Source organism: Blennius ocellaris (assembly GCF_963422515.1).
Source record: "Blennius ocellaris genome assembly, chromosome: 5".
Classification (NCBI taxonomy): domain Eukaryota; kingdom Metazoa; phylum Chordata; class Actinopteri; order Blenniiformes; family Blenniidae; genus Blennius; species Blennius ocellaris.
In genome coordinates this window covers 13,847,194-13,969,089 of record NC_137654.1, presented here as the reverse complement: position 1 = coordinate 13,969,089, position 121,896 = coordinate 13,847,194, and the positions used below count along the sequence as shown (strand labels likewise).

The 121,896-nt window shown below is 40.8% G+C and overlaps 3 protein-coding genes across 3 annotated transcripts; 2 read left to right on the top strand and 1 right to left on the bottom strand.

Moving 5' to 3' along the window:
* Nucleotides 1–1,331: 1,331 nt before the first annotated feature.
* Nucleotides 1,332–53,931, bottom strand: cfap74 (cilia and flagella associated protein 74; the record flags this gene model as incomplete). The annotated part of the gene is made up of 38 exons (XM_080496859.1): nucleotides 1,332–1,436; nucleotides 1,940–2,074; nucleotides 2,178–2,359; nucleotides 2,850–3,009; nucleotides 3,343–3,497; nucleotides 4,341–4,473; nucleotides 4,555–4,710; nucleotides 6,308–6,427; nucleotides 6,719–6,774; nucleotides 6,881–6,990; nucleotides 7,983–8,117; nucleotides 8,333–8,466; nucleotides 8,621–8,755; nucleotides 10,106–10,382; nucleotides 10,472–10,605; nucleotides 11,121–11,294; nucleotides 17,533–17,620; nucleotides 25,154–25,282; nucleotides 31,557–31,678; nucleotides 31,782–31,904; nucleotides 33,903–33,997; nucleotides 35,715–35,832; nucleotides 35,949–36,134; nucleotides 36,353–36,442; nucleotides 37,606–37,672; nucleotides 45,109–45,227; nucleotides 45,297–45,440; nucleotides 48,290–48,445; nucleotides 48,538–48,751; nucleotides 48,902–49,059; nucleotides 49,612–49,714; nucleotides 50,596–50,706; nucleotides 50,940–51,113; nucleotides 52,167–52,271; nucleotides 52,372–52,470; nucleotides 53,400–53,558; nucleotides 53,682–53,763; nucleotides 53,862–53,931. 38 exons carry the CDS (start codon nucleotides 53,929–53,931, stop codon nucleotides 1,332–1,334), a joined length of 5,013 nt encoding a protein of 1,670 aa, XP_080352985.1.
* A 5,322-nt stretch (nucleotides 53,932–59,253) lies between these two features.
* On the top strand, nucleotides 59,254–82,010 carry gabrd (gamma-aminobutyric acid type A receptor subunit delta; the record flags this gene model as incomplete). The annotated part of the gene is made up of 9 exons (XM_080496697.1): nucleotides 59,254–59,321; nucleotides 70,291–70,406; nucleotides 73,117–73,184; nucleotides 74,843–75,063; nucleotides 76,106–76,188; nucleotides 76,451–76,588; nucleotides 77,062–77,217; nucleotides 79,203–79,414; nucleotides 81,076–82,010. The coding sequence occupies 9 exons, from the start codon at nucleotides 59,254–59,256 to the stop codon at nucleotides 81,397–81,399; spliced, it is 1,386 nt and encodes a 461-aa protein (XP_080352823.1). The 3' UTR covers nucleotides 81,400–82,010.
* Nucleotides 82,011–86,920: 4,910 nt separating this feature from the next.
* On the top strand, nucleotides 86,921–92,391 carry LOC308130457 (transmembrane protein 26; the record flags this gene model as incomplete). Its single annotated transcript, XM_080496858.1, has 3 exons — nucleotides 86,921–87,114; nucleotides 90,974–91,118; nucleotides 91,639–92,391. 3 exons carry the CDS (start codon nucleotides 86,921–86,923, stop codon nucleotides 92,389–92,391), a joined length of 1,092 nt encoding a protein of 363 aa, XP_080352984.1.
* Between the last annotated feature and the right edge of the window lie 29,505 nt (nucleotides 92,392–121,896).

Below are 121,896 nucleotides of genomic sequence, written 5' to 3'. Positions count from 1 at the left end.
GTCAGTTCCTGGATGATATCAACCAACATTTTTGAACAGAGGCTACAATATATGACATCCTGTGTGATTTGTGACGTCCCACTTATCTCACATTAAAAGGACCCAAATCAATACTTGGTCACTCAGTGGCAGTACAACACAATTAGCTTTACATTTTACTGGTACTGACTCATGTCCTGGACAGACATATGGATGAGGAGCTTTTCAATACATTCTCTAAAGTTAATGGGATTTAAAAATATATATCTATATATTCTAGTAAGAACAGCTGATTTTGTTCTTAATTTACTTATTTCCTGTCACATTCAATTAGGTGTCACGCGGAGCACCATTTATGTAGGGATTTCTTACCTCATAAGGATCACTAGGTACCATTTATGTTGCGTTTGGCTCTCAATACTGATAAATAATTATCGAAGATAGTTATTAATTACGTTATTGAAATTTTAATCTGATCTGTACCACAATACCTCGGAGCACCACCTGTTTAACAGGAACTGATAGCCAATTCAGTGATGTCAGTCTCACAAGATATACTAAATAATTAATGAGGAATTTGAATTAATAGCTAAATTAATTACAATTGCCACAATAAACAGTAAAACTTGAAGGATTTTTAGTTTGTGACACAGAAGAGGTCGACATTTCATTCACATTCATTGATATATGTGTAGGATTGCAACTTAACAAGTTTGTAAAGCAAAGATTAGCTTTGGAAAATTAAGATTTTCAAACATAATATTTGCCCAGGTAAACAAACTGTAAGTAGTACAAACCCTTAGATACTCAGTGTTGTAATAAACATGTATAATTTGATGTTGCATTTTCAATAAAGGAGACTCATAACAAAGCTGTCCTCACCTTCTCACAATGCGTACAATATATATACGGGTAAGCGCGAGTTTTCTTGTTGACAAAACACTCAGTGTCGGATATATTTGATCCATAGATTATATTTACACTGTTAATGTTTAGTTTCCATCTTCTTCACTATTTATATTGTCCACTGGTATGATTAGTGATTTTTGCAGTGCTATCAAGAGCAGTTTAAGTCCAGAAAAAGTCACATGACCCTTTGGTCACGTCACAGGAGCCTTAAAAATGATTGTTGCTTTTTGAGTTGCAATCTAAAGCTCAGTGTGCGTTGACCTGCTCTATTTAATAAATCTTCCACAGACACTGTAAAGAGGAATGAAATGGATGAAATCTTTAGATAATATCTTTAATAATGGAACGTTGTCTTCATCTGGGTGGATAGAGTAGATCCCTGTCCGTTATATAGTGCGTGTGAGCAGACTTCCTGCTGGCCCGCATCCCGGGGCTGCAGAGGTTTAGTCGGCAGTCACAGAGACCAAAGCCAGGAGGGTGACTCTGTAAACAGTCGTCTCGTCGCCCTTTACGGTAAGAGGCACGCACGCCTGCACCACCTCGTAGGGCTGAAACACACAAACAAACCAGGGCGCAAGTTAACTCATAAAAAGTGTGACTGGGTTTCCCGGTAATTCCTCAGTGCGACGCCGAGCTTTGCATAAGAACAAGGAATAGGAAGAAAAACAGGAACATGCTGGATGTTATTGGTGGAAACCTGAGGGAGCCCTTTTCAAATGCTGTCTCTGAAAAGCTCTGGATGGAGGAGGAGGAGGTGAAACCAGTAATAGGTAGACGAAACTATACATGAAACCGTATGTAACCAAGGAAGACCACCATAGTAGGAATGTTAGGTTAATAAGTGATAAGATAATGTTTTCTAAATACTGTCATCTTTAAATCAGGGCTGTATTTGGAGCTGTACTTGATTAAAACCTTCTTCTTTTTGTTTTGTTTTTAATCAGAAGAATATTAGCTCACTCATTTATTGTTTAATACAAACAGCACAAACCTATACAAGCGTTATATCCCGGCGCACGGCAGAGATGCAGAGTAATCAGCTCTTCCTCACCTTGTACCCAGTGGCGGGGCTCCATCTGATGGTGACGACACGTCTTTGACCTGCCTCCATGCTGCCTCTCGCCGGCTCTATACTGAAGCCTTGCTGCTGCAGGGATGTGAGGTTATCCCAGTAAAACTCACCAGTCTGGGGGCAAATCATGAGACAAGGTGTTCATTTCCACCTCATTTAGTGAGTTTGACACAAGTATTGGTGGACTTGGCGGCACAATGTCAGCTCCTGACGGTACCTTTTTACTGGCCTGTGTGGAGTGGATGCAGCCCACCTGCAGCTCCCTGACTGCAGCAGTGAGTTCACCACCGCTGTAGCTCGCCCGCAGGCTCACCAGGAGAGGGAGGCTGGGACTTTCCATCACGTCTGACTCGCCTATGTGGAGGAGATTCACAGTCAGGCCATTCCCCCCCACAAATCCTTTGAAGGATTTTTCCACAAACTGTTTAAGTGACAACTGTATTGATTTTAAGGTGTAAAAATGTATTTGCGGGAACTGCCAGGACTCTGTATATATCACATTCAGCGACTAAATACACATTCGTTGGGATATTTTAGCCATACCAATGTACAATTTCAACTGTGGACGCACTTCTTTCCATTACATGAACTCATTACAACATCCTCTCTGCATTTTCCCATGAGGCCTTGCCACTGGAAATAATCCTTTCCCCTATACATTATGTTTTGTGTATCCTCCTTCCTCACATCAATCACAAATAGTGCAAATTCTTACTGGACGTCAGTGAGATACCTTCAGATAAAACTGACATCTCGTCTTCACATGGAGTCCACCATTTGTAACAATCAAAGTAAAGTTCAAGATTTCCAGCAGATTTAGGAGCTCATTTTCTCAGGGTGACACATGACCTGACTCCGGGTCCCATTCAGCTTCGTGGTTTGTTTTTACCGTGGGGACGAGATGCAGAGACGATACCTGTGAGCAGACGGGGGCTGGTTACGTGTGAAGGAAGGAGAGAGTCAATGGGGACAGTCAGCGGGTCTCCTCCATGGAGATACGTGTTATGTGAAGAGGCTGCGCCCTTCAGATCCATCACACACACTTTAGTCTGTGAGGGTGAAACAGAGTTAATGTTTTCATGTCATGAGGACCAATGTGATGAGAGGTCATCCACAGTGCTGCTGCTCTCAGTATATTTGAATAGCAGGCTGCACTAGAGGGCAGTATTTTGCATGGATCATATGATTATGTTCAAGACAAGGATTAGTTGAGAGAAAACACGTGTTCAAGGCTCACAATACCTGTGTGTGTGTGTGTGTGTGTGTGTGTGTGTGTGTGTGTGTGTGTGTGTGTGTGTGTGTGTGTGTGTGTGTGTGTGTGTGTGTGTGTGTGTGTGTGTGTGTGTGTGTGTGTGTGTGTGTGTGTGAGAATGAATGCTGACCTTATTCATCAGCTCTATGGTGAGTTTGTCGTGATAGTTGTTGGAAGGATGATCCGGCTGGAAGCTGACAGTGATGTCTTGGCTCTCTCCTGGAGCAATGCTGCCCTCTGCTGGCGCCACACTGAACACACTCAGTCCACTGTAGTTTTGGGTTCCTGTGGAAAGAGAAATGATAGCGCCACATATCGATACAACCAACCTTCTACACCACGTTATCATGGGATTTTAGATGTGATTTTATGTACTGTTGTTTGTTTTTTTCCCATTTTTCTTTTTATTAAAAATCCCTTTTTAGCAGAATTAATAATCCTTTTGAGATTGACTGTGTGTGCATCAATATAATGACAAGATAACATTTTTTATTTAGCTCTACTTTAGTGGAAGGTTCAGGGAGCCACTAAGAAGTAGCAAACAGTGACACATGACTCCAGAACCTCAGGTTGCAGATTCCTTGAACTAGATTACCAAGCCTGTTCTGAAAATATACGCTGAGTGATATTCATCGTGTAAATTTTAAAAAGTTTTCAATAAACAAATGCTGAAATATAATTAGACATATTTATACTCCATAGGGTCCCTCTTCTGCTACTATGTCAGGCTGCTGTGGATACTGAAAATAGACATGATAAAAAATAAACCTGATGTTTTTAAACTCATTATGTCATCTCAACGGGAGTATTGTTGACTCAACTGCCCGTGATTGTGCTTATTCAGATTTTTAGTCTTTAAATTGTTGGCAGCAAGGGAAGTCTGATGTCTTCATGTTCGTGACAAATTGGAATCTGGCTTTAAAGAGATTTTTTTTGTAAAATGTTGAGCTTTCAGAACATTTCTCTCAATCACATTTAAGTGCTTGTAATAATGTAATGGGGTGTTTTCATGCAGTGAAACGCGAGAACTGTACTTTGGAAACAGCTGTGCTGTTTCACTTGGGAAGCTCAGGCACTTGAGTTTGTCGTGTTCTTTAGCGATTTAGTGAAATATTCACTCCGTCGTACCTGCAGCAGGGATGACCTGCGAGTGTCTGTCCAGCAGGAGGGAAACCTGCTCCGCTCCACGCTGAGGTCTGGAGGCAGAGAGACTCTCCAGCAGCACTTGAAAACCCACTGCCAACACCGAGCTGTTCTCCAACTGTACATTTAACAAAGCCGACACGTTACTGAAAGCAATCTCCCCTCAAGAAACGACTCTCCTGGCACACCACTGACTGACCTTCACAACTCGAGAGGAAGTTTCCTTTTCCAACACATAGCCGAAGTCCAGGAGCCGCCCAGTGTGGGACGAGGTGACAGCAGGGACGACTCCCTCTCCACGCAGCCTCAAAGTCACAGTCATCCTCTGGCTGTGCACCTCCAGCACCTCACCATACTGACGGACAGCAAAGGTACGAAAGACTTGCTTACTCAGTTTCTCATGACACTGAGGGAAGGGTGAGAGACGAATCGACGGTTTGATCCACACATCAAGCACCTGGTGTTTTGTTACTGTGTGGACTTAGTTAAATATGTATATTTTTCATTCCATTTGAACAGAAATATCCAAGTTACACTGGACAGATCCAAGCAGCTGACAGGAGCATTTATTCACATGCGATTAAGAAGTAGACACATTTAATCAATAAATATTCAAATGCTTTGTGTAAATCAAAGATTTCCCCCCAAAAAGGTTTGAATTCATATTTCATATGGAATATGGTCAGGTTGTTAATAATAATAATATTAATAATAAATATCACATTTTTATTTGTAAGAAAGCAATTTAGTTTCTATCTCAAAACAATGATCTCAGTTGAATATTAAGAGAAAAATGTATAAGAAACTTTTTGTCACTTTCAGTTAAACCATTCCCGCACATAATAAAGGTTACATGTATTTTTACAAACAACAAAGCACTAATTAAGAATACAAACAACAATAAATATTGAAAACATACTTAACATAAAAACAATATTACTGTGACAATAATTTAGATTGTTGCAAGGCAGTGATTTGAATTATACCAGAGATTATGTTATATTTGCACAGAATATGAATAATATCGACTTCATTAGAGAATGTGAGTATACTGTAGACATCTCTCATTTTCATTTAGATGTCCAAATGATATTTTGCTAACAACGTGCTTAGAGCTGTATTTTGGGTGCAGTTTGTCCAGAAACCTGAAGAAGGGTTGATGTTTTTTTGACAAGAAATGAGGACCAAAGAATATATTAAATATTCAAAACATTTTTTAATTGAGTCTTGTGTAGATGTAATGATACATTTAAAGCTATAAAGTAATTGTAAAACCACAGGACCTTTCAAAATGACCTGCAAGTGAGAATGACTTCCGATTTACAGTGTTAATAGTTAAAGGTATAGTAGAGGATTTTCTTCTTCCGGGTGGATCATCAAAATAACTGGTCCTCCCAATTGTCAATCATTCTGGTGATATATGACGTAAGCCCGTCGTACGTGCTCGTCCCTGCGCGCAGCTCACTCCACACGGTTCTCATCATGCCGGTGGCCGACCCGACGCATTATTCTCGGACATTTTTACACAGTTTCACCCCCTCTGGTGCAAATCTTCTTGTAAAGTGAGCTTATGTGAGCGATGCCGACTTGTGACTTGTAAACAGAGCGTGCACGAGGAAAACTGGGCTCGTGCATGTCTCTCGCATGCGTTTTAGTAGGCGTTCCGTCTCGGGAGCAGGTACAGCGCTGCGCATGCGCATTTTTTTCAAACGGTGGAGAGGGCGGTTCTTTCCTAAAATTCCTGAAAATCCTCCTGTATACCTTTAATATATGGAAAATGCAAAATAGTGTTGTTATATGAATGAAAGGATGAAAGCAGTTGCTGCCAAAAGTATTGGTATCTGATAAATGTGCTACTTAATAAGCTGTTATTCTCAACATGTGCTGTGTATGTTTATGACATTCTGGCTACAATAAAGTGCTCAATGACACATTTCTCACAGCGAGCTCACCTTTTTGTCAAGAGCTGGACTGAAGGCCAAGATGAGAGTGTGGTTTTCTCCAGGTGTGATGCATCTCAAGGCATTGAGAAGAGAAAAGGGACCAGATATGTCCAACACAGATGACCTCAGCTTGTAAATGGTCAAAGAAAAGCTGTTAATATCATCACTGTGGTGCCTGTAGTGGGAAATTACAGATCTGATCTGTTTGTTTTTGAAAAGTTTGATTTTTGGCATGACCACAAAGCTACCAAGTGAATAAAGATGAAAATGAGTCTATCAGGATGTCTGACTTATCGGATTATTTTCACAACATTACATCCAGTGTAATATTGTGTTCAATCCATTTCAAAAACACATTTTCAGCAACACAATCTCATGGAGCAGAAACTGTGGTAAAAGTAAGACTGTGCAAAAGGATACATCCAAAGATTCCTTTGAAATATTTTGCACTATAACCTGTTGAATCACTTTGTCCCCTGCAAAAGAAAAAAAAAAGGAGACCATACATGTATTGCAGCAAATCAACGTCAAACGAATCATTAGGTGTTGGTGATATATGACCTGAGATCAGAAACAACTCACCCACTGGTACCTGATGGAAGTCTATGAGATCGTTCCCAGCGTTTGAAAGCACCACTAGAGGGGGCTGCACAGCAGGACATTGGAGCTTCAGGTAGATGGTATTGAAGGGACTGAGGAGACGGAGGACAGCATTGAAATGAAAACAACCTGGAATATAAGCGGCTGCAGGGAAAAGCCTTACTACAGGGACGTGACAGATTGATTTACTTCTAATTATCCTTTAACACACAAATGCATTGCAATAAACGACTGACTGGACCTCCGGAAAAACTGTTCAGTTTGAAAAACTTTGGTGCCCCACTCCAGGTTTTCAAACATCTGTGATTTCAGAAGCTGATGCTTGCTCTCCACACACCATATTAGTCACTTTATTGTTTTCTACTACGTTATTCTGTAGGATGCAAAGTGGCAATAGGTTATTGTTATACACATTTCCCTCTGGATTTCTTCTCTTTTACTTCCCTTCCTATTCTGTGTGAGAGAGAAAGTCAATAGACAGACATATACGGATTCTGTGCATTTTCACATCTTTATGAGAAAAAACGTTTTCAATATTTGTAGGGACTTTGAATACAGTTATAAACACATAAAAAGGCTGGAACCCGTCACATAATTCAAACTTATGTCTTTAGAAACCATTCAAAACAATTCTGCTCCAGAGTCTCGGGCAAGTCAAGTCACAAGATGCTTTAGGGACTTGGAAAACTTTTATAATTTGATGGTTTTGTTTTCAAAAGCAGATTCCTAATTAAACTTCTATTCCCACATTCAATCCTTCAGAAACTAATTACACACGGAAAAACAAGAGAACAGGTGGTAATTTGTTTCCTTTTTTTTTTTTTTTTATATAGTTTTCGCCATCCCCACAGTGCATGAAAGAATGATCAGGGACCCTGCATTATATTTCAGTCCTGTACGAATTTTTTGTTGGAATTTGGATCAGATGGAAAAAAAACAAAAAACAAAACAAAACCCCCAAAAAAACCTGGTCTGCAAATGCAATGTTGCAAAGAAAATGGTGTGTTGGGTCTGCCGAGGTCCCAAAGATTAAAGATGTGGCACAGATGTGACATGACGGGGACTGTGTGAGGCTGGTTGTTACCTCCATGCCGGCTGGACCTGTCTGTCGTCCTCCGGAGGGTCTCCGTCTGACACCAAGCAGGGCACTGTGTGCTCTCTGGAGCGTTTACTGAAGGAGTACAACAGGGAGGCCTTGGCTTTCTCGTAGTACTCTGACCTTGACAGGAAATAAAAAATAAAATCTTGCAATTACATTAAAAGAAATGCCCCTCTCAAAGATTCCACTTCCACTGAGAGCAGCTTCGTGTGGTCGAAGGTAAAGACTTGATAGAAGAGGAAGAGGGGATATGAAATCAGGGCGTATAATCTCCATGAAGGCGTATAGAAGAGGGCCAGGAAGATGGACGGGATCTTTACAGAGAGAAAACCTACCCAGGCTGTATATGGACAGGATCTGGTGATTCAGCGGCGCTCTCTGTCTTTGGGGTGCCCGACATCTTCCGGCCCCTTGCATTCACTGTCGCCTTTCTGCCTTTACAGGACTCCACCAGGATCTCCTTTTTAGCCTGAAAAGTTCAGAGGTGTCAGATAAATGAAGCCGGCTACATTTTCCTGAGGCGCCGGCATGGCGACCCAAAGCTGCAGAGGATGTGTTCACATTTAAAAACCCTGGCACGAGCAGAAGGTGACTGGAGGAAGGAGGTGGGCCTGCAGTTGTACCTCCTGCTCAGCAAGACTGTTTCTCTGCAGCTCCTTCTCGTGGAGTAACTTGGCTCGGTGGAGGAGTCGCAGCGCCTCGTCTTTGATCACCTGGTCCGGCAGCCTGGGCCTGAAAGTCACCTGGACGGGACATCTCTGAAGAGGAAGAAAGAAGGAAGGCATTAGCAGAGGCATTGCTTGTGTCTATTTCAGCTTCTTAATTCCATAGTGAAGATCTAAATTACGTTTGGGCAGTATTCTCTTTTTTTATTTTGACTGATACATCTGGGATATAATCTTCTGATTGCAGGTTATTTACTGGATTCCTTCCACTGGGGTTCTATTAGCACAGAAAACTATAGATAAATTGTGTCTACATAGGAAAATGCTTGTACAAATGGAAAAACTAAGACTTCTAATCAAATCATTAATGATAATAAACGTGCTGATCTTAAAATAGTGTTTATTCACTTCCATCAGATGTCCAGCAGAGGGAATCACAGCACTGTAGCCACAGTAACTCAGCGGAGGCTTTGCTCTATCCTACTGTAAATGTGTGTATTATCTGTACTGAGCAGAGCTGTGAAGAGACGATTTACCCTGCAATCATTACGTCTTGCATGAAAATCATCCTCAACACAAATTAAAGTGTACTTCTTCACTTTGGTTTGGGTTAAATCTACAGCAGAATCATGCTCACCCAAAGACATTTTCCATTAGGTTTGGGTATTTTTTGCAACGGTTGCTATGGTGAGATAATATCCTTGCATAAAATATTAAACACAACCTCCAGCGGATTATTGAAGAATGGGGGACATTATCAAATTCTTCAGTTTACTTTGTTAATATTAATAAATGCTTGGTTTGAACACTTAGCAGTCCACATTAAAGTTGCACACAAGCATTTCAATACTGTACAGTCGTTGAGCTGCAGGAATGATGACAGACACATTAAGAAAAGAAGGACAGTGTTGTCCTCATCATCATTAGAGTTATTTTCTTGTTGAAATCATCCTCGGAGTTGATTTGTATTTTCTCCTTGTAACAACCGATAATGCCAGAATGTAATACTTGCCAATGATGTAATAATCTTAACCTTTCTCAACATAATAATGTCAATAATGTCGGCACTCGCTAATGATGGAATAGAACATTTGAGCGAAAAACATTTTTACAGTAATTTAATAAGTTATTACCTTAATGAAGAACCATTTATAAAAAACTTTTAGTAATTGCAGCTAATAATACAATAGTACATAAACAAAACTACATTTCCTGGGAATAAAACTTTGTGTTGTTTTGCATGTATCGTGCAGTTTGTTTATCAAAAACAGATATAATGCATTCCATTTTCTGTGTCTTTCATTTGTGGTTGTTAATATTCTATTTTATTACATTGGCTGAAATTCGAAATGGCTAAAATTGTTCTGTTCCATGCAGTTATTACGTTATGGGTTGCCACACTCCTTTATGTTCAGCATTAACAGAAGAGGTGCTGTGCTGCACCTCTCCGGGGAGCAGACGTCCTGCTGCAGGAGTGATGCTGAGGTCCGAGTCTCCTGGAACAGCGAAGAAGAACAATCTGGGACCCGCAGGAACCCCGGTGTGTTTTCCCACTGGGCCTGACGTCTGTTTGGACTGGTTCCGCTCGGTATGACGGTTGGCCAGGTGAAGGACGGCGGTGGAGTGGTCGCCCACTGCCGTGGCCCCAAACTGCACCAGAGAGTGTGAGAGCTCCAGTGGCGGGTGAACGCCCACCGCCCGGCACGGCAGCACAAATTCTCTGAAGGTGGCGCAAAACAAATCCATGGGAAAGTTCATTTTAAGAAGGTTAATGCATGCGCAGTGAGGAACTATTAAAAAAAACAAAACCTGTTTATTCCAGATTTGCAGCTGAGTTGGAAATGGTACTCTTTGGCAAATCTGGCACTGAAAATCAGAAGGATCTCCAGGGTTTCTTGAGGAAGCAGTGTACCAAACCCATCATTTGGCTGGACGTCAATAAACTGTGAGAAAGACAAACAGTTCTCAGTCAATTCAAAGAGCTCCGATTGCCATCTGAAAGTTCTAACCCTGCAGATAAGAAGCAATCACAGAGATTATGAAACTATTTATAGGTTTGTTTGTTTTTTTACTTCTTCCCTGCAATGTTTATCTCACTCTTTATGGGTTAGCTTTTATTTGTGGAAGCTGCCATTCCCACACGGGATTTAGATTGCCTACTCAAGCAGAGCAGATTCGTCAAAAACAAAGCATGAATGCAGTTTATCTTAGTGATTCATGCTCGCACTGTGTACACACTCTATGAAAGCTGTGTTAAGTTATCACTAATGCAAACTACTTCAAATAATGGGAAGCCCATGGTGAAAAGAGAGAGGGTCAGTTATCAGAAGTGTACAATTAAATAAAAAAGCCCAGCGAAGCAGGAGTGATAAACGAGACTTTCTCTTTCTATCTGGAAACCAGTGATTGTGCTTCACAAAGACCAGATAGTGAAGTATACAGAGCAGTCATGCCGTACCTCTGGGACACCCACAAAGCCAAAGTCCTGGGGCAAGAGGGAGAGGTTGGTGAGGCGGACGCTGCTCTTAACTGATTCTGAAATGGAGCAGAAGCCAAAGTCCACCTCGGTGCAGTCAAACTGCAGGTCCGAGGACGTCACCACGGCGTGGACCGTGAAGCACGCCGGCTGCACCTGCACAGACATCAAGAACCTTTGGTCATTACACAATAGTTTCCTTTGGTATTCTTCTAGCAGCTGCAGCAGGAAGATATCCAGTTTCAAAAGTGGCCATGTTGCTGAGCAAACTCTCTAAAATGAGATCAGTGAAATAAACATCATCAATAATGCTGTCAGCTGGTTTGACCTATATAATACCATTACATTTTAAGTCTTTATGAAAAGATTTTCACATTCTGATTGAAGGCAAAAGGATACTCAGGGACAGATCTTATTTTTCCCCCTACTCGTCGAGTGGACTAGTGAGCCATGGGTTGCACCAGCCCTGCACACTTTGCACTAGTCCTGCACCAAGTGAAATATATATTGTCAAACAAAAAACAGTTTCATGTTATATTAAAATTACGATCAGAGAAATAACTGTGTGCAACTGCAACACAATAGTTTTTGTTGCAGGTGCATCATCTTAGAGTTTTCTTATGGTGCACGGCAAAAAACTGGAAAAACAGCTCAGGATGTAGTCACCCCCCCCCCCCCCCCCCCCCCCCCCTCATCACCTGCCTGCTGCTGGGGGGGGGTTACATTTTGCTTAGACAATAGCTTCTGCACATCGTGCAACAACAGCTTGAAGTTCTCCAGTTGTTATAATATTTGTTTATATGTACAAAAGAATACTAGAGAACTTAATAACTAACATTTATTGTAGTATCATACATTAAATGACATTATTCAGTGACCAGAGTACACCATTAAAGACACAAAACTGATGCATGACAGAGTCCAGTAATGTAGAACACAAACTAAGAAAATGTGTATCCAGTTCATTGTCACTGAAATATTTTGAAAACAAGTATTGAAGCACAATTCATGAACATTCAAATGTTCTTATTTCAGGTGTCTGATCGAGGGACAGCTTCAGGAACTTGCTACCTATATTGCAGTAGGGAAGCACCGATCCACGTTTTTTCACTTCTGATCCCATCCCAATACCCAAATTTGTATATCTGCCGATATGATGCTGATACCAGAGCTCTGCTTTAATATTATCATTATCATTGTTGTTGATTTTATATTAGGTTCTAATAAATTCAAATGTAAAGTATGACATGTAGGAATGAATGCATGTATTCTGTCAAAAGACAACTTCAGGTTAGTAGTAGGTCAGAAAAGGAAGCAGTACAAACTATTTTGTTCACTTTGGACAACGTGGGGGTCTGCGTGACGTCATCATCTCATAATATTGAGATATGCATTCACCGTACCTGGGAATTTCCATCGTCACCAAAAAAAAGTAATGTATAACTTATACATTACTTTTTTTGGTGTAAAGCAAAGATTAGCATTGATGTTTGATATGAACCAGTGTTTCCTTAAAAAAAACATGATTCAGCCTGCGATTTCACAAATATGAATTATGCACTTTAACTATGTCAAGAATTGCACTAATTGGTCACTTTTTTCTAGCTGAAATGGTGCAATGCTCTCAACCATGCACACATCCTTTTTACATCAAGATTCAAAACAGAGCTCCAACTCAAAGGAAATTCTTATCAGCGACACCGACTTTCCTCGTCAAGCTGGCGTGATTCTGTAGTTTCCTCATTGTTAACACGCCTCATAAAAAAAAAAGAAAAAGAAAAAAGACTAAAAACCAACACTGTGTCTTGTCCAAGGCTCTGTACATTTAGAAATCATTTCCCCCTTTGTGTTACTCAGCCCCAATCTCATGCGGGCCTCCCCTGAACACGCTAAAAATATTGTGCACAAACACTTTCTCATTCCTCTGAAAAGGCTCTGTGGTTTTTCCTGAAACATTTGGGAACAGTTGTTTTCAGTGTGAATGCCACTTCTCAAGCAGCGTGTTTGTAGGAGACTATTTTAAGCAGGGGATTAATACACATTTCATGCTCCAGTGAACATTTATGGCAGCAGGATGATGATGTGTTTGGGACCGACTCAAAATAAACTGCAGTGGCTGTGTTTGTGTTAATGAATCAACATGTCACTCAGTGCAACAGCCGAGCTCATCAACACCTTCTTTCTGTCAACAATGGAGGTGGATCATGCAGAAAAAAGAAAGATCAATTCTATGCCGAGGTTAGTTTCATTAAAAAAAAAAAAAAAAAATATATATATATATATATATGTATATATATATATATACAGATTGTTACAGCATGATCATTATGGTGTGATAATTCACTAGAAACAAGATCAAATTTGTGGTTTTTGTGTTGTTTCTCTGGGAATGACATCTTCTTGAGTCATGCTGAGCAGATGACCTTGTTTATTGGTCTCTGCACCATTGCTTTCCCGGCTGCTGTGGCGTCTGGTGGCCAAACGGGTGTGTGTGTGTGTGTGTGTGTGTGTGTGTGTGTGTGTGTGTGTGTGTGTGTGTGTGTGTTTGTGTGTGTTTTCATGGTTCAGTGCCAGGAGCTCAGGGCCTGGGGCTGGGGGCAACAGCTTTGGTGCCTCACAGGAACATCCTGGCCCGGCCCTTGGTTGCACACACCCGTCCCTGACCCCTGCCACCTCCACAATCTCCTCACCCCTCCCTGTACCCTGGAGAGACCAGATTTAGTGAGTTGGGTTTCGGAGGAAGAAGAAGGTGACAATTTGGCAGGAAAGTGGACCAGATTTTGACTTATAGTAAAAAAAATAAATAAATGGGCTGGCAAAAGTGCAACACGGATGTCTAAGCAGCTGCTCTGTGCTTTTTAAAAAAAAGGCTTGTCGTGAGGAGTTGAAGGAATTCAAGTGGAGCTTCACGTTGACGGTCTACAATCAGACTATGTGCACATCAGTGGCGGCTGCTGGTCTTTCAAGGAGGGGAAGCTCGTTTTCGGCCTACATCAGAAAATGCATCAGTTTATTTATATATAAAAAATAATTTATTTAAAAAAATAAACGGTAAAAAAAACCTAAAAGTATGTGCACAATTATTTTTAGATGATCTCTCTCTCTCTCTCTCTCTCTCTCTCTCTCACACACACACACACACACACACACACACACACACACACACACACACACACACACACACACACACACACACACACACACACACACACACACACACACACACACACACACACACACACACACACACTGCAGCTCGCAGCCTGCGAGCTGCGTGACTGTGGAGTGTGAGTGTTTGGTCAAGAGTCTCCAAACACAAACAGCTACAGTCTCCACAAACACCAAAAATATACACCAGGTTTGTGACAAGTCGATTAAAACAAAGACAAAGTCACTAAGAGAGGATCAGTAAAGTCTCCCTATCAACTCAGAGCAGCGGAATGAAACATTTGAAAAATGCTCCGGTGCACTTCATACTCGCTGATTCGCTCAATTCACTATCAATCAAAAAGGGATCCAGCCTCAGACAGATCATCTAGTCATCATGCAGAAGCCCAGCGTCTGGACCAGCCGAAGCCAGCCCACTGCTCCATAGACCCCCAGAGATGCTCAGCATCCGACGGGCTGGACATAGTCGAGCATTTATCCAATGACCGTCTCATTTCGCTGCAGTGGCACAACCCACTTTATTCTCCCACATTGAAGTCCATTGACGCTCAGCGTCTCGACCATCGTCTCCACTGTAGAAGCACTGTGACGCTGTGGGAACGAAGTCCCTTTGTCACTGTCAGTTACCTGTTTTGAGTAGCTGATTCTGAACAAAAGATGAACGCGTTCGGTCATATGAAATGTCATATGAAATGCACACACAACAGTACATATTTGAACACTTATTTTCTTTTCATTTAGGGGTAGCTGAGCTTCCCTTGCAGTCTTAAAGCAATCGCCACTGGTGCACATAAGAAATGGAAATTAAAAATCTGTTGCATCGATATAAGGCATTTTATCAAAATGATCACTCAATGCCATAAAAGACAAAGATTAAAAATGCTTATTATGGTCTGTGATATTGTGGCAACATCACCCGATAAATATCAATAGAGTTACGACATAAAGAGTCCATGCAGTTGATGCCAGAATGATTCTATTATTCATAAATCTAACTATGTATCACAGCTAAAATCTTAAATAGAAGGAGAGAAAATGATAGGACAGACAGACGGATTGTAATGGGGGATTCAAATCCCGATTCTCTATTTGATATTCAATACATTACTTAATGTTCTGAAGGTGTCAGGCTCCACTGAGCAGGTGTTGTTTGACAGAGGAAGTTGATATCAGCAGAGCCTTCTGGATGCAAACTGATTAAGGTACTTTTATTTTGACGAGCAGATTTCTGTTACGTGACGGAGAATGAGCTCATCTTGAAACAGTCAATTTCAACTTACGAAACCGCTGCTTATCGATTACTACTGAATGCTCTTCCACCTCAGGAGCTGTTTTGCCTTCTAAAAATACCATCCTATTGAAAGCCTGTTGGACTGGAGCCCGGCCTCTGGGATCTCACCATTGCTCTTTGCGTTCACAGCAAATGTTGTGAAGAAGTTTCTGTGCAATTTTGTCAAAGTGCCATTGTGACAAAGTCGCTGAAATTGTCGGTTTAACTTATGAAGAATTATGATGCATTATGATTAGGGTGAGGTTGGTTATAAACAAGGGAGGAAAGGGTAAAAATGAAAGGGAATTAAATAGATAGTGTAATGTATGCAAGGACGTAATGCAGACAAAGTAGTGAAAGCACACATCTGGATCTGTGTTTGACTCTTTCTTTTTAAATCGTAACTACTTGGCGCTGCGAGGCCACCTGTGTGCTGTACGAGTTTGAAGTTGATCTTGTGAGCTTCACGCCCAGTGTGTAAAAGGTGACAGCTTTGCTTTACTTAGATTTCAGAATACATTTACTCATTATTTTCCATGGTTTGATGTGCTGGCGAAGTCGCTTTAATCACTACTTCGGCAAAGTACATTTTCCTCCCCTCCCGCAGTCGTGATCATTAGGCAGAAGTGGAGATGTGCAGCCCTGAAGGGGAATTCCTCTCCCCTCCCCAGTAACTCTGGTTATTAACAAGTGATGTCACAAGATGTACACAGCTGAAATGAAGAAGATAAAGTTGGGTTTGAACCCCCCCCCCCCCCCCCCCCCCCCCAAACAAAGCAGGAACATAGAAGCAGCCGTAGCGTAGCAACTGTTGCTGGTTCACTGGTTGTGGTTGCAGTGAAACGCTCTTCTGTGAACTGAACTGGCATGCCGACTCTCTAAACCTGTCACCTTAAATGCACTGGGAGTGTTGTGAACATGCATGGAACTCACTAAAGAGACAGTTGCCTCAATTTATAAACTGAGGTAACCTGACAAACTCCCAAGAAACGAGACTGGAACATGATGACAAATATGAGCCTGAGCCAACTTGTTTCTGAGTTGAAAACATAAAGCAGCAGCATTTTTTATGAAATACTATGATATATAATTCCTATAATCTGACATGTTGTTTAGGTCTTAATATGAATGAGATTATCTCTCTACAGTTGCAGGTCAGGGTTGTAGGGTACTGAAGCCGATGCTACGGAACAGATCACCGTCACACGGCAAACACAGAGAGGCCAACAGCCACGCACACTCACATACACACCTACTGGCAAGTCACAGTCATCAATTAACCACAAATACCTGTTTTTTGGACAGTGGGAGGACACTAGAGAACCCATGCAATGCTTGCATACACAAGGAGAACAGAACTCCACACAAGAAAGACTTCCAAGTCCGACACAGATTTAAAACAGTGATATTCTTGCTCGGAATCGAGAGTATTAACCAGTACGCCTCTGTATTGTTTCAAAGAAATCGCAAATATTGATTTGCATTTTAGATTGTAAAGAAGAGGAAATAATATGCTATTTCTACTGCTGGTGGCTGCATATGAAACCAAAGAAACAACTTATTCCTGTCTTTTATTGTAAATAGATTATATGTAAAGCTATGTGACGTGTTTAACTGACAACAAATCTACAAAACGGTGTTAAAAATTACAGTCAGCCCCTCCATGATATGGTGTACGTCTGATCCCTGATGTGCATGTTTTGAGCAACTCGAGACATTTTCAGTAAAACAATATGGGATAACCTTTATGCTTGCCTTATTGGAGTAACTAGGCCTTGAGGGCGGGAGATAATTTTAGCTTGTTAGAAGCAAAATAGGTCACAACCTTCAGTGGCTCTGCTTCTGTTTGGGACAAAGTAGGGCGCACTCGCTGCTGAGTGTTCAGCGTCACAGGGAGCGTTCGCAGTATCATCGACGTGACGTGTCTTTGGAAAGTGTCATAAACCAAATACCAACCTGGCCTGTGACTTGAACTGTCATCGGGGCCTCGAGGACTCCTGTATCACTGTCGAAAAACTCCCCAGCATCTTGGGAGAGCGAACGTCTGGGAGGGAAGAAAATTACACATGTGAAACGAGACTTTTATGCAAAGTAGCACTTTCTCTTTAAAAAAAAAAAGAGAAAAAATCTTAATCTTCGTATCGAACAGCAGAAGGGAGCAAAATACTAATTTGGGGCTCAAAATAAACACGTGGCTGCTAAAAACATTGTTATGAGCTGATGTTGGATCACAAGTCAAAAGCCACGAGCCACCGTCGAGCGTTACAAAGAACGATTGCGATTTAGACCCTGAAGACCCATTACTTTGCTTTAACCCACGACTGTAGGATCGGCTCGCCAGGGAAAGCAGGAGAGAGATGTAGAACGCGCCTCCACACTACTGTAGGTTGTAGCCATGGTGATGGGAGACGTAAGTATGATTCAAAGAGGACCAGTAGTCATGCACAGGCTTATGTAAAACTCCAGTCCCCCAATATCCTCCTGTAGCAATTGCGGCTCTCGTGATCACATACACACACACACACACACACACACACACACACACACACACACACACACACACACACACACACACACACACACACACACACACACACACACACACACAGTCCATGCATGTATGCATGCATAATTCATTTCCATGTAAACAATGGTCAAATGTCAAATACAGTTTGTGGCTCACATCCGCCCACCACCTCTCGCTTTCACTCTCCTCCTTCCAGTAACTCTCTCTTTTCTTCCCTTGCTTCTCCTCTTCTTCCCTCCTATTAACTGTCTTCTCTGTCTTTCCCTCTTTAGGCTCACTCTTAATGCTGGTTGAAGGCTCCAGAGCTAATGCTGTAAATGTCAGTGGTTTTAAGGCTCTCCATATGTCACTGGGTTTTCATTTTCTTGCTTTTATTTTAAAGCTTCTGCTACCAGGTCTTGCCTTCAACAAACGTTGCCAGCTTCAGGTTCGAGGACAGCTTTTCACCTTGTGGAGCTGTGTGCACACGATGCCCTTCTATCAGGACGACTTTCATGACTCAAAACCAGAAACCTGTCAAAATCTAAAGTCAGCATTTACAAACACTTGTCTCTATAGCTTGACCAATGAGCACAGAGGGTGTATTTAAGGAAGCACTCTTGTGCTGCCTGCTAATAGAATCGCTGCTGGAGAGTCACTCTTGAATTAGCTTGGCAGAGCAGAGTGGAAAAGCCTGGTGGGGCGTCGCCGGGCCCATATGCTCCGGAGAATTTTGTGGATGGATGAGGTTTCAGATTTGCCGAATGTCCCGAGGAGATTTACTTGTGTATTTCTACTCTCTGCCACCAGATTATCCACAGCCAAAAAGTAATTGTCCCACATAGGCTTTGATTGTACTTCTAAGATTATTCAAGGACATTTAAAAACAGAGCTGTTTGCACTCTGTGGAGCTGCCATGTATGTTTTCAACCACAACTGAGTCATGAGTCAAGAGATGGTGAGAGACGAGATGAAAGCAAGGTCCAAGTATTCATCAGGAGAATAAATGACTTAAGATGGAATGTTTATTAAAACTGTTCTGGCCAAAAACAATATACCTTGAAAATATACATAACACTGTTTAGTGTTGAAGCTTGTGTGGATTTCCCTTCACCATTAAAAAAAGTGATTATAAAAAGGATTACAAAAAGGATTAAGAGGCTTGAGGATTTTTCAGTTTGGTAAAATGAATAGGCAGAAATTGCAGTAAATGACTGTGAAAAAAATCTTCAAAATCATTTTAGCCAAGCGGGTTATTGAGCTTGTTTGTTTTGTTTTCACGCAACTCCTTTTACTCATTAAAGTTGCTGTTCCTGACGTGAGCTGTGTACTAGCAGTGAAAGTACTGGCGGAGCGTTGCAGTGTAATCTGTGGTAAATCATCCTTGTAATCTCCCTTTTATCAGCTGGAACTGCCGGGGTTGGACACATCGCCGGCTCTTGAGAGATTACACCTAAAACCGCTCATTCAAGCAATCTCATTCTAATGATCCCGACATCGCGTTTACACGGTAAAAAGAAGTAATCAAAATCGAATTCTTTTTACGGAGATTGTTTTTATGTGACCGCACAAAACAAAATAATAGATTTCAAAACCAAAATGTGCCTTCCTAGTCCATGGGAGGAACTCTTTAAAGCCAAAAAAGTAAGAGCTGAGCGCAGCACGTCGCACAGCTTTAAGATTTACGCTGATTATCTTCCTGAATTCCAACGAGCTGTATGCTTCTTGGCCAAATGGGATCACAAATGTGTGAACCACTGGCCGTGATAGTGCAGCGAGGGGATTATGCAGCGTGTGGAGCAATGCTGTGTATATGTGAGGGGGAAAGTGTGGGCTGCGCGGTGACAAACAAAAGGTGGAGGAAGACAGGCGGCGAGGAATGAGGCGAAAAAGAAAAACATTGAATGATGTGGGCAGGTTGCGCTCAATCCTTCAGAGGAGGAAGCAAGCAATGTGCGCACCCTCTCCCAAAAGCCTGAGGAGGGAAAGGCAAGAAGCAAACACCTGTGTAAAGAATGAAAGCTATGAGTCACGTCAGGATCCAGATTTAACAGTGTGTGAGTGTATGCGTGGATGAGACAGTGAGTGAAAGCAGTGCGGTTAATGAGGATTTGGAAATCCAATCTTCGGCTCTGGCCAGAAAGATTGGCAGCGTCATTTTAAATGACACACTGCCACCGCGTAAAACAAAAGCAAACCCACCAAAAAGCAACAGATTGGAAGGCAAAATCCAACCGTGACAGAGTTGACACAAAGCTCACTGTTGCGCTGGAGAAATACTCATTTTCCATTCCACAGTTTGAGGAGTGTGAATTCCCGGTGTGGGTGGACGACATTATTTGGGGTCTCGGAGCATCTTAAAGGATCAGGCTGCTCTTATACATTTACATTACTTATACATTATACTTACTTTAAGTCAAGTAAAGTATCTATATCTTATATATACATATATATATATATATATACAGATACAGATTTGATCCCCAAATCATAAAAATAACTCACAAGAGGGAATAGAATGACGAGAGATGAGGAAGATCCTCCTGCCACTTCGCTTAACGCCTCACTAAGGTGAGCAACCTCAATATTGGGAAGAGGTCTCTGAATGTATGCTCGCATATTTGAAGTGTTGTATGTTCCGCCCGCAGCAAGTTTTACAAAACACAGAAGGCAATCTGTGTGCGATGATCACATCAGGACTTCCATCCTCCAAAAACCTTCCACATGGCAGGCAGTGGTGGGGAGTTCAACTGAGGCTCAGGACGACATAATTGGTTTGTAAAAACAAAATAACTTTCTCAGGTTTTCCTGTTACACCACTATTACCTCTACTTGTGCATAATAACTTCATGTTTATTTTGACGGTGCCGAGATAAGCTGTGATAGTTTCTTATTCATCCATATTTGACAACTTCTCTATTATAGATATAAAAGGCCAATTATTTTTCCAACTAATCCAGAATGATCCTATATTCAAGTGATTACCATTTTACTCCTATCTAGTCACTGCTGACAGAATGTGGCATGCACACTTCTTGAAATTTTAACTCCTAGACTAGTTATGATAACTAGAAAATTCAAAAACCAATTATTATTCAAGAATCATAGAGCTTTCCTCTTATATGCCAGTTATTAGAGTGGACAACCAAGACGGCAGTACACCATTTCAATCACAGACAAGGTTCACCAGTATGCCACACATTTACAGTATAGGCTTCTAAAAACATAAATAACATTGTTTAATACAACCTGCCAGATTGTGAAAGTTGAAGTGAAATTGCAAAAAGAGGCTGACTCTATCATTCATTGTTCACATTTTTAGAAAAATACATCATTAGTATTCAAAAATGCAAGTATACTAAGTTCATGTCGCGATTAAAGTCAACAGGACAATATTAGTTTTTGACACGACTCATTAGTTTAGCCAAACGAAAGCTCCATCAACACAACATTAAGACTACTAAGGGATGGAACAACAATTCTGTTTATTTCGAGTTGCATCCTCATACGTCAGCAACTAACTAAGTGAACTATCATATCAGAATTGAGAAGAAAAAAACTGATAACAAAAGCTGCAAAATACGATTTGATCCACAATAACCTGTAATTATCATTTAAAAACAACAACGCGTGAGCACAGTGAACTGGGTCCGGCGTCTTAGGTTATGTAAACAGAATCAGGGCCATCATATCAGCGGAGATAGCTGGTCGATGCATGGACCGTTGAGAGCAATTTGATAATAACAGAGAGAGGCAGAGTGAATGTAGAGTTCGAGGGGAAGTGGAGGAGCACAGAGACAGAGGACTGCATAGAGAAAGACCCAAAGAGTAAGAAGTGTAGTTAAGCACAGAGGTGAGAGGCCAGCAAAATGAGAAGTATGTGTGAGAGAGTGGGAGAAGTGAAGAGACAGAGAGAGAGAGAGAAAGTGTGATCCAGGAGGGAGGGGATAGAAGCTGTAGTTGTGTTGGCGCTGGTGAACGAGGCACCATCTAAGCAGCAGCACAAGTAAAGCTCTGCTCTAATCCTGGCATTAAAACCTCTGCTGATTCACTAAGGCAGATTACTGACAATTTCCCACTTTCCTCTCCTGTCCTCCAACTGTATCATGACCAGTGCATGCCCCTAACTTTTGTCATTTGCTGGTATTTTTTTTCTTCTTTCCATACCAATAGCCTTCCAGCTATCACCACACAAAGCTGTTGAACCATGAAATGAAAAAAAAAACAAAACCCAAGAGGGTGGGTAGAAGAATACTGGCGCCCACGCTGTGTTTTTACATACTGCACGCCTCTCATACTTGCCCTGGGGGTCCCCTGTCCGCTCTCCTGGCGTTCAAACTGCAGTTCAACTCCTGCCTCTCCATCTAAATATAGATTTGGTATGGTTGTGGAAAGAATTACCATGTCCTTCAAAGTCATTAGGAACCATTATCAGAAACCTTTGTGTCCCTGTGCTACGGGTGCATGCAGGTATCGTGAAGCAACTCCTTAATTCCCGCCGGCCGTTGACAGGCTACAACTTGCTGCCCCGAGACTCCACAGCTCATGAAAAATGTATGTTAACATATCGACACTGTATATATATAATATTTACACCAGACACCTGTCATTTTGTAGTACCTATTACTACAAAAAAAGAAATCGATCGGTCACCTCTGACATCAGACAGCCTTTTGTGTCTATTTCCATTCCCAATACAGAATTAATGGTAAAGACTTTTGCATATATTCACAACCAAACCCAAAGTAATATCTGAATATTTAATTAAATTCCTCAAATTCATGGATAAAAAGCAAACAAATATTTACATTTGAACAGAAAAGGTATCCGGACACAACTGTGGCATATCTTATGAATATTTTGGGACAAAAGCTTTGACACTACAGACTGTCTTCTTTTGTATTCCTCTGAAATAGTAGTTGGCAGGTGGCTAGAAACACATCGTTACTCTTACATGCTGCCATATTATAGTATAGTATATGATATCTGATGTGTGTGCCTTTCACTCAGCAGTGCTATCCTCATGGACCTTATCGTACGTCAAGGCCAATTCATACTCCATAACAACAAGAAGAAAGTTCGGACAGTCCAGAACAAATTCCGTCAGTTTCTTTGACCAGCTCCTTCTTGTCAGAAGAAATTTAGTTCAGCTGTGCCAACCTCCCGGGCCGAAGTTCTGCAGTGTGCGCCGCAAACCCTTGCGTTATTGGTCAGATTTTTAATGTTTACTTCTGTATTCTGCCACAAGTCTGCGTTTTGCATTTACGCACTGCAGTGTGCTGCGCACACACTTTCCAGCTCACTCATGAGTGTATCAGTCGTATTTCAATCATGTCAATTATGTTTAGCATAGAGCCTCGCTACTGTGTGAGCCCTGAAGCTCGTTAGCATGAAGCATGGATCCGAGTTTGCATGACGCCCCCGAACACATCACTCCTGCAGTTAAAGCCTGTGGTTAAAACCATTAAAATGGGACACAAACTTTCTCTTATATTACTGAAACAGTTCAGCCAAATGTATTTCTGAAAACATTTGAAGCAAGAAACAAGCTGTGCAGTGTTTGATGACTGTGTAACTTATATACAACAACTTATATATAGTACAGTAAATTAATATCAATACACAGAGCTGAAATGGACTTTTAGGTCTTCAAATATGCAGTGGCAGTATGGGGAGCAAAGAAGATTTATTCCCAACAACTTCTTGCAGCTCTTTTTTAGGGAGGCACCAAAGTGTTCCCAAATCAAACGATCGATCCAGCAGGTGCTAAACCTCTGGGAATTCTGCCATGGCTACCTGCTTGGCAGACCCTGATGGGAGGTGACCGAAGGTCATCCTAATCAGATGCCCGAACCATCTCAACTGCTTCTTCGGAATCTGGAGTCTCTCTCAAATGGTTGAGCCCCTCACTCTATTATGAATATTGAATACTGAACAGTACTAAAGTCCACTACCCAGCTGAGAAAACTAATTTCAGTTGCTTGCATCCGTGATTTGATTCTTTCAGTTCTGACCAAAAGGTTATGTCATAGGTGAGGAGTAGGGGTGTAGAGCAACCAAAAAACAAAAATAGCTTAGCTTTAAATGTCAACTCCTATTCACCACATTCCAATGCATGAATGCATGACCATGGCCACCTGTCCAAATCTGTGGCCAATGTAATGATTGCTCCTCAGATCACGAGTGACCAAAACCACAAGATGTTTGAGTATCTTCACCGAGCCGAGGTTCTCAATGGCTTCCTCCTCGAGGACGAACTGTTCTAGGGTACATTTGATCATCATCTTGTTTCAGAAGGGCATCTTCCATGAAAAAGCTTTTGGCTGTGCCTCAACATTTTACCCATGAAAATGACAAACAAAAATGGAGACAAAGAACAAGCTTGGTGAAATTCCAACAGCCACCATGAACAAGTTTGACTTAATATCAGGTACTTGGATGCAGCTCTGACACTGAAAGTCCAGAGAGTGGATAGTCCATAACAGCAGCCCCAGTTCTCCATTTTCCGCCAAGAACATCTTAAATTTATTGGTGTCACCAGAACATTTGGGAATAAATCTTTAGGAATCAATTAAACAGTCATTTTTTAATAAGTTGGTGTTGTTTGCCCATACTTTGTGTGTCTCTGGTTTAGTCGAATCATCCAAAAATTACCCTCATATGCACGTGACCTTAAATGTCCTTGGTGTTTCTCTGTGTGTTTGCCCTGTGATGGATGGATGGTGTTGCTTGCCACATTGACTTACATTTAGGTGGTGGTGCAGATGTTTCAATTAATTACTTCAGTAAATATTATCACTGATTGAAAAAAATTATAATAAAAACTAAACTAACCTGAGGGCTCCCTTAAAATTCATTCCAGTGCAATGAGTAGGTGTATGCTTGTACCGTACTGAAGAGGAGGAAAAAAATGTAAGTGGGCTTCGATATGCAAAATGAGTCTCCTCAAGAGTGAAACCATTGCACTTTTGGTGAAGGCTGACAGGATCCTAACAAGCTCAGTCTAAAATAAGATTATCACAGCTCCACTGATTCCATTATCGGGGCATGCTCTGTGTGTCCCCCCCTTACCTTGGCATGAACTTCAGCTGGGCGTTAAAGCTTGACTGAGCCTGAATAAAGCCCGTCTTTGGGAGAATCTCCATGTGTTTCCTCATTTCGGGACACACCTCAAAGGTCACTTTCAAGGCTGTGCTGGCTCTGTTAAGAAAAAGATATTGTTTCATTAGCTTACATCTAACAGCAAATGTACATTGGTGAGATACAGGGGTAACCCAGAGTGATATACATATTTATAAATAATACGAAGGTAGCAACAAACAGGTAACACTGCCTGCCAATAAAGATGCAGATGGCAGTGCTTCATGACCTGAAGAGGCTCTCTGCTGTGAAAGTTGGATGCAGTATGTGCACATCCACTAGATTGATCCTTCCACGCCTACTTGTCTACATGAAGGGCATACGACTGACTGCGTTGCAATAATGTTTGACGTAAATCACACCCCAGCCGCTCAAGGCAGATGGCTGCCCATCCCGAGCATGGTGCTATCTGAGTTTTCTTCCTGTTTAAATTGAGTTTTTCTTCTTCAATGTTGCCAAATGCTCAATGAAGGGGAATTGTTGGGTTTCTCCAACAGCGGGATGTAACTAAGTACAGCACATTTCTTTATGTGCGGAACTGGACGTGACCCGTGTTTTTGCTTTACTTCAGCACAATTTTTGATAAACAAAATAAAATCATCCCATTGTCACTAAATATATTACAGCTGTCAGACTGCTTTAAGTTGTGGGCTGTGTATGTAATCTGATGTAATTAAACTGAAATGGCATCTGTCCATCTAATAATTGTTGAATGTTAAGTTTTTGCTATCCACAGTAAGGATTTTCTGAAAAATTTACACTTTATCCTTTGTTATCTCAACAGGTAATTTTAGATGATGTACCCATGTGTTCCTCAAGCTCATTTGACACCAAGTCCCTTCATATTAGCTCGATCAAGAAGAACAAACAAAAACCTATTCATTGAAAGTGCAGGACAAACCTGTTATTGTTTATCACCTGCCAAGGACAGATGAAAGACATTTGAGTGACACTGACAGAATTTGCCTCGCAAAGAGTGCAGTACCCAAAGTCCATAACATTACAGTGACCCAATTTTCTGGCGGATCCAACAGATGGTTGTGCCTGTGGCTACAAGCCTCAGTTATTGCTGAGGCTTGTGATATAAATGGCTCCCCACCTTGGGAGTTCTCCAACACATCCAACCACGGCCCACACCTTCAGAAACGATGACAGTACAAACAAGCGGAGCGAAAAAAACCTTGTTTGCTGGAGGTGATAAGTGTATGCAGCGATAGCGTTTCATTGTACCTGCTTTGATCTTGAAAGACACAGAGGTGGCCAGGAGAGAGAGGTGACCAGACTGACAGAGGGACCCTTCATTTTCCGATTCCCCCTCTCAAATGGAATGACCCACTTTGAGCAGCAAGGTCAACCAGATGGCTGATTCCCCCAGGCAAGGACTCACAGGGACACTTGGGGGATATTAAGTCGCTATCTTTATTCCAGTTAAATGATAACCTTCAAATCACTCTCTAGGGAATCCTCACAAATATATAATCTTTTACGGTAATTAGGCATTTTAATTGACGTGCATTTAACTGTTCTTATCTGCTTTTGCTGATGGGCTGTGACCAGTTTAAATGATTTAGAGGTGAGTTTATAGTAAAGCCAACTTCGTGTCATCAGGATAAAAAAGGGCACATGATGTTGATCACGTTACACAGAAACAATTCACATGACATGTTTTCTGTCAACCAGTGACATAATCTATAATGGAAGTGAAAGAAGAGATTCTCATCCCTATCACACTGGATAATATCACAGTATCGGCCAAAAGTATCCTTATGGACTTCTTTCCAGGGGCTGTTGTTCAGGGTTTAGGGCATTGCATGGAAATATCAATGTCAGAGCTTGCACAAGAAATTCTGTTTTTACATTTGCTGCAACAGTTTCAATAGGCCTTTTTCTAGTATCCCGGGGGGAAAAGAGTCCATCATAATATGTTTCTATCTACATTATATGAGGAATATATTGTCTGGTGGCAACAGCAACCTAATCACCACACCATCAAATAATATTATCTTGAAGTTGAAAGAGTGTGAGCCGAGCCGCATCCTTTAATACATTGCTGGACAACAACAGTAATGTTCTTGTGGCTGAATTGGAGCAAAACCCTGCAGACTGGTGACTAAATCTTATACAACTCATTCCCAGAAGAGGGGATGTTGTAGTATCAGATTATCCCCTACCGTTATGAAATAGGTACGTTTACAATGTTTTCACCATGCAGCTGAGCAAAACACACAGGAAATACTGTTCACAACAGTTGACTGGGTATTTTATCGGGGTTTGTAAAGCCTTTTCAGATAAATGCTCCATGGCATTTTGGGTTTTAACACAATACTGTTTCTTATGGTAATATAAAAGCTGTTGAGGGGTGACGTGGTTGAATGGTTGAATGAGTCCTTTTGCCTTATTAGACCCAGAACAAGGGTTTTAATGCTTGAGAGCAAGTGAAACAAAAGAAAGAAAAAAATTGACATATGTTGGGGGGGAAAATGTATTCGGTTTAGAAAAAAAAAGAAAGGCCACACTGCGCTCCATTGGAGGAATCCCCTGTAATAGTAGGCAGTCAGCCAAAGAAAGTCAGCTTGATGACTTACTGCTGAACTGCTTGTTCACCTGCACAGTGGAGAAGAGGAAGGACCTGCAGCAGCGGCTGAAGGTGGCAGAGCGCATCATAAACAGATCGCTACCTCTCCTCATAAGGAACTTTACAGTAAGTGACCACAAAAGAAGGAAAAACAACAGCAAATAGAATTTAAAAAAATACTTTTTACTCTCAAACAAATGGACTTTACTTGTATAGTGCATTTTACTGCTTCAGGAGTCGAGATGTGCTTCGTATGATCGATCACATTTAGTCATGACATGACATGCACACATCAGTAGTGCTGGCTGCCATGTCAGGTTGCATCGAAGGGAGGAACCTGGGGTTCAGTGTCTTCCCCAAGGATGCTTCTTGATATGTACGAAGCTATTCTAAACTGCAACGCTGAGCTGTGGCGGCCCGATAAAGCAGCACTGCTATTGCACCAACGCGTCATGAGCAGTGTAAAACTAACGTGTCTCACCACGGTGTAAATCCAGTTTACATTCCCTATTAACTTGAACTGCTAAACATAATGCATTTGATTCTATTAATACCAACAGTAACATGACGTTCACCAAGATTCAGTGGTTCCAGGCCATGTTGCAGAGAAGTTGCTCACGCTGAGTCTGTATACAGAGCTGAATAAGTGAGTGCCAGAACTGTGAGTGCCCATGGCGACTGCAGTGCCTCTGCCCTTTCTTAAAAGGGCCAGGTGGTTGTGCTTGTGTATTCCACATGTCCCAAACCCCACGGGGTACCAAGCCTTCATGGCAAGGGCTCCGGGCAACTGTCCCCAAAATGCAGCACTGTCTGCTTTATACCACATACTTCAAAACAACCAGCTGGAAGGACATGTTTTTCATTAGCATCTACGTTTCTATTTATTTATAAAGAAAAAAAAAAAGAAGAAGAATCAAAACATTTCAATAACACACTCGCATTGCTCAAACAAAACCGGACTCTGGCTGCTCCAAGATGACGTACAGCAAGCACATTAGGAATACAGTAAACAGGGAAAAATCAAGGAGCATTCTGCTCAGTTGAAGTAAATGAATAAATAAAAAAGCTGGTTCGTTGGGTTTTTATGGCTCAAGCTTGGGCAGGAATTCTCAACTCCCCAGCTGGTGCCAGTGGAGGAGGGTTTGAAAGTCCAGGCTGAGTGTTTGAAATACAGAAAAAAAAAAAGGAAAAGGGAAAAAAAAAAAAAAGAGGAAAAACTCTGCCAAATGCATTCTGAATATTCTGATCATTGGCTCATGAGCCAGAGTTGAACACTGCACATTTTAAAGCCTCATAAAAATACTTTCAATTAGTAGGAGTGATATTCAATTCACTGGCTCGTGGACAAGATAGGCATATTCAATTATGCTTTGTGCTGCTCTCTTAAAAAACAAAAATAAAATCTGTCACAAACTAAAGAGGACTTGTGGGATATCTACTATCTCCTCAAAGAAGAAGAGTGATAAAGTGGATGATGAAAGCATCAGCCCTCCCATTGTTTTCCCTCCAAAGCCTGCCAAGCTATTTTATTTTTTGCTCAAATGATTGTCTTGCAGGCAGAGTGACATACTGTATTCCATGCTTTGCTTCGTCGTCGTCTTCTTCTTCTTTTTTTTCCCTTCCTTACTTTAAAAGCTGCAGTTCACACTGACGCTGTCATCATCATGTTGTCACATGTGCTAGTGTGCCAGCACACCAGATGGCAGTTGTCACAAATCCCCCGCCCCCACTCCAGCACTCCCTCCCCCACATAATGTGACACAATGACTGGCTAAGGTGATGGACTGCACTCCTGCTGCCCCCGGTGACTTCTTAACCTTATATGTGCATCATAATGTATCACATCCATAATCAAAAAGGATTCGGGTCGGCGCTATTTTATAGATCAAAGAGGATTGCAGCGCTGCGGGCTTACCGCTTGGCCCCTTACATCATCCTTTGTTTAGGTAGCATTTATCAGCTAATACATTTCTCTTTTATTATATCCGCACATTTGTAGAATATCTCAATATGCGGCTTGGCTGTAAGCAATAGTCGGGGGGGTGGGTTTTATGTTGGCTGACAAGTAAAGCGGGCCCTGTCAATTTTAAGGGATTTCCATGAGCCGTTTTTCTGTGAAAGTGCCTGTTTTGGCAGCGGCCGAGCGTGTGAGAGAGTTTCAGCATTGCATTCAGCAGATAAGCCAGCATGCTACATCAGCAGTCCGTGTTACTTTTCCAACTCTATTTCAAGGATGCTCATGAAACACGACAACAAGAGCGAAAACCAAACAAAAAAACCCGAATAGAAATATGACAGGACTTATTTCTGAAGCCAAGTCATTGGGCTGAGGGTTTTCCACAGTCGCTCAAATAATCAAATTTTAATATTTTTTGTCTTGTGTTCTTATAAACCCTTAAAAAAAAAAAAAAGAATTTCAGAAATATATTTGAAATAGGTTGTTATTAGACGTTTTGCATAATGTTTTGGAGGGGAAAAATGCAAACAAATCATGGGAGTTCTCCACTTCTTTTTCTTACACAAGTGTGCCCTTAATCAATTTTGGAACAGGTTCATTTACTTTTCCCTGATACTCAGGGATGATGCTGCATAATCAAACATGCTGCTCGATAATCTTCACTTTTACAAACATAAATTGCACTCAATAGTCCAGTCACTCCCTCATGACTGCAAATGCTGAGCGTAAACGGGGAAGAATTGGCATTATTTATCTAATGAATGCCAGCGTGATGTCAGAAGTGCCAAGAAAAGATCTGACATCAGAGCCTGTGGTGATGCCGCTGTATCGTGCTTGCAACCTTTGCCAATATTCACTTTGTTGGGATGGAGATGCCTTGAAAACCCAATGCTTCATGCAGCACTGGCAACCCAAAGTTTAAATATAGTCCTGTACAAATGGACTGTGAGTGAATACTGTGCCATTTCCATCGGGAGAAGCCTGCATATGTGTGTATGGTCGCGGACCATCTGCTGAAACTGTACATGAAAACAAAAACCCTGATTATCGCCATGCAGCAATGAGGAATGTGACTTTTAGCCTTTAGTTTTGGAGGTTAATCTGGCTCCTTTTCATTGCATGCTTACAATGCATTTTACATGGAAAGATTTGTTTGAAAGATTTCTATATTACATTTCCTTGCTGATCATTTGATCACCCAATTAAACTTTTTTTTTCATTTTAGGGAAACCTTGGAACCTGAATAAAGTAGTACACCATGTGCAAAATATATGTGTCAAACATCTAGTCAGAAGTGTGTTCCACTTTAGTCTGCTTTCAGATATTTTAATTTAAAATAACTATGTGTATTAAATGTGTGAATGCTGCTGATATAAACCAGGTAGGTGGACAAGACTACTGGGTGAAACAGCTGCACGTCGGCAGAAAATATCAAACTAGTCTGATTCAATGATGGAGAAGGGAAAACACTTTTCACACATTACACAAGGGAGGGACAAAATACTGTTGAATGTCATCCAGAAGTCCAAATGGGTGAAACATGGTACACATGAGGCTAAAAAAAAATGTTGTGCATCGTTTACTTGTGTTTTTCTTGATCTTCAGCTCCTGATCATCAATCTATTGTATTTACCAGTTTTCACCCACAATTTCATTCACACCGCTGACCAATCGGGGTTAAGTGGTGGCCTCGATGCTAAAGAAGTGAGATCGGTGAGATACGCTGCTCATATTGGATTCTGAAGGGAGATATTAATGAGTGAAACACAAAACAAAGGGGTCATATATATTGTGAGACCCACCTGCTCAGCACCATGATGGTGTCTTGATAAAGACGGTCGAACATGCAGATCTTCAAGTCAATGCTGGGCTGAACCACCCACACGGGCATGCTGGCGGCCACACCGCTCACCTGAATGGGAATCTGTTTGAACACATTTTCATTCATTCGAAATGTGTCTCATTAATTTATTGCCATGTCATTTCCCTTATGATTTTCACAATCGTGAAGTATCTTGGTCTCATACGGGCTTGCTGGTTTTGTCAGAGAATTTGATGTGGAAGTCCTGTTTGGTCTTTCCGGGAAGAGTCGGGGTGAAGATGATTTCCAGTTTGATGCTTTCAAATGGTCCAATCTCTCCCTCTTTCACCTGAAGAAGCATTGATAAGTGAGAATATGCAGTTAAAAAAAAAAAAAAGAAAAAAAAAGATGACCTTAATGAAGTTTGGCTTCATTTCACCCCGTCATCATCTTCATGCTCTCTTTTACTAGATGACCATCCTGCTTATTCCCAATGAAAGGTTCGGGATTTGTACCTCTGCCTCTCACCTGAATTTAAATCCAGCGACACCACATATCATAGCAGGTTGCACAACTGTCTTATAAACCTTCTCTTTCACTCTTTCTGCTATGCTTTAGTCACACTCGTCCCTCCCTGCATGTACTTCCCTCGTCCCGTTATTTTTTACCATCAATTACCCTCGATGGTAGGAACCTCAGGTACCTGAACTCCTCTTTCATTCACACGCCCCCCCCCCCCCCCCCCCCCCCCCCCCCCCCCCGTTGTTTATAGTGGTGGACAATTTAGATTTGTTTCTTTTTGGCGGGGATGAACTGAAGTTTGACCAGAGAGCCAGTCACAGCCCAAGGCAAGATATTTTTGTAACCTATGACCTCTGTCCAATCCTAGATTGTTATATTATTTCCCTCATGGGTGTGAAAAAGATCAACAAATGCAACATGCACTTTTTACTTTTTTAACATCGTTGTGTTGCATCCATGGAAATGAGACCATGTATGGACCAATCACAAGCCATGCTCATGTCAACAACAAGCTACCATGCTGACTATGCAGATAAAGTGATGCTACACCAAGTTAGCAGCTCTTTAACAGTAAGCATTATCACAGTAAGCGACGTTAAATACCAAAGATATGAAAACACAAAGACAGAGTTATTGAAAGAGCTCATCTTTTCTTGAGGGAAGAAAAAACCTAGTGTACTAACTACCACCTTTCCAGTTACACTGCGGTGGTAAAACTGAAGAGCTATCATCAGATATTATGAGACAACTTTATTTTATTGTTTCTAATAATCAATCCTGCCATAAATAATCATTGTGGCGCAAAGATCCTTAAAAACAAAAGTGATCAACATGCTTCAGATACAGCAAGTTACTTAGTATTGTGGGGCTGTGATAGTTTGATGGATAAGCCGTCATTTACTCAAGTATCATTCAAAACGCCGGCAATCGAGCCGAGGGCATGCAGGCACATGCAACACACACAGCCACAATGAGTGCAGAGGGAGAAGTGATGCACCATTAGGCCCCCACCAGAGAGACGTAATGAACCCTGAACAGATCCAGAACTTCTCCTGGGCCACAAGGCACACGCAGCAGCACACGGCTGAAAACAAAACACAACAAAACAAAGAGGCAGAGAGTTCCCCAGGCAGACGTGTTTAAAAATTCTCCTGATTCCAACGCTTTCATTTTTGAGTGAAAGAAACCTACAAATGCAGATGAATCATACTCCATAGGGGGGGTTCAATGTTTTTCCTTTTTTTTTTTTTTTGTCTGTCTACTGATATGGAATGTAAAGTGTTTTAACAGGCTCATGGCTGTCGTCATGTGTGTGTATTCACATGCACATTTATTTTTTTTCCAGGTACAGGTTCTACTCCTGTGGTTGTGGCTTTTTGGTGACATGGATGTGTATAAGACATATTCAATTGTCGTCCTCATAGTGAAAACCTATGATTGACTCTGTCTGTGTCGTATGTGTATGTTGAGCTTGATCATGTCAATCAACATCATAACTAAGTTCCAAAGAAATACATCCTTTGAGTTTAATCACAACATGACCTTTCTTTTTGTTAGTCTCCCCTTGAGACAAACCTATTTCAACCTGCTATGAGCCATCACATGATTTGCAGTTGCACACAGTGAACAAACTGTGGAATGCACCGTTTTATGTGGAATGCACCATAGTCTTTCAGGAGTTTTCAAAGTGTTGGAGGATGAGCCCTCCCTCCCTCCTTCAGCTTGATGCACATTGTGGATCCAGCCACATTTTTTAGCTATGGATCCAAATAAAGTGTTTGGTGTCAAAATACCAATCAGTATAAAAGAAGGACTCAGTACTCACATTTCCAAGTCTTATATCACTGGAGTCGGAGGCGATTTGATCTGTTTGGACGTCCAAAAGGGAGGACTTACACATTTCCTCAACAGCTTCAGGACCTGCTGCACAAACAGAACCAGACACTGAGCAGACATTGTGTCTACTCTGGTTAAGAGATCTGAAAGATCTACCAAATAAAATCAAAAAGACCAAATTGATAAAAAATGTTTGTGTCAATATGCCCAGAAAGACAAATACTATGGCAAAACTATGGCAAAACCCTGAATAAATGCAAATTCAGCAATGTAGCAATTATATAATAGATCAGTGTAACCTGGTTCAATGTTGGACCTGCTGCCAGCTTTAGTAGAAGAAGCAGACATAAATTCCATGAGAGTGTGCCCATCACAAGAGATGTGCTTTTCCAACAAAAGTGAAGTTGGAGAAGAAAAAAAAAGAAAAAAACAATGAGACGGAGCTAACTCAATGGCGAATTTCCACCGCCAGCAAAGCAGAGGCAAAAGACTGCAGGGCTTATCAAAGCATCAGCAGTGGAAAGTGCTGAGAGCAGCGATGAGGACTTCAGATCTGAACGAGCATTAAAGAGAAGATGCCTCCTTGTCACCAGCTGTGAGAGCAAGGTGAACCCTTCGCTTTCTGTGTGTGTGTGCGTGTGTGTGTGCGTGTGTGTCCTTTTCTTCCTGTTCTTACAAGGACTGAAAGTGCTAACAGGAATAGCAACACAAGGAAAATCATCCATGGTGAGAAGACAGTCTCAGATCGTACTTTGTGTTTCTCATAAGATGATTCAAATGAACAGCTTCTCCAATAAATGATGTTCAAACACGACCGGCTGCCCTGTGATGCTGTATTTTAATCACTGCAGTGCTTTTGAACTACACGCTAATGTCAAGATGTGATTAAGCTGCAGGATGTTTTACTGCTCACTTTAGTTCATGGCCTCACTAATATTTGCTAAATTATAATACCCTCCAACTTGAAACAAAGTTAGAAACAGTTTTTTTGTTTTGTGCCAGCTCTTCTTCTGTGACGAGTCTTAATGTGTGATTGTAGTTTGATTTTTACAGGACTGCTGATGCAGAGTTGTCTGGAGATGCTTGCTTGGCTAAAAATCTGGAAATTGCAATTGGAAACAGACACATGTCTTTATAAAGCGTTTATTTAAATTAGATCAAATTAAAAACATGCTTAATGCTTGATGTTTAAGATCAAACCTATTCTTACACGGGATACGTTTCTATGTGAAATTTCATTCAGTCATTTACTCTTATCCAAACATAAACTATGAGGATGAAATAATACAATTATATAATGTCCATAAGGAGTGTATTGAAAATGTTGAATAATAAATTATGGTAATTTGGGAATTTTTAATCTAAAACTCAGTTACTATTTCAATTCACATTTGGCAATAGTGATACTGTAAATCCACCCACAATAATAAAATAAAATGAAAAATCCCCAGATTTTGGATGATTTGAATGAATACATTTAGAGCGAGTTAACATTACTTTTCCCTATATGTTTGATGTGACCTAGTTGTTTCTTTATTAAGCTATTAAGTTATTTAAGCAGGAAAGTATTTGCATTGAAGCAGTGAGATGACTATTATAAATAGAATTTTAAAAAAACAACAACAACACCCAGAACAACAAACAATCGTATCAATGAAAACATTTACAGCCAGATTCCTCTTTAAAATGGCTTCAAAAACAAAGTCATGTAATTCAGATTCAGTTTCCAGTTTGAGGTCCTTGCAGAGTACAAGTGTTATGTTATGTATATAATTTGTACATGTGTTTGTTGGACTGTTACCTGGTTGCTTTTGCTGTAAAGATTCATGACTCTGCTGCTCGGTTTGCGTTTCTCCAGCATCCAGGGAAGCAGACCCGTTGTTGTTGCTTTCTGTTGACTGCATTTGACTGCATGTCTCCTACGAGCCAAACACACGCTCGTTACTTTGAATCAACTGTCATTACTTGCATTTAATTTCCTCCTCAGCGCATAAAACACAGAGAAATTCTCGAGCTCCAAATGCGGAGGTCTGACCTGGCATGTGTTGGCAGAGCTTTGGGATGGCATCTGGACATGGCTACTTTCTGGACTGAGAAACGGCGACGTGTCCAGGAGAAAGGAGGTGGCCAGCGCGCCCTTGTTGGTCAAGGTGATGGTCCGTGAAATGGTCTGGCCCACAATGTGTGAGCCGAAATCAACGAGCTGCATGTCGACCTCCAGCTGGAGAAAGGATCGATTGTTCACATTCACTCGAGAACACAATTTCACATGCATTGATATCAACATGAATCATTGATCATGATCATGATTTTTGCCTCATTAGTAGTCCAAAGCTGCCGAATGTTACCAAACTTAGATGTGTATGTTCATACATCATATTAGAAAACCAAGAAAATAGTTAGGAAGAGATCCAAGATTGTCCGTCACAGGCCACTTACGTTACATTTCTTTATGATGCATCTGACCGGGACTGAGAACGACCCTGTTGCTGATGCAAACTGGATCTCACCTTCCAAGTCCTTGTTTATCTGCAGGAGGCAGAAAGTAGCACAATGTGACATTTAAAACAAAAAACAAAAAGTCCTGTGTTTGATTAAATGATAGATCTGGTATGATGCATAAGTCCCTCTGCTTCCATCATGAAGAAGATCACAGTTACGGTGTGGATATCAAGCTCACTCTGGTTCTACCGCATGTCTCTGAAAATGTCTTCAAGAGAATTATCAAGTATGTAAGGAAAAAAAGCCCAACGGCTGCTGCTGACTATAAATCTTGTGTATTTCCTTGATGTCTACATGCAGTATTAAGCTACAGCTAATTATGGACTCGGACCTGAAATTTAACAACCACATTAAGACAATAATTAAAAGCAGCTCGAGTCCTCACCAACACAGTGAAAGTGGAGCACATTATACCTGAGATCAAATCACTGCACTGGCTGCCTGCGTGTCAAGAATTCAAAATCTTACTACCCATCTTTAATTTGATGGTCTTGTGCATAAATGTACTGTAATATATTTTTACAACATTGTTGTATGTTTTTAAATCACTTGTTTGTTTGTCCGAATGCTACTTTATGCTACATGCCTTGCCTGTACAGCACATAGAGCTGCTTCATTGTATTATTTACACACTTTCACCTCGAGGCAGGGGAGGGCAATTGTTTTTCCCCATGGGGCTACTCGGGGAAACTCGGACTGCTGAGGATGGTCAAGCAATATGTTGACTTTAGCTTAAAGGAAGCACTTTCTGACATGTTTTCTGCTCTGCACAGTGTTGGCTTTCTCGTTGTGTTTCATGTGGTTGTTAGATTTTAATCCTTCGACACAGTGACCTGATCTACACAAAATAAGAACACAACGTTCCATCTCTTCTAGTTCCATGAATATGAGTTTAATATCTCAGGAAAAACTTAAAATGGAGCATGAGTGGGTAATGAGTTAACGCTGCCAGCCAAAAGCTTGAACTTAAGACACAGAAAAAATAAAAAGGTGTATTGTGAGTGTTGCATGTATCATGTATTGATTCAGTAAAACTCTACAAATGTCATGCCTTGGTCTTCCTTTTAATCACCATTTCCTTGCATACATTTCATTGGATCTAAACTGATTATAGCTATACAAACCACCACTAAAGGATTTTCCTTGATCTGTATGATGTACTGCAAAGGTCTCACCGTGGTTTTACTAACCTTAGGTTGAAAAATAGCCTGCATATCACAAGACATCCCAGGAGACAAAGAACCAGGAGGCTCAAAGCTGAAATACAAGAACATTATTTGTTACAAACATGACTTTTCTCATTTAAGAAATACCCAAAACATTTCCTCTGCAATGGAAAAGCAGTAAACGGCTTATGACCGACATAAAACATATAATGTCAAGTAAACTCCCCTGCAACAGCAAATAAACTGTAGAAACAAGCATCAGTGTGTTTGCAAGAAGCAAGAGAAGCAGAAAATAGAACTGAGGTCAAAGGTCACCCTGGTGCTCAGCCTGCGCACAACCAAAACAAAGCAAGAGGAAAATCTCCTGTTGCTATATCGAGCAGGAAGGTGCTTCAATAGAAATGATAATGAAGCGGTAGGTCTCATTATATCACAGTGCGAACAAGCCTGGAAGCCCAAAACAGGCACGAGGACCGCAGACGCTTTTAAAGCAACATGTGGCTCTCGCTGCACATGTTCCCGCCAACCCGATCGCTGCCCCGAGGAGCCGGACTACTTGCCGCCCTTCCAGAGACACAAGAAGGCCGATCGATATAAATATAGCAGGCAGGCAGCCAGAGAAGCAGGGAGGATTCACAGAACTCAATATATAAACAAAAAGCTAGCAACATCCAACTGGGAGCATAATTATGCTTCGGATATAGTTCCACAATGTGATGGACATCAAACAACTTTTCAGTTTGCACCATCCTGCTGTAAAAGATAGAAAATGTGCAATGAAATTGCTTCGTTTGAGCAAAAGACGAGTTTCAGTTTGGTTCTTGAGCTTGTTTTGTCTATTGATACACATCTCGTGGTCAATACGTACCCTGAATATATAAATAACTGAACATAGCAACAAAAATACTTTTTTTTTTTTTTAACGATAGTTTAAAATAAAAGAATCTTAATGCTTTTCTATTGGCCAATGATAAAGAAAAATGGTCTTTTATAATTTCCTTGAAATATGCATGACTGTACGCACGCACGCACTATAGAATAGTTTAGCATACATGAGAAAAAACATCAATATTATGGACTATTCCTATTCTTAAAACAATTTATTTTTAACACTCACGAAAAGAGGAAATACATTGGGTACAGAAACAAAGTGCATATGAGCACGATACAGCGTTGAAAGAAGTTATTTTTACCTTTGTATCCAAAGCAATTCATAAGCTCTTGTACTTTTTTTTTTGTAGTCAGGTTTTGATGTGAGACTGCAATACGGCTCAATTACGCATCTTTGTCGAAATGTTTCACATTCACAAAGGTTTGAACAGCTTCAGATCTTCTCAGAAACTGCGTGACGGCTTTAATGTCGGATACCTGTGAAAATGTACTATGACGAAACTAAGCTTCATCATCTAAAAAAAAAAAGAGTAAACGCACAATAGTGATAGGACTTTGTTTTTGCAGAGCGGAAGTGAAATGGGCTGATGGGTTTAAATAAGTCGTGTGACGAACTGGTGCAGCTGTCGCGTTTGTTCAGAAAAAAAAAATCCACCTGGTTTGATAAATCTGGTGGAAATTCTAAGTGTCACGTCACACTTTCATCCCAACTTCTCTCTCTCTCTCTTGCTGGAATATTTCTTTGTATTTCCTGTATTGTTGCATTTCCCCCCCCCCCCCCCCCCCCCCTCATAGCTTTAAGACAGGTGGTGTGAAAATAGAGCAGTGCACTTGGGATTAAATGCTGAGTGAGGAAGTGTTTGAAAAGGGGCTACTACAGTCCCATATAAACAGCTGCAAATGAGGCCATAGCATAGAGCGTATCTATAGGAAGACCAGAGTGATGAAGTCTAAATTGAGGCCATACAGTGTGACTGAATATACTGTGTGCCACATTCTGCAATAACGTTGCTCTCTGCCGGGTGCTTCCACTGTAAATCAATCAACTCAAGCATCCATCTTCCACAACACTTTATCCAACTTAGGCAGAGCTGATCTCATGAAAGGAACACCCCAGACAGTGAACGTGCACAAATAGTAGGCTAAATGGTCCAATGTCCATCTCCTCATTGGTTAGCGCCAGTAATTTTCGCCACTAAAGCAGAGCAGTTTGTCTAAATGTTCATGGAGTAAACAAACACAAGGTGAAATGTAAGCTTTGTGAGGAAAATCCCTCCACGAGAGCAAAACACAACCACGTTCATCTCAAGCATTTTTTCTTACTTTGAATGACAAGCTCGCTGCTCTCAGCCTGAAATCATTTGAGTTCTTGTCATGCCTGTCTGGGAAGATGGTCAGTTTGTAAACACCGTCACCCATATCATCTCTCATCAGCTTTCTTTTGTGACTTTAATATCACTCTAAACTTTGACTTTTTCTTTCCACACTCTTTAAAAAAAAAAAATTAATCTTTTTATCAACTGTGAAGATCGCTTTTTTTTCTTACCCCAACCTTTTATTTTGGTGTTGAATTTAATGAAGATGCACATTTGGGAAAAGCGTGAAAGCACACTGAAAAGAAGTGTTAAAATACTCATTTCATTGTGACAGAATACCAAGTCCAACTTGACTTGTACACGTCATGTCAGGGAAAGAAAGACGACCGGAGATGACTAATTCATGGAACTCACTGGGTTCACAACGCTGATCTACATCTAAGCTGTCAATCTGTTTATCACTAATGATTTTTTTTTCTTTCTTTTTGACAAACTGAAGAGCTCATCGAGCAGTCAACTTAAAAAAATAGAGGTCAAACTCGATTAAACTTCACTTCTGATCTTGGGTTGAGAACACATGCATGGTTTACAGAAAGCTAAATCTGAAGACAGGCAGTTTGAAACACATCAGGACATGAAAGCTCTGCTCGCACTCAGTTTGAGACAGCTACCAGAATAGTTCTATCTCTGCTTGCTGTCAAGATCTGATCTGGCCTCATAAACCAGTCCCTACTTAAACTCAATGTTCTTAAAAGTCTAACATCATTTGCATGGCCAAAGTCTAACTGGAAATGTGTTTTAACTGCTATCCTTTAATGACTTTATTGTCTTTCAATCAGAGATAATAAAAATATGATTCAGTGAGCAGTTGATGGACATTGAGACACAAAGTCAAAACAGTCCATCCATCCATCCATCCATCCATCCATCCATCCGCACATAAAACACAATGAAATGTGTCTGTTTTCATATGAATACATTTCAGCGGCAACAAGTTGGCATACCAACTACAAACATAAAAAATGCAGCAGAGGGAGATCATAGGAAGGTAAGCTGACATCTATCTGATTTATTATTTACAGATAGAGTAGAGAGAAGCTGATGTTAATGCTACTTACAGGCAAACAGCTGCAGGAAGAAAAACTCAGTTAGTTCTGGAATAATGAGGCACTCCTCCTCCAGCAATGGAGTTACTAATTTAATATAAATAAAACATAAAGAAACGTGTTTCTTGATGCATTCTTTCCAAACTCGATACATCAGATAAAGCAAAAACGAATTCGCTCACAAGCCATGTTTGAAATGCATTGGTCACTTATTAAACCTATTCTGAAAATCAGTGAACAACTCGAGGCTGGTCCCTGATTTGAAAAGCCAGTTCAGTTTAATCTCACTCAATCAAAGTCAACGCACAGAGAAATGGGATAAAATTAGACAGCGATTAAGCTCTTCGGACTCATCAGAGACCAGAACAATATAAAAAACATTCATATTCATTTCATATTTTGGTCCCTCTTTTTGGTTTGCAGACCAAATATTGTTTGGGGGGAAAAAAAACAACAACTGATAATTGAAATATGTTGAATTGAACATATGTGAATCATTTCAACATTTCAGAATATCGATAAGCTCAATGTAGCCCTTTCCTGGACGTATGACAGAAGAAAAACAGACTCAACAGAAACTCGCATTCACCTACAAGAGGAGACGTGAGAAAGTGAGATGTTTTGCTGCCAGTGTGTACAGCTTGATCGACCATCATGAAAACTTTCTAAAAGTTGGAACTGCGCTCTTCTTGACTTATGTCTTCAGGCAGTTGTCAGTGTCAATGTTAGTTGCAATAGAAATGTTACTTACTGTTTCACATAATTGCCTTATCCATATTCCAGTATGCTTAATAATGAAGTGGCTGTACCTCAAATGATAGGTTGCTGCATAATGATTAGGATTAGGTTGTGATTTTACCACACCGTTTCAATAAAATAAATGAAATAAAATGTTTAATTTAGTGGCTCTTAAAGGCTCATTTATGCTTCATATTGTAACAGATTTGTCATTAATTTCCAGAGAAAATGAAACAACTCGTAGGTGTGATCACACCATCACATTTCGTCGAGTACCACCATTCCCACAACAGTTTTAGGAATTGTCTCGCTGAGGAGCCGAGGTGCACAGAGACCACAGAGGGGTGTCTTCCTCTCAGCCAGCCACTTACAAACCGTGCTGGGATGTGACACGTGTTGCAAAAACACAGGTTCTATGGTTTCGATGGTGTTTCACCAAGTCTGGCAAGCCTGAGCAGGTTTTTTTTTTTTTTATATGTCCCAATAGTGAAAAGATTCAGCACAGCCCATTCTGGCACTAATGCACCTATGCTGGGCAGAAAGGGGGGGGGGGGGGTTAGCCATTTTTAGAAATTCAGGGGGCGTACAGGGAACCATGGGCTGGTGTGAAAAAGCCTGGTGAGTTCGTGGTTCATGTGTCTCTCTTTCCTGCCGTGCTCAGGTTTGAAGCTGGGTGAGTCATAAAGAGTCTTTGCAGTTGTCAGGACTGATTGCAATATTGTGGCCATCAATGTGTGATTAAGCAGTTTTCGACACAATAACTGAATCGTAATAGGTGCAGGTTTAATAGGTCAAAGTGCATTAGAGCCATAATAAGTCAAAAGAATTTAATTATTTTTTAGGTAAAAGGAAATATTTAGTATAGAGTTCCAATGTCCAAAATAAAGTGTGATCATCAAGAATAAGGGTAAAATGTTAGAAGAAAAGCCAAAATGTTAAGTTTAATACAGTAGAAAGGATATTTTTTAATAAATAGTTATTTTATTATGTACAGTTTGGTGATATATTGGCAAAACTAGACTTTATTCAATACTTAAACCTTATTCCCAACATTTAATCTTTTTTTTTTGTTAATGTTGCACTAATATACATTCAAATGTTTATTTTTCTTGACTTGACTTTTGTGCTTAAGTGAAATACATTTGCTACGTTTTGGTCATTTTAGGCATTGATCTGTTCCTTTTCTGTAATTGTGCTATCGTGCTGCTAATCCTCCAATTTCAGTAAATAATTGCATATAAATGATTGTATTGATTGCATCATGTGTATGTATTTATTAATGTCTTTTTATTGTATTGTGGAAAAGCAGCATTATGTTTCTGCAAGTAGATTGATTTCATTTTCAACTCTTCTTCTCTGGGTTTAAAATGGGTCTCTATAAATAAAACATGTGCAATGATGAACAATCACAAGGCCAGCTGACTGTGCTGCGGTCACAGGAAAGTGAGATGCGAGGGACTAAGTGGGTATAATGTGCGGTACACAGTATGTGTGCATTCACCCGTTTGCTCGGGAAATGCGAGTTGGGAACAGAGCGCCCAGAGGGTGATGCGTTCAGACAAGTGGTTCTCTCACGGAGGCTCGAGAACAGCGTCGACAGTGGCTCCCGGCTCACTCCGCAAAACTCCGCGCTCAGTCAGGCGTGAAAACGAGAGCTGGAGAAACCACGTCAAGTCATAGGAGGGCTGACGGGAAAGTGATACACAGCGAGTGACCTGGAGAAGAATGCTTCTCCGCTCGGGGCCCTGTGGGCTGCTGGCAGGTCTGAAGGAGAGAGGAGAGACGTAGACTGACTCACTTAGCCGAGGCTCATAAGAGGAGCTGTGTGAGCGTGGTGATCCAAGCTGGCGTCCATATGTGGGAGGACAGGCTTTGCCTTCACGCCCACCCCGCCGTCATTTTAAAAGGACGAGAAGTAGTTGTATTTCGAAAACCGCTGACAAGATAAACAGATGCCTTTGTGTGATAACCGAAGATGTTCAACACGGTAAAGTCCTTTTGACGTTTGTCTCGTGTGTGATCACGTGAAGCGCTATAAATACACTCCGCGAACACATTGCAATAGTTTCGTCCAAGAAAAAAAACCCATGAAAAAGAAAAAAAAAGAAAAAATCAGGCAACAGTCGCTTCTGAATGTGATGATAAATTTGCTGTGATTCATGGTTGGCTCTGGTGGGCTGTTGGAGTCTGTGTGTGCCCCCCCCCCTACAGAAACTGATCTTCCCCACCATGATTCATCAATCAAGTTATCTGCTTTTTCTCTTCAAATGTTCAGTTTGTAAATATGAAAAACCTCAACAACAGGAGGAATTCAGACTTGAAGCAGACTTAACTTAAGGTTCCTCTTTTCAAAAAAGCTGCAGTTTTTAATTCATCCACAATATACATATGTGGTTGTTTTGTAGGATTGCATTGTTTTAGTAAGCAAGGTCAACATAACACAACACTCATCAACCTCATCGCAGAGAGCAGCGACTCAGCAGTGAACGCTGGCTGCCTCACTGCTCATGAGGTGGCGTGAGCACACTCGTTTTCCCAAAGGACCGCGTGAAAAATTTGCATTGAGCTTTGCTCAATAACAATCATCTCTTGATAAAAAAAGCTTTTTTTTTGTTTTACACAGCTATTGTTGCTCTGTGTCACTCTTTCTCTGCGTCTTTCCCAGTCTTTGCCTGGATAAATATAGTTTTATCAACTGCCTTTGTCCACTCCAAAAACATGCACATGAAAGATGACAGAAATCACGTCAAAGTAGAAGTGACAGTAAGTAAAACCCTGCAGCGGCCAGAATTTCAGATAATAATTCATCACATTTGTATAAAAGCACTAAGGTGACGTATTTATCATTACATCTGTAGAGTGATCACAATCTGCAGTTTCTGAAATATCCCTGTATTGTGTAGCAGGATTCATTGTCAACAATGGAATAATGTCAAAATCAAACTTTATTTCCTTTCCTAAAACCTTTTTTCATATTGTGTTGGATATGACCGTACCACATTACCACAATTGTGCGTCCTTTACAATGACGCAGACGTATAAATGAAAACTCCATCTTATCAGTGAGTTCAGGTCAGGAATTATTATCCTTATGACAAGAATCCAAGGAAAACCATATATCTCCAGCTGTTGAATTTACGTTACATGTTTCTTTTCATGTTTTGTATGAAGCCTTCATTTATGTGACGGGCAGATATTCAACCTGCAGTGCATCACAGCCGAGAACACAAGTTCAATTCAGTAATTCTTTCTGTAATATGCTGTGGAACATTTAGGAGTTCTTCTCAGTGGAAATGTCTTCACTGTTGTACTTTATATCCTGAAGTTCGGATTTTTAATGATCAGTGTTACAAACAAACACGTCAAACATGAGAGTAAAAGTTCAATTCAGAACCTTCTGTTCATGTTTGTCTCCCATTTTCCGCCCACTTGCTTCCTACTAAGTACGACTCCACAAACTGTGAGGAGAAACTTACTTGACAGAGAGGAAGTCCTTCAGTTGAGAGGAGACACCAAGAAGCTTGCACTGGTTGATGGCGTAGCTGACGTTTATCAGGACAACTTTCTTCTTATACGTTTTCCCCACGTCAAAGTCCTGAAACGAGAAATATCTTTGAGGCGTTACTGAACATTTACCATGGCTGAATCACTTTCAGGTTGTTACCTTGAAGACGACGACGTCTGGTTTGCTGATGAACGCAGGCTTTCGCAACTCTTTTCCTTGAAGTCTTTTGGGCTTTGTCTCGGCCACTGCTGGTCCTTCTTGTGTTACTTTCGTTTGTACTACAGTTCTGTCATCGAGGACTTTCTGTAAATGCACAGGGAAGCAACACCTGGTAACTTATTTCATGAATACTGTAATTCTGCAAAAAAAATCAACTTCTCACTATTAAAAAGCATTTGGAAAGTGTTTTTTATTTGTTACACGTCAACACTTTTCTTTCGGATCGTCACATGACGTCTGCAGAAAGCGGTAGATGTTCCAAGGTGATCATTTGCCTTCATGCAGAACTGTGTGATTCAGAATCCTGTCACATTCAGCACTATTCTGTATTATAAAGCACTTTCATAACTTTGTCATGAAGAGAAGTGCTGACATGTAATCGTCGTTCTCCCCCTCGTGAATCATTAGCTTTGTTGCATGGCTGTGCTCTTCCATTGTGCCGCCCATTACTGTGTTGACTGTTGGCCTCGGATGAGCGCATCGGTCGGATCTGTATGTTCGGAGGAGGGATTCCTTCCACCTCACTTGTCACCGGCCCGGACCTCGGAGCCGTAACACGGCGCCGACTCCGAGAGCTCAAACACACAGCAGCATAACGGGAAGTGATGCCTGTCGCCCCACATTTCAAATGTGCGTGGGGGCTCCGGATGAGACAACAGCCGATTCACCTCCATGGCACCGAGCTAAAAGACTCCCACATACAGCGGAAGTAGCCTTTGAGCAAGGCACATAATCGCCTCTTTCATGAGACAAAACAACTGGAACTGCAGCCAGGCTTTTTTTTTTTATTTACCGTCATTATCACTGCTCTATATAACATTTCTTACGGGATCAGATTATTGAAGTTATTCAAGTGAAAACATCAAGAATTTATTCAACACGCCACCATTTCTCCCCAGTATTGTAATGTCTCTGTGCATGTTAACTAATTATTCTCATTTGTTATGCCGTTTGTTATGAGTACACGGGTGAATTCTGTGTGAAAAACATTTGAAAAACTGCCTTAAAAAAAAGACTAACATTGCGTTAATTTTGTACTTGAAGTTTTAGCAGATTCCTCTTTTAATTTTTAGTTAAGTAAGGAAGTTAAATTCTTTATTCTAACCATCGAGAACAGGGGTGTCAAACACATTTTAGTTCAGGAGCCACAAAAAGACCCAATTTCATCTCGACTGGGCCAGACCGGCAGAATAGCACCATAATAACCTTCAAATTTAAACTTTTTTCTTTGTTGTGGCACAGAATACACAGTACATGAGGAAAATGTTGATATTTTTACACAACAAAACAATTATTACTGGAACTGACTACAATCTGAAAATAACGCTAACATTAAGGAAATATTAAGGTTGAGTATTCCCTAAAAAAGTCTCCTATAACTGTTGCATTATCCATGTTTTTACAAACTCACTCAGACGGCGAGGCTTTGCGGCTGGTCTGCCAGCACCAAGTTGGTTATCTTTCATTTCAGCATCAAACGACATCTCAGCTCAGGTCTCAGTTTTGTGTTGTGTCTGCTACTCTTCAGAAATTGTTTTCCTTCACATTTTTACAATTTGCTTGGTGGTTTAGCGGCTGGATTGGAGCCTCTTGCAGATGGGTTTTGGCCCATGGGCCTTATACAGTATTTGTTCCCCCTGATGGAGAATGGGAGTTTTCCATTGTCCGCATTACTTTTGAAATCCAACTAATATGCGCTGCAGTGCAGAACTTATTGTAGGTGTGACCTAATTTAAAGCTTCATCACTCTGACCCAGATGATATAGCGCAGTATAGAGAGATCCACACATTTGGAAAACAACACAAAAACATAGTGCAGTCACCCAGCGTTTACCACCATAGCATAGTAGCTAAAAACATCTGGCTGAAAATAAACCACTTCTTGTCTTCTTAAAATAGGATGGGGTGGACGTGAGAGCGAAGCCTGTCCTCCCACATGTGGACGCCAGCTTGGATCACCACGCTCACACACCTCCTCTTATGAGTCACTTTAGGGGACGGCAGTTAGGAAATCACTAATTTTGGTGCTGAATTGTAATTTTTCAGAACGATATATTGTAGCAAAAATATAAGAGTACTAGAATTTATTTGGAGAGTCGCCTGGAGAAGAGGAGAGTTTGAGGAACAATAAAGATGATTTAACAATTAATTAATCATGAAGAAATCACATCACGCTTCATCTTTATCTATCAAACTCTCCAAAATCCCAATAAAATGGTTTTATGAAAAACATGAAAATAGCAATATTGTGTGTGTCCCTGTATCGGCCATACTATTATAACCACTGACATCACTTTGTTACCAAACCTTTGATTGGGTTGGATATATGACGCAACAAGTGAACATTTTGCCCTGAAAGTTGACGCGTTTAGAAGCAGGAACATGAGCAAGTGTGAGGTTTTGAGTGAGTCTGACGATGTGAACTCAGACAAGTGATGGCCAGACGACCGGATGAGAGCGTGTATAAAACTGGAGCTCTTGTCTGCAGTGGTCACTATCTGTACAAAGTTGGAGAGGGAGGGAAAAGCGGTGCAGCGATGCATGTTGTCCGACGGAGGCACCACCTCACAGAAAACCCGACTTAAAATCTCTCGCTTACATTTCGATGCGAAAACAAAACAGCACACAGTCAGGCTGCCAGTCACATCCACACATACGGGTTGATTTAAAGTCTTGCTTGTCCTAATTACCTACACATCTTGGATCTTCTTACGCCTGCATGAAATGAATGTCATGGTGAGCTTGTGGAAGTTAATGTTATTCCCTATCCACAACCCACCGCCTCATTGTTTCCACCGACTAACAGCAGTCTGAGATGAAAGCGTTCGAAAAATGATCTGCCTGCTGAATGGTACATGATTTATGGGTGTTTATATTTAGCAGCTTGCATTGGATTTGCTTTTTGCGTAGTGTGAGCTGTTGTTTAAGTGCACCTTGAAATTCTGGTCCCACAGCCCGGAGAATTCAGGCTCTGCCAAACTGTCGGCAAGGCTCTGGAGGTCCACGTCATGCTGGGTGGCTTCCTCCAGGTCCTCAATATCAGATGAAGCTGAAGAGGAGCTGCTGACGTCACTGATCTCTCTGAACTGCTGCATGAACACAAGCACATACGGTCAGTGGGGATCGCCCAAATTTCCTTCTGCGCATTCATTTCACGAAAGGGACGTCATGGACCCCTCACAGTTGTGGCTTTCTCCTCTCTGGTTGCTGGAGGGACGGGATCCAGGTAGTGCAGGAGCGTCTCTCTCACCCTACTCAGACCTGGCAACCTCTCGGCAGCCGGGGGTTTGGGCGTCTGTGCCCGGTTCTTCTTTCTGCTCTTCGTCACCTGTTCCTCATGGAGGATTTTCGCCACTATCTCCGCCCTCTTCAACTTGTGGCTCTCCTCAAATTCCCTGAGAAGGGTAAATCAGCAGCGCTGCATTACACTGAAATGGGGTCACGTATTCCTCGGCACACGGTGAGAGAAAACACCCACGCGCTGCTGCACGGAGTGGGAGTGGAGGACATGCGTGTGGGTGAGGACAGGCGAGGAGAGGACGTACTCTTGTTTTCGTTTTGTCTCCTCCAGTTGTTTCTGCTGGTGCATGTGTTTGACACTGTTGAAGCCTTGTGCCTGAAGGGATTCTCTCAGCAGTCTTTGCTGCTGCTCTTTCTTCTGGGCGTTTGCTTTGGCTCTGCTTTGTTGGACCCGTAAACGCTCCTGACAAAACAACAGAATAAAAAAAAAAGCTCTATTTGACCACAGGCTGCCATGAACTCAGAAAAAAATGGCTCTATTGAGACATTTGTTTTGTCTATATGTTATGAATCTTTAATTGTCTCTTATATATGGACAATTCTTAAGACTATGTCAGCCAATTAATTTATAAAACCGAAATGCAAATATTGTTCCTCGTTGTTACAAATGCAATTTGGAGTGAATAGAAGCGATGCAGGTTCTGGTGCCTCATGTGCTTTTGCATATGAATATATAATATACAATTATGAAACATTAAGGTTTTGATTCATTTAAAATCCTCAAATGAACATCAGAACATATTCGTCAGCGTCACATGTATACGAATCAGCAATTCAAAGTACAAATATGTACAAATGAAATTACATCGGAAAAGAATTTATCATTATGAATTTTTCCTTCCAACCAATGAATTAGTTTTGGCTCGATAAAAATGATATATTAATAAGGTTTTGGCCATTATATTTCACTCTTACTCAACAAAGACCATGGCATGAAAACAGTGTGGTTGTTTACTTGTGTGGCTTCAATGTTAGATTTCAGAGACTTGACAGCCTGTATCCTCTTTTCCACCAACTCCCTGTTCTGCTGCTCCTTCTCGGCCTCTTGCTGATGCATCCTGAATCAACCAGGGACCATTACAAAGCAAACAAACGTCAGATACAAGACAGAGAGATGAAAAGAGCTCATTGGAACATCTTGGAGTGGCAGTTATACCTGAGACATGGCGGGTTGTCTTGTCAGTCTTACATTTATCAAAATGTCAGAATTAAAAAAAAAAAAAAAGGTCACAAATATACAGTATAGCTTCATTTGTATGTGCAGTGCCGGGCCTAACTATTTCAAATAATAGATGGATAGGATGATATTCTTATAACAAACCCATCAAACAACACACATTTATCAAAACTTCTTAAGATTTCAAAAAGTGCTTAGCTCCATTGTCATGTTCAACAATAAGTTTGTGAAATTTAATGAGGGCCTGCCGCTCACTGCCAACAATAAAATACCTGTAAAAGTTAAAAATTGTCCTTTTCACTCAAATCCTATCTGTTTTGAATGCAATTTTCTTTTCAGAAACAGTTTGCAGTCATTAACAGAAGTCATAGAACACTCTTGACAAATTCTGTGCACGCTTGCTGTGCTTTTTGTGTAAATGATTAAAATTCAATCAGCCCCAGATAGTAACTGAACGGAATTGCTCGCACTATGATGTTAAAATCAAAATTTTATTCACAATTTCCTGAAAGCTGATGCATTTTGCAATATGCTACGACCTGAAACTCTTCATTGTGCACATGTCTGAGTTTTTGATTCCCTTCCGGCTCGAACTCTGCTGTGTTGATCTTTCGCAAGTGTAACGTCTGCCCCGCTTGTGATAAACGTTGCCTGCACGAACAAATGATCAATAGGACGTGTCGACTCTTTAGCGAGCCCTTCCGAGATAATTCCCATCTTTGTTCTACTCCGCCGCTGTTTATTGGTTGAGAATCTGATTACCTTTTAATGGTCTGTTTCAAGTACTTGGCAGCAATCTTGCGGTTTGCTCTGGCTTCCTCAATTTTCTTCTGACATTCAGTCTCCTCTTTCTTCAGCATGGAGGCCTGTTTACTTTCAGAGCACAATCACAGACAATTAGTAATGCTGTACATATAAAGTATGAATCATTTGAGATACACGGTTGGAAAAAAAAATACACATCAAATCAATGCACTGTGGTTAAAGTCTGACGTAGGTAAATGGACAAATAAAAAATAAATCCAAATGTTTTACATAGTTGACTCATACTCGATGTGACATATCTTGGTTATCCTTAGAAATGGCAACAAAGGTCATTTCCTTACTTCCTGCGATGCTGTATCTTGAGCTGCAGGTTCTGGCCAACCTTCCTCTCTTGCTGCAGTCTGGCCGTTGCCTTCTGGGCCTTCTGGGCCTGGAAGAGCTGCTCCTCTCCCTGCACCTCCTCACGGAGCGAGGAGAACCTGCCAAGTTCCACTTCCAACTCACTCAACTCCAATCTGATCATGAAGGACACATAGATGTGGGAAGGACACGACTTTAAAAGTTGCTGACTGACACATAATATGGGCCTGCAGAATCCCTTGACATTTGAGGCAAGCTTGCAATGCAAACTGTTGGCTTAAGCCATCAAGATCTGGAATGAAGATCAATTCCGTCCTCTCACAATAGGACACAATGGAAATGGCAATGCTGTGCCAATATGGCTGATGGGAAACGTGATTCACAGGAAATCGTGTCTCTTCTCCTTCACACAAATAAATAATTATAAAGTAAGATATGCTGAATGAGGCTTGAAATGAATTAATTGGCCTGAGAGGAACACATTTAAGCTAAAAAGTTTTGGAATCAGCAACGACATGGTCTGAGGACATCATTTACCTTTGGAAACCTACTGAGAGCTCATCAAGGCAGGAACTCAGGCTGATTTTACGAAGCGAAATGTTTACACTAGTTGTTGCTGTGCTGCAGCCGTACAAAGTACCAGTAACCAGGCTTTCTGCCTGAAAAAAAATCTCTGCATAAAAAAAATAAAAAAATAAAAAAAACACAAGGGGCTGCAGAAGTGTGGGTGTGTTTTTCCAGATACCACGGAGATGATAACTGAAACACAATGCAGGACTCCAGTAAGAGGAATACATCCAGAGGTTGAAGGTTTTTCTAACACCCATGCAATGCAAAGCAGTTTAGTAATATCCAGTAGCACAATTAGACAAGGCGTTGCAGCTCTATGCTGTGGATATTGTTTAATCCTCTCTTGTAGCAACTGCAAACTGGAAAAAAAACCATTCATGTTGCATATTTAATTTGCATTTATTTGTGCGATTGTTAAATACTTTTGTAGCTGGATGAGCTTAAACTGTGTAGTGACGAACAAAACCGGCAGGTAAAAATAATTTTCGCGGGATTAACATGCCCTTTTCACCCACCAGCTCCCTGTGGTCACTCCCACACTGTCAAGGCAGCGCTTCAATTCAAGCAAACAAGGAAGTTGCCCTTTACAGGAGGCACTCACACCTGTCAGAACATGACCTTATTCCTTTCTCACTCACTCTCGTCGCTTCAGCTCGGTGGAGATGCGGCCCTCCAGCTCCTCCTCATTCTGCAGCTGCTGACACAGACGCTTGTGTTGGGATCGCAATCGAAACACCGACACACTAAAAAAATCAAAACAAAGAAGGTAAAATACAGGTGTGCGCTGAAACGGCATAATCTCACACGTGAACGTATACCACTGTTTATTCACTGTGAACTCACGCGTTGTCTGTAGCTTTCTGTTTTTCAATTTCTCCCTCCAAGTCATCCCTCTGCTCCAAAAGGTAACTGATAGTCTGGCGACAGAGTTTCAGCTCCTCTCTGGAAAAAATAGATATAAAAGCAAAGATGCAATTCTGACACGGAGAAATTAGGCAAATTTCAAACAATCCCAAGGCCGTTAAAGTGGAATATGTTCATAACATCAGGCCAATGGATTTCTTCACTGCCATTGAAACAAACAAACAAACAAACAAACAAACAAACAAACAAACAAACAAACAAACAAAAAAGAGTTCATTCTCCTGCCTAACAAGGTAATCTAATGAAGATATTGGAAAGCTGAAAGTCTGGAGATACACACAAACAAACACACACACACACACACACACCCTCCACCAGCTCAGAATTGCCCAATGTTCTTCTTGCTGTCTAATGGTGCGTAACAAAACAAGCTGTGCTGGGGGCCGAAGGTGGTCATATATAGAAATCTGTGGCACATGGCACAATCAGAGCTGCAGATTGGTTAAAAGGCAGGTGTGCTTTGGTTCCATTAAACTCCTGTTTAATCGGAGTGCAGCGTCGCTCCACCCTGTACACGCGTGCCTCGCGCTCAGGGTAATGACAGACATTTCTTTTTGCTGGAGACCGCATCACAGTTCATCAGGTGCCTAATGGCTCGCAGGGCAGACAAATAAAGAGGGGCAAGAAAAGTAGGTAGAGAGGAAATAATGGGAAATGTTCTCTCTGCAGCTGAAATGATTCCCTGCAAATTGCTGAATCAATTGGTACAGAAAGGATTGTGTAAGAGGGGCAAAAGGGGAAAGACTTCATGGGGGGACGAAAGCCTGAGCAGAAAACAATCTTTTCGGGAGCAAGCCCTGTTACAAAGACAAATTTCTTTTATCAAATTCACAGTAAAAATGGCTTTCTCTTAGAGATTCTTCGAAAGTTGGGAGAAGAGACATGGGATTCTATCAAACTCAAGGTGCTACATTAGCTCTGGAAGAGTGTTGTTGCCAGGTCCAGACCTGGCTTTCAGCACGTCATGCTCCTTCTGTTGGTGAAAACAGTCCAGCTGGTCCAGGTTTCGTCTCAGCTTGAACATCCGTGCTGTCTCTGCACAACTCCTCTCCTTAGTAAAATCGGCCGCAGCCGCAAGGTCAGCATCGCTTTCATCACTGTCCTCTCTAGGGACAGATGCAAAATGACATTTAGAGTATAGGCTGCTTGGATAATGTAACAACCATACTGTATTTTGCATGCATACAAATATAATCTGTGATTCTACATAAGCAGCAAGAAATACCCACTCAGATAATTCTTCCAACCACTTGAAATCAGGAGGGAGGGCCGGCTCTTCATCTTGAAAGGTGTACATGTCTGAACAATCATCTAAAATATATAGACATAACATGATGATATGTTCCAGGTATATCTGCGAGTTCATGTTCAGTGTACATCAAAAGGAGCACCATCACCATGTTCCTCACCTGTGTCCACCTCCAGCTGTCCACAGCTGTCCAACACTGCATCAGACAGGCTGCAGTCATCCGCGTCCATTTCACCTGATTTCAGACTGGAAGAGGGAGATGATCTTAAAAAATTCTACATACTACTCAAAAACGACATTTTCAGATAAATGAAGTTATCCTCTGCTGAATAACGTCACTTTTTCTTCACGTAACAGAAACAGATTCATTTTCAAAACTTCGTACAACGCATACCTGGTTCTAAAACTACACTGCGGGGAGTGATTTAACAGTTGATATTTCATATATTCACAGTTGCATAACAGATTATGACTATGCCGAAATGAAGTTTAGCTTTCGTTCTATTTCTCTAAGAGTTATGTTATTTCTGGGAGATGTAGCATTTGCTATAGGGTGAGATGACTTTCAATTTCCAGGTTTCCTGAATAGACGCTGGCGCGTCGTTTACTCTATAATAAACTGGCTAAACTTGACAAGCGAAACAAGTAAAGAAATACAACTTGACACACATCTGAAATGATATAATGTATGAAACCAACCCGTCACTCCGTTCAGCTTGGCTGTGTTTAACTTGGCTTCCGTTCACGTCTCTAAAGCCACCGGAGTAACGCCACCAACTGTTTAAACTAGAATGCCCGTTCACATTGCATATTACGGCAAAGCAGTCAGAAGCCGACGGCAGCTTCATGGTGCGTTCAAGTACACCTTAGTTACCAGCATAAATCACAACACCAGTGCTGTACAGGCGTATTGTATCAACAATTTATCAAAAATCAAATAGTTTTTAGCAAACTGTAACAAATTATTGTTCTCCAGGCTTCCAGGTAGCTGTGGGTCAATTTTCAACTGGATTCACTGCAGCATTTTCTCACAATTACACAAAACACACACAATACATACAGGTTTATTGTACCAAAAATCCATAGAAAATTTAATAATTTTCAGGATAATGCACCACATTCGTGTTCTAAAGGTTTCCAGGTGCACGATGTCAGCATTTTCTCACAATTACAAAAATAAAACACACCCGGTAGATACACTATTGTAAAGATTTAATGTCAAAAAAAGTCATAGAAAATAAAATCGTTTTCAGCACACTGCACCAGATTCTTGGTCTACAGGTTCTCAGGTACCTCTGTGTCAATTTCCTAGTAGAATCACGATCATTTTGTCACACCTGTGTACAATCATATACTTAAACAAATATCCATATAGTTTTATTATGTACACATAAGTGATTAGTATGGTCTGATATTTGTAGTATCATAGTAACATTAATACATCACTGACCGAAAATGTGCTTATTTCATTATTAATAGTTTGTATTAATGAGGCATTCATTAATTTTGTTTTTGTTGTTATGCGTTATCATTCGCAATAATATTAATTTGTGTTGTATTAACCAACTGAAGGTGAGCTCACATTCACCGGAACGTCAATTTTATTTTGAAATCCGTTTGAGTACGCTCTTACAGTAATGCATTGTGTATGGGCGCACTGCGAAACGGAGCGGCGGCTGGCTGCCTCTTCTCAGCACGCGATTCGCCATATTTGTTACTGTTTCCATGGTGACAGGACTCAGGAGGCGACGTCTCCGTGAGCGAAAAACAACACCATTCAGTCTACAGTATTAAGCTATAAAAAATAATAATAAATGTAAAAATAAATAAATAAACAAACAAACAAGTCAAAAAATACATTCAGATGAGCGGCAATGTAATTAACAAATAATTATTCTAATATACATATATAATATATATAATCAATAACAGCTCAATAACAGCGCAATAACACACACACACACACACACACACACACACACACACACACACACACACACACACACACACACACACACACACACACACACACACACACACACACACACACACACACACACACACACACAAAATAAAGTAAACATTTTATAAAGATATATGTGTAAAATGTATTGTTTAATTGAAAGACTCATCAAATATCAGTGTTTAAAGGCCTGGCTTAAAAGAAGTGAGTGTGTCTCAGGTATTCGGGATGTTGGTCTCACAGGTGAGGAGCGTAAGAATTAAAAGCTGCGTCGCCTTTTTTAGTTGGGCCTATGGGAACAAGGAGTAAACCTCTTCCTGAGGACGTCAGGGGCCTGGATGTTTCATATTCGACTTGTCTGAGATGACTACCAGAAAGAACATGTCATCCTCTGATCTCCATATATCTCCTGCTACTACTGCCAAAGTCCTCTCAAGAAAACTTTTTTTTGGTTTAAATTAATACTTGTTTGCCGTCTTCAGACGGACATCAGTCAAACCACAGACAGGAGTAAACATCTCAGCTAATACCAATCGAATGAGAAATCCGTGTCTAAACTCTCTTGTCAAGCATGCAGGATTGTTCGTCCTCATTTGACTTGAGAAAAGAGATGCGTTTCTAGTTGATTAGTGGCTTACTGCACTGGAACAATTGGCCCCCGTATAATTTTTCTCCCCCCCCCCCTTTTGTTCATTACAATATTGAAGGATTCAAAAGGAGATGGAAAATGTTTGTTCTGTTATACTGCAAAGTCCCCTTGTGTCACGGAGGGGAAGCTTGTGTCATAAATAGTGTAAAGTGAGAGTGATGTGGGCATAAATGCTGTTGATTAAAGGGCAGGGGGTGTTCAAAGACTGGCAGAATGCCCCCCTGTCACTGAATTTTAAACATATTGCCCATCCTATTAAGATGAACATCATTTTTTGACAGTATGATAATGGGAAATTTGTTTGAAAATATATGAAAAGTAGTCAGAAAAAGATTCACTAGTCAGTTAATAACATAGAGCCACAATTGAATTCAGTCTGGGGACTTTGTGAGTCACAGAGCTTGAACCCCATTATGCCTTTAATTGTACATGCTTTGCTTGAAGCAGTGAATGACTTAATTCTTTAATTTACATCTTAAGATATTACCTTGATAGTATGTGTTCTCATCTAAAGTACCCTATGACTGTCGTGACTGTTGCCACTAATGGGTTCATCTTAATGACATTTACTATACAGCGTTGTTCTAAAATTGTGTATTTCAATAAATAAATAATAGCTTCATCTCCTGCTCATTTCCCCATAGGGACGACCGCTCCAGCGGAATACAAGCAGGGTGTTTTACATAGCGGAGCTCAAACAAAGACTTCAGCTCATATAAAGAATCGAGTAACAGAATAAATGCAAATAATGCATGATGAGTGCAAAGAGGAAAAGGAATAAGAAATAGTTTTGGTTGCTTGACAGAATGAATTTTCATAAGCAACATGCTGTAATATGTTTCACTGGTACTTTTACATTGAAAAAGGAGTTGTGGCGCAAATCCCGGCACAGAGTGTGGAGGGAGTGGGGAAGGAATGAGCCTGCTGCTGTGGACTTGGAGGCTTGCCTTCATTCCCCGGTGAAGTTACAGAAACCAGGGCAGGTGCACTGCTGCATGTATACTCTATAACCACAGCGTGTAAAAGAGGGTATGTTTAATGGAGAAGGAAAAAAAAAAAAGAGAAGAAGCAAATTCAGACAAAACTGAACTCACATTTCTTGCTGTAACACAAGACTATATATATATACACACACACACACACACACACACGTGCATGTGCAGCATTTTTTTATACGACGAAGCTGAGTAAATGTTCCACCTGTGGGACTCAATTATATCCAGCCAGTGATGTGATGTTGTCCCACGAGCATCACCACTGGCTCCATGCAGCCGCTGCTACTTTGATTTATTGGTATATTTTCTTTATGGTCTGCCATTCTTCGTCTTATAATGGCGAGATATAGGCCACACAAAAGACAGAGCAGTGTCAATGGATAGATGATGAAGGTCCCCAGCCATACGAGATGTATGTGTTGGCCCTGGCTCACACATATATTCTTCAATTACAATTTGCTGTCAGTGATTTTACGATATCAAACCTCCTTGGATGGAGGTTGATATGTGAATGCTTTGGAGTGGGTTGCATCTTACTGGATTTTATTCATGATCTTCGACTACATAATATAATTCATCAGGTATTGTTCAATGGTCCAGTGTCGAGCATGAAAACTTCACTTTTATTGATAATTTATTGAAAGTGTTCTAACATTTTCCTTTATAGACTGTCCAGGTAACCGACTAAGACTCCCTTCAAGGTGTTACTTTGCTCTCCACTGAAAAATAACAGCATATGCAAATTTCTTCATTGCTTCGCGACCAAGTTTACTTCTTCCTCAAGTCAAGTGTTGTAAATCTGAGGACTCCGTCGAATTTGACTGGTTTTTACTTTGTCAATCATTATGTACAGCTGTCACCTGTGCATGATATATAAAGGGAATAAAGCTCAAACGTGAGAGCAATTTGAAATGGATGTTTCCGACAAGGCTTATTACATGCTTGATTTCACTTTGAGGACAAATACAGAAGCAAATCTTAAACCGTGTGATCGTTAACAATGCTAAATACTTCAACTCTCTGACTGCAGATGCTGAAGGGAACAATGTAAGCAATTCAAAATGATTTACCATCCATCCACCTTCTATGCTGCTTGATCGTGTACACAAATAAAGAAATCTATAGAGATGCTGAATGTATTCAACGTCGATATTTACAGTATTTACACATTTCAATGCAATATTGGGGAAGTGGGATTAAATAGGTTTACTTCTTCCTACCAATTTGTAGTCGCTATAGGCCATATGCATATTTACTTTTTTTTTGGGGGGGGGGGGGGGGGGGGGGGGCACCTAACATGGCACCCCCTGTAGCCCCTCTTAAAAACTCTTTGGGTCCGCATCTGCTGTTTTCACAATATAGAAATGTAACTTTGAAATACTAATTAAATCACTGAGACGTGTCAAACATTATGTAATATATTGAAGTCCTGTGCTCGTGACACCCCCCCCCCCCCGCGGCCAGATTGGATCTGACGTGTAGAGGCCAAGCAACGGAGGGATAGACAGATTAGTGCGTCTCTCTCTCTCTCTCTCTCTCATTCGCTCTCGCTCTCTCTCTCTCTCTCTCTCTCTCTGTTTGCTGGATGACGGGCTCAGGCGGCGGTGGATGTGCGGGTTGTTGCTGGTTGTTGCGGTCGGACGGGGAGTTTCCAGGTGCGCTCTGCGCTCTTCGTGCGCTCCCGGACGCGGGGATGAATTCGGGGTTCTCGCCATGGGGTCATCGTCGCCGTCACCTTCAGCAGCATCAGCGCCGCACTTTACTTTGCGCTCCAAACCGTCGGAGGAGAGCGCACTGAAATAATAATAATAATAATAATAATAATCAAATAAAAAACAAACAAAAAAAAACCTCAGTGGGTTTTGTCATCGATTTGAAAAGCAGGAAACTTTTCTATCGTTATTTTCCCTTTTGAATCGTCGTGCGCAGCGTTGCGTCGTGTGGAATGGAGATCTCAACTTTCCTGCTGTCGAGCGCCGCTCTGCTCTTCGTCGGAGGGGATATTTTTACCAGGTGAGGTTTTTTCTTTTCTTTTTTTACTCCTGGCAGGTGTCTTTTCCGCGTGTTGTCAAGAGCGCCCCCTAAAAATTCACAATATCAGTTTAGATCCTCCAGAATTGTGACAAACGACCGCCAGAAGGGTTGGAAATGTATTCTTATTTCGATCCACCCTCTCATTTCCTTACCTCCCACGACTTTATTCCATAATATTAATGCATAGTCAAGGTTACATATAATCGATCTAACACTCCTCCACACACCATCAGCCTCACGTGTGCTCTCTTTACCTGCTCTCCCTGTGACACAAGACCACCAGTGATGCTACATTTGCATATCTAATGCATATGCATAGTAAGAGGTGACTCTTTTGAAAATGGAATTGATAACAAGGTAGGATGAGATGTACCTTTCTGTGTGACAGATAATGCCCCCCCCCAACCCCACAGGCCTGTTTGATGGGGGTCAACAAAATCAGATGGTACAGGTATGTGGATCAGAAGGTGGCCTAATGTGGACATAATAGATATTTACACTGTGCAGAAAGTAGATCGGGAGTTTAAAGAAAGGGTGAGGATGTGAGGATAGGTCCTGATGGTATATGTGGAGGTCTTCAAATTCTATTGGATATTGAAGAAGCTCAGCAATTTCTCCCTATGGTGCCTGAATTCAGATTCTTTACTTATGCGAGGACCAAGTGTGAAAAGACATTGTGATTTACGACAGTCCTCAATCCACTACAATACAAAGCTCTGTCACAGATTCCCTGGAAAACCAGGACAGGACAGGTGCGTCAATACAAGGCGGTGAGATTAAATGCCTTGAACTTTCAATTTTCAAGGGAGGCCTTTGCCAGCACTGTTGCAATCCCCTCATGCTCGTGTCCATAAGCTTTTACCAGCATCCGATTCAGAGGATAATCAGAACACAGTCACGAGCCCACATCCTGGAAAGTCCTCCCACTACGAAGGGGCAAAGGGCAAAGCCACTTAAGCTCTGGGTGAATTTTGGGCAAATGACTTTCATTGTCCCTCTTGGCTGTTCACCAGTAGAGGGAGTAATATCTACTGTAATTTGATTTCTCTGCCTCCAGCCACTGCTGTTATTATTGTGTTCTCAGTACAATGCAGAGTGTAGGCTTTTTCTTGCACCTCATTATGTGTCAGCTCTCTCTCTCTCTCTCTCTCTCGGTTCTGTTCTGCCTTCGCTTTGCTTCAAGTTGCAAGCTGCTTTCCCTTCCTCGCTCCCCTCCTCTGAGCAAAATTACTCCGACTCTGTTTTTAGCTCCCCGTTTATCCATTTCACAAAAAGTTGCTTCGCTCAGTTGTGCCTCGCCACCTTTTGGTGTTGCGTAAATTTCACAGCTCTTCTTTGCAGCTGAAGAGTCACTTACCCTTCACTTCACTGAACACAATCTGCAGCGACTTGATGGTGTAATATCTGCAAAGCAAAAAGAACTGGGCTCAGAAATGCTTTGTAAAGAATAGACACAAGGTTTAGCCTTCATTAGAGTGTAGCGAAAACACCCAGTGTTGTGAGCAGATGTCTTGAGACGCCCTTAATATTTTTGATCTGATTTTGAATTGCTACGATACAGTGACTGTTGTAAATGATGTGATCAATTTTATATCAGTAAACTGCAGATATAATTGTCTTTGGACATACTGCATGGAAATGAAAATGACCCAGCTATTCAAATGACTAAATGCACAGAGGGATTAGTAGCTAAAAACATCGCACTTACCATTGACACGTCTTGTTTTGTTCCAGTGACAGAGACTGGAGGTCACAGTATTCAGTTATTTCAGTCAAACTTGGTATTCAGCCAATAAAAGCGCCAGGCAGTAAATCTACCCTGCAACATTTCAGACAAACAGATTTTCCCCTTCCATCATGTTTGCCCACTGTGCCACAAAATAAGCATCATGTATGAGATGTTGAATGTCAGGTCTGCTAAACACAATGAGATGACAAGAAAGAAAGTGTTAAAAGAAAAATGTGGTTCGAAGTGGAAAAACAAAGGGAGTCAGCAGGAACTAGAATTTTACCTTCTATTAACTACGTTGGTTGATCCCGTGAAGAACTCAATAGAACTACAATCCCCAAAGACAAACAAATGGTTGTTTTTGTTATTCTTCACCACTTTATCCAATGGCTGTGGGGGGGGGGGGGGGGGGGCTTGAGCTGATCAGGTAGAAAGTGTAACCATGTTATCAATCAAATGCTGTTATAGTCCGATTTTTACTTGTTTGATAAGCGAGACAACAAAAGTGTCACTCTGGTGATTTGCTCAAATTGATCAGTGGATATAGTCATGCTTATTTTTCTATTGACGGAGAATTACAGAGCCTCAGTGTAGCTGTTACGCACTAATAAGTCTGTCTTGGTCCCCGACTGAAGCTGTGGGTAGCCAGTCCATTGGAAATCTGTTTTCCTTCATGGTATCTTGATGTTTCATGAAAGCAGCTGACGGACAAGCTTGTGGAATCGCTCCATCAATTCCAAGAAACCTTAAAAAAACAAAACATTTAAGGAAAATTCAGTTACATTTGTAAACAGTTAGCTGGATGAGTTGCATAAATGAACTCTGGAAATTAAGAAAAACTGCACCGTGGCCTCAAAATTTGCCACGACAGCTGAAATATCAATGTCCTACATGTTTGCATGCATAGTTTTTATTCTGTCTCAGTAGATTTAAATCTAAAAATTTTAATCTAGAGCTTCCTTTTAAAGAATGAGTATTAAACATTTGACTGATGTCTCCTCATAAAAATGGAGATTGAGCCCGCTGATTGATGTGAAGCAACGTTTACGCAACATTTCAAGGGAAAGCGCATCATTTTTCTGTCGTCGTTTTTGAAAAGTTTTGCATTTACACGGCAATGTTTTGAAAATGATGTCCGTTTACATAGAAATGGCAGAAATGCTGCAAACTGTGTAGTTCCCATGTGGGGCCACGAGTGGGTGCTGTTTTTTTTGTTTTTGTTTTTAAATAAAACCACACATGAATGCAGAGAGCAATACGATATAAACATTAGTGATGGCGAGTAACACGGACATACAAAGAAGCTGGATTGCTATTCAAGGTGCCTCAACTATAAAACTACCAAGTCCCATTAGAATATGGACTGAGAGTCATGACACTCAAGAGGGCGCCATTTTTGTCCCCATACTCACACATGTGCAGAAGAACTATTTACTATGGCCGTGGTGAGCACGTATAGTAGCAGCATTTTCCAAATGTTTCACCATGGGAGACATTTTCAAGAAGTCGAGTTTTCAGTGGCTCGAAGCATCGTTGTCATGTAAACAGACACTAAAAACAACAAAGGTTTACTTGAATCCGTTGCCATGTAAACAGGGCCTTAGTGTGTTTGAGGAGCTTTACAAATTAGCAGTATCTTTATCAGACACTGCGGGATTTGTGTTCAGGCCAAAGGAATATTTGCAATATCCTTTCAACTTCCTCCCACAACCCGGATTTTCAGATGAATCCTCCACATTCAACGTCAGGACTGAACCCACCAATGGAGACGTATAAAACTCAAATTCAATGAGAAGGGAGTGCACGTAAAATTGTTTTTATTAATGTCATTCTTTATCTTGTTCTATTAATATTTGTCATGTGCTGTGGTGACATTTCAGTTTATACTCTCAGGGATTAATAAAGTGTCTTATCTTAGTAACACTGACTATCATAGCAAGGATATTTACTGATGGGCTAAAAAAAAAATTATTAAAATTTGAAAAAGAGATGAAGTTAATGAAATTTTTGTTTAATCCTCAACTCCAACTACAGTTATCACCTTCTGTGTGACACGCAAGTATTCAGCAGTTAAAAATAGAAACCTTGTCAGCATACCTATCTGATAAATGTTGGCCTGAACTGGTAGTTCTCCCTCTTTGCACTGCATGTGTCACCTCAAATAGAGTAGGAGGCTTTTAGCGGAGGCACTGATGAGTTCCTGAATCACCTCGCCCTGCAGCCAGCGCAGACTCAGCCTTTGGAGCTGGTTCATGGAGCCCGAGTGACATGATCAAATCACTGCGTTATTGGGGAAATGTGCTCTCTGGATGATGGGAGTGATTTATCCGCTGAGTCAGCCTCTCACGCAGATTAGTCAGGGAGAACTGTGTCACCTGAGCGCAGGTTTGAGGACGAGCGTGACGCCACGCAGAGAGGCGTCGTTGCATACTGATAAACGGTTATTTTATCTGTGAGCCTTTGTCTCTTGTCAAAGAGAAAGAAACATTGTTTTTTTTTTTTTTACATGTCTCTGATGTTTATTTTTATGTTTTTAAAAGATACGATTATTAAACTTTAGCAGCTCAAATCCCAGCCAGTATCCAGCAAACATCTCCATGTTAACAGAATTGAACTTTACTTCAATTGGCCCCTCTGGGTGCTGGCCGATCTTGGGAGCCTCAAATTTAACTCACATACGCTTCAGGGTAATTTTTATTGCCCTGTTCATCATGCAGCCATGCTCCTGTCCAGTCAGTTTCCTTTTTGCCGAGTTTCATGTGCATCACACAGTCTTCAATTCTCTTCACTCTTCAATTCCATTCCCCACACGGATTTAATCTCTATTTTTCCACGAGTTGATTTGTCACACAGTCTCTTCTTCTTCCCTGGCCTATAAGAAGTGACTATTTGTGCCTGCATTCATGAGGCATTAACCTTTTCCTGTTTCCTCCAGTCAACTGCGAGAAAGCAGACTGATCTATTATATGAGGATCTACTCAAAGGGTCAAATCCGGATTCACCCCATTATCCAGAAATGAGTCTGTCTGTGCTAGAATTCTGTTTAATCTGCTGGTCAGAGCTATGATTTATGTCTCCACTCATGCCTTTATGAGCAGATAACATCCTGACTGTTGACTTATCTGCTGCAATCAGCGCTGAATGAAGGGTAATTATATTCCCGCTGCATACTCAACATTTCAACATTATTAACAACCTCATTCCCTGTAATGACTTCCTGATTAATTCTAATACTTTTTACGTTTTATTCATTAGTGTCTAATGTATATATTGTATATACTGTATATTATTTAACAGAAGAAGGTTGAAAACTATTCAGAAAAAATCTTCAGATTGCTCATTTCTTTGTTTTTTGTGTTCTGATGATATATGAAAGTGATGAACCACTAATTAGACAGGTCCTTTGGCATTATTTAACTTCATCCTATGTTGTGAAATGCTTCAAAAACCCCATATCTTCACCAAAATGATGTAATGTTACCAAGTCAACACTGAATATCCACAGCAATATGACACCAGGCAGTCAAATCCTTCGCAGTACGCATCATCTCCCTCAGGAAAGGAAAACGTATCAAATGCTGTGAGATGGAAATGATTTGAATTTGTCCTACAAGAACAAATCTTAAGGCCTCCATGTCAATACAGTGGATTTGGATCTGTAGTGTTGTGCGAGGAGGATGGCAAGCCTCCACTCTCTGGAAGGTGTCGGGTACCAGAAGCAGTTCAACTTGAACTCTGGAAATTAGTCACTCCAAATATTTGCAGGGAGATTTTTCCTCCTCATCATTTTGACCAGTTGTGAGAAATGCATGTAAATAAAGCCTTTATACTCGGTTACACTTAAACACTTTGTTTTGATTGCAGTGCTTCATTTACTGGTCAATCACATGCTTAAAATCGGAAAAATAACATTTAGTCTCAGATTAGTCAAATGTGATTTTTTTTGTCTGACGTAGTTTTCAGCACAAAGATAAATGTTGCTGCTCTCAGTGGTGGGCTTGACATGATCAGTCACGCTCTACAATAACGGTCACTGCCATACAAGCTGCCTGACCACCGCTCACTGTTTCGCCTAAAAACACTGACATTCAGAGAAAAGGAATCCAACGACCACCTTTATCAGGATTGGAAAATGATGTGCTCCACAGCAACTCAGCCACAGCACAGGAAAGTCTGCATCTTGCAAGAAAGACAAACTAATAAATGAGGAATGTATTACTTGTTGCCAAGGTGACACTAATAAGCACGTCATTGAAGTTGCTACACAGCTGGTATGTGATCTGGTTAGATTTATCCACCAAACTGCCTGGTTATGTTCCAGAAAATATAATATTAGCTCCAATAACAAAAAAAGGTATCTTAGTTTATGCATGTCACTTGAAAAATCTGTGTTTGAACTTATATTATTTCATGATGCTGACCTGAATACAATCCTTCAGCAGATCTGCAACCCTGAAGTGATCGTCTCCTTCTCTGACCCCCTCACATTGCCGCTGTCATGTTTATAATGGCCACAAGTTAGCTCTCAGCTTTAAACAGTGCATTTGAGTCTTAGGCCCCATTTACACGGTAACATTTTCAAATAAAAACAGAAAACTTTCGTTGTGTCCGTTTAAACAACGGTGGCCAGAGCCCCTGAAAAAGCCATTTTTAGAAAACGACTCCCAAGGTGTAACTTTTCAAAAAAGCTCCAACTTTGTGTCTGTGTCAATGGGGAAAACGGAACTTTTTGAAAACACTGCTACTGCGCATGCACACCACGGCTGTAATAAGTAGTTCTTCTGCTCATGGGCAAGTCGATGGACAATAATAACAATGGCGGCCTCCAGAGTGTCATGACTCCCCGTTCATTCCTGAGAGGCACATTAACAGCAATCCAACGTCATCATCTGTCCATACAAATGTCCATGGACTCGCCATCGTTAATGTTTATACTGTATTTGTCTCTGTGCATGTGTGTGTGTGGTTTTATTACAATGACAAACACCCACTAGTGGCTGAACGTGACAACTGCAACATTTCCGTGTGCACAAACATCATATATATATATATATATATATATAAATCACAAGTAAAATCACAAAGTGCTATATGTAAAAGGCGACCATTAAAAGCATGAATAATTCTCATAATTACAGGAATATATGCACTTTATGAAAAGTAAGAAATGCTGTCAGTCTGTCACTGATTCTACAATATTTGCTTTTATGTTTTTAATTTTAACAGCGCTCAGCTACACAAGTCTAAAAATGGATCGTTTTGATTTACTTGAGTAGGCTCAATCACGTTACTGCTTATGTTCTTGGTAAAAATCATGTCTAAACAATATATCTATTTTTGAAAGGTTATTTTAAATCTCCATCAGTCCACATGAAAAAATACTCTGTTGACTGATAAATTCAGTAAAATATTAAAACAAAACCAGAGGATGACCCGTTAAAAATATAGTTCTCTCTTATGTGTTTGCGATACAAAGTTGAGAACTTTTTTTACTTCTTCAACGCCATATTTACCCGTATAATATGTGGAACATTATCCAGTCGGTGTGCACACAGAAATATACTCATAAATATGAAGGAGCTGTTTGTCAATTGAAATATATCTTCATATTTCATTCTGATGTATTCAACTTGATTTTGATGCGTGTGGAGAAAGCAGTGCGGATCAGGGGACTGGCACTCATCTGGAGCTCAGGTAACTGGCGGTGTCAGTATGTAAAACTAATTAGACTTGTTGGTGTGAGCTGCTGCATGTTGGGTTCACAAAAACAGAGACGCCATCATTTGGTGCGAGGCTTCCTCTCTCCGTCTTCCCTCTCCCCATCTGTTTAATGTTAGCTCGTCGACAGACGGCAGATCCGGGCCCCGAGAGAGGCGTTTAATGAAAGTGAAATATCGAAGCAAAGTGGAGCAAGCGTTAGACTGTTCGCTCCCTGACTGTTGAGTCTCCCCAGAAAGCAATCAAATTTTCGAAACCTGTGCATGTCTTTTAACAGAATACAGCGAGGGAGCTTCTTCTTCTTTGAGAAGAAAGGAACTAATTTTTCTCAAATGATCTCGCAGGCAGGAAAAGTCAGATCGTCGGTGTATAGCAACTAATGAAAGCAATGACTTGTGACATTATATCACCTGCGAGTCCAATACACTTGTACATAATTCAGTCGGCAAACAATCATCAGTGTGTGTCGGATGAATGAAGACGGAGCCGGGGATGTCCAGTGGTCACTGTCTGAGGACTGACAAAAGTGGTGAAATTGATATTAAATTACATTAAATAGTGTTATATTGTGGAATTTGTCACTGGCGCCCGGACACTGCCACACGCTGTCCGATCCCGCCATGCGACGAGGCCCGTTTGACCTTCATGGTAACGAATTCCATGAAGGAAAATCTCGACGTCCAGATTTAGAAAGTGCCAATTAGTGGAGAAATTCAGGAGTCACATAGTGATTAATGAATCTACTCTCTGCTCCCATTTTCTTTTTTTTCTCCCCAGACATGACAGTGATTGCCAGGATAAAAATACTCCTGCCGCGTTAATATGAGGAAAATGTTAATGACAGGGCAGAAATGTTGTGACTTTTTGGTTGTGGTTTAGTAGAGACGGTCAGCTTCCCGTGTTGTTGTGTGGCGCAGTGTTCGGCTCTCTCGCAAGCCGACTTGCACTGAAATGTCAGCTTTATTTGAAAGGTCACCAAATGGCTTCTCATCATTGGTCAAAGGGAAGACCTTCGATCAACGCCTCCCCCCATGTGGTCAATTTCCCTGTCAGTGGCACCAGCAGCCTTGTGTGCCTTTGAATGTCAGAATAAACCTTTAGTCTTGTTCACTTTATTCACTGCACACCAGTCGGCTCTTTCGAGTCTCAAAATGTTTCAAAATGTTGATTCGGCTGCTGAAAATAGCTGCCGGTGAAGCTGGGCCTGTTTGCAGAGCGAACACAGTGAAAATACCCATTGTGTGTGTGCCTCTGTGCAGGATCTGTGTTTTAGAATACAAAACTGCCACCTGGTGGTTTATGAGCTGAGCTGCTCTTGTTGAATCTGAGGAGAACTCAGGACACTTCAGTTGGCTTCAGTGAGGTCCGTTTGAACCGCAACGACTATCTTAATTTGCTTGTATATGCAATTTAGAGTTGCCAGCTCACCTTGTGTTTTTGGAGTGTAGGAGGAAACCAGAGGAGAGACAACGTGGGGCCAACATCCACACAGAACTGCTAAAAAAGCAGGGCTATTCCAAGGCAAGGCCGCTCGCCATGACATCACCGTGCAGCCTTCATCAATAATCACTCAGTCAAATAAACAACAATGTAGAAAAGTGATGACAATTCTGTTAATTGAGGGTCTGCGGTCCAATGAGAACTAGGTTTTTGAGGTTGACGGAGCGAGGCGCAGCATGTTGTTCAGCCTGGATTCTGAAGCTGGGGAAGATTTGTATCTGCTGTCAGCCTCCTTGTGGACAAGCGCACACTGTGAGACACACCACTGAAGAAAAATATGCCAGCTAGACTTTAATCAATGTGGCTTCTGAATACATAATACAACTGCAGCTTTCAGGAAGGATGTAGCCAATGACAAAATTATTAGTTTTTTTTTTTTTAAATCAGCTCAGATTTCATCAGTTTAATGAAAACAACAACAACAAAAAAACAAAGAAAAACCACGTATTTTTGTGACATCATATTTTTTTACTTGCTGTGAGAGCATCATTGTCATATTAATTTTAATAGAGAGGATTTCAAATGATAGAAAACATTAATCATATGCGTTGCATGTGTTGATATCGATCATGGTAAATTCATTTTTACCAGAATATCACTGTGGACAAACAATCTCACAATCAATTTAATGAGAATAAAGCTACCATAACCGCTTGTATATAAACAATGCTTGTTTTCGTCTGTGTTCTGTATATCTATATTAAAGCTATATACATACAGTATCTTTCTACATCTGCATATATTTATATATAGTTTCTCCTCAAACTGATAGATTAATAGATTCTCACTGGTGTCTCTTTAATGCTGTAGTGACATGAACAATACCAATACAAGACAGACAAAAATAACAGTGATGGTGCAAGTGGAGACTTACGATTAATTATTTAGTAGCAATAAAATAAGTGGACAAATGACAAAACAGAGATGATAGAACTAAAACTATTGTGGAAACTTGCCTTGTTTACCTCAACACACCCTCGTCATAGGGGATGGCAATGAGCATACAAAGTCCTTAGCATTTTGAAGTATATTATTTCTTTTCAGCACCTTGCTTGGCTATTCAGACTGGACATTTTATTAATGTTTCTCTGGCCTTTGGTCGTCATTTCTTGGCATAACAGTCAGATTCTTTTGATTTTGTCATGAAGAACTATAAATCCACTGTGCCAACTGCCACACACACAATAAGAGTGAAGGTTGAACATACAGTAGGTTATGTATGTTACTGACAGAAAAACAACTGCAGTTAAATTATATTGTGGCAATAACTAAACCTCCATCTTTTTCAACTTTACGAGACTCTGAATGACTGTTTCTTTACTAAATTAACATAATTTTTTGATATTCACAAAGTCAGGAACTGAATTAAAAGTAAAAATTGTCTTTGGTTAACAGAATACGAGTGCTTTTATATTACATGAACTATCTACTTTATGTGTACTTTCGCACACTCTATTGATCCAGAAGGGAGAAGCACCTGTAATTTCATTACATTTCACATATAATGACATGATATAAAGACTTGTATTATCTTTCAAGCGAATCTGGTGAAGTCTTTGTAGGTGTAGTGTCATTTCTCTGGCTAACATGTGAATCTTTCCTCTGACAGAAGGTTTTACTATTGTCTATCAGGTAAGTATAAACAACTTTATCCAGTCATGATGAGCTAATTAGAACTTAGTGTTATGAAAGCATGCAGCTCTTTACTGTAAATGACTATGTGAGTACTCTGCTGCCCCCAAATGGACAAAAAAAAAAAAAACCTTCTTAAAACCTACATTTATGAGTGATGATATGAGGAGAGGACATGCACGAGTCAAGAGGAGAAATCCCATGTCAATGTGGTTGCAGCTCCCTCTAATTCTTTTTCTCTTCAACAGCTAATATTGTGCCGCCTGATATGTTTCCATGCGTGTGTCCCGGACTAAACCAGAAGTTGTGCCAGGTCGTTCTTGTGAACTCATGTTGAAAGCTGCTCTGTCTGCTGTTTGTCTCCTTTAGGGCCATGCTGAGTGACATTGGGGACTATGTAGGTACAGACATTGAAATATCCTGGTTACCTAATCTGGATGATTTAATGAAGGGCTATGCCAGAAATTTTCGCCCTGGGATAGGAGGTGAGTAAGAGATCTACTGCTTGTGGCATTGGATTGCATTTCACCCCCTCACATATACAGCCATGCTTAGCATAACCCAACCCGAGTCCCAAAACGTGGAAATGTGGATGTTTGCATTTCATTTTCTTGATTCCATTATCCTAAGTGGTGTCTTTTCATCTTTGCACTCTTTTCTCGTGCTGCATTAGAACAAAGCTGTGTTTACATCATGCAAATACCTGCTTTGACTTGTCAATAAGGTGAATTGTTCACAAAGGATAAGCACGCACACACACACACACACACACACACACACACACACACACACACACACACACACACACACACACACACACACACACACAAAGGTAAAGAGTAGCTTTGCTGAAAGGGATTACAAAGGATGATGTCTTCCAAGGACAAACTAAAGTAACAGAGTGACAAAAACAATGTGCACCGCTCCGGAGACTTTGCTAAGAATGGCTGCAAAATGTGAAACATCCAATGACCACAGCGATAGATTGCTCAATCTCACAGCTTAACTCAGCTGAGCAGAGGTGAAAATGTGGGGCTGGAACGCTGCTATCAACGCACACGCACACGCACGGCCAGTGTCCTGTGCAACACACGCCTTCACAAGCCATCGTGACGCAGCATCATGGTCACTGCACTCCTACAGATGTGACATTACAATGGGCTGAAAAGAAACGCTAAAACAAAGGGCTGTTGTGACCATTGGGGAATCGTGTGTATTATTTGTGGTAATTTCCATCATTCAGCACAATCCCATTGCTCATGAGATGTATTTGTGTCCTTGGTGTGATGTGAAACTTCAAAAGAAGATCTGAAAGTTTGAATGTTTTGTGGCTTGCAACATCCACAAATTTAGCTATTTAAAAGATCTCGCCCGAGGAAAGTGATGCATGTGTACAAAAACATGGTGCAAAGCAGGAATTTGGCTTTGGAAAATAGGCTGGGCAATATGAAAATAACACTGGAGTATTTATGGATGGATTTTGCATTCATATGAGACAGATAATTGGTATTTTGTGAATATATTCAAATTTTTTCTGTGTAATAATGAATGTTTCAGACATAATGACTTAATTGAATTACTCATATTTCTTTCTGTCACAACGTAAATTACAACATTATAGTATTGCCCAGGACTATGTGGGAGGGGGTTGCTTTTTTAAAATTCGAAATTTGTGGATGTTGTCACAAATTTTCTTGCTGTGAACATTGAAAAAAGCCAAGTTGATTCCTTCTCTTGATTTTTCTTAATCTGAAACTATATACAGTATGTATACACACACACACACACACACACACACACACACACACACACACACACACACACACACACACACACACACACACACACACACACACACACACACACACACACACACGGACACATGAGTTATTTTTGTTGTTGTCATCCATGCGACAAAGGAAACTGTGGCTCTCATATTGTATGTATGTGTGTGTGCGTGTGTGTTTTAGAACACTTTCCATTACATTATTTCATTGCATTTATTCATAAGAGGCTCGGGTCTAAAGTGTGAAGTGTCATTAAACACCGACAGTGCATCATTTCACAAGTAAGAGCTGCTGCAGTGGACTTTTTTTGCCTTTGTTGTTTCCTGAAACATAATACTACAGCATTTCCACCATCCTCTCTCCAACTAAACATGTCAGTGAGTGCCACTGCTATTTCCATATAGGACAAAAATAAATACACAGTGTCACCGCATTTATGTGGGACTAAACACATACCATGCTACTTTATTGACATATTTGTTTAGTGGTTTCTGGAACACGAGCCATCTCACACAGGCGTTACAAGACTATTGGAAGAGATGAGCCTGCAACGCCACACATTTCATCAGAATGTGACGAAACACAATTCGAGGCAGTGAAGCAACCAGAAAATTGCAGTTTGATTCATTAATGTTGCCACCAATGGCATTGAACAAATTGTTAGAACTGTAAGGTTGCCATTTATACATTAAAAGATATGCAGTCTAAACTTTGGGATGCCTTTTTCTTTTCTAAATGATATGTCATCAGTACTGCAAGTGTGCACTCATTTTAGTTATTCATCTGTGCACGTATCTCTTTAATGGCATCATTTAAATAACTTTATAGGAATCGCCTAATTTCTCATAATAAACACAGCATGGTAAATCAACTTACACTATATGTCAACTTACACTCTGACATGCAGGAATGGTCATGGAGAGGTGTTGAATGATGGGAAATAGTGATACATGATTCCTTAATGTTCAGTATAAATAGCCACTCTGTTCACCATCGGTGAGCTCCCCTGCAGTTTCTGCCCTCGAGCATCCGAGACCGACTTCATGCTAATCATATGGCAAACTGTTGAGTGAAAACGCCACGGTGTGTATGTGTGTGTATGTGTGTGTATATGTGTTGGCAGAAGCTCTCTCTGTGCGAGTCCATGAAAGCCCCAGCACTGTTTAGGAATGCCCACAGTGTGATGTGCCACTTAGCATGGTTAAACTGGATAATGCCTAATCTCCATGCACTGTAGGGGCGTTTGAGACGTGGGGGGATGGATGGGAGTGGGGGGGGGGCAGAGACAGATGGGTGATGGATTGACCACAGGAGGGACCTATGGACTCACAATAGGCAGAGAGAAGGTGTACTCTTCTAGGTGGGGAAGGTGCAGGTTTGCCTTGTTTTCTCACTTCTTCCTCTGCAGGTCCACCTGTGAATGTGGCCATGGCTATTGAAGTGGCCAGCATTGACCACATCTCCGAAGCCAACATGGTAAAGTACACAGCCACTCTCTCTCCTTCTTCCCACATTGAGATTCTCCATCATCACTCAACTTCACCAGTGCAGCAAAGATCAAAGATTTGCATTTGCATAATCCTGATTTATCCCACTTGAAGGTTTGGAAGTATTCAGTGTGAACATGTGTGACACACTGGCTGAGTTGTTGGATAATTTGATAGTTTTTATGGATTTTAAATCAAACTGAGCGGGACGATTCATTTTATGTATGTAACTCTGATGCCATTCCAAGAAAGTTCCTATTTGTCAAGAAAACCTCAACAAAACATGCAGATATTAGCTTCACCTGTGTAAAGGCACCAACAAAATAAATTACAACACAACATTATATCTACGTAGTTAGATCCTCATCTGTTTCATAGATACATGATATTAGAGCACCTTTCCAATCCCTTAATAAGCTATTAAGTAAGTAAAAACATTGTCATATTGGGTTTAATAACTGCATACATTACGTATGTGATCTAACTCTTTATCCACACAGATGCTTTGGTCAGGAACAAAGTTGGAAAAAAAAAGAGAAAAAAAACTATTTGCTTAAACTCTTTTGTGATGTTTGTCCAAAAGATTGATGAAGAAGTCTTACTGGCCTGCTGATTTCCTGAGTAATACTCCAGTTTCCTGTGTTTGGTCTGTTTACATATCTTTTATTTCCATGCTGTGTTCAGACTTCAGTTGGATTTAATGGAGAATTATGGAGACTCTCCTCCAGTTGCAAACTTTCTACCTTTTTATGTTTCATTTCCTGTCAGCATTACTTTTGATATAATTACTAAAGCCTGCATAACACACCATAAAATCTTGCTTTGTGGCTCCAGTAGGTGCAGCTGTGCTTTAGCTCTTCATATCTATGGGATCAAGAAAACTGACGTCTAATAACGAGATTCAACAGTTTTTACGACAACAGCTCAAGGATTATTTCCATCAAAAGAGGAATGTGTTTGATGTAGATGATTTGGCTAATCCAGACTTACTTAAAAGCATTTTTCTCACAGTGTCAAACTCCAGTGAGTCTTTTAATGAGAGGTAACATTTGGAATTGTAACATGAGTGCAATAATTTCTTTCTTAATTTTTTTATTTTGGTACTCTGTCTTTTGGTTTTCTGTCAACCTGGTGATTCACGGTATGAATGTGGATAACACAGTTAAGCAATGAAAAAAACCCCCATAAAAAGATGTGGAATTGAATGCAGAGTTTTATCTCTTTTGTTAGATTTTAGACATTTCTCTTAATCTACTCTGAAGACGGTCTTATGCATTATTTGACCGCCTGTTGATAGCTAAAACAAATGGTGTCTATTACATTTGTGGCAGATTTCCACTTCGACTTCACTTGAAATCTATTTCTCCGAAAACAATGGTTAACATCATCTGACACTGTGTGCCAAGCTTCAAATATATGCATGCTCAACCTTCTCATGATACAACTTAAAAGAAAAATGTAAATCTGAGTTAACAGGACTCACATTCATTTGGCCCGATTCAGTCTTTCTTGTATCAAACTAGTACTAGTTTGATTTTCCTCCACTTCCTTTGCTCTTAATTATTCCTTCTCGAAAACCGATTTTAGCACGGTACTTCAGTATATTTTCTTCAAAGCTCCATTTGCTTGTTGTGCTGTTCCTGACAGGAATACACCATGACCATATTCCTGCGGCAGAGCTGGCACGATGACCGCCTGTCCTACAACCACACCAACAAGACTTTGGGACTGGACAGTCGCTTTGTGGACAAGCTGTGGCTGCCTGACACCTTCATTGTGAACGCCAAATCTGCCTGGTTTCATGACGTGACCGTGGAGAACAAGCTGATCCGCCTGCAGCCCAACGGAGTCATCCTATACAGCAGCAGGTAGAAACAAACAGATTATTGTCCTCTCTCCTCTCAGAGGACGGCCCACCAACTCTGCCGTTCCCACTCGCTTGAGCTGAGATTTTCAGCCTTTTTCCAAGTCGTTTTCATTTCGCTGTGCACAAACTTTACAGTTCCTTTTCTGTCGTACTGCTCTCCATTGCGTAGTTTCTGGAAGCGTTCAGTCTTCAACAGGAAAGTACACTGACAGATTTAGCAACTTGCAATTAGCATAGCGGCACATTTTGCTATTAATTTAGATTTTCTTTTATCTCCAAAGAGAGCGAAGATAGGAAATACTTTGATCACAATAAGTGGGGGGGGGGGGGGACATGTTTCTGGTGCCTCAGGGAAGATGCCACTTTTATCCAAAACCAGGCCACATTTTACAATGAGTGTGACACAACACCACTTTCCAGAGCGTCGTCCTCACAACCCAATGCAATGACTCTCCTGACCACAGTCCTCAGTGTAATGCCCCAGAGGCCGACGTCAAAGAGGAAATTGCAAAGTTTGAAAGAACAGCTTATATTACATTGAGAAAAAGCTTTGACTTTATATAATTTGATTAGTGGACATTTACTTTCTTCATAGCGTAAAGCTGTTAAGCAGCAAAAACAAATAAATTTTCCTGGCTTCAGTGCACTTTATGCTAAATACATTTGATCAAACAGAGGCACTTTCCTATAATGCACAAACCCGACGAGAAAATGTACAAAAAAAACCCAATCAAAAATGAGAAATTGCATCATTTTGAAAGTTTATCATAAATAATAATAGAAAGGATGATGCTGGTGTTAAATTACAAAAAGTGGGTGTCATCATCTGATGCTGCTAATTTGATTGTCCATAATAATAATACTGCACCTGACTATAACAGAGTAGACATCCTGTCGAGACTGGAACTGAAGTGAGGAGGCCTAAAGAGATAAAGTTCAAATCTGGATTTTTCTTAATGATGAATCATGAAAAGTTTCTCCACAGGAGCTTCATTGATGCATAATGGATCCTTAAGTGTTGAATTTGCTGTTTTCATTCATAGAATCACTTCGACAGTGGCGTGCGACATGGACCTGACCAAGTATCCCATGGATGAACAGGAATGCATGCTGGACTTGGAAAGCTGTAGGTTTGCTATACTCACAGTGGTTTTCCACCTTTTCTTCATCCACACCCACCTTTCTGGATAAATTCGGGGTTTAAATTGCTGAAATATTTCATTGTCCAAGTATAGTGACATTTACAAAAGGTCACATTGTTACAAATTCCTTCGTGCACCCAATGTGAAGATAGAAACACAGCGTGTTGAAGAAACCATGTCACATCTCAGTCCTCTCGATGGATAACATTTTGAGCTGCCACGTTTTTCTTTTTTTAACTATTCTAGACGGGTACTCCTCAGAGGACATCGTGTATCATTGGTCGGAGAGTCAGAGACACATCCATGGCCTGGATAAGCTCGAGCTTTCCCAGTTCACCATTACAGACTACCGATTTGTCACAGAGATGATGAACTTCAAATCAGGTGAGCTTCCTTTTCGGGTCGCTGTTTTCTTCAGGGCGAGCTCTGGCACTTTAAAAACCCCATCGGAGTGGCTTGAATGTTTCATGCATCATGTACTATTTGAGGTTTTTGAACTTGGCTCCACTCTTGTGCCTGAAAACTTAGCACATTCTTTTTGAAGCAAGTTTTTTATTTTTCTCACAACTTCAGGCACTTCTGTGGATATATTCTATGCATAGAAGGAATGGATCAAGACAGAGATACCACCGAGCCAGGAAGGAGATTTAGGAGATGACAGGTGCTCCTGCTGGGAGGATGCAGTTTGGGGCTCCTCTTTATGGCTCACATTTAGAGGTTTTTCCACTAGGGGCACAAATGAGCAGATGTTCCCTTTTAACCAGTGGCTGTGAAGAACAGTGGGTTACTTTATAGTGGATAATTTGCTGTTGCAGTCAAGCAGTAAAACAGGTTGTTTTCTTCCTTTGCTCCTCCAGCGGGACGATTTCCAAGACTCAGTCTTCGCTTTGAGCTGAGACGTAACAGAGGCGTCTACATCATCCAGTCGTACATGCCTTCAATACTTTTGGTTGCCATGTCCTGGGTTTCCTTCTGGATCAGCCAGTCAGCAGTCCCTGCTCGTGTCTCATTAGGTTGGTTCAAAGTCTGTGTTACATTTTTTTTTTTTTAAAGCTGTTTGTAGCATTTTAGTGACCAAAATTAAGCAGCAAATGGTTTGTCAGAATAAAGAATATAATCTTTTCCATTAATAAAGTCCTTGTAGCTTCCCAACCTTTGTGTTTTAAGTGCCTTTCAGACGGTTTTCGTTATGTCTTTGAAAATCACGATATCATTACCGGTAAGTTCAAATCAGCTCTTTTCAGAATCACTATGTGCTTCAAAGGTCCAGCCAGAAAAGGTGCTCAAATGTGAATAGATTTTTCCTTTGTTTTGGTCCAAAACAGGGCAAAAATTATTATCCGCAAGGGGAGATTCCACATAGCTGAGAAACTGTTAGCCAGGTATTACTACTAACTGAGATGAATGCATTATGAAAGCCAATATAGGAGAATCATTGGTTGACTTCTCTGGAGTGAACTTTACTCAGAGTGTAGATATTTCTAGATCCACCTCACAAAGACACTGAGGATTAAACCCTCCTGTCTTTCGCACACATATTTCACCTTTCAAGAGAATGTCAGATTTCCAAACATTAGACAAATTTAAGATAATCCACAGTTTCTCTGACATAATATTTGAGGAACTAAACTAAGGTTGAGCTTCATGGGGCATTCTGTGCCTGCTAGAAAAGTGCAGCCTGTAAAACGTGGAGTCCTGTCATGCTGTGAGGCTGCTTCACTGCCTCTGGCACTCAAAGCCTGAAATGCATCAAAAGATTGATGTAATCTGAACATTATCTTGACATTTTTAGAGAAAAAAAAACGTGTCACCAAGTGGGAGAAGAAGTAGATGAAGGTTTTGGGTCTTTTAGCAGGACAAAGAACCAAAGCTCAGCCCCAAGAGCGCAACAGGATGACTGGATGATCTGAAGAAGTCAGCAATGAGTTAAATCCAAATGAAACCCTCTAAAGAGAGCGGGAATCTGCCTCTGCAGGAAGGGCTCATGAAAATCTGAAAGAGCTTAAACCTAGTGGCAGCTGCAAGACGTTAAAGCTGTGATTACAATATTTCAGTATTAGTAAACTTTATTACTGTTGTTCAGTAATGTTTTGACAGTACACTGAATATTAGGGTTGCACCAAATCTGCATTCTATTCGGTATTAAAAACCGGCTTTGCCAGTAATCCTGGCAGGCAAAGAAATCCTATATTTTATTATAGTAAAATAAAATACCTGCTTAAGCAGATACTGAAAATTCTATATGAATGAATCATATAAGCCATTGTGTTATTCTGCTCTCCAGAATACTTTTTTATGTATCTATAACTTGTTTCCACATGCCTGCTTAGCCTAGGAAACACTGATGCATCCTTTACCAAAGGAGACCAGATCTTGCTGTCCCACAATTAGTTGCGGCGACATCATTTAAAGGGACCCGCTCATCCGAGCGTTCAGGGAAGCTCATGATGACTGAAAAGAGAGTGGATCATGTTAAGTTACCATTTAAATAAAAACTGCAAAGTCTAAAACTCATATCCCAACTATGAATGTTATGCAGATGTTGTGAAACGAACACAGTAAACTTTTTGTGCAGCCTATCCTCAGTTTGCATTGGTTATTTATTCACCTGGCAGCCATTTCACTTTAGTTCCTTATAGCCTCTTTTCCTCTGATTTACATTCAAACCCTTTGATATTTGAGATTATATTAGCATGATTGCCTTTCCCCAACTCCTTTAGGAAGCCTACTAACACCTTTCCTTAACAGTGTGACATCATCCACAGGGTTATGGAAAGGAAAAGTGGTTAGGAAATGAGAAAAGAGGGACTACTATGACGCATCATTGACTCCTGATGTTCTTGCCAATTTAAAAAAACAAAAAGATGAAAAAAGCCATTCCTGTTGTTTGGTTGTTTATTTCTCAAACAGGAAAAAATAGGAAGCACAAATGTCAGGCTCCTTTCTCACTAATAATATATAGTATATAATATAGTTGCTGCCTGTGTTCCCTCCACAGGTATCACCACGGTGCTCACCATGACCACGCTAATGGTGAGCGCCCGCTCGTCACTGCCGCGAGCCTCGGCCATCAAGGCATTGGACGTCTATTTCTGGATCTGTTACGTGTTTGTGTTCGCGGCGCTCATTGAGTACGCCTTCGCTCACTACAACGCTGACTACAGGCTCAAAGAGAAGGCCAAGGTGAAGGCCAACAAGCTCAGTTCTGAGGTGAGGACATCATTCCTGCTGTGCACCGAAGCAGACCTTTGGGGTGGCGGCGGTGGGGGTTTGGGGTTGTTGGAGAATAATGAGCACGCCTTTCAAACATGGACCTTCAAACCTCGTGTTGACAGCGTACGTCCTTCTGACCTTCAGCCAGACAATGATTTGTTGCACAGCATTATGAGAAAATAGTTGACATCCATACAGGGAGTGATAGTGAATCTCCTCATACTTTCTGCTTTTTTTTTTCTTTTCTTTTTTTTTATCATTGCAAATCTCAGCTGTATCTCCTGAATAACACAAGCTACTATTTGTGAGTTGGAATTTCTTATGAATATAAAAATACACATCGAACTGCCTGCCGGATGATATGACGGGGCGAGAGGGTTATGAGGGAGGTGATTAAAATTTCATATCGCACTGCTGTGTTGGAGAAAGTGTGCAAGCATATCGGATTTGAGATCCACAGTAATGATACTGAATGCTATGATTCCAGCAATTACTTAGTCGGCCCAGTGTTATCAAAACTGCTCCAACTAACAGGAGGCAGCCCATAAAGTAATAAGAGCAATAATCCAGTTTTCATTTTAACTGTTTACTAGGCAAGTGACCATACTTGATAGCCAGTTCATCTCTTTATGCTTTCTTCCAAAGTGACAATGGTGAATTCGAACACAATACCAGAATTTTGTATTTCTTATGTATAATAGCATAAACACCATAGTATTGTTGCTTGCTTAAGCAAAGCATATCTAATTCCCATTGTGCCTGATTTATGCACTTATAATCAATTAAGTTGTATTGTTGAACAATTATCTGCAGGTACAACTCTTCAAACAGTCCCTTCATATCTTAAAAAAAACCCAAAAACCTTTACACCAGAATGGAAAAACCAAGCACTGGCTCCACAGAGGTTTTTAAAAAAAACAAAACAGATTCTACAGCTTCTGAAGGTTCTCAATGAAGTGATAATGGAAGGGATGAAATGGTGACAATTAGGATATTTATTCTGTGTACAACATCATCTGGAAAGTGTAAAGCCTAATATCTCAGATTACAATAATCTCAGCAACTGCTCTCAATGAGTTACCAATAAAATGTGTTGTATCAAAATCACATACATATAAAATTACCATCAGAGCTGCTTTGATGAGTATATGTATGGGCACAGGGCTCTATTTCTCTGCCTTCTGCTTTTTGAAAAAGGTGTATATATTGTAATGAGTGCAGGCGTTACGGTTATGAGAAATATGCATGCAAATGGGAGTAAAACGGTTCAAATGAGCCACACTTTAATATGAACCAACACAAACCAAAATGATTCCAAAACACAACACATTATTAAAAATGGGAGAGAGTGCATCCCGATAAATTTTCAGGATAATATGCAAAGCATCTACAAAGCAGACAATCAGAGTAACTAAACAACATGATTTATTAATGTGCGGGTTGTGTTTGTTATCAGTACGGGTATCCCGGCTGAGTCAGGGCTTTTGACACATCTCTGCTCAAGGGTCTTCTTGTATTTTTAATTTGTGTTCTACACTGCCATTCACTATGAATAGGAGAAGATTGTCATTAAATACTCAAGCATCAAGTGGCTATCTGCCATTTTTGCATTTGAATGCATTATATCTGCCTTACGGCTTGTTTCTCTCTTTTTCCAGTCTATTGTAAAGAATGGAAAACAGGCTATGGTTCTGTTTTCCCTGTCGGTCACCGGCATGAACCAGGGCGTGGTCATCTCGAACCGGCAGGGCCGGGCGCAGCGCGCCAGCAGCGAGATCCCTGGGGAGGGCGGCCCCGAGGAGCCCGAGCCGAGGAGGAGGCGGTCCAAGCAGGCGGAAGAGAGCGAGGAGGAGAAGAAGTGCTGTTCAAAGTGCGTCTGCAAGCCCATCGACGCGGACACCATCGACATCTATGCCAGGGCCGTGTTCCCCTTCACCTTCGCCGTGGTGAACGTGATCTACTGGGTGGCGTACACCATGTGAAGAGGAGGCAGCGGGAGTCTGTGCGAGTGGCCGCCGTCCAGAGCTGTATATAAGAAACTGCTGGAGCCGTGCCACTTTAATGCTGGCAGACTGATGCAGACCTCGAGGTATAGAAAAAAATATAGAATCCTCCAGGAGACTCGAAGTACGACAGCCTGCGAATATGGAAATCTGGTATTTAATGGAACTAGTTATGAGTTTAAAAAGTGTTAAGAAGACTTAATCACATTTACATACAAGTAGTGGAGCAGTATTAAGGCAAAGGACTGTTGCCTGTTGGAGGTTCACACAACACAGTGAATACAGATCAACTAACAACCGAGAACCCATTCGTCATCCTGCTGTAAGAACTAACTCAAAACAGGACGCTGAACAAACCCCCCGCTGACTCAGACGCTTGTATCCTTCCCTCGAACGGACACAAACAAGCACAGTAAGCCTAACTCCGTCGAACCCAGAGTGTTCAGTGAGCCGCCGCCTGTTATCTGAAAAAGCAAAGACACCGCCCAGACCGGAGGATAACCAGATGAGGCGTCCTGCTATTCTGCATGGCTGATAACTCATTCACCCTCTTCCCCACCACCATCGCTATCCACTCGCTTTTTCTTTCTCCTTTGGTCCTCCACCTATTTTTTTTTTTTTTTTTTTTTTTAACTTCATTTCCACTTTTAGGACACAGTCTGGAGTGTCTTATCTCCTTCTGCCAGTTCTGCCTGTTTCCTCTCCATTAAAGGACTTCCTTCACTACCTGTGTGTGAGTGTGGGAATGTGTGTGTGTGTGTGTGTCTCTCTCTCAATGATCACTGCAGCATTAAATCCATAGTTATTCAGTGTGATTTAAAAAAAACAAAATTTAAGAGTTGAAATCTGTTCTGGTGGCCGATGCAACTTTGTACATGCACACTCTTGGATCCAAAATATCTCGAGGAATTGTTGAAAAATTGACTCCTCAAATTATTGCGGGTCAGGAACTGTACTATGGTAATAATGTCACACTCGTGTCTGTCCTTTGTCTGAACTGGGGAAATTGATTCCGGTATATTTATGGATGAGACAGCACCATTGCTTCAGACTCAAAAATGACCTCTTTTTCCTTTTTTTCCCCCCAGTTCCCTTTTTTAGCTTTCATATCACAGCACTGTGGTCACTGCTTCCTCTGGTCATCATCTAGTTTCATGTTGCCAGATTTTAAGACAAGGGGACATCAATTACAATTATAGAAAGGGATGCTTTTAGAAAGAACACACACCAGGCTTAGAAACTCAGAAGAATGCTTTTATGTTGTGAAATAGTGAAAAAAAACGTTAGAAGCTTGTGTACATGTTACCCCAAAACAACATGTTAACTTCAGCTGATATGCTGTGGTTAATTTCTCACACCGAGGAACACAATATTGTACAACAAAAGAGTACAAAAATTCACATTACTGGTATCAAGTACGTTTTTTACATACACTTGTACTTTCATGAATACAGTAATAGATTTACTCTTACATAAGTCCAAATTACAGTAGTAATCCATTTCACTACTTTCAAAATTATGTCTGATTATGGCCAAAATGTATATATTTAAAACTTTTAATCTGTATTTTGTTTGGAGCCAATAACAATTCCTGATTCATGTCTACATTTAAACAACGTTTATATACTTTGTTTTCAGAGAAATTGGGTTTGTATATTTTAAAAAGGTAAACAAAATCAAATTCCTGCTGGAAACGATACAACAAATACAAGTAATACTTAAAGTAGGTTTCGCAAATGCACTTGAGTAATTATTTAACATCAGTTCTTTCACTTATAATTGATTATAATTTAAGCAATGTAAGATTAGTTATACTTGAGTACACATTTTAGGCACTCTTTAAACCTCTGACAAGATGTAACATGGAGATGTTACAAGCTGCCATCATATGGTGCATAGACAGGATTTATAATATATAAGAAAAAGAACAGAAAAGACAAGAAAAGAATAGAATAGAAAAGAAAAAAACACCAGACACAAACAGCAGACACTCACTCCATCCTAAACAAGTCATGGCACATTGGTAAAACACCAAAAGAAAGTTTATTTTCATCAAACCTCAATGCAATGTATTATCTAAGGGTCATGAAGGTAAATCACTGAAGTAGTAGTGCTCTCCTTAGTAATTATTTTTCTTTTCTTTTCTTTTAGGTGTGCAGTTAAACATTCCCAAATGAAGAGTGATAAGGGAACCACAGTATCATAATATTCTGATTTCTCTACCGGGAGGAATACCTATCACAAAATAATTACACAAAAATAATTATCTTTTAAAAATGTCTTAATTTGTAATCGGTTTAAAATGTTTCTGGATCAACAGTCTAGCATTAGTTTTGTTTTATTGTACCACTGAGAGCTTTCCTGTTTTATCACTGACATTTTGTGTAATTAGTGTTCTTCTAAATTTAGCCTAATTTATAACACGAACACACCTCTACGCTGTGATAACTTCATATTTGCATGTTAAAAATAGATCACAAATGGTTGTGTAATTACAAAGAGGACTAATGATAAAACATAAAACTCATCTTTCCACTATTGAGGCCTGTAGCTTCGTATTTGGGTTTATTCTCGTGGCTCTCATCAAGCTCACTTTCGGCTGGACACAACTGAGCGATAGTTTCAGTGGAATAACAATAAAGGACTATTAGATTTATCCAAGCAAAAAAAACATTGTTCCGTGTCTGCTTTGATGCAAAAACATATTCACTATTGTTTCCAGTCCTCACAAAATGTTCAAATAATTATGTAAAGCAGACTGGAGGGAACTTTCTCCTCAATGCATTGGATTCACATGCTGGTCAAAGTAAAAAACAAAACAAAAAACAAATAACATCACATCAATCATCTGTCTCTGCTCTCCTTCAGCAGTTAAGTGGATTGACGTTCACGGACAGCCTCAGCCCACGCGGCATCCTCATTCTGATGCAACGGCTGTAACATACCCACACACTCCTGCAGCGATGGCTCATGGGGCATTGAGCATCTCCTTTTAACTGCTCTTGCTCCGTGTCTTTGTGTGCACAGAGATTCAGGAAGCCGGGACCGTTATCAGGGCCGGCAGAGCGGAGGGCTGGGAGCGGGGCAGGGCCGGCCACTCTCTGAACAGGGAGTGTGGTGGCCTGGCTTCTCCCAGGCAGATAACTTTGTTCTGGGCCATGAGAGATGACATCATGACGGATAGCAATGAAGATGTGGAGTCAAGGGACACGAAAACTTATCTCCTCCTATGGCACCGAGGCGACGGAGACAAACTCGTATATGCTCATGGGCTCACGCTGTCGATCACTGATAATCCAGTGGACTTGAACAGTAGTCACTCCCCACTGAACACACGGGTACACACCATGCATGTTCATTTTATGCTTCATGAGCACGTTTCATGGACTTGAACTCCTGGACACGGCTTTAACTACTATGCGCTTAAGCTTTCCCTTAACATTATCTCAGCGCGGACACAACCTTGGTATAAGTCAAAAAACAAGTCTTGACCTGAATATTTCATGATTTCACTCATGACTACCTCAGATCTGGTCTCTATACAGTATAAAAACACAACAACACATCTGACCATGGGTCAGTGTAAATCAGTTGAGGAATAAAAAAAGTAATGATACAAGCTAGCGTGTCATCACCTTACAATCATTCCCAACAGACTTACTTTAAATTCAGCTCAAACTAATGCTCTGAAGCCTAACTTTCATCTAACTTTATACCAGGTAGTTATGAAGATGCACAATAATTATTTTCCATATGACGACTTCCATCTTTGTGTCATGAGTGCCAGTTGGTCAGTGCCTATGAGGTCCCAGTGACTACAGAAAAAAAACAAGAACACACACACACACACACACACACACACACACACACACACACACACACACACACACACACACACACACACACACACACACACACACACACACACACACACACACATACACACACACACACACACACACACACACACACACACACACACACACACACACACACACACACATCTGCTCTACTGGGGCCGTCATTTAAAAGACAGTCAGACGGACAGAAGCCGGGTCACTCCATATGTGACTGTTGCAGCATTTTCACTTTTCACTCCACAGCACCTGGACACTTCTGGAGTACGCTGAAGAAACTGACCTTCACTATAAGACTCTTCTAGGTTTGTACTGCATGTATCATTTACAAAACACACTTTGTAGGTATTTACAAGAAAACTGTACATTAATTTGCCGAATTCAATTAGATTGAATAAATGGGCGGAAATGAAAGACATTCAATAGAGCCTTTTAAGAAAGCAGAGTTTAATCATGGTGTTTATTCATTATCTTATTGTTGTTTCTGAACCTTTCATGGTTTTGCGTAGTGACATCATTAAGATATTATTTCAATTTGCTTTGTCTACTTAAAGTCCGATGACCAAAACAATCCGTCTTATGAATAATCTATCTTATAAGAACACTATTTATTAACTACAGCAGATGATAAATATTCAATGAATACATGTACAGACGGTTGAATAGAGAAGGGCAAAAGTTGAAATGTTAAAAGTATAACATTGTGAGAAAAATAGATATCCGAGGACTGACACCAGAACAAATTTGAGGATTGAAGTGTTTGCACTGTGTTGTTTGGGACTTTGTAAGTCTGTCTTCTATAGAGGGTAAAATGGATTTGTCTGTGGATAAGTGTGAGCCACATAATAAATATACAGCTATAATATCGCACCACTTTCAAGCCACGAACCCTTCACAACCATCCACGAGATCCAGACATCAAATTCAAGCAAACCCAGGCAAAGCCTCTAGGAGTCCTTCAATATTGATTACAGATCAGTTTGTCTGAGTCTTTCCTTACTAATCACTGCTTGCTTTGAATTTCCTCCAAGCTCAAGAGCAATTATCCTGCTGACAGCGAGGACTGTCTGTACACTAACACATGGTGTAGTATTTATCCATAATGATGATTTAACTTGGTTTTGATGTGTAATGTTGTTTGTTACATAAGCTTGTTGCTAATGTTTCATGTTTGTTTTTTGTGGTATCTCACCGTTTGTCCAACATGGACTTTAACAAGAAGTTGATATTTTACTTACTTTCTGGTATCACTACAACCTCAACATATCACTAAATGAAACATCCTCTACTGGAACATTTGCAAATTGAGCTTTCTATATGTATTATATTACTTATCTATGTGAAGGGCTCACAGCTCACAGACTTGCTTGACTTTAGTGAGTTTCTGGCAATATGTTTTAGCAACTTTACAGGCGTGATCCATTGCAACGCAAATAGGACACTTAAAAAATAGGATTTTCCCTCTCGTCATTTATCATTATGACCCACATCTGACAAACTGGTACAGATCAATGACTCAATCCCTGCAGATACAAGGCCGAACTATCTCCTGTCTGTTTTTACACTAAACTGGAAAACTATTTGAAATGTTTGACTTCCATGAAGCCTGTCAAATTGTCTTTGCAGGTTCGGTGTGGCACGTCATGTGTCTTCTCCTCAACGTCCTGCTGGCTCTGCTGAGTCGCTTCCTGTTCGTTGTCCATGGCGTGGTGACAGTGTGGCACGTCGTGGCCGTCAAAGAGGAGCCACTCTATTGGCTGCTGCTGACAGGCGTGGCCCTGTTAGGCGTGGAAATGGCCGTCACTCTGAAATGTACCCGTAACGCAGAGTGGAAATGGTAACGCGCATGTGTGGATACTAACATTTACCATGACCTTACCCTTTGTATTTGATACACAGTATTGCATGAGCTGAGTTTAATGGCTGCTCTACCGATATCTCCTCGACCTCGTTATTCAACACTGTGAAGTCAAACAGCTGTTTATGGTAACAATGAAAAGAAACAATGCTAACACATCACACAGCATGTTACTTTCAATCACGGGACATTTAATGAAAATGTCCCTGTTGTTTCATTGCCATTGTTTTGGTTAATAAAGTGCAGAAACATAAATTAAATTACATTCTTTCAGATCAACGTCCTGATTTTTATTTGCGTTAAATATATAGGTATCAAACTAACAATACAAATACAATCAGAAGTATAAAATAGTTATATAAACCTGAGCCATCCAACTTACAGATACAATGGTATCATGTCAGTGAAAAACTTAACCCTTTATGGTTCAAGTAACCATATGTATTTCAGGAACACATATTTTGCACAATATATTAACCATGTTGTGATTGGAATGACACAACAGGTTTATAACAATGTTTAGAAGACATCCAATGAGAATTCTAGCAGATAACTTGAGAAATGTAATGGGATTTTGTAAGTTATTTTTAAATATACTCATAAACAACACATAGATGTTAAAATTGTTTGTTTTGAAATACTTTGAGTGTCTTGTTAAGGGTTTAAAGCAGGAGTATCAAACTCATGTACTTAATTGGTCACTGACAGCACAATTTGATCAAATGGGCTGGATCAGTAAATAATAGCACTATAGTATATAAATAACCAACTAGAACTCTAAATCTCTCTTTGTTCTAGTGCTCCAAAGTATTTATGTCATAAGGAATGTCACATTTAATATACTATCCTTTGATAGTACATGACAAACAATTACATTGCGAATTCAACAGGTGCTGTACAAGTTCATAATGGTTATATATTTTCTTATTTACATCTTCAAATGCATGAAACATCTGGCTACCTGAAGCTGGAACTGAGCAATAGAGTTGGCAAAGTCACAACTCAAAATAACTTGTCAAAATCGAGACAAAATCTTCAATGTAGACACATTTGTACATCTGTGTGATAATCCTGACCCCCAGAGGGGATTCACAACATGATACAAACTAAAGGTGATATAATAAATACATTGCAGTTGATGTTATAATTTCTCACAGCTGGAAAATGTCATCTTGGTGCCCAAGATTTTCCGGAGAGCCAGTTCTGGCCTGTGGACTACAAATTTGTCAGCCTTGGCTTAGAGAAAGAGGCCAGTAAAGATCACTTTCAGAACCAAGTCAGCCCACTAAGTTGGATTTTGTTTTATCGTCCATGTTATGTCCTTCCACAAAACAAATTCTCCCATTTCCCCACAAATGTCATGTGATCTCACGCTACGTTTGCTTCAAATAAACCAACAGATTTTGGCTGGATTCATAACAAACGATATCATTGATATCTGTGGGCGGCTGTGGCTCGGTTGGTAGAGTGGATCGTCTCACAGTCAGAAGGTTGCATGTTCAATACCCTATCTGCCCACAAAGTGCCCGAGCGCAAGACACTGAACTCCACACTGCTCCCAAAGGATGGACTGAGCGCCTCATATGGCAGCCGCGTCCATTGGTGCGTGCATGGATGAATGTGATTAATAATGTAAAGTGCTTTGGGCACTGCCCAAGCAGCGGAAAAGTGCTATATGAGTGAAATCCATTCACCATTTTGTTGACAGGTCGTCCCTTCTGCTTTTATCACAGCTCACACCCTGGTTATGCCCTTTTCTTCTCATATCTATTGGACAGATTAAAAAAGAAAGATGAATGCAAGAAAAATACAGGGGAAAAATATTCAAAATTGATGTTCATATCAACATCGAGCTTGCTGTTACACCTCCTAACAGATTTGGCTACGAGACAGCACATATTTATTATAACAAGTTTAAAGAGCTAAATATTACCAGGCTGCAGCAGCAGCAGCAGTTGCACTGAGTCTACATTAAAGGATCAACATAAGCGGCCCTCGCTGATCTGTGTGTGTGTGTACACAGCAGGTGTTCAGGTGCAGTTTCGAGCTGGAGTTTATATGCATTTTGAGTGTGCTTGGATCACTTTCAGAAGAGAACTGCTGTTGTGGGTAAAATAGAGAGAAATAGAATAACGGTCGAAAATAATGGCGTCAAACTAATTTTATTGTACAGAAATTAAATCAAAGTATCCATTTTGCTTCAGGCTGTGTATGTTATCCGAGAAGATAATACCCTGATATTCATGATTATTGGAAATGTTTGCTAGTGAAGTGGCTTTGATTGCCTACTACTTAGAATATCACACCTTCTCCTCATTACATGCAAACCTACTTGACTGTGCAACTCTTTGACAGAAACACACTAAACCAGGGATGTCAAACATAAGGCCTGTGGACAAAAATCGGCCTGCAAGAGGCTTGAATCTGGTGCCAAACCACCAAGCAAGTGGTAAAAATTTCAAAGAAAACAGATTTTAAAAAAGTGACATTTCTTCACAGTGGCGGATGTAAAGCAACACCGATATTCGAGCCAAATATTGGTGATGCTACCATGAAAGATGCCAAACGAGCCTCAAAGCCATGTTGTCAGGGTGAGTTTGCAAAAACATGCAGAATGCAACAGTTATAGGAGGTTATTTCTTCCATTGTATTTTGTACCAGGCTTCATTGGTCTTCAATGGCCTTTTTGTCGATATTGTAGTCATTTCCATAAATAATCTTTTGGGTTCACAAAATATGAATATATTTTACATAAACTCTGCACCACAACAATAAAGAAAATTTTAATAAGTTTAAATTTAAACGTTATTATGGCACTATTTCACTGGGCTGGCCCACTCAAGATGAAATTGGGCTGTGTGTGGTCCATGTACTAAAATGTGTTTGGCACCCCTGCATTAACAATCACTTTGTCATTTAAAGAGTTCCCTTCTTTGCCTCAGCTGTGATTAAAAACAACTCGCCCATGCGATAAATTAACAAGTGCGAGCAGGCTGCTTCTGCATTGTTTTTCACTGTTTAAAAGAAAGAAAGGTTTCACAAGGTTTGAGATGTTGCAGGCAGACTTTGTAAACCCGAGTAAATAACTCCTGAACTTGTGACTGTGTTAACACTTTACATTCCATCTGCCCAGGGCCATGTGAGGCAGCTTGCAGCTAAGGCCTGTAATATTCTGTGCCACTAAAATCATGCACTCCACTCCACGCCTCTTTCTCTTTTTCACTGTCGATCAAAAACAAATCTACTCGCCCGCTGCGTTATTGCTCTGTCTTTCACCGACTGGATATTGTGAACCTGCCATTGCGTCTCTGTCACAGCCTCCCTCCATCGAGAAAAATGTCTCTTACCGACTCCAGCCTTTTCACACCAGCTCGCTTGCCATAAAAATAAAGAGAAACATAAGACTTGGGTAAACACAAACTGACGTCAGCCTTTATTACGCAAGCCTCAAATTGATATAAGCATTTAGTGTCACACCTCATTCAACACCGAGCTGTGGCTCATTCAGAAATGGTAGCTCTCCAGCACGCACGGACCCAACGTCCTCAGACACGAGCTTTCTTCACGCCTCTCTCTTTCTCGCTGGGTTATACTTTGAAGTTCTCTTCTCATGGAGAAGGCTTTGCACTGTCAAGTGGGATTTGCATATATGATGAGAATAATTGCCTGTCTGAAATTCGATGCTTCTTTAGGGAGGGGGACTCCTTTTTTCTTTAGAGGATGGCATGAAAAAAAGAAAAGAAAAGAAAAAAGCACGCTTCTAAAAATAATCTGTCCCTACCTTCCCCCCCCCCCCCCCCCCCCCCTTCATCCCTCTCCTTTGGTGGTCCTCTTTTAGGTTCTCCCCTATGGTTTTCCTCTACCTCAGTACTGTCATCCCATCCATTTGGTTCCTGGAGCTGAGTCTGCTGCAGTCCAAGCTGCCCGTCAACAATTCCTCTGGCCACGAGCTTCCCGTGCTGGCTCACATCCCCATCGCAGCGGTAGGTGTCCCACCACAGAAACTGCCCTCCACGCCGCCACATTAAAGCAACGCCTGATATCAGATAAGATCCAAATCTAGAAAGGGGGCGGGGCGAGGGGTGGGGTGGGGGGTGGGGTGGGGTGGATAACTATTAGTCGCAGGAAATGTGTAATAGACACATTGAGATGAGATCCAGATAGGCTCCTGCTGGAAAAACTCTCAGATCTCTCAGCTTCCGGGACGGTTTTAGTATACTTTCTTTCAAGTAGGATTTGGGAGCTGTTTTTGCCCCTTGGCTGTACTTGAGGCTGGGGGGCAGCTTCAGAAAACTTAGAGACGCAGTGTTCTGGGAATGTTGTGAACAGTAGAGAGGGGCTGGCAGGATCATTTTCATGATCCTTGACACAACAAGTTTAACCTTATCATATTGGAGATAAAGGAAAACATTCTAACCTGTTTTATTTATTGTGATAAATTAAAAAAAAAGAAACCACAGGAGTGATCGGACTGAACCTTTGCCTGTATTGTTTCTCACGCAGGGCATTGATAAGCTGGACCCAGAGAAATGGGTGGAGGGGCTGGAGCAGACCATGCTGATAGTGCTGGTTCTGGGTCGTTGGCTGATGCCCAAGGGGGACATGTCACGTGACCAGCTCTCACAGCTTCTCATGGTCTACGTGGGACTTGGGGCTGATATCTTGGATATTTTCGACACCTTCAAGGAGCCCGAGGTCAAAACCAACCGGCCAGTCATCATCGTGGGTTTGGCCCTTTTCTCTTGGGCACTCATGCAGTTTCCGCTGGTTCTCACACAGACCCGACCCCCGAAGGACGAGCCTCCCCGGGGGCGGGCCGGTGCTCCTGGAGCTCCGGGCTCCTGCGCCTCATGCTGCTCCAGTGAAGTGTGGAGCTTGCTGCTAACTGTCGGACTTCAAGATGGCCCGTTCCTGATTTACCGCATTTACCTGATGGTGCAAGAGAGAGTGCTCAACCAACTAATGATTTTCTTCACCTGCAAGAACATCCTGATCGTCCTTCTGGAGCTGTACAGGATATTTGTGGTGCAATGCAAGCAGCAGGGAGCCGGAGCACGGTTGGAAAAGTGTGCTGCTTGGGTGCTTCAGTGTCAAACCCGGGAGGGCAATGAGAAGGAGGAGGGGGGGTTGGAAAAAGACACAGGGAAAGAGGAACATTGTGGTGGGCATAGCTGTCACGAAGACATGGAGGGAGGGTGCCATGAGGGAGGAAGATCAGAGAGGTGTCCAGGTAAAGAAAGGCTCAAAATGCCGTGAGGCATGACTTAGGCCCTCGGGGGGGTGGAGGAAACGACTTTCACACACTGAGAGAAAAGTTGAACCCATCTGCCATCCCTTCCATCGCAGCCTTGTTCAGAGACAATTTTCAGTTCTCTGGAGGTTCAGAGACTAGAAATAGACCTCAGGAGGAGAGAATCAGTCACCGCTGAAAAGATCAGAGATGAATTTTTGCAACCCCCTTTGGTAAAACCTTTAAGTAAAAGTGATGTTTCAGTCACGAGAGAGTTTTCTGCTCAGGAAAACGAGTCCAACAACTTACCATGAACTCTAAGTCTTTGCAATATGAAGAGGAATTACCATGCAAATAGGTGAATGAAGCTGTTGTGCCTTACCGTCAGACATTTTTTTTAAATGATATATGAAACAAATGCTACAATTTTATAATATTGCATATATACATTTTACGTTAAATAAGCCTTGAAGGGAAAACAACATGTGCATTCTTTCAGTATGATAGCTGATCAGGTGATCACTGTTTTCTCCACTTATAATAAACAAATTTTAAAATAAAAATGTATATGGAAAAAGCAGAGTGAGGTTCGTTTACTCTGGTGGCCATGAGATGGCAGTGTTGCCAAATCAACCAATGCACAAGCTTTGATATGTATTGTTTACTTGTCTGAGACATGCATGCAAGCAACATGGAAGAAAAAAAACCCCTGCAAGACAGCAGCACAGTATAGCAGCAGCAGTGGCAGCGTTCACCTTTGGTTCAGAAGATAGAATATTTTCTTCCTGGGACTCAGTGAGACAGGCAGGTAATAGCCACACATGAGATAAATGTACCTGAAAGCTTTAGTCACCTTCAGGCATTGTCTATGTAATTAATAGTCAGTCGCAGCCAGTCTCGAGACACTTCATAAAGTATAACAAGTAGGTGGAAGGCTGAAGAGGTTTGATTCACTTTTCAAGGTTCATTTTCCTCTCGAGCACAAACATCCCATGGACGACTGTTTGCAAGCCTTGTGCATTTTTATTATGTCTGAAAAAGCACACTCATGATTATGTGGGTGTTGTTTAAGTTTGGCATGATTTGCTATCACTTTCTGAGAGATGCCATGTGCTTCGGAGATATTTGTCTGCCAGTCTACAAAGGCGAGAGACTCCTGGAGGACCCGCAAGGACAGAGAGGGAGAGAGAGAGAGAGAGAGAGAGAGAGAGAGACATGTGAGCCCAGAGCCTCAAGGTTTGGAGCTGCTACTTCATGGTGCAGAGGGACGAAGAGCCTCAGCATAAACCCTTTCCACACGTCCTCTTTGAGGCTTGATCCAGACAATACCTCTCCTGTCAAACGAATGCCAGGGACACCGTCCTCCTCGCATGTATGGATGACCCTCTCACTCCGTGTCAGGCAGGCCAGAGAACTGAGAGCGGCAGAAGGAGTAAGTGGCAATTCAATCAGAGGCCTTTCGAGTGCTACCTTGTATCTGTGTTCATGGAATTGCCACACTTCACCTGGGCTGTAAGATGATGGTAAGCACTAAGGCCCTGAACCAATTGGGACTTATTGACAGAAAGAGCCAGAGGTGAAAGAAAGAAAGCGCTGTAAAAGAAAAAAGAAAAGAAAAGAAGCATAGATTGCACAGCATTTTGCAGAACGGGTGAGTGTATGTGTACCGCTGAAAGACTTTCTGGAGCGCACCACTGTGTTTCCTCTGTGGTCGCCCTCTAAATGACTAATGATGGATCCACGTTTTAAAAGAAAAAGAATGAAATAGTAATAGAGAGCCTCCCACGGAGATGTTAAATCTTCCCGCAGCACAATGCTCTCTGTGCTTCCTGAGCGCTTACTAATGCCCAGTTTACAGTCACTCGCAGGCAAATGACATCACATGGGGCCGTTACAGAAAGCCCATCCTAAGCACCTGAGTTATGGGAGAATCCAATATTTGTGTGACAATGTGATGTGGGCAATACAATAGGGTGATGGAAGTGGCGCATGCTTGAGAATAGAGTCCTTTTCCTCCTCAGATTAACTGCATGCTTTAACAAGATTGTGTGGGTATGTGGGAGGATGGGGATGTCAGCTGATCCATGGGCTGCCCTACATAGAGAGAGAGAGAGAGAGAGAGAGAGAGAGAGAGAGAGAGAGAGAGAGAGAGCTGCCATACTCAAAGCCTGCAACTCTGCATACATTAAAACAAATATAAAAATAAAAAAAACCAAACCAATCCTCAAAAGCCAAATTTGTTCACCTGGAAAAGAGACACACCAGGACTCCGTGAGGCATTTATTTCTCTGATTACATCAAATCATTAAGCCCTCCAGGAAGCAGGCAACTTTTTTTTTTTGCTCCTGATACAGCTCCCAGCTAAATCTTTCAAACTTATATGATCATGTTTCTAAGGACAAAGAGGGATGACTGATCACTGACAACATATCATTTGCTTGAGTGATGAGACCATTAGTCATACTGAAGGTACTCAACCAGCAGCTTCATCGCTGCTCTCCCAAGCTTACACTCATGTGTCATACGCTATCAGAGATTATGGATGTGACTACCGGTACTCACTTTTAAGTTTGATGTGCAGGTCAGAAGGGAGAAGTAGTTTTCAGGTATCTGTATGGATTGATTCCCAAAAAACTTTTTACATTTGCCCAGATTGTCGTCAAATTTCTCATCTGTTGTCTTAATTTATTTGGAATCATCACGTACTTGCACAACATTTCAAAAACTGTAATTAACCTTCTGTAGCACAAAGAGTCACATTTTGTCAAACATCTAACATGCAAGTTTGGCTCTCTTGTCATTAACTGTGAGTCTTTTTCCACACTGACATGATCAGCAGCATGATTTCTATTGATTCACATTTAAGTTAAAAAGAAACAGTTGTTGTAAATACCATCTAAAGTTGCGGAACATTATGTTGAATGTCACGGAAGCTTAGTGAACATTTAAAACAGTCACTGTTACAAATGCACATTTTTAATGTAATATTCGAAGTTTTATTCCAAGCTTAAATGGAATAAATCCAGAAACACAACAAATACCTGCTTTCTTCAGTAAATTAGCCCAATGGTATTCGGGCTAATATTGGAAAATCCCTTCTCTATTTTTCTTCACTGTGCATTTTTTCTTGAAAAATTAACCCTCATTGCAATGCTTTGATTCAAATTTCTACCTGCGGTGTGAGCCTGTGTGAGGCTATGTGAATGGATGATGGCGACTGATTATTTAAAGCGCACCGAGACTCCGGCCCTGATGACATGATGAGATTTTCAAGTTAAAATGGAAAAGTTTCGTAGCGTTTTGGGTGTCTGTTTATATGACAATGACTCTCAGAGCCACGGATAATGCAACTTTTTGTAAAAAGCTTCAACACCGTTTCCATGGAAATGGGGAGGAAATTCATTTTTTTCAGAAAGGCTGATTGTGCACATGTGCACCACAGCTGTTTAAAAAAAAAAAAAGTTCTTCTGCAAGTAGCAATGGTGGCCTCCAGGGTGTCATGACTCCCAGCCCATGTTCTCCTGGGGCTGTCTGCCCATACAAATGTCTGTACGCTCACCATTCATTACAAAAACAACCAACAGTGCTAGCTCATGGCTTGAGACGCTAACTACACTGTTTTCAGAGTATCTGCCATCTAAACAGACACCATATAAAGGGAAACTTTTCTCACACAGAAATGCAAAAAATATGCTTTTTCACTTGAAACACGGTCATGCCAACGGGATCTCAAGCTGTAAGTTGATTAGCATTCACCCTTAATAAAACAGTCGGATCCCCAAGAATTTATTTACAGTTACTTTTAAAATAAAATGAAACTGATTCAAGGGGGTCAAACAGTTTGCAAAGCCTCCGTCTGTTCCGAAACTTATTTGCAACCAACTTCTTGAAGTCGAGGAAATCAATTCCCTCAACAGAGCACTTTGGAAAAAATAACTCACCGATGAACTAATAAACTAAGTTATATTTCAGCAGTAGTTGGCGGGGAGTCTATTTAGCAGTCAAGCTTCTAACTAACTGCTCAGAAAAGAACAACAGAAAATCATTGCTTGCTGTTTTTAGACACCAATTATAATGTTTTTCGGGTGTGGCAAACATGTTATTGAGATTTCTAACACAACCTGAAGGCTGCAGAAGAAGCAACGGAATGAAGGAAGGAGAGATTCAGTCAGCCAGAACAGGTGCATTTCACATGACAGCGCGTGGAGCGTTTTCACCACATGACACAATTTCCCTATTTTGTGTCAACTAATCAGGAAGTCCAAACACGCCAAGGTGCGCCTCATCAGCCGCCAATCCTTCAGATGAACCCGTCAGAATGCCACTGAAATGTTGTGGCTAAAAGTGGGGGAGTGAAGACAAAGGCAAACTTCAAATGAACTCCACAACTTTCTGACAGGCGGCTGTGGATCCGGCTCCCACCGCCTCATGTACTGCCATGGATGGAAACTAATGAGCTTTACTTCACTGGCTGTAGATCAGGGAGCCTGTATGTTGTCTTGCTTTCACATGATAAAGGATTTCTTGAGACGGAGTCAACTGCGTAATATGGAAGCGCCTATACAGCCACTTGAAATGACGCCAAGTTAATCAAACAGCCATTCTTTGTTCACCATTGACTAGAAGTGCATGAGCCAGAAGAACTGATTTAGGCCTCGTTTACACGACAATACTTTCAAGTGAAAATGGGAAAACGTTCATTGCTTTTTGGGGGTCAGTTTACATGGCAATGTGGCTTGGAGCAACTTTCTGAGAACAGCTCACAAGGTGGAACTTTTCGCAAAATGCTCCATCTCTATGGAAACATGGGAAAACCTGTGGTTCCCCCAGTCTCTAGTTTCCTCTGCTTTCGGTGCTTGGGTCCATCCGCACACCACCTCATATCCCTGACAGTTCTCTTCACATGTTTGTGTGGCTTCATGACAAAAAGAACCAATATTTTCAACTCATGTCCTGGCATGCTAACGGACATAATTTTCATCGCAAAACTTTTCTGAAACAATAATGAAAAAAGGTGCATTTTCACTTCAAACTGTCACGTAAACAGGCATTATATCAAACTAATTTAAAGTTTGCTAAGCACGACTTCTGTTCATTAAAAAAAAAACAAGATTTCCACACTCCTGGTCCCTTCATGAGATCAGATTACTTCACATGATTAACCCGGTTTCTTTGTACAGAACCCAACACTTGCAATCTCCTTTAAAGCAATAAAAAAAATAAAAACTAAAAACAAAGTATTGAAGTTACAAGGAAGCAAGTCATCTAAATATGCAAGCCGAGCCATTTCTTTGACAGGGTTGTGACTTGTTCCCAGTCGCCCCACAGTGGGCTGAAAATCGCTCCAATGCACATCGAAGATCAGGGTCAACAGTGAGAGATATATACACATGCACACACACACACACAACTCAACAGCCTGTTTAAACCACGTAACTCTTTAATACATGGAAAAACTTGTGTTGACCATCAGTCACCATTAGTGTATAAGAACAAGCGCCCGATACTGCAATACACATTTTAAAGTGGCTGTGCAGCACATTCGGCCATCTTATACATCAGGAGTGTGGCTCACGCCGATTTTCATACAAAACTGAAAGAACAAGAACATTCTGCCTTCTGCATTACGTCAGCGTCTGGGCTATGCACTGATCTGTCACAGAGTAATGGCTCGATCGGACAAAAAGGTCCAGTCAGCAATCAGCACCCCGTTGAGTGAGGAAGACTGGCAGGTTTAAAAACTCTTTCTCCAACTTTGAAGTGACAACTTTTCAAGAGAAGGAGGTTTTAGAGGGTAGATATGACACAATGGGTCATTATTTCTTCTTACCTTTGGCAAAATTGTACAGCTTTTTAGTGATTTTCAAAAAGGAGACTGTCAATAGCGAGCTGACCCCTCACACTGCCTCTTCAGTCACTTCAACTTTCAGCTGAATCAGTTCAGGTCATAAGTGAATAGTACTTGGGAACTTCATAAAATTATTTAATTGATCACACTGAATAGTCACTTATTTGAAAATTAAGCACAAATGCAACCATGTAGTTTGTAATTGTGCTGTTGATGGCAGGGTTAACTAAATCAGGTTAAAAAACGAGAGGTGAGGATATAACGCCAGTGTTTTGCTGAGCGTAAGCATCAGATTTATCCACACATAATTTTTAAGACTCAGCATTTTTGCTGTCTGAAAATGGCCAGCTTTGTGTGGCTGGAACACCTGTCTGATAAAATAAAATAAAGTTAAAGCACTTATGTGGATACAGTTGAATCTACAGTATCTCTGACATAAGTTAGTTCAGGGATTCTCAAATTATGGAAAGACACTCCTAATACAAGGTGAAAATCTGTTATTTGCAGGAGTCTTATTTTTGTCAGATTAAATTATTTTAACAGCTCGTAAGATCCATTGATTCTTTAGCCATAGTGTAGGTGCACAGAAAGTTTCTGAAGCATATTTGTATTCATCACCATTCCACATTCCACCAATTCAGTATAGAAATGTATGTTTAAATTATTCAGTTTTACCCACTAGCAGGATTTCATCTGAGAAACAGGAATTGAATGGGCTAATGGGAAAACGTGTTCCTCTGAACCCCTGATTTCTTGTCCCACCTGAAGCTCTCTTGGACCCCTGATGCACCACAGGTTGAGAAGCACTGGGCGAGTTTGGTGAAGTTAACGCTTCTGAAAAGGTGATGATTTACTAAAATTAACAATGAGAAGAGGCAGTAACAAAACATCACACGACACAAAGCTCTTAGTAAGGTAGGCTGGTGTCCATTTGGAGAGGCTGATGTTAATGTTGCTTATCCGAAGGATTGAGTTATGGCTTAAAGTAAACAGCAGTTTGGTGAAATAATAACAGAGCTGCTCATTGTTGAAGATCATAAGTTTGGGTATTTGGAAGCAGTGATATAAATATAAAGTAAATTGAGCTTCTCACAAAACTATATAAAAAAAGAATTATGACAAAGTTCTGGGTGAGTTAACTTTTTGCGAATTTGTGATGCGGAAAACACAGAAGACTTGGAAAACACCATTAGCTGCTCAGGTATGTGATAACTCTGTCTTGTTGCTTCAGCTCTGTTTATATTCATTCCAGTTTCTCCTTCTATCCAATGTTAATTGCAAAAGTGAGCAATGAATGTGAAATCTCCTTCCAAACAGAGCATTCTGAATTCAGGCCCACATGGCAGTTTTGCAGATAACTGCTCTGACAGCTAGCAGTTTAGTCAGTCAATCTCAGGCCACAGAGGATGTATTGTTGAAATATTAATTGGCCGCCTCCTTTGCCACCCCGAGTTCTTCTGTGCTGGGAGGGCTGCCATTTTACCCGGTTCCAATCTACAACATGGCCTCTGGTCATAGAGGCCAAGGCCGCGTCGGGACACCGACGCTACTTTGGAAATACAGTCGGTCGTCTGACTGGACCACATAATTAGGACGGCTGAGAGCACTCGACGAACAAACACATTTTTGAATTCAGCTCAAGTGTTGTTTGAGCCATATGCCTTGTGATATCCCCACAGTGTGATGGTGATGTCCTAATTCTGTCCTCCACAAAGGGGACTGGCTACTCCTGACTCATTTGCGCGACTTCTTCCGAGTGCAGCCTGCAGCCTTTTTGCTGGGAAAAAAAAGAGCTTTTAGTGGGCGCACAAACTGCGCAACAGAAAACTGTGATAATAAGCTGGACCACAATGTGATTCAGAATAAAACATTATAAGACACTTTGCTGCAGTTCGCAGTACCCAATAATATTTTCTCTATCTTTCATGCAAATAATGAAAACATTTTGGAAGCTCAAACTCAAAATGGCCACAGGTTCTCACAGTTAAGTAAAAAAAAAAGAAATGTTTAATTGAGTTAATTCAGTCTGTTCCAGACCTTAGCAGCAGCTGGCATGAAAATGAGGCTGGTGTCAAATTCCAAATGTGAACTTCTTGGAAGCTGGCCATTAGAAGAAGATGGAGTTTAATGGAGGGTGATTTATTTCAACTCTGGATGAGTAGCTCAGGCGCAGGTGTGGACATTCATACAATGGCGTTATCAACGGTGGGATCCTGTACTCTGCCTCTCCACGGATTGAAGTGTCCTTGAGCAAGACACAGTTTCTTTAAATGTTGAGTGAGCACTTTGGATGACATTCATTTCCATTGGTATGTGAGTGGGTTAATATGAATTAAAAAAAAAAAAAAAAAACATATATAATTTAATTTTAATTAAATATTTAGAGGATATTTGAGATAATTAATATTGGATGAATATGATTCCATTCCATGAGCTTAATAATTGACCTCTAATGGTACAAACAACAGAATGTTAAAGATGCAGAAATGGAGCACAGTCGCTGCAGTGTATCTACACATGGGAGTAATCTCTCTCTTAAGAAAGAAAAACACTGGGCTGCACTTTGGATTTATTAGCTTAATAAAGTGAAGTTGGTCTTTGTGAGTGCGCTCATCTAGTAAAGAAAATGAATAGTCCACAGTTTCTTTCAAGATCAGTTACTGTAGCGTGAAAAAGACCCTGGAAGATCCCCCAGGTGTCGTCAGTTATTCTGGCTAATTAGAAATCTATGGAGTTAGGCAAAACAATGCTGTGTACATTATGCGTTTATTGGCTCTCTTCAGCTAATTAGGTGCAACAGAGCTACGAACAGATTTGTGCAGACGTCAGTCAAGTAGTCTGTGCAAGTTCGCACAGTGCTGAGGCCTCACTTATTAAGATGACCCAAAATGTTTACAAGCATCAAATTCATAGAACTGTTCGTGCGCAATGCACTTATGTAATTTACGGTTTTCATGTAAACAACAAAAAGCATTTTTTATTGAGTTCACAGAGATGAGCCTTTCAAGAAAGCATGCATTCTTATCATTGGTCCAGGAAGTTGCACTTTCAACAACGGCTGAACTTGACCCTGGGCAGCGTCAAGCACTTTGACACCAGCTGCTGGGATCCCCTGGAGAGGACTACCTCATTAAGAAATAGTGAGCCGGTTTCACCTTGTGTGAATGTGGTTGCAGCCAGCAGCCTGGAGCTTTCCCTCTAAATAATTGAACATTTAGTTCAGATCACTACTGGGAACTTGGGCCATGTTTTTTTATGAACTATGAAATGTATTATTGCTGAAAAATATCAGCTATTTTCAAAACTTTTTACATACATTAGTAGAATATATTTTGCTGTTCAAAGTGTATTTACATCTTGAAATGAGACTGAGGGGTCTGCAGTGAAGGTAAAGTTAGAAAGCACACGCCACAGATTGTCACTTTCATCTACGGTACATTCATCTCACGGATGTATAGTTTTTAAATTGCCTTAAAAATCTCAGTCTGCTTCCAGAAATGTGCTCGGAGATCAAATATGTTGCCAACTCCACACATTCATCAGGTAAAAGCACTTCATGACTATTGCCCTGAAATAAGCTTTTATGAAAAGTGATTGGTTACCATCCAGGAAGTACCAAATGCAACATCAAGAACCTGTACTTTGACACCAGCTTCATTGGCATTGCCAGCTGCTGCCTGGAGCAGATTATATTATACAAACTAGTGAGATCATGTCTGTATAGCTAAAACATTCTTCCTCAGCAAAGTTTGACCATAACCAGTGTTGCTAGTAATTATTAATAAAACAGTGCTTCTACCAGCTGGTATTCGCAGAAGACTTTTTACTGACACAGACATTGAGGTCCGAGAGCATATAATGTTTGTTGCACTCAGCGTGTGAGGTCACAATAATGCTCAGTTCATCAAATATGACAGGATCTATAAATGTCTAAATAGAGAAGGTGAAGGCAGAGAAAGACTATACACTGTTCAGCATGTTCGGTGAGGCTGATGCACACAAGCTCTATGTGAAAACGACCATGCTGATTAGTACTAGTGCACATTATTAATAGATATTAAACTCGTCTCACTCTCCTCTGCAACTCTTCATTGCTATTTGATGTCATCTTGAATTTCTTGGCTGAGGAGGAGTTGCTATATTCTTATTTCAAACCAGACTTAACTGAATCTCGCCACCTGCTTCGTTCTGGCACCACCCGGGCATTTGGACAGCTGCGGCGCGCTCTGCGGCTGACCACCAGTGTCAGCGGCGTACCGTCGGGGCCGCTCCTCTACGCTCCGGGGGTGGAGAATGTAACTGTGAGACAGCAGCGATGAAACATTGAGCAGAATGGATTCCAGGTTTCAAGTTGGCATGGATCTTTCACAAATGAAAAGTGCTTATGGAATATTTACGGCTCATTAACACGCAATGTAGTGCTGCAGCTTTGAATGTTTACGATAGGGGGGCTCTTTATGCAATGCGTGACGTGGAGTGAAATGAAATGTGCAAAAGGCACCATTAATGACGTCTCTCCACAGCCGGGTTTCAACCACCTCACTAACTGCATCGCTAATCCCTCCCTCCCCAGCGTTCGTAGGCATGGGCCAGTGTTTCACTGCAGGTGGATACACTCTTCTCTCAAGTTTATTTTATGAGGCCAAACTTTTGCGTGGGAAGCTGTATTCTCCTGTCGCAGTTATAAATGAGGCCCCTTATGAGAGGTCTGACATCACCTGTTCACCAGGTGGACCTTACAAGGCCTTCAACCACCATCTGCCAACCCAATGTTTCCCTCTCTGGTGATTACGGCATCTCGCGAATCTCAATGATTGGATTGAAGTGCCATTTCATTTCTTGCCATTAGCTTTATGCCTGCTCATTCCTGCCTAGGTGTTTTCTCTTATATCAACCAGAAGTGAGTGTCAAGAATTCCATCAACTGGATAACATAGAGGAAGAGAAAAGCACAAATCTAGCAGTTGCAGTTTGTTTTCAATATGTTCCTAATTAAAAATGGAAAAGGAGAAGAAGTAATTCAGAGTGCAGGCATCGAGACACCAAGACTCAGAGTTTAAGCCTTCAGAGCACATTTCCATCAAGCATCCCCGTAATCGGAAGTCATGAATGAACTATGTGTTGCTGTTGAGCTCGCCATTATCTGGTTTCACTTTCAGCTCTTCTACTCATACTAGTGCTATATGTCCCTGGAATACACATCACATTCAATTCAAAGTCACTTCTTCTTTCAGTCCAGTGACATCTCTTCCAATGTTTCTCACAATCATTACACAAAGTGGAACTATTTCCTACTTGTTATTGTTTCATCCATTTAAGTCCTACCTGAAGTAGGAATGCACATAAAAACCATAACACAAGCAAACTAAAAGAATAAAAAACCTGTACAAGTACATTGACATAGATTTTTCTGTTAGAATAAAAACTGAACATTGTGAGATGAAAAGTGAACAAAGTGATCAAAAGTGAACCCTTAAAACTTATTATCGCACAATTTTCTGCTAACTTTTCTTCTCATTCCCTGATAAAGTAACTTCACCTAATTTCATTAACATGAAAACTATGAGAAACTATGCAAGAGCAAACCTTTGGAAAAGTAGTGTATAAATGTAAGTCTTATTTAGGGTATTTTTGTGCAGATAATACCAAGAGGACAGTGGTACTCATGTAGCATGTAGGTAATTATTTACAAAAATCCAGCAAGAAAAAGTAATTTGACTTGATTTAATTTTAATTTGAGTCTTTCTGAGTGTTTGAGCTTGAAATTGGTAGCAAATCATGGCACAAAATGATGTTTTACACTTTTTACACATTCAAGTATTGAGACATCCCGAGACATTTTGGGGTTTGGGATTTCAATTAATGCTCTATAAAGGGGTAATTACTTCCCATCACTGACTCTTACTGCAGGCAAAAGCAGCCGTCAGATGAACCAGATACGCAGAACAGAAGGAAGTTGTTAGAAAAAGTTTCAAGGAACAGATTGTAGCATTTTTATCGCCAAAATATGCATACATATAGTCTAAAACTCCCTTTTTGCAGTGCAGGTATTGTGTGAGGAGATGGAAGCACCACATCAGAAAGCTGGTATTACAAGACAACAGCACATGTTGTCTTGTAATACCACATTTTACCAGATGACATAATGAGACACAAGTTTCTTGTGGTTTTTTTTGGCTCAGTAAGAAAAGAAAAGTATTGCGATGTTGACTGCATGGAAGTATTAAATATAAGTATACCACTCCACTGAGATAAACAGCAAAGATATATTGAGAAAATCTTGACAAATTAATATCACCTCTACACCCTTTGCTACAAGAAACCGCAATTGACTTTAAGAGATATACCTAAACTGTGTTTTGTTTAGTTTTCTCCGCAAAGACAGCTGGCGGGTGTAAATTAATTAATTTTCAACTTGCAGTGTTTCCGCCTAACTGACGCATAAACATTAATTATTGCTAATCTATTTTACGTGTTGTTTGTTGACAACACCAGTCTGCCAGCTCATTTCATATTGCTGCTGTCAGATTGTTGTCGGTATTTCATCCTGATGAAGCTTTTCTCTACCGCAGAAAAAACTTGCATGCACTCTCAGTCAACTGTTGCTTTTTGATTGTCGATAATACTAATAGTTCAGAACAATCACATGAGCTGTCGAGCTATCGTCACCAAACTGATACAAGCAAATGAAAATTAGCCAAGTAGTCATTTTCTCAAAAAAAGAAATAAAAAAAATCAAGTATAAGTGCTGAGAAGAAATTCTGCAAAATAATGTGTTTTCTTGCTAAACTGGTGTTGTTAAAGCGAAGCAAGTTATATATCTGCATGCAGACCCGCAGGGAAGCACTGTGAGGAGGCAGTACCAGGCTGTTGGGGTTGTGTATAGTTGTACATGCTACTGACACCCTGGTTTGTTAAGTGAATACAGAAAATAAAAGCCAATTGGTCTCAGTCGAGGGGATTAGGAAGGTTTTTCCATCAGTTTTATCTCCAGAAGTCCTGTCCATACTACAAATGTGACACCATTTAAATGAGAGATTTCAGGTGCTCCAACAGCAGAATTTATAGAGAAATAATCCAAACACAAATCATTTTGTTTGCTTTTAAAATGGATGAACATCTGATTGAAAATGACCATTCTTGATGCTGTTCACACTTATGGTTTTGTATTGGGATTTTTTTTTTATAACTCAATTAATCTACATTATACCTGCAACAAATTCAGAAGTTTACATCCCACCATTTTTTAATAGTCGATTTTTTGAAAATCATTTTTTTTAAGAAAACTAAATAAAAAATATTAGGCATCACCTCGATGCCCACATTTCTCCTGCTGGTGGTCCACTCCCAAAGTCCACTGGCAGACCACCACACACTTGAGTTATCACTTTTCAACCATTACGATAAAAATTAACACGCAAAGTCAACTAAATACTTACTGTAATAAGAACGGGATTACACAGTACTTCATTTCTCTATCCAATGTAAAGTTGCAGGGGGGCTAAAGCTTCACCAGTTTATCACCGGGGATCCATAGAGAGATGTACAACCACGCATAATCACACTTAAAGGTGATTTAGAGTGAAACTAATTAGCTTCAGATGCTTCTTTTTTAGACTGTGGGGGGAAACCCACGGCTTAACTCAGCGTATCTTCACTATATGTATCAAGAGAGTCTACTATGACACCACAATGTTACCACAGTGGAGGCTACATGGTGCTTGAATGGGTCCTTTTTGGAGAGTATGAGGATTTTCAATTTACTGAAGAAAAAAAAAAAAAAACAGCAAGAGGTGTTTCTCAAGGAAGTGAGACTCAGGTACAATCTGTTCTGTGAACATGTAATGTGTCAAAAAGAGGTCTCAGCAGAGAGAAAATGCTTTCACTTCACTTTATGTGCATCTTTATTGACCTGACAGGCTTATCTGAGGAAAATGCCCCCAGCTTCAATGGGACCAATTGGCTATGATGTTGGGGTTATCAGTGTGTGTGTGTGTGTGTGTGTGTGTGTGTGTGTGTGTGTGTGTGTGTGTGTGTGAGAGAGAGAGAGAGAGAGAGAGAGAGAGAGATATCTAGCACTCCTTCTAAAAAAAAATAATAATAAAGAGGAAAATGAGTGCTGTGTGTGCTTGGAAATTGAACCATCCCGTAATGGCACAAGCGGCCCCCAAGTGAGTCAATATAATCAATGGAGGCATCACAGATGTGTTTGAGGAGAGCCTGTTCCTTTTAATGGCTCAGCCAATGAGCTGTGTCACCAACATGTTGCAATTCCGATAAGACATGCAAAGCTCTTCATCCACCCTAAATCACTATTATGTTTCTCTTTCCCCGAGAAAGCTTTGTTCCTCTCAGCGCCACTCATCCTTTGTCTACAGTCAGATCTCAAGAACGAGTGGCCAACTTTGTGAAAGATGTATGTGGCTACTGTACTGCTTGGCTTGTCATATACAGAACATCAGTGTCAGAGAGAGAGAGAGAGAGAGAGAGAGAGAGAGAGAGAGAGAGAGAGAGAGAGAGAGAGAGAGAGAGAGAGAGAGAGAGAGAGAGAGAGAGATTCATTTCCTATCAGTATGATGAACAAGGCTTTCAGGGGACGTTTTGCTTTGGCTGAACAAACTGTTGTATAAATCTTGGAGAACCAACCTGCTGCGTCCATGGAGGCGCAGGAGAGGCTCGTCTCACCTCGTCCAATCAGCAGTGAAACAAACAATTGAACATATAAGTCCATAAAAACACACTTAAGACCAACACTGAAGAAACACACACGGGGCATTCTTAACCGGAACTCCTGCACGCTTCACTGCATTCCTGTGCATTCATCGCCCTTTCAGTGATTATGTGGCATTGATTGCGTGGTGGATTGTGTGGTGTGCGGGTTCTTTCTCTTGGTTGGTTTACATAATTACATTATGTAGGACATGGGCAGCCAGAAGCGTTTTTTCTCTTTGGAACACTTCAGAGAGTGAATGGAGCGGATCTATTTCAGGAAGTGGGTTAGTGGTGAGGGGAAGAGGTTTGATTTGGAGAATAAACACGTATTTTACACATTAAGATATTTGTTATTGCACCATGCAGCCCCTGGTGTCCCCGAGTCTGGAGATGGTGAGATAAACCATATCAAGCAGATCTCAGCTTGGATTAGAGTATTACACTGACAACACCATGTGTTTATTCATGTAGTATACGTGTGGAATTTACATGGTTAACCTAGTCTAACTTATAAACAGCTAACGTGGAAGAAAAACCCAAACCCACCCTAAATAATATGTGTTCTTTGAGTATTTTTAGTCATCTAATAAACACGGGGTAGATGTGCGCATGGGTTCCTGCAGGAGCCAAAGTTTTACGATGACTTCTCGAGACTATGGTGATTATGGACAAAACAATGAAGGGGAAATGAAGTAGAGGGAGAAAGACTTGGGGCAGATTGAGATTTAGGAGGCAAAATAGAGATGGATTATTTTGAGAGAGTGCAACATTTTAACTCATACTGGAGATGAGCATAATAAAACTATAAGTATAATCTTCCCAAACTTAAAATAATGCTATTGTTCTACTTAGTTTTAACCTCAAGAACAGATTTTAGGTTTTGATTCCTAAACCTGACCAAGGACCTGTACTTGTATTATCATTTTTAGCACCGAGTGAGTGACATATTTCAAGAACCTAAACTAATTATAGACCAATCGTTTAATCAAAGGTTTATTTGCGCTTAATGCCACCATTGTTGTATTTATTAACGGTATAAAGAGCAAATGAAGTGGAAGAAGAAGGCACAGTCAACTCAAATCTATGACGGAAGCAAGTTGTTTCAAGGGAAAATTACTCATTCGTCTAAAGATATAATAACCAAGACATGTGGCATTATGGTGTATTATCCATGAGATTATCTCTGCCAGAGGAATAGACTCTAGTACGTGTGGAACAGACACTTATACTTCTCAAGGTTTCATGTCTTTAAAAACCTTCAATAGAAAAAGGCTCATTTGAAAGTAGAATTGTTTAAAAGTGACTGAGCCACAGCAAAGTGAAGTGGTTTGGTATTTAGCTATACATTGTATGTTATAAGCTCAAGGTTTTCTTCTTCAATCCAGTAACAATGTCTGTTACACAGATTTGAAATAATCATGTCTCTTTTGTGTTTTACTATAGAAACATCAAATATTCTAGTGGGGATGATAACAACAACAATAATAATAATAATAATAATGTGTGTTTGATGTAGTTTTGTTTTTTAAAGTCAGAGAGAAAGGAGCTTGAACCAAACCATCAGTAGGCAATGAAAAGTGTAACTCTTCCGAAGGCAGTTTAATGCTTTGAGTTAATTAAATCTATATTATTGCAAAAAACAACGTTTTTGCTTCTTCACATATTTTTTAATATAATTTCTGGATATTTATAGAAAAAGAATTATGCTTTGAAAAGTTATTCATCCGCCTTCTCTTTTTTTCTTTCTTTCTTGGTGGTTACTCCATTAAAGAGCCTCTGACAGGGCAGGTTGCTTCAGGGTTTAGCTCTCGCCACATGACAAGGAGTTCTTGGGTTGGGTGAGGGGGCCGTTCTGTGTCTAGTGTGCACGACCTCACTGTACATGCATTGGTAATCTAAATCCTAAAACATGTGATGTTACTTAGTGAATGAGACTGTCTTTCTGTGTTTGCCCCGTAATTGTATGGAGGGATGGATATATATGTTTTTAGACTGAGAAAGCTTACATGGAGGGATCATATATGTGAGACCCACCCTCCATCTATGTGCTGTGAGGTGAGTGTGCCAATTACTTCACCGTACAACCCATAAAATGACAAATTCAGACAAAAAAAGCCCCAAATAATCCATCTGCATTAATTCAGTCATACTATTCTTAACATGCCACAGAAGTATTATTGGACTTGTCCTTGAAACCCACTTGCAGTGAATTGATAAAGTCTATACTTTTTTTTTATGCCCCACTCAAAGCACCTCACATACAATTGTGGAGTGGGCTAAGACCTGATTTCCATTTCCATCGCTTCATAACAGCCTGGGCTCACTCTTACCGAGCGACAGAGGAGGATAAAAGCACAATCAAAGCCCGTCAGGAGCAATTTGACAGGCTGATAGGTTTGAAGGACTCGTGTTGTGCGCTTCTTCTTTAATATGACATCATGTGTTGCCGTACACAAATCCAACGGTTAATCGATGTAATCCTCTGGACTGATTAACGCTTATTAATACGTGTAGCTTCAATTAGAACGGATGGGCCCACTTTGATGTGCAGGACTGCAGGTACATGCTAAACAAAACCCTTTGAAGGCAGATTCTCCAACGTCCCCCCGGTGTGCTCACCAGTGACAGAGAGCAGCACAAGAGGAGGGAAGTGGTAGCCACATCACAGACTCAGTGATGTGGCTTGTCTCCCATCTATTCCTGCTCGAGCAGTGGCTTGCCAGAACAACAACAAAAAAAAAAGGCAGAACCAGGCCTCATATGTCACTGTCAGAACTGGCCCACATTAATCCGATATGTACAGCATGAGAGACTTTGTTCAAACACATTATTTGGCATTGGATAACAAGCAGAAAGAGGCCCGAAGTGCATTGTATGTATGCCTGTGTCACTTTTCGTGTGTGCAGGGACCAAAGCTTCGCAGCACAATATACTTGGAATAAAAGGGGACCTGCATGAACAAGAAGCAGAGAAACAACATCCAAGCTTCACTTGCAAAGTGAATTGTCTCTTTACAGGACATGCTGGGATACGCGCCCCAAAGCGAACTAAAAGATGGCTTAATCCACAGCACAATCCTTTCTGCTGATGCTTTGTTTTTAAACAAATAATTGTATTCGCCTACCTAACGCCTCGGGGATGGAAGGAAGAAAAGAAGACGGAGAAGTCGGGGAGCCACATCAATATAATTGGGACCATTAACAAAAAAAGGAAGAGCAAAATCATCAGCATCACTAGCTATGTCCCGGTCAGACTTCTAATCAGCGGCAGATGCATGAGGACGGATGGGGGGGCGGCAATGAGCAGGGTTTAGAATGAACATTTTCATTAACTGAATCTCATACGGTCTAATAAGGAACCCCACTGAACCTCAAATAATATGAAAATTACCTCAGAAACTAAATTTAGCATCTGCAGCACATGCTGGAAGTATTAGGAAAGTGACGCAGTGTGTTTTTCCTTGTTTTGGCTCAGCATGCGAAAGAAAATACATGTTAAAGTACTCAATCTCCTCCTGATGAGACCTCAAATCCACGATGAGGTCAAAGTTCCAACCTGCACATCTGATGTGGATCAAATATGAGCTTGACAAAGGACAACCTCAGCCTCACAGTGTCCAAAGCGACGGTATCCTGATACTTTAAAAAGAAAACCTGAGTCCTACGAAAACATCTCTATGGAGGCGTTATATGCAATTAGGGCATGCTTTGTCAAATCCTTTGTTGTTAATGTTCCTGCTTATAATTACAGCGACTGGACTCAGACAATGTCATCCCACTGCTATGACCAAATGTTCATTATGTCCTCGTGTGTGGAACTTTTTCTAGATCTGGTTACAAAATGACATCCTAACTTTGGGCTTCATAGTACTTTGTTATCTATTTGATAAGAAGGCATTAATCTGTCAAACAAAGACACTTTTCATGCAAGTTAGAAACATGGTTCTAGGCAGAAATCCGTGTTTTGGGTGTCCAACCAAAAAATCAGTGAGTCCAGTGTATCACAAATTACAGTTTGAATTAGACATATATGCAAAAAAAGCTAAGGACTTCACAAATGTAAACGATTGCTTATCCAATCAAATGAACAAATATATATGTTTTTAGGAGAGCTATAAATCAACTGCCATTCCACTGCAAAGCACTGGATTTACAGTTGAGCGGCACCTCATTATAGAGACATTTGATCTCAATCTCTGATGCTGCAGGCCAGCTATTTATGGGGATGTTTACTACTGGAGATCCATAAATAATTAATCCTTTGTTATTTGCATTCATATACTAATGATGCTGATCGGTGCTCATGTAACCTAAAGTTGTCTATAACTCTATGTCAGCACAATATTCATGTCCAAATGAATGAATTAGGCAGGAGGTCACTTATGGGTTGCAGTGGAAACTCTAAGCGATGACACTGACCCACTCGCCATGATCTAATACTATATAAAAGTTGTCATAAAGTGCTTTTTCTTATGGTGATGACAGAGCTCAGAGCACAAACTACACCTTTCAGGCTCCTCTGGTTTCGTGCCTGTTCTCAGTCTCTGCTGATCGGAGCAGGAGCGCCTGCTGCTAATTGCATGACCAGGTGCAACAGTTCCCTGTCGATCGGGCTTCATTGTTTTCCAACTGTTCTTCCAAATAAATAGAAAGAAGACAAAAGATTTCCCCTGGAGTTTCAGTGAATGTCAAACAATTTGCACAACAATTTGAAAATTGCCACAAGCACTCATACTGAGACAGAAACTAGAGGCCCCGTGAAATGAAATATACGCTTCCCCAAATTGTAATTTTTTGTCTATGGGATAATTGTTCATTTGTGCCTCGATAAGTGCCAAAACAATTATAGAAAAAAATAAATAAATTATTGTAGTATTTCCCATTAAAATTGAGTAAGTTTCTCTGCCTGAGAAAGTGCTATAGCACCATTTGTATTTCAGGACATTTGTGTATCCTGAAGCTGATAGAAATATTGGGTTAAATATCTGTAACCCAAGTAGAACATTGGGATGCAGAAAGAGTCTCACTGAGGGTTTCCTCTGCGCTCGCAGCAGGCCGAGGGGTTCGTGTTGCAAATTCAGCAGAATCGTCAACTTAAAACGGAACGGATTCACTTTTCAGTAGAATTATATCAATATATGAAATTAAATATCTCAATAGCTGGGAAGCTCTCAGTTCGAAGTGATTTTAACCTTCCAACACATTGATAGGGGATTTATAGTTTTGTATGGTTTCATGCATCCATTTTTAGTCACTGTCATAAGTTAAAGTTGAGGATCAGCCAATGAAATGTGAGCAAGCAGCAGATTTAAAGCACATGTAAACAAATGACAGCATTTTGGACATATTTTATTATATTACTATATTTGTATAGTTCATCTTGTGAATACATCTGTGGAATTAACTCATAGACACAGACATCATTTTCCTACATGGGTAAATGGTCTGAGGTCTAAACAGCAATAGGGAATGATTAAAAAAAAAGAAGAAAAAAAAAAAAAAGAACCGTGGGGGTTCTTTTTTGTTACTGTGTTACTAATCAGTGGCAAACCCAGAAGCCAACTGAGGCGCAGAGATAAAGTTTAATAATTTATTAAATGTTTAGTAAGGCAAAAGTATCCTGAAAGAGTAACCCAAAGTACGAGCAAAGACCAAAAGAGACAGGTAAGACTTTATGGACACAGCAGGGGACCCGGCACACTGCGGGGTGTGGATTTCATAAACTTAAGCTCAACATGAGAGTTTGTCTGCACAATGTCCCTCCGCTGAATCAGAGGTGATGGCCGCTAAATACATCAACAACGTATATCATCTACGTACGCCATCGGTGCCTTCACAAACTGCTGGATGAAGAAAATAAGTATATGATGAGTGTAACTGGTGTGATGCTACCCCAGAAACGCCAGCCTTTAATATTTCACCTGAGCGCCTCCAGAGGGACTGATAGACTGTCCTCGGGTGGTGACGCCTGCACAGACGACAGTAGGAGCTGAACCTGCAGACCTCAGAGCTAATCCATTAATCTTTAATTTCTCACACTATCAAGCTGTAACTGTGACAATGGCCATCAGTGAACCTCTCTCACTGCATAATATCAGGCCAATGATTTCAAGTCACATTTAAAGATAATGCCATATTTTTTGTCTAGGGCATCTAGAATTGTAAAGGGCTAAAGGCATAGGGGGCGATGCAAATTTTATGAAATGCTGCTACTGTCCATGCGCACCACGACCATAGTAAATAGCTCTTCTGCTCATGCCCGAGTAGATGGACAATAATAACAATGGCGGCCTCCAGAGCATCCTGACTCCCAGTCCATATTGTTCTCGGACTTGGTCCTTTTATAGTTGAGAGTCACTCGTAATAGTAATCCAACTTTGTTGTCTGTCTGCCGGAGTGTCCACGTTGTCACCATTGTTAGTGTTTATAGTGCGTTCTTCTCTACATGTGGCTTCATTACAAATACAACCAAATGCATTAACTCTTGGCCTGGAATGCTAACGCCATCGTTTTCAAAACTTTGCTGTGTAAACACAAAACTTCTCTGAAACAAAATTGCAAAAATTTAACTTTTTAACTTGAAACATTGTGTATTCAGGGCCTAAATAACAGTATAGTTACTGAAAGCTTGCACATTTGAATGTCCTTTTTAATGCAGATTTGTATTAATTAATTTAATTATTCAGTCCCATACTTCATCATTGCCTTCCGTCATTTCTGTGCATGCTTTATGCTGCTCATATATAATGTATTATTCATATCTATCCAGTTGTTAATGTTGAGCCTCAAATTTTTCCTATTTGTTTCTTTCTATAGGTCTTCTTTTTTTTTTTTTCTTTCTTTTTTACCAGGGTGGCTTGTTTATGATGTGTGGATAGTTGCCCCACCAACCTGCCTGGTGTTGTTTTTCTTCCTGTTTTTCTGCAAGCTCTCCCCACCTCAACCTGTCGAGGCAGATGGCGGCCCACCTCTGAGACAAGAGTTTTTCCTCCTTACCGTTGTTAATGTGGCTTTTCTTCCTTGAAGAAAATCTCATGAAGTCTTTAATTCTGCTGTAAAGTCAGTTTAACTTCTAATTCTGAACAGAGCAGCTTTTCTATTGACTCTGTATGCAATACTTTGTGACGTTATTTCAGAAAATGTCAAACGTTATATTATATAAAACTGTGCTATAATGTGGACACTGTCATCACCAGATGAAGGTGTGGGCTTGAGTCAATTAAAAGATTTAAATCACTGAACTGAAAGAGAAACTATAAACCAAGCACTCGCAAAGTAGACTGAAGAAGTTTATACTGAGGACTGCAACAAGCTTATGTTCGGAACAGGCCAAGTGAGCCGCATCTAACAAACTGACCACCTGAAAGCACCCTCAAGGCTCCTGCCGGCAAAAGCCAGGGACTTCGGTCCAGAGAGGGCCATAACACCGTCATGCATGCAATAATGAAAAGTAGGCGTAAAGCCAGTCCAACACTACATCAGAGTCTGTGGCCATCAACATGGGAGGTGATTGACAGCTCATCAAAATGTTCGTGCTTGAATGCACAGGAGTTTACAGGAGAAAAATGTACATAGCGTGTGCATGTGTGTGTGTGTGCGTGTGTGTGTGTGCATGGTTGCCATCTGTTCTTTAGAGACTGATGCATGGTGGAGGACTTTCGTACTATTGTGCAACAGAAAGCAGACTTCACCACACGAGGTCTTTGCTAAAGCATTCCCTGATCCATTGGCACTCGGTCTCATTTTTGCATCAGTTCGTTTTCCCTAACTGATCTTAACTGAATACTTGTTGTGAGGCCAAAGTAAATTTCAGCCAGTGATGGACAGAAACTATCCCCTCAGCAGTGAGGTCTTACAGAGTGAAGTCAGCCCACCGAGGAGCTTTTATTCTTCATCAGGTAGGATGACATCAAAATGACGAGGGACTTGTTTTCAATGCATTTCTCATCAGCTCTCAGTTTCGCGTTGCCCCACTGCACAAGATGGAGCTCCTTTGGTAGATGATCTAGTATAATACTTAGAAGTCGGCCGGCTGGTTTTATAACCACATTAATCACTGTTGCTTCTGTATGCTCGCCAAACACCTTCAGACAGTCAAGGAAGGGAAGAGCTCAGTGAGGCTTCTGATGAATTAAGACCCAGGCAGACCAGAGGGTAGCTGGCATCACGTCTCACTTCCTTTGCCATGTTTCTATAAAGTTTTGCCTTGCAGAAGTGGCACAAGACCGTTTTGATTTTACTCATATTCAACATACTTGAGTTAATAATGTGCACCGTTTTTAACCTGACAGTGCCAGATGACAAGAGAAATACGTATTGTGGATGTAAAAGTAATCTTCTGTCTGAAGAGACATTTGAAATGAATATTTCCTTCAGGTTTAATGCAAAAGGAGCAAAAAGTGTAAAGAGACAAAGGAAACTCTTTATGAGTGATAGCACAATGGACATTAGTCAGATGTGGAATATCTTCTATGTTTTGATCTCCTGTTTGGCATATTTGTCATTTTTATCTTCAGCTTTCATGCTTGGATGAATGGGAATTTGTGACCTTTCTGGTATTTGGTTTTTAAATTTGAGTTAAGGCCTTGACACATAAATGACGTACGAATAAATGGAACTATTCAGATTATTAAAAAAAAAAGAAGCAAGAAACATTTTAGCAAAGGTTAAAATAGAGCTGTGCTAACTCATTTTCATAGATGGTGCACGATGCAGAGATCTAAATCTTGTCCTCCTCATTCAGAAGACTTTTGTTGTGTAGGAGTTTCACAGTATGCACAAAAACGAAAACTCCACACACTGAACTTGTTCCTCTAACATGAGAAAGGCTTTTGTAACATTTGAGGAAGAGCTGGAAATCTTTCTGTGAATGGATTCAGAGTTGCTACTGAAACAAGCTGAAACAAGAAACAGGTCTGCCGTTGCTGTTGTTGCGACATGACTTCAGATTCAAGCCATGTGATTGGCTGTTGAATTTATTCATAGCACAACAATCCATCTGGGATTCAAATGTAACTTCACTTTAGAAAAACAACTTATAATGTGCCTCCATGATGTCCACATGACAAAAAAGTACTTCGACAGAAACTTTGACATTATCAAGTCTTTATCTGCTTAAACTTTAACAACTACATAATCGACATAATAGTGACAACTTTTTTAATTAAAAAAAGGAACCACTTAATCACATCAATCTTAGAATAATTTGAAGGGGGAAAAAAAAAGCAACTTAACAGTTAATCCATCTTCGAAACTGTTTGGCTCCAAAAGGGTCACAGTGGTATTTAGTGAAGGAAACAGCCCCAGATGTTCCGGTTTCTTAAAATGTCCTCCAGCATACAAAACAGGACAAAGTGTTGCAGGGTTTAAAGTCAACTGTGATGTGGATTCTTTCTAGAAGGTCCTGGGATGACCTTTGGGAGCCACTGGTTGGGTATTCACCTTGTGTTTGAAATCTCAGTGACTGAGGGCAGGTCAGATACGCTGCACTCAAAAGGTCATCAACAACTTTTCTTGTCAATTTCTAAATAATGAAACATATAGTAATCCAATCAATGCTATAAAAGTTTTACCAGTTACCAATTTGTTTTTGTTCTTCCAAACTGTTATTTCCATTGAGCACATGTGAGGTCGAGTGCGAGGTCATGGAGTTCACTCTGAATGGTCAATATCAAGCTGCTTCCACAAACTCACACTCAAAATCCCAATACTTTCTTTATCTCTTGTAATCAAGTCTCAAAGAGTCGTGAAAACTGCTGCTTGGGGTCAATTATTTTCATGGGCCTTGTTCACAGTGATTATTGAAGTCGATACAACCTTGGAGAAGAATTAGGGCAAAGGTTAGCCAAGAGTCAATTTACCTGGTTTAAACACAGATTTGTTGTGGCTCCTATCATACAATTCACAATATTTAGTCAACCTATGGAGACATTGACCTTTCTCCTGTGGAACAGACACCATGTTGCATTCATGTGTGTAACAAGGAGGATATTATCAAGAAAATGAAAATTCCCTGACACTAAGAAATTCAAAGTTGGCTGCAAACAGCTTTCATGCCTTCTGAAGGCGTTCATGTGAAGGTGCTAAAAGGACAGTGTCATCAACGAAAAGCAAAGCTGTTACCTTCCATCTCCCACACATCACCAGTGATTGATCAGAGGAGATTTTGGAGGCAGTTTGGTGCCGTTTAGTTTTTATGTTCAATTGTAACATGACACAAAAACAAAAAAAAAAACCTTTAGTTCATCCATTCATGTTCTGGGAGAGTTGCTCCAGAACAACAGCAGTCAGATTGCCTACCAGAGGCATCACAGCCTGGTCTCTAATCTGTGGTGAGGTTTCTGTGTGTTGCACTCACGAAATGGCATGATGCTGCATGATGTGAGTGTTGTATGTGTTAAAGTAGCCTGCTCATTCTGACTCGATTTCGCTAGTGTTTGAGGGTACCAGTGAGTCATTTTAAGCACTTTCCCTTGTGTGGGAAATTATTGATAGCCTCTGTTCTCCATTCTATCTTCCAGTGCTCCCATCTTTTCACCCTACCTCTCTCAGTTTTGCAGCCCTCTCACCCTGAAAACAACCAGAGACACCTAAAGTCCCTGCGTGCAACAACCGTGAGTGCTTCTGTTTGCTACTTCTACAATGCATTAAAAGTGAAGAGAATCTTCCTGTCTGCCTGCAACAAGATTTCACCATAACCAGGCAGCAGGCAGATGTGCTGTGTGTTGAGTCAAAACCTCAACTGTCTGATTGGCACCTCATTTATTCAGGCGAATAGAAGGAGGTGGGCCGTTGGGTTAGGGCCACCACGACGTTGCACGGAGTGAGTGACAGTCCTGATACATTGTCAGAGACAGTCCCTTGGCCGTGACTTTGTTGTACACCCTGTTCCTGCTCGAACAAGGTAGAATTAAGAGTGAGACAGAGCATCTTATTATCTTCTTATTCGGGTTACTTTATATGAGGTGTCATGTTGGCCTTCTTTTGTTGTCAGCACTAAGCTCTTTGAAAGTGGGTCAAAGAGTAGGTTAAATGAAACAAATCTACTGGGAGCTGCTAAAAGATGTGAGCGACAATGTTAAAAATGAGTGTGCACCACCTGTCCTGGAATCACTTTAGCGGAGAAGGCGTCGCTCGGTTGTAACAGTTCAACTGTTCGAGATCATGATGTGGCAGTTCTGTTCCCTTCAGCATGTTCCACGTGTGTGTGTGTGTGTGTGTGTGTGTGTGTGTGTGTGTGTGTGTGTGTGTGTGTGTGTGTGTGTGTGTGTGTGTGTGTGTGTGTGTGTGTGTGTGTGTGTGTGTGTGTGTTGGGAACACAAAAGGAAAAAGGGAAAATCCTTGCACAGCAATTTGTTTCCTCTCTGAAAACAGGGAGGAAAACATTGCCTGTGAGTTTATAGTTACATGCTAAACTCTGACCTGCAGACACGAGACAAGAGACAGCTTCCGACAACAAAGTTGAACTGTGACCAATTAGAGAGGAAAAGTTGCTATGAAGAAAGAAACACGACGCTTTCTGCTGTGGAGCTAAATGACTGCACAACAAAACGCAGCCATGCGCACACTCTGACGAAGACATGTCTGTGTTCTTACACTCACACATCCTCGGCTCTTTACTGTCAGCAGCAGCAGCAGCAGCAGCGTTATTAAGTTCAACTCTTTTACTGTTCCACTGCTTCTCCTCTGAATAAACGCTGTATCACCCGTCTGAGGTAATAATTCATGCCCTTTCTCCCAAAGACACCGAAACCATACAGTTGACATGGAAAAGGTTAATTTAGATCCACAAGCACAAACAATCCTGAAAATGTTCTGAATTTCCGAGTTTTTTATTCGAATAAAAATGAAAAACACATCCCTGTTGTGATCCTTGAATCAATCACATTTACATCCAAAGTGCACCATTTAATGCCATGGTAACATAACAACCATTGCCTTTTGTGAAGCTGTCAAAAGAAACAAACCAAATCAAACTGAAGCATTTGTCGACTGGTTCTGCCATTTTCACAAACACTCTTCCTAAACAGGCCGGACCGTTGAAGAGTTAGAAAGCTTTTCTGACGGTTTGGGCTTTATGTTAAAATTACCTTCTGCTTTCATCCCCTGTGTAATTTCAATTCTGTGGCTTCGGTGCTTGCGTGCTCCACAAACACACACAGACACAATTTATGTATTTATTCATTTCCTCCGCAGCTTGTTCAAAGCGATGTACACATCACCCCCTCTTGACGTGTGAAGCTCAGGTTTTTAATTATTCATTTGGCGGTATCTAAAGCAGATATATTCCAGCACTTTTGCACTGACAACCTGGGCTTAGAGCGCAGTAAAACGGAGGATAGTTTGAGTGTGCAAACAACTCCCACAGGGTAGTAATATCATTTCAGCACCCTGGTCTCCTCACTCTTTATCATGATTTGGAGCGCGCTTTGACATGGTGGAATAAATCAGCTGGCTACGACACAAACTCACTTTGACTAACAGCTCATCTCCGACACAGTAACTTTTGAAAAGCGGTGTGGGTGATAAGTTTGTTTTACAAAAATCACAGCAAAAGTACACCTCCACAACCCCCTTGTGCATTTTTTCATAATGTGCAAATCTACAGCATGCTACATATCAGCTGAATGTTTCTCAGGCTGAGTTACATGCAGACTGCTAAGGGATAACACCTTAATGCCTCTTTGAGGTTTGAAGCCATTACTTTACATTTATTTGCAGTTCCTCTGTAAAGTCTGATGCACGGTAAAATTTCTTGTAAAGCCAATGAGCATGTCAATGTGGAAAATTATCTTAGCAATGCAGAGAAACTTAGGGTTATAAAAAAAAACCAACATGCATTGAACTAAAGAAGCATGGTTTCATGTTAATTCATACAGTCTTGCACAGGTGAGTTGCTGCACAGAACCAGTTTATTTGTTAGAAAGTGGCTGTCTCCAGTCTAGCTGTCACTTTCATTATTGCTCAGGCAATCTGTCTCTTATCGAGACAGCGAGACCCAGTTTAAGCACAGAAAAGGTCTTACAAGACATTCAACAATGAAGTTGGATTTGTTGAATAACTGAATAACTGAAGTGAAGATAAATGACATGAGAGTGTTGAACTGTTAGAAACTCTGTCAGACTTTAACCATAGACTGACGAAAACAAACTATTGATCCTAATATGGTAATTTTTAACATCACATTGTTTGTCCAGACGCCTTGCCAGCAGACTGTGACAGACAAAGGATGACAACTTTCTAAACAGTTACATTTCTGCTGAAGAGTAAAATGGTGAATGGATTTCCCTTGTATTCACTTTTTGACTGCTTCAGCGGGACCTAAAGTGCTTTATATTGTTAATAACATTCACACAGACTCTAACCAATGGAGACAGCTGACATCCGTTGGGAGCAAATTGAGGTTCAGGTTCTTGTTAAAAGACACACGCGAGCACTGTGAGATTGAATCGGCAACCTTAAGATTGAAAGACCACCAACTATCATTTAGTGTGTTTTATCACCCTTACAACCATCAGTGAAGAGACTAGTTTCACTAGCCGTCTTGCTTTACATCTGTTTGATGTTTGTGATGATTCTGTCCTTAAAGTAGGAGAGAAGTTACAGTAAAGTTAGGGTTGAGGGGAGTGATGGCCTCATGTATCCACTGAATTTGCCACCAGCCATATAAACACTGTGTTTGCTCCTGGGTGTGCTGCACCTTGCATTTCTCTGCTTTGGGCGTCTTGCCTTAGTTTGGAGGACTGCCTTAAGCTCCCCAAGTTGAAACAAATTCTGTTTTTGTGTTGTGTTGCCTTCTCTCCGTTCACCGCCGGTATCAATGCAGAGATGGGGCTGTCTGGGGAGGAACTACAGCATCTTGGAAGCAAACAGGAGCTGTTTTGTAACCATTTTCCTATTTGATACAACTCTTGTGTAGCCAAATCACACCAGCCCGGCACAATCAACAACAGCTGGCCGTGTGACTGACGACGGATCGTCAGCTTATCTGCAGTCGCCTGGCAACAGCGAAACAAAAAAGCCTGCACCGTGTGTAGGTTTCCTCCACAGATTTAAAATAGTAATCTGTTTTATTTCTGTGCCTGTGACTAAAAGTCAGCGCAGCTACCTCTGTGGTTCAAACTTCAGCTGGCACACTGTGTTTCTAGGTCTTCCCACAGCTGATCTATGAGCTCCTGCTCTGTTTGCACCGTCAACGTGAGAGGAGGCTCCATCCCCAACGATTAATTACAATGGAATTTACAAGACCCTTAGTGATTACAATTAAGTGTAATGAGGATTAATCACTCTAATTTCATCATTATTAAATTAAGATGACAGTCATTATTAGTTGAAAACCAGCACATAACATTAATTTCATCTGCTGTACAATGTTCCTTTGTTATTTATTCATTTCATTAACGTGCTCCTAAGCCAGCTTATAGCCATATCTAATGTTGAGTGATGCATTAATTAATGTAAGTATGTTAGTAGTCAACTGTAAATTATCGTATTGGACATTGACGTATCTGAAAATAGATCTATGTGCTGCATAGTGAACCTATTCATCCTTTCATGAAACATGCCAATCAGATTACCAAGAATAGTGACTGAGGTATATAAGTTTCATCGTTCTTCACAGTCGGAGTACATTAACGTGTCATCCAAATGTAGGCGAACATAATACAAGCGTTGTCGAGAGATATTTTAAAGCGCTTGCAGAATAGTGATTATTACATCAACAGAAAACCACATGCAAAACTGACAGGATTTCTTCTTCTTTTCTTTTTTTTTTTTTAGCATCTTTGTAATGTTTACAATTTACTATCTGGAGCGTTCTTGACTTCTGTGTATTGTGTCGTTTACGCTTTTGTCTCATTGTCTCATCAGGGCTGCACCATTGTAAGAGCTGTGTTCAAACCGCTCAAAAAACTGTCAGCAGAGAAAGTGGGGCGGAACGCGGCGGAGAGACTCGTCAGCCCACATCTGTCAGGA